This window comes from Amphiura filiformis, chromosome 4 (assembly GCF_039555335.1).
Source record: "Amphiura filiformis chromosome 4, Afil_fr2py, whole genome shotgun sequence".
Classification (NCBI taxonomy): Eukaryota; Metazoa; Echinodermata; class Ophiuroidea; order Amphilepidida; family Amphiuridae; genus Amphiura; species Amphiura filiformis.
In genome coordinates this window covers 72,554,430-72,665,481 of record NC_092631.1, presented here as the reverse complement: position 1 = coordinate 72,665,481, position 111,052 = coordinate 72,554,430, and the positions used below count along the sequence as shown (strand labels likewise).

Genomic DNA, 111,052 nt, shown 5'->3' with positions numbered 1-111,052 from the left:
TTTATCTAACTGTAGATGAATGTTTTTCTTATTTTAATAAAAAATGTTATAATTGAAATATCTGAAAGTCTCAAAAATCATATTTAAGTTAACCTGTATACATGAAATGGAAATGGAAATAACCACTGAACAAAATACAATGCACATTGTAAGCGCCAAACTTGAATTAACTTGATATTCTGATTTTAGCAACTTCAGCTATCCCTTTGTTTTTGTTACAGGGAAAGCATTTTGCATTATACATAATGGTTTTTATCCAGTGGACGTAAGGTCTAAGTTCTGGTATGCACAGCATCATTTGTTTGAATGGTAAAACATCACCCAATATTCTTGTTTCTTATCAAATAGAGTGAACTCCAAGTTTATTCCAAATCAAGTTATCAGGACAATTCAGGACAAGGATGGAGGAAGTAGTTTCTCCATATGAATGGGAGGAAACAGGTAACAAGAATTTCAAGAAAACAGTGAATCAAACTTGCCAAATAAAAAAAAAAGTTGTTGCGACCCCTTGTTTTCAGCTTGCAACCCTGAATGGGGGTCATTGGGAACCCCTGGGTTAAGTAAGGTAAAGTTTTGTATTAGTATTTAAGGTTAGAACAAAGTTGAGATTATGGTTTGTTAGATTCTGGTGTAAAGGGTATACTAAAATCCCCCAAGCAAAATAATAACAACACACATTAATCTATAACAAAAAAATAAGTCTTCAAACAATATGTGATATGACTTTGGTACAACTTAAGAGGAACTATCTGTTATTTTTGAGAATATAATTGCCACGGTCAAAAATAGATTTTCTTTATACTTTCATATTTGATGGACCTTGACCTCAAACTAACACACATGGGATAAATTTCGGGAAAATATCCCTGTTGCCATGGTAACAGGCAAATTTCAATTTTAGGCCTATTTTCACAATTTTTGCATTTTTCAGCAGTCAAATTGTCAAGTTTTGAAGCCAGTGTTACTAATATACACAATATAAATATGATTTTTTCTTTATAAGGTATGAATAGGTAAAACCTTAGATGCCGCAATGAAAGTATAAAAATAATCACCAGATGTCAGGGTGGGTTATACCATTTATTTGAAATAGGGGTGTTTTTCAATTTTTTCAAAGTATGAAAATATACCAACTTTGTATAGCTCATAAACCATATGGTAGTGCTCGATTTCAACATCGACCACAGCATGTTGAGATGATACATTGGTCTTATGAAAAGTTACATTTGAGCTTGGGAAAACACATCTGTATATACAGTGTTGCCAGACATTTTCCTATTTTTCAAATTCAACACAAATCTCACCTTAAGTTAAATGATGTGAAAATGAAACATCATCCTTTCAAGGAACATTTATTAGAAAGAGAGTTTTTATTCATATCAAATTTGATCAGTTATAATGGTCAGTGTTGTTCTAAACCACATGGGTGTTGCCATAATTGGGGTTTTAATTGTGATTTGTGGATATTTTCAACTTTTTACCAGGCATAAAAATACCAAAATGCATTTCTATAATAAAGAAAGAAACATCGACCTCGTCATGTTGAGATGATATATTGGCCTTAAAAAAAAGTTATTTTGATCTGGGGGGGGTAAGACATCAGTTTATACAGTGTTGCCAGATAAACCACATGGGTGTTGCCATAATTGGGGTTTAATTGTGAGGTGTGGATATTTTCAACTTTTTACAAGTCATAAAAATACCAAATTGCATTTCTATAATAAAGAAAGAAACATCGACCTCGTCATGTTGAGATGATACATTGGCCTTATGAAAAAGTTATTTTGATCTGGGGGGGGTAAACATCAGTTTATACAGTGTTGCCAGATATTTTCCTATTTTTTCAAAATTCAACACAAGTCTCACCCTAAGTTAAAAGATATGAAAATGAAACTTCACCTGCATACGGAACATATCTTTTTAGAAAGAAAGTTAATTTCATATTCAATTTGATCATCATACCAAATTGCATTTCTATAATAAAGAAAGAAACATCGACCTCGTCATGTTGAGATGATACATTGGCCTTATGAAAAGTTATTTTGATCTAGGGGGGTAAACATCAGTTTATACAGTGTTGCCAGATATTTTCCTATTTTTTCAAAATTCAACACAAGTCTCACCCTAAGTTAAAAGATATGAAAATGAAACTTCACCTGCATACGGAACATATCTTTTTAGAAAGAAAGTTAATTTCATATTCAATTTGATCATCTGGGATGGTCAGTGTTATTTCTAAGCCATATGGGTGTTGCCATAGCTGGCGTTTAATATGACAATTTAGATATTTCCAGCTTTTTACAAGTCTTAAAAATAGTACACATCCTTAAAATTATTGTGGAATGAACGCAATATTAAGGTTAAAAATTAACCTAAGAACACTTATAGTGGGAATTCCAATTGAATGAACGCAGCTTTCAATAGCGTGACAAATTTTTGCGTACACTGCGCGATGTACGCCAGCGTGTGCGACTGTGCGTGAATAACATGGAAGTGAACCCAACCATGCCAATGCACTCGTGATTGGATAGCATTGTATCCAAGGTCGTGCGTTCGCGTTGTAGTTTGAAATACGCAATATACGATCGCGGTTGGATCGAGTGCAGCTGTTAAAAGCTGCGTTCATTCAATTGGAATTCTTACTATAGTATGTGAATTTAAATTTTAAATTTGAGTTCGGAAAATATTTCCTTCTATACAGTATTGCCAGTTATTATCACATTTATTCAAAATTCAACGTATGTCTCACTTTAGGATTGATATTGTTTAAATCGCTGCCATGAATAAACCACATGGATGATGCCACTATAAATGGAGTTAATAGTGAAATGTGGATACATTTTCAATTTTAAAATGACACCTTATTAAAGTTACAGCTATAGTATTCCAATTTTTCACAAAAAACACCCAAAAAGCACACAAATGTGTCCTAATTTGGCGCTTTTATGGGCACTTTTGCCTTAATGCACCCAATTTGGTGTATTGTCTCCACTGCAAACCCACCAATCGACATACCAAAATTGCTAAGGTACCCCCAAAACCGTGGCACATCCCCAGTATACCTTTAACTAGGGAGAACCCCTCCGGGTCATGTCATGGGTATACTGTGCCCAGTAGTCCTCTTTTTCTACTTGAAACGGATATTTCCTCAGACAACTTTTATCAACATTTGGTGATTTTTTTATTTTGCTTTAACCCTGCAAGTATCTGCAAAAGTGTTCATATAAATCTCCTTCAGTCTTGAAAGCTTAATTTTAGTTGCTTCCTTTTTACAAGCTCATACAAATTCATGTCATCAATGAGCAGAGGATGCTTGAATGACAGAGAATTAGCAACAATATCATGCAACATTTCAATGGTCATTTCTTCTTCATACTTTCGACTCTCCTGCGAGCTCCTCTCGGGAAAGGTAACTGGACATTAATTTGTCTGGCTGTGAAAAGGTTCTGTGCGTTATTGTCTTTGACTATTCTCATATCTTTCGAGACATTTGCTGGATCTATATAGTTTTTTGCCCATTTCTTCCCCATATCTTTTTTGCAAGTATAGTTGGGATGCGTGCTTTAATAATATGGGGTAGGCGTAATTTAAACATTATCTTACTCTTATATGCATATTTTTGCAATGTAACAATCTTATGTTATTTTAATTTATTTTAGCCTAGCTAGTATGTGTATATTGGTAAAAACATTATGGCTTTTATGTATACATGTTTGATGTTTTCTGTGTTGTATTTTAAGGGGTTAGTCACCCACCTTTGCACAGTATTTTTGTCGGACCTGAGAGCACATCATTTGAATACGAGGAATGTCCTTCTGATATAAAATAATTTTGATTTTTTTTTAAATTCGCGATACAATAAAAAATGTAGGGTAAATTATGCATATTGAATTTTTTTATTTTTTGACATATTACAGTTAATTTAATAAATCTAATGATGTACTTAAAGTGTATGTAGCTGGGATGAAAAGCCACCACTAATCAATTAATTAATGTTAATTGAAAATTTGACCTTTCATAGTGAAGATATAGATTTTTCCCCAAAAGACCTTAGGTGTTTTGGTGAAAAATCTATATCTTCAATACTGAAAGGTCAAATTTTCATATAGACGGCTTTTCATTCCAGCTACATACACTTTAAGTACATATCACTAGATTTACACAATTTACTTTTGAGATCTGTTAAATTTCAAAAATATCAATTTTTAATCATTTGCCATAAAATTTGTATTATATCGCAAATTTCAATATATGTCTGATGTGCTCTCAGGTCCACAAAAAATATGTGAAAACGTCGCTATTTGAACCCTTATGACTTATAAAAATATCGACATCTCACTATTAAACCCTAATTATGGCAACACCCATGTGGTTTGCACAACACTGACCATTTATACAACTGATCAAATTTAATATGAAAGTAAATTTCATTTTAATAAACTTTCCTTGTGAAGGTGAAGTTTCATTTTCGCATCATTTAACTTAAGGTGAGACTTGTGTTAAATTTCGAAAAAATAGGAAAATATCTGGCAACACTATATAAACATATGTTTCCCCAAGCTTAAGTGTAAATTTTTCATAAGACCAAATATGTATCATTTCAACATGGTGAAGTTGATGTTTCACTTCCACATATTTTTTAAGGAATGCATACCATGGTATTTTGGTATTTTTAAAACTTGTAAAAAGTTCAAAATAACCACATCTCGCTATTTAACCCTATATGGCAACACCCATGTGGTTTGGAACAACACTGACCATTTATACAACTGATCAAATTTAATATGAAAGTAAATTTCTTTCTAATAAACTTTCATTTTCAACCTAAGGTGAAACTAGTGCTGAATTGTGAAAAAATAGGAAAATATCTGGCAACACTGTATAAACAGATGTTTTTCCCCAAGCTCAAATGTTAATTTTTTATAAGACCGATGTATCATCTCAACATGATGAGGTCGATGTTTCATTTTCACATCTTTATTTTAGGAATGCATGCCATTGTATTTTGGCATTTTTAAGACTGAAAAATAGCTGAAAAAGCTGAAAAAAAGCTGAAAAAAGCTCAACATACGTTGAATTTTGAATTATGTGATAATATCTGGCAATACTGTACAGAAGGAAATATTTTCCGAACTCAAATTTAAAATTTAAATTCACATACTAAGTGTTCTTAGGTTAATTTTTAACCTTAATATTGCGTTCATTCCACAATAATTTTAAAGGTGTGTACTATTTTTAAGACTTGTAAAAAGCTGGAAATATCTAAATATTGTCATATTAAACGCCAGCTATGGCAACACCCATATGGCTTAGAATAACACTGACCATCCCAGATGATCAAATTGAATATGAAATTAACTTTCTTTCTAAAAGATATGTTCCATATGAAGGTGAAGTTTAATTTTCATATCTTTTAACTTACGGCGAGACTTGTGTTGAATTTTGAAAAATAGGAAAATATCTGGCAACACTGTATAAACTGATGTTTTACCCCCTCGATCAAAATAACTTTTTCATAAGGCCAATGTATCATCTCAACATGACGAGGTCAATGTTTCTTTCTTTATTATAGAAATGCATTTTGGTATTTTTATAAAAAGTTGAAAATATCCACAAATCACAATAAAACCCCAATTATGGCAACACCCATATGGTTTAGAACAACACTGACCATTATAACTGATCAAATTTGATATGAATAAAAACTCTCTTTCTAATAAATGTTCCTTGAAAGGATGATGTTTCATTTTCACATCATTTAACTTAAGGTGAGATTTGTGTTGAATTTCAAAAATAGGAAAATGTCTGGCAACACTGTATATACAGATGTGTTTTCCCCAAGCTCAAATGTAACTTTTTCATAAGACCAATGTATCATCTCAACATGCTGTGGTCGATGTTGAAATCGAGCACTACCATATGGTTTATGAGCTATACAAAGTTGGTATATTTTCATACTTTGAAAAAATTGAAAAACACCACTATTTCAAATAAATGGTATAACCCACCCTGACATCTGGTGATTATTTTTATACTTTCAATGCAGCATCTAAGGTTTGACCTATTCATACCTTATAAAGAAAACAGTATATATATATTGTGTATATTAGTAACACTGGCTTCAAAACTTGACAAATTGACTGCTGAAAAATGCAAAATTGTGAAAATAGGCCTAAAATGAAAATTTGGCTGTTACCATGGCAACGGGGATATTTTCCCCAAATTTATTTCATGTGTGTTTGTTTCAGGTCAAGGTCCATCAAATATGAAAGTTTAAAGGAAATCCATTTTTTGACCATGGCAAACATTTTAAAAAAATTCTCCAAAATAACAGATAATGCCTCTTAAATATCAAATATACAAACTAAATAAATTCCACATCCAACCAAATTATAAACCAAACATATCAACAACTAAGATTCAATTTTCAACATAAGATTTACATCCAAATTATAAATTGATAATATATTAAATATATAAGAAATAAAATATAAAACATCTTTCTTTCTTTTCCTCATTATTATATAGATTAATCAAAAAGAAGGGAAAATAATTATAGAAAATAATTCTGTTACACTAATTTTGTAAACTTATATCAAAAGCCACGATCCAGTCAGTTTCATTATTGTCACCTTATCAGTTATCAGTGTAGTAATGCTGAAACTGAGTTGACACAAGAGGGCTCACTTCAGTTTCACTGCAAACTCTTATCAGAAAAATATATGGGAGACATTGTGCAGCATGATGGAAAAAGATTGTTTTGCAGTGTTATTACATGAAATGTAACAATTTCCATAAATTGTGTGCAAAACAAAGTGCAACTTGTGTTCTTATTTACAAATTTGTACAACAATATCTTTTATTCTTGAGATATTGAAAGGCAAATGCACATAGTTATTATGAGCTATCATACTATTTCCTTTGGTATTTCAATGAGCAGGGAACAGAATTCACTGCCCTCAAAAGATATCTAATATTGTCATGGGCGTCAATCCCAGGTAGATCAGGATGTGCCCGCCCCAGAGGATGATTTAAGGAAGCCCCATCATGCACTGTAAAAGTGTTATCACCAGAGTTTCAACTGCCACTTTACTTTTCAAATCCCATTGAATTCTGTGCAAAAGATGTTGTTTTAGAATTGTGTGTGTGTCATTATTACTTGGTCGATTTCAGATCTAAAGTGATGTATGCATGAAGGATAATTCACACCTTCTGTAGATAACATAAAAGTGAAATCGACCAACTTTTTGAAGGTGTTTTTATTGTAGATATATCTGTCCAAATTCAAATTTAACCATGCCGTGTGTATGCAGTGGGCGGGCAGTGGTGTCATGTTCACTCACACAGATATGCTAACCGCAAGACTTGCTGGGAAGTGCTTAAATCATCCTCTGTGCCCGCCCCCACCTATCAGCAAATTTATCAATTTTTTGTTCCTTCCAGCCACTTTTTGACAATTCAGGTTGATTTTCCCCTCTCCCCCACATTTCAAAACGGATTGACAGAAATGACTGTTGGACTTCTCAAGCTTTCATCAGAAGAAGCTCTCTTCATCAGCAGTGTCAGTGATATACGGAATAAGAGACAGTGGCATACATGTTGAAGCTGCCTGATAAAACTGTCTTTTCATTAGGTAACTAATTTGTGCTGTGTTTAACTACTTAAACTTGACAAAACCCAACCACATGTTTTGTAATTTGAAATTGATAAATAAAAAAAAAGAATACATACGAATCCCACTTGCAAGGTCATAATTGATATGCTATAATTACACTGCAAATTGCACATGAAATGACATTCCATTCAGGCTATCTGATAAATGCAATATTCTGCTACATGCAATGAATGAAATAAATTGTATAATAAATTACAACAAGTTTGTTTGGCACACAGCACTACATATTCCCTGATACTGTGATGGAAATACTGTTCTTACTTAGGAATCCAGTAAGCATGTATTCACAAAAGGCAACTAACTCCAATTCTTGATATATGACAAAAGTTGGGCTATTCCAGTTAAAATCCATTCACCCCTATGTATATTTGTTTATGTACAGCCCTAAGAGCCTTACGCTTTTGCTGAATTCAGCCTCCATGTTGAAATAAAGTCTAATATATGGAAGACATGAACTTAATTTTCCAGACAAGGAGTGTAGATTTCAAATGGAGTCGCCCATTTAGGTAACCCATTTGAAATTCACACTCCCCTATGTGGAAGATTAAGGTTGTGTCTTCCACAGGGGGTGTATGGATTTCAACTGGAATAGCCCATTAACAGCATTATCCTTTTCATGTTGTCATCTTCTTGTTTCATTTGTCATCTTCTTGTAGTACATGATAAATTAGGCAATGGAAACAAATTAGTTTGATCTGTCAATCGACCATCGATGCTTGGTCGATCCTTATTATTTAAGAAATCAATTAAATGACTATTGTTAATTATGAAAATATATGAATCTTTGCCTGTATTGACAATGATCAATATAAATTTAGCATTAATTATGACTAATTAATTGTCAGTTCATTAATAACAAGTATCGAAGCAGCATCGACGATCGATCCAAAGATCGAACAAATTTGTTTCTCGTGCCTTAGTAAGTACCACATATATCACTGTACATTACAGCATTATCCTTTTATGAATACATGCTACAATTCTGAAAACATAAATTTGAATACATATCAAAATTACACAGAAGTCAATATTGTGTTTAGTATCTTCCCCTCACACAAAGTCAAACTTGCCATTTTGTCATGGTCAAATTTCAATTCCATGGGCAGAGAAGTTATTCAGACTCAGCAAATGCCAAATGTCTCAATACTTCTCCACAACTGATCAGTACATCTTACAAAAGTCAAGATAATTGCAATGCATGGAAGTAATGTTACAATTATTCAGACCAAACCAATTTCAACCATTTTTATCATGGTTGTCAAGGTATGTCTTTTCTTGCTGATATACATGCATATAATTACATTAGCCATGCACAAAAGTTTCTTACAATTTGAATGTTCTGTACAAGATTTTGCCGGTATATAAAGCGGACTTCCTGTGTTAAGAATTTTTAAATTGATTCTTAAAAGAGAATTTTTTCTTACAAACGCTACTTGTAGCAAAGGAAGACTGTTCATGGCATGATATGAACAATGCCTAAAACCAAAATAAGACTCCAAAATGCTCCAACTTAATTGTCAGCACAAACCAACTACCAGTAAACTTGAGTACCTTCGGTAACTGAACAGACATTGACAATTTCTAATGTCTGTAAGTACTAAAATCATGGTCCATATCCTTCAGTAGAATGTGACCTGTAGGTGCTGAGCAGAATTTCTAAGAATTTGCATAAAAGAAGAAACATATGCCTTTAATGTACAGGCCTCACAAATATGTTAGATGAATAAACAACAAATAATAAGGCTCAATTCCAATACTTTTGAACCATGGTTGACTATGGTCAATCTAATAATGTGCAAGTCAACATGGCCAACTGGCCATCATGGTCAACCAAGGACCAGTTACAGGTTAACCATGGTTAATCATGGTAAAGCATTTTACTTGGTAGCTACTAGAGTGCTTTTTCAGTTCAATCAGTACTCTAGTTCAGTCAGTGATGTCAGTACGCATCTCATCGGGTGAAGATTAAAATTGTGTGCATTCAATCTCATGCACAAAAAGACACTGCATTATACACAGTTTCACCTTGAGTTTGGTCTAGTGACATAAATGCATATTTAACAAAATCCAATCCAGCCTAGTCCCACAGAGCATATACACATAAGGCGGTTTGTCAGCACATTCACGCTGCAGCCGTATAAAGCACTCTGTCACTACCAAATTCAGTTAAAACTAAATGTAATTACACAAGCAAAACAGCTGCCTCATCACTTTGGTGTCACTGATTCCACTACTAGGCTAAAAACAATATAATCCCTCCAATGTCACCACTGGCTCTTGCCTGTTGTTACATGCTTTATGACATTGGCCATGTTGGTATCCAGTTTCTGTGGAATTTGGCAGTAAGTAACATAAATGTATAAAATATCTACTTTAACAATAAACTTTTTGTTTTAACTTAGAATTATGAATAATTTGCTCTTATGGGATAATACAAAACAAACTTCCACCAATATATATTTTATACAAAAATAGTTCTCTTCAATACCATTAAAATAGCTATATAAATATAAACCAGTTATCTTCTCAAATATTACACAGGGATTTTTTTATTCGCTATAAAGAATGGTATTACTGAATTAAACTTTCAACATAAATTTTCATCAAATCGGTACATGTTTATCAATCAACAATTCAAAATCTTACATTGGGCTATTCCATTTAATGTCCACACTACACCTGTGGAAGATTCTGGAAATATCTTCCACAGTGGGAGTATGAATTTCAAATGAAATGAACACATTGACATCTTCATTTGAAACTCATCCTCCCTTAGTGGAAGATTCGGGTTGAATCTTTCTCAGAAGATGTGTGAAATCCAAATGAATCTGCCTATTGAGTTCATTCCATTTCAAATTCATACTCCCTCTGTGGAAGATATTTCCAAAATCTTCCACAGGGACAGTGTGGATTTTAAATGGAATAGCCCATTTCACTGCTGCAGCAATATTTGCTTCAATGACATTAATTACAAATACATGTTTTAAACAAACACATCTTCTTTACACTTATTGCAGAAATCATACCAGTTTTATGCAGTCCAATACTAGCTCATCTGATGGATATCCTTCAAGCATGCATATCGCATCCTTTTGATCTCTTACCCTATAGTGTTTCTCATATCAAGTTGGGAGTAACACCATGTTGGATTTCACAGTGGCAGATCTGAATCAGTGTGTTTATGTGGTTGTGTTGCCAGCGTACGGACAAATTGCCCTTTTTACGAGTATGTGCATGCTCCACAAGATTAGGTTATCACCCGAGATTCAAATCTGCTACTACGAAATGCAACATGGCATTACTCTCAACTTGAGACAAGACCGACTATAACACCAATATATCATCGCACGCTGCATGATCTTTTATAAGATCTGTCCTGATATTATTGTATTCCTTCATTGTTGGATTTTTTTATGAACTTTGATAATGAAGTGATGTGATCTCTCTCAATCATTGGACCTGATGGCTCTTCTTCTATATATGATCTCTGATTGACTATCACTGAAGGGAACTTCTAGATTTTCACAAAGATGATAGTGTCAACAGTTAGTTACCCAAATACACGATAATTCAGCTTGCTTGTGTTCAACTGTATTGCTTGTTCAAAATGTTCACCTGAGTTCTCTAAAGTGTACAAAAGTTCTTCCATTCTATCTCAAACTAGCTGCTATCATGATCTCTCCTCAGTTCTGTACAAACCTCATTATCTAATCTCTCTGATCCATTCATCCTTTTCATCATCATCATCATCCAACAAGCATTGTTTAGGCAAAAACATTGCACCTGGATTATATATATACTATTGAAACCTAAACCATACTTGTTGAAAGATTCTCATCAATCGTCTCTATTTTACACACACATAATATAGATGGCGCCCTCACACTTAACCAGAGCCTACAATGAATACGTGCATCTGACTAAGGTGCCACTACTGCATCATGAAGTCAGCTGCTTTAACAGTTATGGCTTACGGGGCTTGATAAGGAAGAATCACTGCTGAAATTCATCGAGGCAGAATTGTTAACTCAACGGTGCCTGTGATGCACTGGTTGAGTTGAAATTGTCCTCTGGAGCATCGTCCACTTTGGCTGTGTCTGCCGGTGTTTCAGGGGGAGCCTTGTACGTAAGCAGTGCCAATAGGAAGAATATAAGTGAACCGAATTTGATGCATAGTGATAGTATGAGGATGTAGCGACTGAAGATTTTGTTGTCGTAGAGCCAGCAATTGCCACCGCCATCGCAGTCATACTCCCACAGCAGGCAAGTTGTGTCGATGATGGCGCCAAATGCTACCGGAGCTGGGACCGTACCTGTAACATGATAAAATGAATATAATGAATAATTACTAAACTGACATTATACTAGAAAAAAGATGAACACAAGCAGTGTAAAATAAATTATCACTTCTTTTTTGTTTGTTTAAATGGTCGCTCTGTGTGGAGACTCACTCATTTCCATCTCAGACTAACACAAACAAAACAACAAGTCTGCTCAGGACTAGTCTGTATTACAGGCTTTAACCACCTCCAGAAGAAATCACCACAGACATGAGTTCAACCAGGTCTTGCACAAAGACTAGTCAAACTCCTCCAACACCGTTTACACTGTAAATCTCAAAACATCCACGCTTTCCCATCAGAGATGATACTTTACACTTCCCATAATGCATTTCTCTGATTTGAATTTCCTGTACTGATTTGCTACCTAGTAAAACATGGGTTGAGAGTGACAAAATGTACCTCAATGAATAGAGCACATCTAGATCTTGCAAAAATATGTTTCCTTCTGGACTATCGACCCATGTTAAGCCAGTCTATTCTCAAAATAAAAATAAAGGGAACCTGCACAAAGTACTGGAGTGTCATTTGATGAAATGAAGTGATATATCATGTTACAAAGGATTCTGGGAAGGGTAATATATTTGCTCTGCTTTCCTATTATATTCAGACTATCACTGCCCCACACATATTGGAGAAAATGTAGTCAAAAGGAAACAAACTAATAATAGGGGAGACATCTCCCTTGGGACTACTGACTTGTTTACGATCCCTAAAAAAAATCTGGAGATTTTCCATAATACATAATACTGGCTCTGTGCTGTCTGATACCACTATGAGATAACCAAAGAACAACTAAGCTTGTTGATGCTTCCTGGGCCACAATCAAACAATTTGTTTGTCCTAAGGGAAACAAACTATAGCCATTACTTGGATCCCCTGAGAAAATCCCCAACATCATCTATCCTCCCTCCAAAACACGCCTATAAATAGTAGTCATCGATAAGTGGATACCTCAGTGCCACCTCCCCGCCCAACAATGTTGCGGTGTCTCAAGCCATGACAACAGTCCCATACTGCCTAGAGGAAAGAGCTAATAAGGTGAGGATATCCCACTCCCTTGTGATTCAAAGTAAACATAATCCTCGTAACCATGGCAATCTCTTAATGAATATTGACAGCCGCTCTAAATTTGTGCTGCTGTTTACGGACAGGGGGGCGGACAGGTGTGTCACGGTAACTTTACACATACGTTTTTGATATGCGTAAACAACTTACTGTATCAGTGTGTTGGTTGGCACTGATCCAAAGCGCAACACACACAAACACATTATACATCATCTTTACTAATTCAGACAGAGATACTGTACTGGATTTTAATCAATTTCCAGATTTCTGGGTGAGCCCATGTTTGTGTGAGTAAGATGCATCCCTAGTAGTTGGCAAGTGTCCAAAGTTAACTATTTACAAAACATCCCTTCATTCAATTTCCAGAGGCAGTTCTATAAAAGCAGAGGACACATAGTATGGTTCACCTCGAGATTGGTAGTATTATGTAGGTGCGAATTTTGCTGTTCGCAGTATCAAGTCATGCAGGGAAGACCAGGATTCCCACACCTTGAAGCCTTGGCACATATTAACGAAAGTGACAGCTTCTCTCCACTCCCAAAATTTTGTCAAAATTATACTTCAGGTAAAATTCAAATTTTCAAGGACTTTCAAGGACCTTGTGCAAATTTCCAGGACTTTCAAGGCCTTGAAAAGATGTTTTCAAATTTAAGGACTTTCAAGGACCATGGGAACCCTGGAAGACATGCATACGTACAAAAAATGAGTTTCTCCATGCTTGTGGTGCAACGGCAAAGAAGCATCAACATCAATACCGAAGTTGAGGTGAACAAAAGTTTAGCAATTCTCCCACTGGCCAATGTCCCAACATGCTAGTGCAATTTGGGGGGGGGGGATATGGCAGTAGCTAAGACATACTTGAGAAGATCACAAGATAGTCCAAAGTACTGCATAAGTTAAACACAAAAAGCATATGCTTCTCTCCATCTATATAAACTGCAAATTTGTTGCAGCATTATGGTTTGTTTTCCTGATGACTTACATGTATCATGTGGAGTTTACAATACATATGCTACTAAGTTAGCATGCTGTACTTACCAAATGCCCGATACATGAGTGACTGCAGACCAAGCGCAAATGATCTTTGGGAATGAGGCACACACCTAAAAAAGATTAAAAACAAAATAAAACACAATTATAAAATATGATACTGGTTTTGAATAGTTCTCAGGATAATTATTTGAAACAAAACTTCAACAACTCTCCCTTCCCAAAAAGCTTATATATTAATTTCCATCAATGTTGAATCTTGAAAATCTTCCAATTTTTTTGAACATCTATGATTAACTGAACAGCTTGCAAAGATGTCAAAAACCATTCTGCTACTCTGTTGATTGTAAAATTGGCCACAGCATAGAGTATAACCACAGTGACCAATCTGTCACCCAGGATCAACATCAAATCTAAAATTGGCCAAGCTCCCCTATGTCCCACATATTGTGAGCATGCAGTGGGAGTAGCTGCCTAACAAGCACAAAACACAAGACTCAAGCACAAGACCCGAGCATCAATCAGCTGGTGGTGCTGGTCAATATTAGCATTGATGTTGGACAGGTAGTGCATTTATCATGGCTTTAAGTATAGTTGTATCAAGTCATCAAGCAATTCTTGCTGGGATTAGGGTAGTAGGAATACAGTAATTGATATTGTTAAGAGCACCATCCTTCATTCCCCAACTTCTTAGTATTATTTCTTTTTACTTTGTCAGTGGCAAAACAATGAAGCAACAATAGCTGGTATACAGTAAGCCAAAGAATTAAGGTACCACTTATGTTCACCCCCTGTATATCCTAAACAAAGACAGATATGTCATAATTGGAACCAGCAGCCAATAGCTGCATCTTTTAGCTCGAATTTAAGACCTCATTTGTTGAAATTGTTCAAGAAATAAAGACACAACGATCCAAAAGCCCAACGGAGATGCCAATTCAAAAGTTGCAGTTTGGTCCATACTTGCCCTATTGATTTGTACACAACGCGTCCTCGAACAAGAGAACTAGCGCCGCGCTTATTTGGCTTACTGTATATAGCAACAATATTTGAATGAAACCACAGATACTTATAAGTATCTGTGATGAAACTGAATGTAACAACTCCATGTTGGTATGCCCTTGTAAAGCCAATGGCTTACCCACATGTCTCAATATCATTTTGAATTACTGTAGATCTCTTTTGATCTAATTTATATTGACAAATTTAACAAGTACATGATATAACCACAAATGAGATCTCCTCATGGCCAGGGTACAAATGAAGTGACCTGCAATATGTGTACAATGCAAATTATCTCAATTAGAACTCTTGGAACTGCAAGAATTTGCTTGGCAGATGAAATTGACAGATATGACATGGAAGAAGACAACTTGAAAAAATATTTTAAAATGGAACTATTTTTACACATTCTGAGCCCATAAGTTGTCATTCAAACTTATTTGAAATCAGAGTGGGAATAGGTTGATAACCTGAGCTGAGATCTGCCTCTTCAAATTCTTCCACCGTTTAATTTCCCAACCATTCAAAATATCAGTCATAAGCATAATGATAAATGGTTGGTCCAAAAATCTGATGAGACAATAGGGCAATGGTGCAGATTACTATAGAAACAATGTCTTTTTGTGTGCTAGAAATTCCCTGTTTACCAAAAAAAAAAAAGGATAATGAACACCTACAAGTTTTGTATTAAACACAAATGATGCAAAAACACCTTCAAATAAGAAACAAGCAAGCAGGGTCATAGCAATTGGCAGCCAGGAAGGCCATAGTTTTATTTCAATTTTGGTGCATATTTGTATTTTGGCTGCCCCACATTTTGATGGCTGCCCCACATTTTAAAACCTTGCTAAGGCCCTGCAAGAAAGTACAACCCATTTTGATCTCTTTGCATTGGATACAATCCATTTTACTTGTCACATGATGGATATTGGCCAATAGATAGGACACAAGAAGGCCATTCATAGTCCAATATCTTTCAATTTACCCCTAGGTACTGTATCATTTTAGCCATTTCCTGAGTCTATCAACATTTATTAGTTTACGCTATCCCTGAATGGTTTGCTAAATCCTAGCTCATAGGTTGGCCGAGGTGGCTATAACATTACTATAATAGCCATCCAATGCTTAAACGTAATTGACAGAGTCACATGGTTTACATGGCTATTAAAGTTTTTTTTTTAACTTAATGTTGTGAAATTGATATGCCAAAAACTTTACCACTCATCCACTACATGCAGTTAATGCAAAGAAAATGCTACAAACTCAGACCCAGCAACATTTGGTCTAGCTTTCTTGACCACTTGTCAACAAACAGTACTGACCATTATTGGACATTAACAAACCATCTGGAAAGGGGTGATTTGGTCAACTTGTAGTGGCTTCCCCTCTGTAACACCCATTACCTCCTACCCTGGATATATATTAGTGCAATCTAATTCAGTTGGCTTAAGACATGCGTCACATGTCGCACCTGGTTAATGGGTAACCATTTGGGGTAGAAACCAAAGTGGGTAATCAGATATGTACATGGGTTATTTATTCACAGATTCACAGCAACGTTGTAAAACATAATGAATGTATCCCAGGGGATAGTTCAAATGAGAATCAAGTTTTGTACTTTCACAAAGGACAGATTGATAAGAAATAGATAGGATTGCTTTAGTCAGATATCACCTAAAATGACAAATAATAATAGTTGGGACAAAATGATTTGAGATGGCGCTTGTCAAATGTTGTATCTTGTGACCAATAGAGTCACTGCAGGTGCCAAGAATAGAATAAAAGATGATGTGAATCAGTTACTCTTGACAATGACCATGGCTTGATGATAATTGATACTGACATTCTTACATGGCTTTTACCACTACAACAACTGACCCGCCATCTATCTGATGAAGTGCATTATACACTGGATTCCATCATTTGGTAAAGGTTTTCCTGTAAAATAACTCCGGAGCAAACCCATAGTCAGGAATTATTGAGTCCAATTATTGAGCGGGCAGATTTTTGACACTGTAATGGATTTTTTGGGCAAATTTGGAGGGGAAAAAGGGTTTTTTTTGGTTGTCACAAAATTGTGTTGATTTTGGGAGGGTTTTTGAGGCTTTGGGGAAACTTTTGGGTGATCTTGGTTAATTTTGGTGATATTAGGCAGAATTTTAGGGATAGGTGGTATTTTGGGTGGATCTGAGGGGATTCTTTTGACCTTGTTGGACTTCAGGCATCCACTCCCTTCACCTCTCCCCTAATTACGCGCCTGCTCTGGAGCAAACAATTCTGATCTAATGTTTTGAATGCACTGGTTTTCCTCCCACTAAACTATTCACTTTGCATAGATCCGATTTGGCACTGTCTGTGTATGAAGATGTTTCTACTACCTTCATGGTCTGTGTTACCATGTGACACAGACTGTGTAGTATTGGGAGATAGAAAAGCTATGTTAAAACACACCTATCCTCCTTCACTGACCTCTTTGGACACAATCCATATTCATGTCTGTTAAGTGTTAGACATGGTCACTGCCAAATTTGTGTGAGACAAGATGGCCTTACAGAGGCCATATGAAATCAAGACTACACACATTGGCAAAGAGTTGTCAACTCATGCAGATTAAAAAATCCAACTTGTATTTCCAGGTTAAGGACACAGGTAACATGCCATGGCAGCCATATGTACACTGTCTGCCACATGGGTGCAGAAAATGGTCTGTGGATGGTCAGTGAATGGGCAGATCAAGCTGAGATAGTCACACATGTCTACAGTACATTGGGACTGTGGATTTCACTTGGATTTTGTGACTTGATGAAGGGTTTACACTGAAAGCTCTGACCATTGACTTGGAATCCAAAGTCATAGGATTTACATGCATGTTTGTATATTGTGTAATTCTGAGAGCTCCAGCGCTCTAACAATACAGAGTTTGAATCACATGTTGATGGATAGATGGTCTGATGAGAGATGGAAGGATTTGGGATCTCAAAAGAATTTGAGCTTAGAATTTGACATGGCAATTTATGCTACAAAAATTCTGTACAAACTATCTAAAAAAGAAATTCAAATTGAAAAACAAAGGTTTGAATTGAAAGCTTCATCCCACATTTTATCCATCAAAATGCAGTTTTTGGTATCAGGTGAAAGCTTGTGTTTTTCTTATATTTGTAACTCCAGTGAACTTTCAGGCCTGAAATATGTTTAGTTTCTAAGGTGGTTTTTGGTGGTAAGCACGGTTTTTGGTGGCACCGTGATACACATTTTTGCAACTAGATTCCAAATAAACCACTGGAGCAATTTAACTTAAACCTTGTGGTAAGAATGTTCAGGCAATTGGGTTTCAATGTGAGGCAGAAAACACAATGTGTTAGATCTACCACCTACCTCTAGTGAGCTAGTGTCAAGATTGTAAATAAATATCATAAGCTTTTGACACTAACGTTTGTAACTATTAACACAAATTACTAAAAATAATTCTGCAAATATTTTAAGGGTATATGATATAGTGTTGGTCGGAATTATTATTTAAATCAATATGTTATTGACAAATAGCACTCTGATGTTTTGCAAAAGTTCATTCTACAAATTAAATACTTTGAAAACTTGCTTGATTTATTGTTGTTAATGAGTTATGTACGTTTTACAAAAGTGTTGTTGATTCTGTCCTCTTCACAACACAACTCAAGAACCACAGGACCTACAAAAGTATATATGTGATATTTGAATTCTTCTACACACTCGCTATGAAATGATCTATGCAATTCTGGCCAAAGCTCACTACCATTCGCAAGATGCTGTGAACTACCAAATTGCAACAGTTTAAAATAGTTGCTAGCCTTAAGAAACTGCGTAGGCGCATATTTCTTTGTTATTTCAGCATACCAATATTCACATGATACAGTCTTCTTATTAAGTAAGGAAACACATCAAGTCTGGATAATTTGTGTGTAAACTTTGCCAATTAATAATATTCACATAAACTACAAATTATAACTTAATTAGCAGTGACCTCATAAAAACAAAGGTCATTTCCTGCACTTTCTTATCTATAAGTAATCTTAATATTTTTATTAAAGTGAAGGGGAGACAAATCGGTCCACTTAAAATAACAAACCTGTAACTATTAGTGAGAGATGAGAATTGATTATGCATTGGAAATATGTTTGAAATAGTGAAGGCTGTTAATTAAGTAATACTTTTGTAATATACAGTGCACAAAAGAATTAAGGTACCAATTATGTTCACCCCTGTATAACTGCAACTTTTGAATTTGCACCTTCCTTGGGTTTTTGGATCGTTGTGTCTTTATTTCTTGAAAAATTTCAACGAACAAGGTCTTAAATTCGAGCTAAAAGATACAGCTATCAGCTGCTGGTTCCAATTATGACAGATCTGTCTTTATTTAGGATAAACAGGGGTGAACATAACTGGTAACTTAATTCTTTTGCGCACTGTATATTCAAGGTCTGGGAAAAGGTTAAAAGGCACTGAACCTAAACCCTTGCTCAAAATAGGGACCAGAATTAAGCAAAAGTATGCGAGTTGCTGAAAGATGGTTTATTTGAATCATACCTGTGACTCTATAATGACTGCAAATGTTACATAACTGTCTGTGAGTATTTAAAGCTGGCTCGCCATCTTACCTTGTCAATTAATTCAACTCAATATCTCTATCAAATAATTAAGTAATTAATAATGGCCCATAAAAGGTCATTTTCAAAACAAGTCATGTTGTCTTTAGGAAAGAGGGAACCAATTTCTTGCAGTTAGATAATCAAGATAAGGAAAGCTGTGGTCAAGTATGCTCAATCTAACTTTCAAAAATAAGGAAGAAAAATATGATGATGAAAGATGGATGAATTTTTAAATTTGCAAGTCTGTAAATAATTATAAGGTACTAGGGAAATGTAGGTTAATTTCAGAAAAAATTGGAAACTAATGATCTTTTAGCACTCAACAATAAAACTAATTTTTAGTATTAAAGGTGGGTGAACTGCCTCATAACCAACTCAAAATTGAGATTTTAACACCAAAACAGCTCATTTTTTCATATCCAGTGAACTTTTAGGCCTGGGATGTTTCCTTTTGAGGTTAAGACCAAATATGGCAGCCTCATCCCCATTGTTGGTGTACCCCTGATGTTGTTCTATGAGCCATTGTAATGTACAAACTTTGCTCCCAATATCGAAACTGCTTAAAAGTAATGTTAAAAACTCAAAACTTGGAATCCATTTGTTTTGTGATTGCATCCACATACGGTAGAAAAAAACCCAGCACAAATACAACAATCTACCTTTAAATAAGCCAAAATTTGTTTTATACCCAGTTTTAAATTCAGTCAATGCCAACATGAACTCTGTATAAGGTCAAACTGTTCAGACTGACCTAAACCTACATACCTAGCACCTAAGTAAAACCTTGATGACAGATTGCATTTATCCAATTAATCTCTATTCAAATCCACTCATTAACCCAGTTACAAACTTCCTGATTGGCCAAGGGTGCAATGATGGCTAGTATATTTGTTAACAATGCTTGACATATCGCATTAAAAATGCATGAAATATTCATATTTGAGGGTAGCCTATAAAAGTCCAATTAATTGATACTACTTCATATGGGACTGCAAGAAAGTGCTTCAGAAGACCATATTTTGTAAAATGTTTATAGACAATTACACAACAAGAAGCCTTTACCATGTACCCCTACAAATTGCAGAAAGTAATACATTTTCTATAGATGTATTACATGCTCACAAGGTAGCTAGTTGTCCATACAGTATAGAGGCCAGCCCCATGAAATTTGTGCTTCACATGTTTCAAATGGACAACTCATAATATCAAAATATTCAGAAGTCTAGAGAATCTTTTCTGTCATGCTGTCAAATTAGTAACCCACATGTTCCGTTTCCATGCCAACAGTCATGAATGCTATTTAAGGATTTCTTTTCATTTTTCCCCAAAAATGTCACATTTTTACTAGCTATTTCTTTAAATTAAATGGAGCAGAGACATCATATTTGGTATGCATAGCATTTGACACATGGATATTTAATATCTAGGAACAAAATCATCACTTAATTCAATACATGTGACTTATGGGTGATATTGTGGTGATTTTTGTGCAGTTATCTCAAATTGATATTATTGGTTTCAGTATCTGAAATATTCATGTACTGAACCACACCAGGAAATCTGTCCCATAATTTGTGACATGAGGGCAGCCCATGGAAATCAGCACCTAAATCTCTACTGATAAGTCTCTGATACCCTCATGAGCTCTGATTATTTCAACACTAATTTGAATTGAATACCTACAACTTTTGTGTGTGATCAATGCCACCAAACTGAAACAGAAGGATTAACATGCTGATACGATTGAAAGGCGAGATACACTGTTAGATCTGTAGGGGGATTTCCTGACTTAATTTCTAGTGACCTTCTCTCATCACAGTAAGCTCACATGTCATGTTAACTGATGGGAGTGGGTCTAGGCCGTGTGATTGTCATTACAAAGCAAATTTGAAGGGATGTCTGGGAAAGATGATGATAATATGAGAGATAAAGAGGCTATTTGAGTAGAAAGTTATTCAACGTTAACACTTTCAGGTGCAAGAGTACCTCAGCTACTGAGCCCAGAGGAGTCCTCAATAAAGTTTTGTATCTTACAAACCACATGTTAATACTATGACCTGCCCTCTCTGAGGTGTACATGCCAGTGAATCGGCTGGCAGTGGTCCCTAAATATTTTGCAATCAGAGGGAAGGGGCAGTCTCAGGACTGCAGTCCCTAGTCATATCATGAGGGCTCTGATTAGGAGCTAGTGCAAGAGATGTAATATGACAATTATTATGTTTACTGGTAGAGAGAGGATTTGAGTAACTGAGATATTGAGCAGGTTTGAATTTGGACCTCAATATTTATTGTAACTTTTAAGCTAAGAATAGAATTCATGGTGAAATTGAGAAATGAGATTCCAAACAAATTCCTAACATGGAATTTGAACCCCTGAATCCCTATTATCATGTTACTTCAACAGCATTTAAACCATGGACCAAAAAGAATATTGAACCTTGTAACCCATCTTTACATTCCGCAGGCCACGGTATGACTTGACCATATTTGGATTGAATCAGTTTTTCTCTATGCCTACCTTAGGGTAGCTGTCATGGCAGGCACAACAGCAAGAATAGTGAAGAATTCTAATAAGAAGAGCATTGCCAGGAACACTGGTTGTAATTCACATGTTGCAGTACATTTGCCTGATATCGCCTCGGGATCACCCTCCATCAGTGAGTCTGGTAATGTAATGCAGGAACAATTGTAGTAACCCTGTAAGTATATGAAATAGGTTATCACATCAATATCATATGCATAGGGTGTCATTATAAACTGATATGCACTGTAATAAAAGTACTCTAAATCTGTAAGGACTTCTAAACATGAACTTGCAATAGGTTCATTCAACTTTAAGGTTCCTCACTCCAAGGGCCAAAATAGCTTCACTTTCTTTAATAATGCAATTCATCATTGGAACTCAATGCCAAATGAAATCAAGAACATAAATGATTTTAAATTGTACAAATAGTCTGTTAAAAACAGTTTTTAGCTGATCAAGGGTCCATTTGAGCTGGTCTCAAATACCTGCTTTTTGTCCTTTGTGCACTGTTGTCTCTGTTGTTTTTGTATGGCAGTTTGTTCCTGTATTCTTTTGCTTGTAAAGGACCCCAATGGAAATAAGCTTTGCCCAAGGCTTTTTGGGCTATCCTTGGTACTTGTGTTGATTTGTAATTTCGTTATACTTCATGTTCAGCAATTTTGATGTGCAATTTATTTTATTTTGTTATAATAATACTGTAAATGTAGTGTAATTTATATGTTATTCTTATAGTACCAAATCAAATCAAATCAAATCAAATCAAATAGGTTCTGGCACTTGTGATAGATTATGAGGGGTAATGACAAAAACATGCTTCAAAATAATGCATTATCTGACTCAAAAAGATGTGCTTCTTGGCCTGAATCAGTCTTTTAATTAGACATTGCTGCTGCTGTTTAGGCCACCTGATGGATATCCAAGCAACTGTCATGAGATGTTTCATGTTTTTGTGTCAATGTATGTCTGCATTAAGTCAATCAGCTGCTTCAAGTGGAATGTTGCCTACCAGGTGTAGCAGGTGTAGTAATTGTCTCACCGGTGCATGTCTATGAAGATGACCAATTAACATGTGATGTCACACTGCATGACCACTTTTAGAGTGGTACATACACAGACACAAGGGTTATAACAATGGAACAATGGGAATTGTGATGATGCGTGTGCATACTGCCAGGCAATGACGTCACAAGTCAACTCATCTATGACAAGTTTGGATAGAACCCAGTATCTACCGGTTCCAAATGAACATCAAAAAATGTTGTCTCCCCCAGAGATCACTTCCACAAAAGCTTCTTTTCATAAATGCAAGGAATTCATTCAATGTTTACCTGTGATCCATCATCTTCTGGTTTTACTGTGCATCCAGCATGGCAAGCAGAGAAGTACATGATATTATCAACTCCACAAACTGGCTCAAAGTTGTCCATACAGCCACAGTTCTTATTGCATGCATCTGATGTGTTCATTTTGCCTTGGTGTGCGAGCATTCTGTGTTGCAAGAAAACATAAATGTAAACAATTAATCATCATGATTATCACCTCTTTAATCCATTGTACTTTGGCTGCTTTAAAACATAATAATAATATAATATAACAATTTTAAGAAAATAAAAAGCACCTGCTGAAATCTTGCACCACAGCACAAGCAATGTATGGTAATAAGCAAATTGGTAATCACAAAGCATGACAAGAACAACCATAGCACAAAACAGACCAAAAATGGCTGCAAAATATTACACAAGCACAGAGACAAATTTATAGCGTTACCCATTTTAACTAAATTTTTCATCACATTTTAACTGCTACACTGTTGACAATGGGCCTTGCCAAGTTTACAATTTATTAGGTTTCGTTAAAATCTGCTTGAACATCTTCATTGTAGTTCACTGGATGGGTTACTTAATAACTAACCAATCAAATGATACAATTTGCCTCCCAGTTACAAAAACCATACTGCCTAAGCAAGTATGAGGTAGAACTTTGGGGTCACAATTTTCAGAAAACTAGTTTTGAGATTGGTGTTTTTTCTTTCTTCAAAATTGTCTCCAAAAATCTAGGAAAAGTACAAATTCTTCATTGTTTTTTTAACAAAATCTGTAACAAAAATCCCAAATTGGGCAAATTTATCAAAATTTTGAATACAAATAATCTGAAATTAGTATATATTTTTGGTCTCTTTTTGGTAAAATTTTGTATATATATGTTGGGGGTATTTTTGATATCCAAGCCATACATCGCTACCCAATCCAAAATCAACAACCCACTAGCCTTTCTCACACCTCTGGCTCATCAATTGAACATGTCAACCAATCAAGTCTGGGTGTGAACAACAGAGAAAGCAAGAACAGGCACCAAAAGTATTGTTATGCAGAACCAAACACTTGATAAGGCCAAGTGTCTATAATTTTAACATTTACTGCAATTTGATTTGACTTGTACAACTAAATCACATACCATTTGGCTTCCTCAATACAGTGATGTAAGTGCATGCTACAGTGGGCTCAGTATTAAATTGTGCACATTGACTCAAAGAAATGGCATGCTTATATGCCCGATCAAAGGCAGTGCATCTGTACACATGGAAAGTAACTGCGACAAAGTACTGACATCGCTGTCTCCAGGAATCAAAATGGACTATGGTTTGAATGACAATGATAACATTATGAGAGAACAAGTGGAAAAATATTATAACTTCAACAGCTATGGCGAGTTTTTGGTATACCAGTGTCCAATGGTCTGCATGCTTAATATCAATTTTTAAGCTTTTTGTCACTTTATATAAACAAAATTCCATTAAAACTTGAGGTATTGCTTTGTGTGACTTTCTTGACAATATATCTTATTTAGATTTATGCTCCAGCAAATAATGAAAATAACAATGGCAAGAAAGTAGACTGCCATGCAAAGATCATTATTTTACTTACGAGTCCCACTAGATCCCACATCATTGCAAGAAGATACATGTTAGCTGTTGAGGTTACAATTTTCTTTCAACTTTTTTGAGTTTGATGTGATGAATTTACTGTTAGTTACATGGGGTCGGGTAAGGAGCTATATACTACAAAGCTATTTAATTTCAACAAATATGGAACTAACTTTGGAAAAATTCCAATCTTAATGTGTGAATATAAAAGAAGTCGCTTTGAGTGTGTGTCAAAGCTGAAGAGATTACAGCCAAAGTGTACCAACCCAAAACTTGCCCTGTGTGTAATGCTATGGTAACTCTGCCATATTGCTTTTGATTTTTTGGCAAGAGCCCAAGCTCAAACGATAATTTGAGCTTGAGCTACAACAATGTTTCTGGCACAACAAACAAAATGCAAATAACTGCACATTTTGAATCGAAGTTTGCCGGGCGCATAGCGAAATTATCAGGAGAACACAATTTATACTCCATTGCACCACGCAAATGATGGAGTTGGTACTCTTTGGTTCTACCTCTTTGGTCAAAGCATACACCTCAAATCTGCCATACAACATGGATAACATCAGTCTTTTGATATTATTAAGCAATGGATGGGAGCAAGTGTTAGTCGGCTTTGCTCTAAATTTTAGTATCAAACTGCAATGAATGTTGTAGGTATTTAAATAATTTTAATCACAATAGTAAAAGGAGTAGGTTTCTTTCTTGGTTTTGCATCTTTTGTATCTTAATAGCAACTAATGCCATTAATGGATGGGAGAGTATAGAGAGTATTTCTCAATCAAACAATTACTGGTAGTGCTTTTTATATACTCAGATTCAAGTAAGTTTGATAACATAGGGAAATCCAGCATTCTCCTTGAGGTAAAGAAGTCTTTATGTGCACACCTGTGCATGCCCACCCTAGTGTTGGTGCTGTAAGTACTAATTTGAAAGAAAGACATGCATGGGCCAACATCTGAACCCTGGGGAACACCAATCACAAATTACTCCATGATGTTTGAGGAAGGAGGTTTACTAGTGCTAAGATGTAATATGGTAATTACAAATATTACAAAATGATTTGATTAGTATAGAATGTTAAGTTAATATCACACCCTGCACTGGATGACTTGGTGAAAACAACACTCTTTGCACAGGTTGTGAGTTTACAAAAATAACATTAATGCCAAAATCAATCGAACTGCTGATGCCATGTGTTGTTCAGTCCTGCTGGTACCAAATCACGCAGGAAGTCCACAATGTGCTGTGCCTGAAACATGCATGCAATGGTGAAGCTTTCTACAGCAAATTTTTATTAAGCAGGTAGAATACGAAGGTAAGACCTACCGATAATGATCCGCTACGCTACTGTTATACTCCTTTGCACTGTGAATCCAGATGATAGTTTGAACAAAGCAGATAGAGATAGAGGACATATGATATAGAGTGATTAGACTATCACTATTATACAAAAGGCTATGAGTGAGTAAGTGATTGCAAACTACATCAAAAGGTACTGTAAAACAATCTTATTTTATGAACTTATGATGAAATTGATGCACCTAGTGGCAAATCAGCCATTCATCTTATAATGTTGAAAAGGAAACCAGAGTAGTTTATGCGCCAATCTATGATATTTGTTTTTAATTTTCGCAAGGTTGTCATAAAATAGAATTGGTATATAATATGTTACTCAACAGGTTTTTACGCTGGGTATTCATGATATGCATTGACAATTTCAACATCTTGCACAAGCCACCAGACGCTACATTTGTCTGAAGACGTACCCATTGAAACCATCAAGTTTTGAAACAAAGATTCATCATGTTTGTTGATCAAACTGTATTTGTGACGTGGTATATCGAAAGAAGACACTTTTGGGCAGGATTGTAAATGGAGAAATAGCAAATATCTGCCAGGGGGTGATTTTTCACAATTTGGATTTGTTGCAAATTTGTTATGTTAATAATGTTTAAAATATTGTCTGATAGTTTTAGACCGGAATATAACTGGCATCTTATATTCTTTCAGACATTTTTCAAGATCATTCCTACTCAACATTGTCAATAACATTTTTAAAAGCCAATATCTCAATTTCCAATTTTATAATACCATAACTTACAAACTCAATATCTTCCCTTAGGAATGTCCGATTGCATTGGGGAAAACGGCATTGTGGAGTAAAATATCTCGATATTTAAGATAAGTAAAACACTCAAAATCGATAACCTGCCCAAAAGTGTCTCTTTTTAATATACCACGTCATTTTTTAAGATTTTAAAACGAAGTGAAGTTTTCCCTCACTATTAGATATTGGTTGAGAATAGAACATTTTACAGTAATCCCCTTGATTATCAGTATTAACAAGTATATACAAATACATATTAGATACGGAAAACAATGGATCACAGAGAACAGAACAAAACATCAACATCTGACAAAAACACATTCTGACAAAATCACACATAACTGTACCAACAGGTTACTTGTTACTAAGGTTGTGCCTGCTCCTTTCCTGTTGAAATCCATACATAACCTTTATCTTCCACACATGGGGAGTGAATTTCAAATCGGGTTACCTGAATGGATGACTCCATTTGAAATTCACACTCCCTGGTGAGAGATTATTAGGTCACATCTTCCATAAAGGGTGTATGGATGTTTACAGAAATAGCATATTGGACAAGCAACTATGAAATTCTTGTAGACAAGGGACCTAGATCATGCCCTTGTCCCCTTTATCACATGACCAAATACAGAATTAATCACATTTAGGGTACTAGGCCAGGATTGATGTTATTGCAGGGGCGGCCTACATGCTGAACTTCTAACAGTTTAAAAAAACTATTTTTTTCCACCAGGTTTGACATCGCAAATAATAAAGGAGACAAGCAGAAAAAGTTATCCCGCCTGAGAATCGAACCCAGGACCTCAGGTTTATAAGACCTATGCCATAACCACTTGGCCACTGGAGCTTTGTGATTAGGCTGGTTGAAATTTGAACCTATAATACTTATCTCCTCGCTGCAAATAGCCCATAGTAGCTATAGGGCTATTTGTGGGGAGGAGATAAGTTTACGGCTTATAGGTTTGAATTTCAACCAGCCTAATCACAAAGTTCCTGTTCAATATAAGGTGCAGGACAATTGCTAATTGCAATTAAGAACGTTACTTGTGGAATTTCACTTATTAATTGTTTCATTTGATGTTCATTTTGTTATTGCCAGTTGAATTTTTTTTATTTATAAAGGTTAAAAGCTTGATGTAATGCGTTTTTTGCATTTCTGTTATAAATAACCATGGTAACAATTGAAAAAACTTACTCGTCTCCATATTCCACAGTAATTCCAGCAAAATTTGGGTTAGGACAAGCTACAAAGAACGCCCCCATGCAGAGGAACGAGACGAAGATAACAGCGAGACAGAATCGGACCATTCCTTTGAATCTTAGCTGAAAGTGCTTGACTACCCATCCGCCAATAATAGACCCAAAGACAGCAGCAGGGATGACTGTCAAACCTGAAAATATAACAATTGTGAAATATTATTGAGTAAAATCAGAAAATGAAAATAATTATACAAATATTACAGTACTATTTTTTGTTATTAATGCAGTTTCCAAACGAATCCAAAGATTAATTTATTTCATTTCCACTTACATACAATTATTAAGCAGTAATAATGCTATGAAAGGACTCCAAATTTACAATAATACAAACAATATTTGAATCAATTTAATATAAATCCTGAGGATATAATGCAACATATTTGATAGAGAGTGATGAAAAATGTTCAATTTCTGTTTTCTATTTGAGTCTGAAATTTCTTACATTTCCTGTCTTCTTTATTTGTTAGCTTAGAATGATTTTAAATTGAAACAAATCCTAAAATTGAATAACATAGTTCCTTTTCTATGGTGAGCGCATCCTATATAAGGTGTTTTGGTGTATAATTGGGATTTGAAACAAAAACACTGCAGCTATATCCAACATACCAGGCTCCAATAAGGGTTTTTGGTAGGATTAAGATAATTAGACAGATTTGGTCCAAATAACAGATTTTGGTTTTGTGATATATGTAGCATCAAAGGTTAGGGGTTTGATTATGATTGGGTGGCATCTTTACTCCAGAGTTGTTCTGGCGCAGTAGTCGTTCGACACAAATATCTGTGCGTACCTCAAGTTGACTCTCATGATCGAGAATTAGATATTTTGCCTAGTGTTATAGCATGTGAGCATTGTAGGGCACTCACATCTCTATGTCATCTGTGTGCACAAGAGAAGCCCACATTAATCCAGATCTCAAGAAGTCCATATTGAAGCAGATCTGGCCTCTCGTGTGGAGGTAACCATTGTAAATTTAGCGTGGGACTATAAACACATTCCAAATCTCACAAATAACAGTAATGTTTACAATATTTGCAAACTATGGCTAGTTAGCTTCAAGTTGTGCATTAAGCCATTCCACTTCATAGACAATTTGACATGTTCCATGAATGGTAGGGAAACTTGCCAAATACATGCTCAATTAGCAGTGACAATACTACTGCTTGACAATAATTCAAATAATGTGTCACTCTGAGAAAGATCGTACCACATTACATGCATGCAACACATGAAGTTGATGATGAGAACCTGATTAATCCAGGGTACTCTATGTCAGGGCTATAGCCGAACATCCCTGGTTATGTCAAGATTTTAAGATTTGAGAGATATATGGGCTTCAGAAATCTTCTTGTAAGCCAATGTTTAGTGTTTACCCATCTAGGGTTTGCCCATCATAAATTTGAGCTTAAAGAAAAACAGGCAAGGGTTCAGTGAGTTTTCGTCTTCATTTCGCTGTACAAATTTGACATAATCCTAAATTAGTTCAATAAGATATTTCAAAACTGAAGTTATAATTTAGCACTTTGGTTAATCTTAGGATCAAAGTACCAGTCCAAAATGATGGGAAGTTGGGTGGTTAGCAATGCCATACAAAAAAGTTATTCCTCTAATACTGCAGTTACTTTTTGGGGGCATTACAGCACAATGCAAGTTCAAAAGACTTGGAAAATGTTGTTCCTTCGCAAGTCATCAAATTCTATATCTGGTGCAATGGCTAGACGGATGCATTACTTACCAAGACTTGTGCATGAAGGACGAAATGTTTCAAAAAACCTCAAGAACATAAATCATGATGTATGTATTATGTTCAACTTGTATATGGGATACCATATTCGACATAATAAGCACCCCCTATAACGTTTTCAGATTGAAAAGGGCAGTTCCTGATAAGTGCTCCCATTTTCAGCACACATCTGGCTTGACAAAATGAAGAAATGTCAAGTATGTCATTGTACATCAGTGGAGAATAGTTAACATCCACCGGATAACCCCCTTTTCAATCCAGAACTGTGCTAAAATGGATATTCTTATAGGAACCCTCTTCAAATGACTGACTTAAGAGAAATGCTTCTTAGGTCCAATATGGTGCTTGTGATGCATTTGGATACATATTGTAAGCTGCTAGTTTTTACCCAATCAGCACCTACACATATCCGTAATTTCTTACCAACAACGATGGATGCCCAACTTGCAGTCAGATTAAACTGTGATTCCAAGAACTTAGGTGCAAACACAGCAAACCCAGACAGTAAGAACCATTCCGTACATGCTGACCCATTGATACACATGAATGGTACATTCTTGATGAGTCCCAGGCACGCCTTGGGGAAGTCACGCAGGCTATTCCCGAAACCTGATCGGACAGTGAATTCGGATCCTCCGTGGGCTTCACACACTCTGCTTTTCTGAAGCTTCTTTGCACCTAAGATAAACGAATAACAATTGGAATTAATTATGTTTAGGCTACATTCAGTAGAGGGTAAAATAATTCTGTTAGTTTATCTATCTCTAACTGTTTAGAGTCGTGATACAAGCATTCTCTCAATCCTAATATTTAGTTAAGTGTTGTAGAAAAGGTGATCCCCAGGGGTACTACGTACAAATGACCATACCAGGATATGCTGCAAACATATTTCACATTTTCAGTCATTTGGTATGTCGGACCCCTTAATTTTGGTAATGCATGGGTCATTTTTCAAAATGTTCCAAATTGTCCCCCAAAATAGCCCAATTTTAGCCAAAATGTTCTAAAGTTGGAAAAGTTAAAAACTTTGGCAATTTGTATTAAGGTGGTACTAAACAAAATGCAAAATTAGTCACAAAATTTATCAGATGGTATAGTACCACCTTAAATTTGGCCAAAAATAGAGCTGAGGCTTTACAAAATTCATTCTTCAAAAAATATGCTTGTAAATTAGAATACAAAGAACAGGGTTACTACAGCTACAGAAGACAATTGTGATTTTTTTCTTCATTGCTTTTTTATATGTCTGTCCGTCTATGTTAAACACAATAACAATGTTGTATTACTTATAATCCCCATAGAATCTAATTAAGTACTGCTCACAATCCCAGACCAACAACCATATCATTGTAAAACACATCAGTAACTTTTTTAGAGGCTAATTCGTTTGATAGCTTTACATAATGAGAGTCATATGAGCACTAAAAGCTTTGATTGTGCAGCAAAGCTGCATTGCTAATGGCAATTTGTGATGCTAGAGTAACATTATTTAGAGCAGAGAAACCCTGTTCTTGATGTAGTTAAAATCCAAAATAATTGTCTCCTTGCAATTAATCTGGTTATTTCACCATATAGGCTTATTGTATAAACCAGGATTTAAATGGATCAAAGTATTTAAATGACCCAAATGAATGCATTGATTTCTAATTTGAGGTCAATTAAAGTAATTTTCTTAACCAGAGGCATTATCCATCTACCAATCCACTAAATGATGACATTCAAACTCAGAGAGAAATAAAAGTATCTCCTCATCTAACTTTTACACTGTAATTTATCATGCATGCTGTATTGACCAAATCAGCCATTTCTCATTAGCACTCTCCCACCTAATAAGCACCCCTACAAAAATGCACCTGCGTACAATTAAATTATGTCAAATGAAATTTCTGTCCAAACTTTCAAGCTTTGATGATTTTGACTTCATATCACTGTATTTTACTTATAAGTGTTTTAACAAGCACCCCTAAACTGACCTATTTAAGCATCCAGGCGTTAATTAAGTCAAATAAGGTACATATCCTTATCATTAACAAAGTCATTACAATGAACAGGTGTTCCAGGAGCAGCCCTAAACTATTTAGAATTTGACAGAATTCCTTTACTGATTCACTCATCTCAATTGAAAACTGCCAACTCATTGACCATTCACCAATTATTGACCAATTATTACTAATTACCGCCTACAAGACTATCACATGGTGTAACTACACATCAAGGACAGCTAACACTCCATTTTGTTTTCTACCTGCCTAACGTAATTAAATATCTCTGAACATATTCTTGTTACTATTGCCACCCCACCGCAAGTCTTCTTATCTTTATAGCGGTCAGTAGTATCAGTAATGTATATTTCCCTAGTACTTGTCTGATCGCCCGCCTCTATGCTATATTATACTCGTCCTATTACCTGCATGGCCATGGTAGACATTTAAAGTTAATTAGTTACACTTATTGAATTATTCATTTCCCCCCTTAACCTACTTCAGTTTGTAAACACCTCAGATTGGAGGACATTTAAACGCTTTGTGTATGGGTAGGGGGAGATTTTGTGCATGATTCTGTTCACAGTGGAAGATGCCTTGACGCTAAACCCCACCAAATACCATAGGCTGGTGCCTCCCCTTCAGTGGGGCGGGCAGGCAACATTCAGTAACTCCGACAAAACCCTCCTCGGAGTGTTAAAGGTTACATTGTAGCATTTGATTTAATAATCCATACAAAAATTCCAAGACTGTGTTTGCAGTTGCAATATACATGTACACACTAGCACATCATTTGAATTGTCAGTTTGTCCCTTTTTCCTTTCACATATATCAAACCTTTTTTCTTCCTCCATAATTTAGCTCATTCCTGATGCATCAATATTACCTTATTGCAAAGCATTTAGGAATCTTCAGATATAATTCATAATTGTACAAATATCATCCAGTAAATATAATATTTGTCATTAATTTGGCAAAAAAACTTGCTGTTTATTGCAATTGGATAATTAATAATCAGTGCCAAGAATTTTGACAGTATGTAAGTTCTGGCCAAAATTGGCTTAAAGATTCAGCAGATGTACAAAGTACATTTGTATTTTTTTTTTTTTTTTACATTTGCAACTGTTATGCAATGATAAATATGTAGATTTGTTGTGCTTTAACCTATGGCCAATATCAACAGGACAACATCGGCTCACAATGGGCCAACTTACTTGAGTCAATAATCATGGTGTTATCTTTTTACTTGCATTTTATATGGTTGCATGCATCAAGTACAATCAAAATATTTGAACACTAGTTATACTATAGGTCAGCATTTTACGGAATCACTGTATTGGAACCAATAGAATAGAAAAAATTTCACCTGAGTGCATAATTGAATTATTTGCTTGTGAGAAAGAGTAAAAAAAAACCATGCATGCCATTTTGTGCTGTCAAAAGTCCTGAATAACTGAAATGTACAGTTTTCCCAATACTCCCAATACTTTTTCACAGGACACTCTCAGCAAAAGATGTCACCTATGACTATGTAAGAACAAAGTTTCTTTTTCATAGAGTGTTGGTCTACAACAATCACTTTTTTCCACAAAGACAATCAGCATGTAAAAGGTTCATGTTTGTTATGAATGTCACAAACCTAGATTCCAAATGCACATTCATACAATCGTAACAACAAACATATAGAAATCAAGCTTTCCATTGGCTACAACTTGCACAAAAACATCTCCGTCCCTCAAGATGCCTAAGTGGGTTCTTCCTGACACTTTTTCCCAGGGACCTGGTCCCAGCTCCTTATCCAGGGTCCTCACGTGTTGTGACAAAGAGCTGCCTAATTTTGCGCTTCCCTCGTTAACCTGTTATCCCTGCCTTTATAAACTATGTGGGCTTGTTTGATGGGCTTCTTTTCTTTGATTTCAAATTCATCTGTGTAGTGTTTGTTTTTGTTTTAATACTGAACACTGGGTTGGGGTAAAATGACAGATTGCTGCCGCGTGCTAAATCAAAATTTTTGAATTTGGGCATCACAAAAACAATGCTAACAAGTGCCCACCTGTACATTCTTATGAGACCTATTTTCATACATCAGTTTAGTTTAATTTATTGCTTCATAAGAGAATTTCAAGAAGTTTTGTTCCAATACTTTCTTATAAACTATCTTTTGATCAAGGTAACTTTTACAAATCATGGTCCTCTAGTTATCCTTGCATGATAGGATTTCTGAAACACTTTGTCCAAAAGTGCTCAATGCTCACAATTGCCAGGTATGAATCAGGACTCTAATCATGTTAATGATAAATTGGTTTGAAGCCAGAAATTATGTTGTAAAAGAACAAGAATGTCCAAGATGCCAAATGGCAAAATGGATGGATGGAATAGCTGAAACTTCACGTGTAGCAAAACTGTATGCTACTGCAACTACTACTTTGTGGACAGACAGCATCAAGTTTAGCAGGTTAGCATCCCAGCATCAAAACAGCTGAAGAGTTTGGGTTCAAATCTTGACTGTCATTTTATGCTTCTCTAGCTGCAGCTAGAGAAGATTCAGCGCCATCTTGCTCCGTTTCACTGAAGAGCAGCTATTGAGATAGTTTATCTTACCCCCTCACTCGGAGGATGATACATCTCTTTTACACAGGACAGTCATTAAACAACAACTACACTAGACTGACTCATACTTCTTGTATTTCTTATGGTCATGTGGCCAAATTTAGCCCCGATTGAAATTGTTATAATTTTCTATTTCCTTTGTTGTTTTCAATGAGTTGCTACACTGCTATCTGTCACTGTATGGGAGTGACACAGGTGCTATTGGGTGTACATCTAGAGAAGATGTCATTGGTTAGAAGGGCACACCTGATTATGTATACTAATTGAGGGAGTTAAATATTTGATTAAGTTAGACTACTGGGGTTTAGCCAACCCCTACCCCTGGATGGGCCAAGACCATTTTGGACTACTAGGGTGTAGCCATTCTACCCCTGGATAGGTTAAGACCTTTTTGATCGATTGTTTGTGTCTTAATTTCTTCTCACCTTGTTCATTGTTTGTTTGTGTCTTTTAAGAAATTTCTCACTTATCTTATTCATATCTGTTTGTCACTACTGGGGTCTAGCCAGCTACCCATGGATGGGCAAAGACCTTCTTTGTTTGTTTCTTTGTTTATTTCTCACAGATCTTGTTCACCTTTCTGTTTGTTTCTACTTCTTTTTTTCAAGGTAATATTAAGTACACTGATAATTTGGATTGTTTAGACTCTTCCCTGAAAGTGCAACTAATGGACAATTTCCACGCAAATGAATTACAAGTGGACAATGTGTTATTGTTTGTCTGCCATAATAGAGTGTCCCTTCCCAATCTTAAATGTACTCAGCTGCAACCTACCGAAATGACCACCCAATTGACACGCCCTTTCACTTCACGGTCATCATAGACAGGACACCAAGTGGTCATCACATACAATTAATTTGGCAATTCATCAATCAGGTTGGTTTAAAAATCATGTTCTTTAACAATAATATTACCCAAATTGCCTGATTTAAATTTTAGACAAAGCCAATTCACCCACCCAGTCTAATCAAATCATAGCCATTCAAATTTCTCTTCCTTTCAGTATTTCCTTTATAAGCGTGCCCAAGCCTACCTGTTACCCAATGCTATAACACTTGTCATGACGTCCAGCTCTCATTATTCTATTTCCTGTTCTATATTTCAGTAATTATAACCCTAACTATTTAACACACATTTTCAGGCTATCCATTCACCAAGTACTCAATTTGCCTTAATCAAGTACTGTTATTCCTGTAACTCTAGAAAGTCATGAGTCATTTATACCTGGGGTGCATGATCAATGAAAAGTACAACATGCTTAAGCTCCCAAATTGGGCTCTGACCCACTCCCGGCATTGCAGAATTTTTGTGAGGGTACGTACCAGTGTGACAATTTTCATTTTGGCCCAGTGAAAATTAGATTTAAACACAAGAAGTGGTAATTCTGTATACAATTATAAGTTAATAATGAGGTATACTATTTTTGAGATAAAGAGAGTAAACACTGAAGAATACAGTGCGATTTAAATTTTAACCCACTTTCTTATCAAGTATTTGAGTTTCTAAAACACTGAATTGCATTACCAATGTGTTTTACTTGTTCTCCATTGATTGGCCACTGACTACAGTACGTTACGGGAAGTATAATCAAGCAGTAAGCACATTTTCTTTCACCCAATAGGGTGTTTTCTTTCTAGATTCAGCAAAATCTCATTATTCAGATATTGGGTACTTTCCCCAATGCCTTAAAACTGGGTAACTTGATCAGTACTAACCACTACATTTTAGTGGGCCAGTTCACCATTTTCACTGAGCCTGAGTACAGAGAACTTTTAGCAAAACTGTAACTTACTACGGTGGTAGTAGTATGTGTAAGAATAGTAATTTTAGCATCACTTTGTGTGTGTGTCTGGTGGCAGTAGCATTCAAATTTGTTAAGCCTTATGAGTTGTAACAGCAGTGCAAGATTCTATATCCAGGTATTGGTTATCAACCTTCAATCAACCTTTGATGTACTTCTCTAACAACCACTCACACCCATCATAACTTTGAAGATTCAAATGGGTTTTAAAAGCTTGTGTGTCGCAAATCATTGCATATTCCAGCTAACATGAAGGTGAAGAGTTTGGACTACATGTACATACTCCAATAAGTCTTGTAATATTTAAAGTGAGATTAATCCATACATTTTCCAATCACAAAGGTAATTTAGGGAACAAAGCAAAGGGTCAATGAAATCCTATAAACAAAACTAGCTTTGTTGGGGAGGGGCCGAGGAGGGGGGGTAAAAGTACTTGATTACGGTTGTACAAAAACATCGGTCTGAAGAATGTATACAAGCCCAAATTTCAACATTTCAGAATGATGTTTCTGGCAGGGAAAAACGAAACTAGTTCATTTATAGGACGTCATCAATCTTTTGGTATGTTCCCTTAACTGTATCAAGTTGAAGTTGATGTGTATTCACCCATGGTCAACATGCTAATTCTAGTACTGCAGCTTGTGGATCAAGTTTGGTCATTTCAGAGAAACCCATGGAATTACATCAGGGAAATCAGATTCGCCATGTTCGCATAATGGGGAAAAACAGTGTACATCCAATCCGTTTTGCCATGCACATGGAAACTTTTAGTATTCGCTTCTATGGAACTGTGTGGAATGCCTTGTATGCTCATAATGGAAGCCAAGCAATGCATTCACAGTAACAGTATTTTAGTCTACCTCAATAACAATCCATCATGCATGGCACTAAATGGAATCTAACTTCTCAAATGTAATTCTATGGTAAACCTAAAAACTATTAATAACAACAAACCTGGCAGTGATTTTGGAAATCCCAAAAATGGTATGACTACAAGCAAAGCCATGATGCCACTCACGATGAATCCAATCCACCATGCTCCAATCCATAGTGGACTCTCTGGATCAATTCCCAATCTGAAATAAATGGGAGAACAGAAACAGGCTTAAAATGTGCCATAATTAATCACCACAGCATGCATATGTGGATAATTTATCCACAAGGAAATGTACGTTTGTATTTTAATATTCTTGATTTTGCAGAAAAGCATTGCATAGCATATAAAAACACAAAATTATTTTCATTTCAAATTATAACCGAACACATTTTAAACTGTAGCAATAAGACGTGCAAGATATTGATAAAAAAAAAACATAAATCAGACATTCCATACTGTACATCAATGTTTGATTGGTTTTTACTAAACTGTGGCAAACAAGAGGATGCAAAGGTTATCCCAGAAGCAGGTATATAATTCATTGTTGTATATTATATTGTTTCCTTTTTACATTTTGCTTGTACTTTAGTATCATTGTATATTATGTTTGTAGTATTAAGTTGTAAAGCGCTTTGTGGTTTTTTACGTAAAGCGTTATTTTAAATGCTGTTTAGTAGTAGTAGTAGTAGTATAGCCATAGCTAGCCATGCTACATTTGATTTTGTTTGAACTTATGACACTAACAAACCTTAAAGAGGAGAGAATTATGAAAAATTAAAACCCATCACCAAATCTTCTGAATAGTTTGAAAAAACATAAACACCAAGTCAATGCTACATTCAAACATGCAATATTCCTCACCAAGTTCTGATAATATTCTTCAAAGCAAAAATCCCAAATGTACCACCGTTTTTCACTGGCTTACGACACTGGGGCTCCAGACCATTTTACCAGGTTTTATTAACAGCGTATTCCCCAAATTATTTACGAGTGGGGTAAGGGCCCCCAGTTTCTAAGCCCATGGAAGTTTTTTACTCATACTCTCTTACAATGAATTACACACTTGATGAGGAATTTCTGTACTATTCAAATACCCACTAGTCCTCTCTCAATCTGATGCATGATACCAAAAGATATGTTGCCATGGTATACAGTAACCAAGGCAACCAGTGTTATCATACTTACTCTTCTCCATCACTAGCATCCCCAAGTCTGATGAGGAGTGCACATTGCATACAAACAAGAAATGCACAATAAGTAACGCGTACCTTTTGCTAGCATACTTTTTAAATCATTACAGAAGACCATTTCACTAACGATAACAGTGATAACTTCACTTTTTTGGAGAATTCTTAATGTCCTCTATTTATACGTTAATGCATGTCACTTGTTGGGAGTGTAATTGTATAAAATAATGCATGTGAGATGTTGTTGTGTCTATTATGCATGAGCCCCGCAGGGGGAGTACATTAGAGGCATCAACATCCCAGGGTGCCTCAACATCTCGGTACAAGTGATACCTATTCATGCACAAGAAAAAAATCCTGTGGTTTTTGCTATTTTTTTAAAGCAAAATTGTCACAAACAAAAAATGAACACATCCACAAGATCTGTGCGTAGTACGCACCCCCAGTACGCACCCATACATTTCACACAATTAATACACCCTGGCATTTTTTCTAACATTTGCTGATTGGTTAACACTATCTAAGAGTGTATACCTTAACCTTTTGGGGTGGCAGGGGTACAATATCTGTTATTCATTCAGCCCTATTCTGGGGGAAGCATCAAGGGTGTGTGATTTTATGGGATACTATGATAGAGATAACAAATTCTACAACTGAATATCATGTTGCAGACTGACTGGTTGGGGTTGGGTGAGTCCACATGACAATATAGAGGGTAAGCACCAAAGTAACTCAATTTATTATTGCTGTTAAAGCTCTTTAAGTGCAGAAGCTTGCAGGAGATTTTTGGAGGGCATGAACCATATGAACTGTTTGTTTATAATCCAGGCACACTCAGTTCAATCTATTGACAACTGCTTCCCACCCATTGTCAGGATTGTTACCATGGAGAAGACAAATAATTTGAACCAAATCTGTAAAATGTCACAATGCATTAGATTTAACCAACACTGGATAGATTTATACAAATGTTTGGTAGGAATTCTCCTTGGGGTTTCATGTGGTGAAAGTGTTTAGGAATGGGATGATATTCCCAATGAAAGGTTGAACTTTGGTTGAACAAGTAATGTACTCTGGCTCTTCTTTTGGTGTTCACTGATATTTGAGGTCTTTTTGGTAGGTTTCGTAAAAGCTTTTGTAAAATGTTGTGCATTGTGGTCATACTGAAATGGTAGTAGTCAGTACAAACTATAAAATGGAAGGTAATGAAATGGGATTAACTTTAGAACCAGAAAACATTATGCCTTCGGGGAGTGACAAAATTGAAACATTTTTATTATTATTCCTCATTTGAAGAAAGAAAGCAAGGAAAAATGTTTTTGTAGCGTTGTATAAGCCCCAACAATAATATCTTTGTAAATAAGTACAATGCAATGTTGTTTACGGCAGACCACACTCAAGTGAGTTATATGTGAAATGACACAATCTGCTCCAGTGAGACCCAAATTGGCACTTGAGAAAATCAAGATCATAGTTACATTTACCGCATAAGAAAGCGTTGTTACGCTGAAAATCCTTTATCTCTAGTATACTAGTTGAATTTTCAAACTGTTGGTTTCCTTCTGTTTCCTCTGGAAACCAAATTCAAATTGTTGAATTTGACCTGAGTGCACCAGGTCATGTCACATAATAATACAGTATTATTGTTTGTTTCCCCTGCTCCAGTACCATCTATCTCTTACATTATGACTTCTCTCTAGTCCGAAGGCTCTCTAGTCCGAAGGCTCTCTAGTCCGAAGGGTCGCTAGTCTGAAAACCAAATTAAGTTCACTAATCTGAAGGTTCTCCGAAGGTCCGAATATAGAATAAAGGTTAGGGTTAGGGTTTAGGGTTAGGATTAGGGTTAGGATAAGCGAGCCTTATTCTATATTTGGACTAGAGAACCTTATTCATTATTCGATATTCGGACTAGCGAACCTTTTTCAGAATTCGGACTTGTGAATGGTAAATTATGTGTTTGGACTAGCGAACCTTCGGTCTAAGGAGCCTTCGGACTAGGGAACCTTCGGACTAGAGAGTTGTCACCCTCTTACATCAGAAAAAAAGTCAAGTTTGTTGGCAGTTGCTCACAATTCTTGCTCTTAAAAAGCAGAATGGGCAAAACCAAGGAAAAGTTTAAAAACAAATTACTTTTAAAACTTCAATAAAAGCAACTTTTTTGGTTGCAGGTCGATAGTGCAAAGGGTCATTATTCTGAAAACCCAATAACTTCATTAAAAACCCACTTTTTGATAGGTCCTTTTACACTTAAAATCCGCCCTAAGGTGGGAAACAGGACTCTGATGCTGAGGAGGCCACTCTTTATCAACAAAATGTAAATAAACAGAGATTGACTTACGTGTCAGGATCTTTTTTGACATCAGTATAGATATCTAGTAGAGCGCCACCCAGTAAGTAACCAATTGCAGGACCGAGTAGTGATGCTCCATTGAAGATGCCTAGAGGTGAAAGAAAACAGTCAAGATGTCAAAATCAAAACAACACACACTGGTTTAAACCTTTTTAAACTCAAAATATAAATGATCAAATTTTCATCTTGAGTAATGATTTCATCAGAATCAATTCACAACTTCATAGATACCAGTCCACGACTCTTAATCATCAGTTGCTATCAATCAATTCATCCTTCAGTTCTAATAAAACCCATTTATCATGTTTTATCAGTCAATTCAGTACCACTGATTACACTATTTGTTTAGCAATCATAGTTATGGAAATCTAGCAGCATACTATTTGCACTTTATGTAAAACATTATGCCAATTGCTCTTGCATTGATTGAACAAAATTGTGCCCTTTCTTAAAGGGTTATCAGTGATATATTTTACTCTCACTTGCTTTTTAAGTTTCAAATAAGCACCTTTGATATTTTAATGTTACTTGCTTTTTTCTTTTTAGTTTTTGTCTCATTTTATAAATTTTTGGCAACACTTTCAAAAAAGTGTACACCTATGATCAAAAATTTGGGTGTAATGCTACCACTTCAAACTACATATGCTATGTATTCCTTGAACCCCTGGCCCTGTCAAGAGTACCAAATATGAGGTTGAATTATATTTGTGCACTTTTATCCCACAAAATTCCAAATATTTAGACCATAATCAGGTAAATTTATTGCTTGTTTAGGAGATGCACTAACATTAAAAAATATAGAAATACTTTCAGTAAATCATCATCTTATACTGCTTTAAAGGATTATAGCTTTAATTTCACCAAGGTTGTCAAAGTTTAAACTTTTTATCAATAGGGCATTTTTAGATGGTACAGGCTATGGTATCAACTAGTAATAATTAGCAAAAGACTAAATATTTTATACAAAATGTGAATACAATATTTTGAAGTTGTATAGCAGTTTTGCACTGTAAAAGATATCCTGTTTTACAATTCTGTCAATGGAATCCAGTTTCTGCTAAAATATATCCTGGTTATGAATAACCTATATTGGTTCAATTGTACAAATTCACTTCAAAGTATTTTAGCACATATTCTAGATCTATAGAATGGCAGATCACTGGACCAGCAGTTAAATAATCACAGCTAATGACATATCCAAGTTTCACGGTTCACTACCTCAATTTGCACCAACCGCCCCAAGCAAGTTGGCAAAATTGTCTTTATCAACAAAGAAAAATAAACCAACTACGCAATATCAATGCAGTGCAGTAGGCCCCTACAAGTATGATATACGTTATTTTTATGCTCAATTCAATTTCAATAGTATAGGTGTTGTTTTTTATATGAATCAAATGGGTGCAATGATTTGGTATGGTGGTCACTTAACTATGGAGTATGGAACACAATTATTGATGTATGATGAGTGTGTTAGTAAAATTGGCTCAGTCCAGCAACTCCCAGGAAATAAAGCAATATTAAATCTAAGTGAAATGTTCTTTTGCAATATGTGTATTTAAAGATTAAACTAACTGTATTGTTTACAATACATGTAATGAAGATTAAACTGAATGTATTTTTAACTATATATGGTACTTAACATTTTCAAACACAATCTTTATGGGAACACAATCTTTCTGGGAAAATATCATAAATATGAGACCTGTTCTCACAAAATGTGCAAAAAGTCACCATGTGACTTTCTTCTCATTTTGTGTGTCTCATATTCATATGGGCTGTCAATTGAAACCAAGCATTAAACTAAACATAGTATGGTAGTGGACTGGTCCGGTTACAAGTGGGAAGCAATTTTCAGCTTTGGATATAAAGTTATATAAACTCATTCACTTCATTCCTTAAAGTTCAGTCAAATTCACTTCATATGCCACAAATACTACAACAACATTTCTTCCTACTGTCTGTTCAATTAGCTTAGATTTTTGTATTGTTTAGATATTTGTAGGAGAGAAACGTTAACATTAAACTTATCATAATTTTTGCACTGAAAAATATGCATCCAGGACTCATATATTTCAATTATGAAAGCTTTATCATCAGATACTTTTCAGATGCTTCTACAACTAGAAAGCATTAATTTCTTTATGTAAATCTTTGTATTTTAAAAATAATTTCATTTCTTTATGTAAATCTTTGTATTTTAAAAATAATTCCATAAATATAAAAAATGATTGAAATATTTATGTTCAACTTACCTATATAGAGGGAAGTCATCTTTGGTTTGACATTTTCATCAATATATGTGATACCCAAAGTGTACAGAGGTGCTGCGCCTAGTCCGTGTAAAAACTGCGCAAAAACAAACACCCAGAAATAGTGCGATAAACTTGACCCTGAAGTCCCCAATTCGCATACGTCTGTGTCATTGCGATTCACATCGCATAGTTCAAAATCGGCGGATTGGAATTCGTAGAAAGGTGTCGTGTAATGAGGAAACTGAAATACCAGCGACCCTACTGAGAAGATCGAGGCACCGATACCTAACCAGTATGGTTTGTGGCTTCGTTCACCAAAGTATGTTACAAAGACAATAATAATCATTACAGAGAAATCGTATGAGCTGGATATGAATCCACTTCTCACACTAGGGAGTCCAAATCTTCGCTCCAATGTTGTGGTGACAACGTAAACAAGTCCGTTCACGGTCATTCCCTGAGTAATTGCAAAAAGGCACAAGAATACAAGAAATCCTGGCATGCGATTAAAACATTGGAGGCAACTCGGCCTGAAGCGCCCCCATCCACATTCCACCTCATCTTCATCTCCAAAACCTTCATCGTCACTTGCCTGCGTACTCACGACACCATACCCGTTTGTCTTTTCCTTGGCGTGTCCATTTTCGTGCAAGTTTCCATCTGCAACTACTGGTACTCCAGATAAAGTCGCAGGTGTATCTGAGCGAACGTTATTGCTGTTATTTAGTTCCATACTGTTGTTGGCGTGTCCGTTCCCATTCATCTTCCTTGATATGATAGTTACTGCTTTGAATATAATGACGCCTTGGTTATACCAAACAGCGACAAAATATGATGAAGAGGAGCTTGATAAAATCTTGCGGAAAGAAACACTCAAGTTCTCATGGTAACGTTGTCACAACAGTACACTCCACCCACCGCAATCACCAAAATACCTTGAAACAAGATCCTTTAATTGCATTAAGAGATATAATGGATGTGGTCAACCGCTTCCAAATTATATTAGAAGAAGTCCACGCTTATCGACTATACCCTTTTATAAATGTCTTTATAATGCTCCACAATCCACAAGTCTGCATACAAAGATGTCAAGATCCAATCAGCTGTCTCCAAATATTGCACAGGGTGAACAGAGCTTGTATCCTTAGCAGATAACTGATACTGTGAAGTGGACTCAACCAGCTAAGCTTATTGGCTTTGCCCAGGGTGAATGATGTCCTGTCGACCTTTTAGTAGTAATAGTAGTAGTAGTAGTGAGAAGGTATGCGTCATGAATGAAGTGCGCTAGATAGGTAGTAGGTCTTGTGATAGCAAACTCTGCAGTAGGTCTTCCTTTAGCTTGAACCAGGATGCATCAAGTTTACACAAACTCAGTGACACTATAAAATGCTACATGCAGGAGCTTCTAATCATTGATAATGACTTGCTGCTTGGTTGACTTGACTGCTTGGCTGCAGGCTTGTGTTTATACTGCCCTCGTTTGGTCACCTACTGAAAAAGTCCATGTTGTCTGTCATCAGTTTGTTGTGTTGGCTTGTCTTAAGTAAACCTGGATGAAAATGAAACAAGAGTTGAAAGAAGAGATGTTAAAATTATGCTTGGAATGTACTTTGACATTTTTAAGGGTTACAGAATTAAGGACTGAAATATATTCATAATGTGCTGTTCATTCCTGGAATACTTAAACAAGAAATAAGTTTCATCAAATTTGTCTTTAAAACATTTTTCACTTACATGTATGAGGAATGTGTACTTTTTATGTTGATGACCAATTTGCATACTTTGGTGGCCTAAAATATGGGACATATAACAGAAATACAATTAGTTCAAAGCAAGGCTCAAAAAATTGTTAGTTAAATGGTAACAGCTGACTTAGTATTCTGTCTAAAGGCTGCTCCTAACTAAAAAAATATTTTAAACTATAATTTCATTGAATATTAGTCCTTTTAAAACCTAAGAAAATCTTTAAAATTAAATTTCTTATTTATTTTAGCAACTTACAAGGAAAGCATATCAAAAAATGAACAGACAGGTTGTTTCTTCTATCTTGTCTACATTCCAATACACAAGGTTATTGCTGTGTAATTATTGATAGCACCCAAGGATCATATAATATTGTCTTTTTGCAAATTGCCGAAACTCAGACAAATTGTCACCATTCACATACAAACTTTAATATCTCGGGACATGTGCTTTTTAATATCCATGCTCACATATTTGTATGAAAGTTTCCAATGTCATATTTTACAATATTATTGTTTACAATCAGGGTGGTCTGACAATACAAAAAATGTTTTAAAATGTTTGATCCCAAAGTTCATTGAAACATCGATCCATATGTCAGCTTTATTAAACATTATACAAACTTACAAAGTCATGAAGGCAATATGTGTAGCCTATATGTAGCTGGCTGCAATAGCAGCATATGGTGAATGTGTGTAGGTGTATTTTGTGTGCTGGGTGTGTTATGCTAAATTGTATGTGGATATGCATATCAAATCAATCCATTCTTTAGTTTTAGAGCCATAATATTACTTACAAAACAAATTGTTTGGCAAAAATAGGCTCCCAACATTATTCTTGGTATCAGGTATGAAATTCCCAGGCAATATCAGCCCCCCTGTTTTACATAGTCAAGACTGATATTATAAATAGCTCTGCAAATATCTAGGTGACGACCTTGTCTGCTTGGTTGCATCATTTATGGATTGAATTGATGAGATATCTTGTTTGTTTGATGTGTCTCACTCGCACATTGTTCTCCAATCAATGCCCTATTGTCTATATACCTGTCTACTGAAGATACACAGTAAATGCCATTGCCAATAATTAGAATTTTCAAAAATGTTCTCATTGTAAATAATGTTTCATGTTCTCAGATGACAAAAAATTTGATATTTTCAGGCCTGAGTGCAGGATTTTTTTTTGAGGGGGGTGAAGGATTTTAAAATGTCAATTTTTCTTCCACTTTTGGATCTTTTTATTGGAATAAATGGCATTAGCGGTATCCTTTCAAATCTTCTTCCCTGGCATTTATGTATCTTCTAATCTGTCTACATTTTACAAAGCCCCAACAATTTTTGAAGGACATGAGATGGTCTCTTGTTGCAATCAGGTGGAAATAACCCCAAGAAAAACAACTTAATGTTAATGATTGCACTTTTGTTGCCCACTGTCTATTGGATTTACAATAAGATGTCTTTGTAAAGCACTTGTAACAACACTGCACCAGACTAAAAGATTTATAAAACGACTGTCCATTTTGAAATTTAAAAAAACACCTTTTGTCATACTGACATCAGGTATTTATGGCTTTAAAACCACACAATGTCACATAAAAGTGAAAAAATAAACACTTTTGTGCAGATTTACACACCAGTCTCAGCCAAAACTAGTGCTGCAAATTTGTTGAGAATCACAGAATTGTTGAGAATCACACAATTGATTCACCCAACAATTCTCCTATGAAATGCATCATTCGACTTCCAAGGGGACACTGGAAGTTAAATGGGCAAGTTTTTCGGTGGCGATTTTTTTTCATGCATTATACAAAGGTGGGGCAACTTTGTGCATGTGTGATAGCAAGCAAAGTTTTTTTGCTCACATAGTTGGCAAACAACTTCCAGGCCCCCTGGAAATCTAATGGTGCCTTCCTAACTTTGAGAGAATTAAGATTGATTCTCCTAAAATCAAACCCATTCTCCATGCAATCAATTATGACAGTGAATTAATTCTCACAAGTGATTCTTTATACCAGAAAAGTTTTTATATGAGAATAAATTTGATTCATGCATAGTGCAACTGAATAGCCCTGCTACAAAAATGTACTAGGTCCTTTAATTTAACCATATTTTCTGTGATAAAGAGGAAGAAAAGCTGTATCTATACCTACACAGACATTCCACACACTATTTTCATTCACATGAAATTTTTACTGTACTACATGTAGGGCTACTATTATGGAATTGAACCCCTCTTTGCCTTTCACCTACTTGATCAAATTCTTTCAGTGTTACCATAACAAAACATAGATCAGCAGTGCAGGGTAATTAACTGTCCATCATGTATCAACCACACTGCCAATTAACTCCAGGATTTACTCAATTCTATCATCTAATTATCTCATTAAAAGTGTGAAATCCGTTGCATTGATTGGCTAATTTACTAATTTGGATAGATGTTGATCAATGCTAGGCTAATCATGTAAATAGTAAGTTAATGCACTATGATGTGCATGTTTGTGGTGGGTGTGTGTGTTGGTGTTATTGGGTGGTGTGGGCTTGTAAACCCCAACGAATGGGGACATTTGCTGGTCTAAACCCCACCAAACGGGGACATCTGACAACTGGGGATGTTGTAAAGACTTCTCTCCCTGCACCCTCTTTGGCTAAAATGCCAAAAATGTCCCCATGCAGTTGTCAGGTGGTGTAGGACATGTACCCGATTGTAGGTTTTAGACAAGCGTCCCCAATTGAACCAAACAAATATCCCCACTTATGTCCAATTGGTGGGTTTTATGCTAGAATTAAGTGTCCCCTTTTGGTGGTTTTAGGCAAGTGTCCCCAATTAACACACTGTACAAGAGGGTGTGTGTGTTCATAGACTGTAAAAAGAATATTATTTTTGTTGCACACTTTACATGCACTGTCTATTTATTATGTGCTTGGTGAAATTCAACACGGAAAAGAGACGTGTATGTTTGTGAATAAAATGAATATGTACCGAAATTTACTAAAGAATATGCAACGGCAAATGGTGTTTGATTATTTGTATCAAAAATATTGATCATTTTGAAAGTAGTAGAAACACACACTCAACATACATTGTTCACACCATAAATAAATCTGTATACTCTCACACTGCAATACACATCTCCTGTAACCATGGTCCAAATATCCATTCATTTAATCAGCAGTGATTGGATCCACAATCGCATATAAAATGTCAATTTGCTGCATGAATGGAGCCACATCAGTGTGTGCAACCCACGGCGATGAGATACACACACGTACATCCACGTGTATACTGATGCACTATCAATACAAATATACAAAGCCTAGATGAGTTGCAGAAATATATTCCTCTTAAGATTCCTTATCACAAAAATATCTTTCTTTGCCTCAAGGAAGAGTATTGCTTCCATTTCAAATGTCACGGAGTCATAGGAAATACAACTGTAAGCAGTGAGAATCTTATTACAATTTAATTTTATCAAATTAATTTGGTAAAATTTGTCTGATCTTCTAAAGCAAACACCTATTTCAATAAAGTTTTTTAGATTCAATATTTGAATTTCCTAAAACAATTGATTACAATTTAGAAAAATAATTTGTTAAATTGGTGTCTGATCTTCTAAGAGCAACATCTACTTATTTCACTCAAGTTTCTCAGATTTAATATTTGAATTTCCTAAAACAATTTTTTCTCTACTAGTTAATTTGCTGTTAAATAATTTGCCGCTACTAATCACCTGAACAAATTTGAAAACTTACAAAAATATCGATCAAGATATTCAATAGTACAGTAGCTTGCCTATAGAAAATCCTCATAAAACGTAAATACCATCACACTGGTGGTACAAGTACTGTACAACTGCCAATATATGTAAGGTAAATCATTAAATACAAGATACATTATTAACATACCTGTTAATTAAAAGCACCTCAATCAATCAATGATTAATTCCAAAAGTAGTATAAGATAGGAAAAACATGCAGCTGAACTAACTCATATGACGTCCTCGGCGCAAATGTCTGCGTGCACGTAAAACGTAAGATTGCACATGCAACTCGCATGCTCAGTTATGCACTGACAGAACAACAATAGCTCCTATTATTATTGGCGGGTCACAATTGCAGTGAATAAATTTGTGCCTTTAGCTGTGAATTCATTCACAATTTTAGGTAAAAATAGGAAGTCAGCAGCTGGAAAATTAGCGAGAAATATAAAATAGCCACAAAGGCCACATCAAAAGAAAATTTTGTTATCTCATTTAGTAAAATGTATGTAGGAGTTTATGCCTTTATGGATAGATTGAGACATATCTTTCCAATTGGTCATTTTCACTCATTTTATTGTGAATTCCAATTACTGTCATTAGCACCCATGCGCTAAAATCAACTGCATAAAGGGATGCTTTATATTAAAACAAGGAAGTAAAAACTGGGAGTTTACACAAATGAAAAATTATCACACTTCTATGCAGGAAGGTTTAGATCATAATTTTATTGATACACAGAATTGAGATGTAGTAATTTAAAAGGGGACGCTCAGATAGTCCTCACTTAAACAATTCCACAGGGGTTGCTTATTCTAGGGAAGGGGTACTAATAAAATAAATAATAAGAAACCCTTGGCAAGTTTTGCATTTTTAGTAACTTGGATCCCATGCAGCAGTCTCTTCCCTTCTACCTTTTCTACATTGGAGGCTGTTGAGGTAATACAACAGATATTCCAACAATCAATCTTCAAGTAATAACCCCATCAATATCACAGTCAGGCCCGTACGCACGGGGGTACGGGGGTGCGAACTAGGCCTGGCATTTTCGGGTAATTTTGTACCGGGTACCCGCCCACGCAATTTTCGGGCGGGTAACCGAGTAACCAAATAAAAAAAAAAAAAAAAAAAAAAAATTTTTTTATTTATTTTTTAAGTTTTTATTTTTTCGGTTTTGTAGTGGCTCTGGACCTAGACCTAAATGCCAGGATCATTCATGGTTGACCTAAAAAAAAAAATAAAATAAAATAAAAAAAGATATTTTGTTATTTTTATTTTGTATTTGTATTTTTATTAATGATTTCAAAATGTATTGAATTTGAATGCATTTTGAAATCATTAATAGACTATGACATGAATACAAAATGTATCAATTTTGCATATTAAAAATAACAAAATATCTTGAATTTTTTTTTTTTTTTTTTTAATTTTTTACCCTATTTCGCCTAATTCGTTTTCAAATTGCATTTTACGTTTTTTCGCCATTTTTAATGATATTTTTTTTTTTTTTTTTTTTTTTTTTCGGGTACCGGGGAGGGTATTTCCTACCTGGGTAATGTAATCTCGGGCGGGTACCCGTTTACCCGACCGAAAATGCCAGCCTTAGTGCGAACGCACCTCCCCAAATTTGCAAAAGTATATTAAAAGTCCCAAAATTCCAGAATTTGCAAGCGTAGTGAGCAAAAAAATCGGGGTTTTCACACATTTTTGGTCAAAAAAGGTCAAAATTTGGGGGAGAAAGTCCACTTTACACAAAATCGCCCCCCCTTGGAAAAAAGTCCACTTTTTCAAAATCAGCACCCCAAAAAAAAAACAGGCCTGATCACAGTGCATCAATATAGAAGTATTTGAATGCATCTTTTACTCATTTCCTTCATCACTGTCAAGAAAAACATTATAAAATGACCTCCTTACAAAATCCAGATACCAAAAGGTATTTTTAAACTTGGCCTTTATAAAATTCCAATCCCTTTCTTCCTCAGCAGAATTAGAACACTAGTTCAAGGCCTGGGTAACAATTAACATTCTGATCTTTAAATTTAATCCTTGCTTTAATCCCTATTATTTCATTAATCTCAAAATCTGAAATCCTAAATGAACTTTTGTTTCCCCAATAATGGGGATGAATAGCTCCTTACATGAACTCAATCAAGTGCAACCTAACGTTCCCACCTTCGTCTGATTTCTTTCAATTAACTCATTAGATTTTTAATGCAAATAACTTGATTTCTATGTGTCACAGGTGCACAATCAAACTGTTAATTATGACTGTGATGCAATGTAATGACAAGTACTATGAATATGTTTTAATCGCATTTATAAGAATCAATATCAAATATCCACAAGCAATTTATTACTGAAATTCATTTTACAGAATTTCAGCTATTTTCATCCCAGGTTTTCATTGGAATCACAAATATTGCCCTGACCTAGTTTGATAAACAAGAAGTGGTTAGTTACTCAGTATATAGCACTAGGTTATACAGTTGCAGTTTATATAAGTCTTGTATTTTTCTATATATCAGAAACCAATCCATGAAGGAAGGAATATCTTGTCATGTTTATTTTAAACATTCTCAGCATTCAAGTGATATACTTTCAACTTTAGTCCTGGCCCTAAAAGTCCGGTCTTTTGGTACTGAAAATAAAAGACTTCTGGCCTGGGCCCACAAACAAAGAACCACACTATTTACACATAAAATGTATGCACATTTATATCAATTCCTTGATAGATTTTTAACTAAACACATACATTTTCATGTTGAAAATTTTTGTATTTATAAATAAGGGTAAAAAGGAATGTTGTTTGAGAATGAGTGCTGTCATTATTTCAAATTTATGCTCTTTTGCTGTGCCAATTTATTCTCTGTAACATCACCAGTCAAGCACTTAGAGCAGCATATGATTTAGCATTTCAACTCCCAATTCTCTATCACTTTCCTTTTCCTGTTTTCCATATACTCTTAACAATAATAACAATGTAGGTGACATTTCCAAACAACATTAACCATGACATTAGCCTAATTGGAAAATAATTGGCTGCATAATTGCCTAGTATGTTTGGTCAAGCACTATGTATTGGCCTCGAGACTTTACACCTGGATAATTAACAAGCCGGAAACCATGATACCACAACCATGACCAACAAAATGTTACTGGTTCATTTGCTTCATGGTTTACACGAAGAGGATGTAATGGGGTAGCAGTACTTTTGAGCTCTGTTGCGTTACTATCCAGAGAGGTTGCTTCGCCAGAGAGGTTGCTTCGCCTCGGCTGCACACGCTCGCTAAGTCCTCAACTTCGCCTTGGCTCCTTGTGCTTGCTAAGTCTGTGAGGGCACAGATCGATCCAATTTTACATCAAAGCTCATTCTGAACTTTGCAATCAATGTTAGATGAGTTGATAAAAATTTCCAAAAGGGGTTATGAAGTAGGAAAGATCTTGACATTTGGACTACTTTCAATGGAATTAAATTATGCTGAAGTGCAGCTGAACCTGTTCAGAAATGATTAGAAGGAAATGTATAATTTATGATTGTACAAAATTAATAATCTGTGAGAAACAATGTTACAAGATCAACAACAAATTAAAATCAGGAATATGATGTTGGAATCTTGTCCCCACTTTAATAGATTGAATGATAGGGTACATGAGACGAAATTGACAGGGTTGTGTTTTAATATTGAAGATTAATTGTTGGAATATCTGTTTTATTTCCCTTTAGATATTTGCATTAATTAATGTAAAGTGATTATGTCGCCACCTATTGAATAAAGTACAGTAGTTGACCTACTTAGTTGCCGAGGCAGGTAAATATGTCATTTTAAGTAGGCGCTTATTATTTTCCATGAAAATCAAACAGGACATTTAGGGTAAAAGTAAAATGGGACATTGCCATGCAATCAATGCTTATTATTTAGAGGTGAAATCAAAACTTGACTGCCGGTTGACTGCCGGTTGACCACCGGTTGCCATTGTTTAGAACAATAGAAACCAGACAGAACCAGCAGTCAACCGCCGGTCAAGTTTTGATTTCATCCCTTAAATAATATAACAGAAATTCAATCGTAAAACAAATATCAGTTATTGCAACTCATCAATGCACATATGATTTCCTTAATTTAGTTTACTTGCATTCACCGAAAAAGAGTCTAAATGAAAGGGCACTTAAACAGGTTTACAGTACACAAACTCCAGACAGGCACTAATTAGGGAAAGAGCACTAACTAGGTAAAATATGGTACTGGAAAATCTAAGGACAAGGCCATGTTGACACAAGAATCAAGAATCAATTTATCATGGATGGCTTGAATTTATTTAATTCTTTTTTATGTCAAGCATATCTAGGCATTAACAGATGTAATCTAGGAGATAACGCTGATGACACTTCGGCCAAGGACAAGTGACCTGGTGAAGGGGGTCACATGATAGATTTATAATCTATATGAGGTAAAGAAAGTGCAAAACAGTGTTGTTCCACATAGGACATTTTATAGTTCAAAGGATGATGTTTGATTAGCCAATTATTCAAGTTACAAACAATTGGTAAAAAGTGTTTTACATGTAAATAAGGTCTGGTGATGATGGTCATAAGAGAGCTATTGTAAAGGGCACTATTGCCTCAGTTTTCCCCTAAATCAGGCCTTCGTTTTTAAGGAGCTCAATTGCTCCAGAGATCCTACAGCTCTCCTTAACAGCATTATAGGAGTGTGATTTGTAGAGCCCTTAATATTTGAAATCCTGTGTTTTATGACAGGTTTTAAAAACACGAGCTCCTTATTAAGCTTCTCACAAAAATCAGGAGAGTAATTAACAAAGCTCAGAAATAAAGGTCTGCTAAATATGAATCTGAATTATTTTAGAAAATTGGTACAGCATGATGAATACGAAGTCTGTACGGTTACATGGTAATGTCCCATTATAAAATATGTAAGGTAATCCAGCTGTTGCTGGTACAGCATTATTTTTGCATAATTAGCAACAGAGATATGTGCAGCTGCATTTACCAATTAGAAATATTTTAACACACATTGGTATACCCTAGCACTGACTAGATCAATTAATTGCATTTACTTAGAAGCTTCTTATCTATATAATCTTTATCGTCACCCATCTGGAAAATTGGAGTCAGAAAATGGAAAGTTATCGGTCAGATCAGTAAATACTATTACACAAGTATCTGACTCACAATTGTAGCTATTGTCAATGTTTGTTGACATCACACACCTCAAAACAAAATGAATTCATTTTGTTATCAGTTTAATTTCATGAATTTGCTGCAGCAGGTGGATTACAATTGAAATTGTGACAGTGGACATGCCATCAGTGGTGTAGCTGGGGGAAATGGGGAAGCGCCCCTTTGTGGAATGTCCTTCTCTAACCCCTAACCCCTGCTGTTTGCTGGTCGTCATGATATCTTGGATTTTATGCCTTTATTTGCCCATTTTTGACCATTTCATCCAATCTACAGCTCTGGCCCTAAAAACCAACAACCACCTACCCTAACTCCAATTCTAATCCTGACCATGAAGCACAAGGTTCCCCTAATCCTAACTGGTTGAGCTAGAGATCATGCACTTGGTAATAATAATCACACACATTTTGTGAAAATGGATGCAGTGAAAATTGAAAGTTTTACAGTAATTAATTACTTTGAATATACCAAATGTTGCACATCATTGTGTTTGAAAAGTGTACATCATTACATGCCTATGTGCCATGATAAATTATGGACATCAGAACCTTCCGACAAATTAATTAGACTCAGTATTATCTCCAATGAAGTAAAGTGAATGCCAGGTGAAATCTTGTATTCAGCAGTCTTTTTCAAACAAAGATGGACGGAAATATAAGTAATCCTTTAACGATTTTTATTATTTAGTTCTTGAAAAGGAATGGCACAGACCAACTCATATAATTATAAATCCTGTTTTTCACTCATATACTTTATATCAATGGCTGGATTATTGGCAAGAATTTACAAGCTATAGTTGTGTTCACATTGTCGGATGTACGCCCGGCGGAACTTGGCCGGCGTAAGTTGCTGGGAGTAGCGGTAGGCATTGCCAGGAGTAGTGGCAGTGTGAACGATGGTCAGCGTAAGTTCCGCCAGGCGTACGTCCGACGATTTACTCCTGACAAAAGTCAGGAGTAGCAAGCTGGGTGTACCCTCCGCCAGGCGTAAGTTGCAATGTGAACGCTGCTACTCCTGACACCCGGTGTAAGTTTTACCTTTTGTTGGTCGGAACTAAGACATTACATATTGCGTGGTTGAAAACGATCACAGAAACAATGGAAGTGGTAGTCGATGTTTACACCGACCAGAAGTGAATGCTTGGTGGATCTGGTCGGCGTAGTGCTAGGAGTAGGCTAGGTGTGGACACGCGGTAGGAGTAGCGAAAATATTTGTGGAATTTTTATCAATGTTAGCGTAACTTTACGCCGGGTGTAACTCAAAATGTGAACACGACTTATATAACCATTTTCTGGTGCAGTTTTCCAGCAACATACAAAAAATACATCTTTGGTGGGAATTTTGAAGGTGATGCTATTGCTGCCGAAAACTGAAGTTCAGAGTTGAAAAATACTTCACAGATCATAAAGAAAGCATTCATTTCTGGAATGTTTTCCAAGCACAGGATAATCACAAGCAGACAGCAAGAAAAAAAAATTAAAATCCCAACAATTTGGACCAGTATTCCACTTATGAACAGGAACAAGCAGTCTAATGACCTCTACAAACTGATAGATGGGTTGCTTTCACTATTTGAATTCATTAATTTCTAATTAGGCTATCAAGTCCATCTCTGATTAAAAGCAATGCGAGTGCCATTTCAAATGGATAACCAGGGACAACGCCTGAAAGGGAAGCTGCAGTAATGAAGGGCGATTTATTTGGGTCATTTAAAATTGCTTTAATTTCTTTACATTGGTCTTTCTTTTATTTTGATCATAGTTGTGACAAACAAAATAAAGCAAAATGAGACTAATGTAAAAATCACTTTTTACACCTGTTACCATGGTTACAAGCCCATCAAAATTGTTACATTTTGATACAATCCCATTATTTCACCCTCTTGTTATCAAGTTAAAAGCAATTCATCACTTGATGAAATCATTAAAAAACAAAATAAATTGAGCACTTTTTAACCAGTAACTCAAAAATCAATATTTAAAGTGACACGAGACCCTGGTGTGAGACTCATTGCCCTTAATCATGTCAAATTGTCATTAGTCTTTTTTAAGTTTTCAAATCTTCATAAAATTCATTTTAATTACTTTCAACTTGAATTTGGAGCATCTCTTTAAATGTTAAGGCTACCTAATGCAAAGAAACAAAAGCATTATTCACTGATGTGCCGCCAACTTAAAAGCTACGGAAACGACTTTAATAATTGCAACCCAGAATGTTACGTGATGTACGTAAGTCACTCTTATATTTTGCACAAATTAATTATTAAACAGAAAATACATGCTGTCGGCATCATTGCACATGCAATCATTGAGATATCATCAACATGACAAGACATGATCAAGTCTAGAAATGATTTAGTTTTCATGCACTATAATCGTAATTAAAGATTAATTTTTGCACATCTAACAGGCAACAATATGCAGGAAAACTCCAGTAAAATTGATATAGTAAACATAGTTGTTAATAAACAAAAGCAAAACAAACCACAGACAAGAAAATATTTATTTTAAAAACTAGTTAGTTACATTAAACAAAAGCTTCATGTATAATTGGGAGGAACCAGGTGTCCAGGAAGAACCTGAACAGCCAGCAAAATGAAACAAAACAAAAACAAAGCAAAAAAGCCAAACAAACAAAATAAAGGGAAAAATTAACAAACATACAGGGAAACAACCAGAAAGCTACCCTGTTCCGAGTTGCCCGTTTAAAGCGATATCAGCTTTTGTAGTAACCACACACCTTGTAAACTAATATCTCTAACTAAATGTGACATGTGGGTGAATGGTGCTGGTTTTCATGGTTTACTATCATTGTCCCATACCCACATACATAGCCCTGGGCTTCAAACGTGTAGGATCAACGACAACACACCGGAACTCTTGTATCAAAAACCTCCGCATTTGAATGTTAGCAAATTATAGCACAGATTCCTGAAGAAATAAGTTAATTTGGTTGTCCTGATCAGCTCACACAATAGGAATGGGTTATTGGTTGCTTGTTCAAATGTAACCACACTTTGATACTACATAGTGATATTGACCTGAACTTGTCAGACATCCTTTCAAAGTTGCCAACATTATTTTAATCTATAAGCTTTACCCTGCAGAACTTATGCTATTCCAAAAGCTGCGCTTATCCTCAAATCTTAAAGTAGTCATTCATAGTTTTAGGCTTAGGGTTATGGGCTACATATGCTTATTATAAACCAGGGTCGGTAGTGGGGAGGGTGGGAGCTCAGCCCACACACTAATTTGGGTAAGGGGGCTCTAATACCCTTCAGCACTCTCCCACCAATAATACTAAATAAATTTGTGTTAAAATAAATAAGCAAATAAGAAAAATAATGCAGAGAAAAATTACCCTCAAGTCTGGACTAGAACTAACCCCCCCCCCTCTTCACAAACTGTGATTGCTGGAATATCTTGGATCATCATAGGTATCAGAGTACAGCACATAGCCAGTTACCAAATTTCCAAGAATTTCAGTGCAAAACTATTTTTAACCCCTACCTGGGTCAGGCTCTTGCAAGCCTTTAACACCTGATCCTACAAAATTAAAAACAATATCAAAATCTCCAAACAATCAACACAGCAGCAATGAAGCTGATTACATAATTTCCCAAGTAGCTCACACAATCAATTACACCAAGTACGAGTGAATTTGCATGTACTCCAATCTATTGTCTTTAAATCAAACAGGTAGAAATCAGGAATCTTACTAATTAGTTTGGTTTGTAATGCCCAGGATGTGTTGAATTGAAGCTACTGTATATCACATAGATCTTCAAACACATCTTATCTTTCCCTATTACCTTCATGTCAGTTTCCTGTCCACTGCTAGATTTCCAAAAATGAGGGGGCTGCAGACAGGTGGGGAGGGGCTGTGTGGGGCAAGCAACAGTATCATAGAGGAAGAATTTGGACCCTATCCACGGACACCTGTAAATTGGGGTTAGGGTTCAATTTAGGGCTACGACTGACTGAGATCAGTGATAGCTCAAGCCCCATGCACCTTTCTGATTAGGGTTAATAAGCCATTGTAAGGTCACTGTCCCACCCCTGTGAGCATCTGAAGCCATTTTGGGACCAACTTAGATCATATTAATCAGAGTGCCAGCAGCACAGAGCCTGTGCTATAACACATTGTATAGACCTATGTGTAGTGAATTATTCTGTAGAATTTTTGCTGAAAATGCATTGGTCTAAATTATTTAGTCTATCGCCTACATGTAGCAACCTAGTATCTTCAAAGTCTACACCTATATCTCTCTTATTCCCTACACATATCTCCTGGTGGGCCAGACAACCATACAAATAAACTTCTCCTATCCCTGTTCTATAACAACTAGGCCAAGACCAACTCCCGGTGGGTTCAGTTTGTATTTAAAGGTAGGACGTATGACCGTTCCAGGATTTGAAAATGACCCCTATTTCACGGGGAATCGAGGACATTTGCAGCAATTTTACCCACTAGTTTGCGCGAAATCAAGGAAAACTTGCCCTCAAATACCTCCCCTATTTTTATCATTTTGAGGACGCATTTTCATTTCACCCCCCTTATCACGAGGAATCGAGGAAATTGTTTCGAAATAAATACCTCTATTTTTACCATTTAAGGACGCTTTTGAATTTTTACCCCTATTTCACGGGGAAATGAGGACAATAACGAAAACTGTAGCGGTAAAACACGGACGAAAGTCCTAAAAATATACCCTATTTTTCATTTCAAGGACAATTTTGCTCCAAAACACCCCTAATTTGGACAATCGCGAACAATTTTGTCCTCAAAATTCCGCGGACATTTCTTCAAAAGTACCCCTAATTGGAACCATCATGCGTACACATTGTCAGTGAAGACTGAACCCACCGGGGACCAACTTCTCTGATCATGCTGATGAGATGTCAGTTTTACAAGTTTCATCACATGTCTCTGCCCCTTTAATTTTCCTGTGCTAATGGTTCTAGACAAGTTCTGGTGTTAATCTGACCTGATCACGAGGACACCCCTACCCAAAATACTGCACTTCTCCCTACCACTGATGAGCAGTGGGAATGACAGCTAGTGTCAGACTCAATGAAATAAGTCCACAAAATCCATGATTTGATTGTCCCCTATCCAATTTCATTAACTTCAATAATTGACTAAAGAAAGACTTTCTCCAGTTTTATAAGTTCAACCATATACAATCATAAATTCTCAGTATAAAAAATTGAATAACATTCCTTTATCAAAATTGACTTATTTACAGTTGAGCTATAAATATACACATAAATTGGAATGTAAACCTCTGAACTACAAATTTTGTACAAGTTTGCATGAAGTCTGGTGATAAACAATGACTCCTTTTCAGAACAAATAAAATTCCTATTCATACTTTCACCTCTTTCTCTTTGCAAGTGTCATGCTATGCAATTTTTCAAGGAAAAAATATGGATTTTGTTATGTGGTTTAAAAATCATAAATCATATCACTATGAAATACTTTGTTTTCAGCCTTGTCCAGATCAGCTTTATGGAATGGTATTAAGTTTGATACTAAACCAATTTAGTCCTGATTTATTTGTCTGATTAGTGAAAAAGTGTAATGATCATATAAACTTTTACTTACTTTCTTTGCAGTCTTGTTGAGCGATATTGAATCAGCTTTACAGAGTGGTTTTTACAGTACTGGTACTAAATAAGTAGAAGAATGAGTTATATGTGTATTTATTTTATTGTACTAAACCATTTTTGTCCTGATTAATCTGAATAGGTCAAGTACATATAAATAAATCACATCTTGTTTACATGCCTCATTTCCTACTCCTCTTTCCTGATTGGATAAATCACACCATATTTAGGTAAATTGATACCAACTTACTACAGATACCATGGATACCATTCATATTTAGAAATAAATAAATAATCAAGGCTTCTATTTTGTCAAAGGAAATTCTCATGGTCATTGGCAGCAGTGACTAAGGCAAGCAAATCAAAATAATTATGAGGTAGTCATGCAAAGCTTCTATTTGTACTTTTTTTAAATACTTCTAAATATTTCATACCTGAAGTTCATTACACATTGTCCAAATGAAGCACAAGGGCTTCATAAAAGTAACATATTTTTTTCGACCTAATTAGTGCCCGCACTTAGCGTAGCATAGTTACTTGGGGTGGTATTAAAAAGATGAAACGCAAGGCAAAATTAATATGTTGCATACAGAAATTGCACCATCTGGACTGGGTGAGAATACGGAAGTTCAGAGAAAGTATGTTGGATAAAAAGATATCATAAAACAGTTTACATATTTCATATGCCAGATGGGAATATTTGTGCACATTAAATATTGTGGATATTTAATGACTGGCAACAAAGAACTGAACAATTTTACTCAATGGAAAATTGGAATTTAATTTAGGCCTATTGGAAATTTATATATAAATTCTAAAAAAAAAAGTTTTTGTAAATGATGCAACAATGCTTTTTCTGTTCCAGTTATTGCGAAGGTTCCATGCCATACAAACGTATTAACGGCGATGTATTTATTCCAACACCTGACTTCAGCCTGGTCAAGTTTAGTTTAAGCAGAAGAATTAGGACCAATGCTAAAAAGATTAGGGTTAGGTTAATGGTGTTATGGTGTGGAGTCAGGTGGACGGCTAACAGACAATAGAAAGATCATGGATAGACTGATTCTCAAGAACAAAATTGGATAAAAATGATTGATATCAAAACAAACAAAAAATCTACCTCTTCCAAAATTCCCTACAAACTTGAGATGTTTTTACAGTGTCTAGAATCATTGTGAAGCATGAATGTCATTGTGGATGTCTTCATACTCTGATCATGACCTCAAATCACATAATTTGTTTTTGAAAGCCAACAACAAAGCATCACAATTCTATATCTGATTTCCATGAACAATGCTAGCTTGAGGGAAGTTGAACTCAAAAATAAAAGTTTATCTTCCCTAGACAGCAAAGCAATCTGCCCCACTAGCCGGCTTGATATATGTACAAAAGGCAGAGAACCAAGAAAACTTGGTGATCAAAACATACAGACTTTATGTAGAAAAACAAGCAAAGTAAAAGTAGGTAAGCTTACACTTGTGAACTACAAAAGGCGTTTTCTGAGCTTGCGGATTTAAAAAGACGAGGACTTTAAAGTAAAAGTTGGTGAGGAAAGGGAAATAGTTTTACTGATCAGAATCTGGTTTCAAAAACGCATCAAGCGACCAAACAAAATGATAATCCTATCGTACTATGCATGAATCCAGTTACCAAGTCCAGTAGACTAAATCTGATATTATAGCTGGAAAACCCAATGCTACAATGTTCAGATAATAATTTTTATGTTTAAACTAGCACTCTAATAAGAACTCAAAACTCCAAAACAGGTAACTCACTACTTTTCTATCCCTATGGGAATCGATTGCAGAGCTGAAACTTTGTGTCTGTATTGTGTTGTTGCATCTGGTTGAGCATGAGATTTGAGTGTGACATCATAAAAGGATGGTGTTAACCTGAATCATGCTTCAATTTGTCACACAATTGTTTGGACAGTCCTCTGAATATTTAAAATTTCATGTGAAGAAATCTTTGACAAAAGTATTATGAGAACATTGCCTTATGCAAATAAAACTGTCAAGTTTATGAAATAACAATATTTTAACACTTGTAGACAATAAGTTGACATCGGCCTACTTCTCCAGTTTGCATGGATGAATCATGAAATTGAATTCCTACATAAGGTGGCAACAATTTGTGATATGAGATTTCCAGCGCTGATTTTTGGCTCTGTCTTGTGAACGTGAGCAGTGGTGTGTGCAAAGGGGTCGTACCGCCACACACTTTTGCTGGAAGTCTGGGAAAATTTGGGGAAGCGAGCCAAAAATTTTGAACAGTCTGGGGAATTGAGACCCCCCCCCACTTGTGAAAACCTGCGGATGCCACTGCTCATGAGCTTGATTTGGGACCATGGTTATCCCATCCTCTTTGTCATCCTACTCCTCCTCTTACACTTTAATCATCTTCATCATTTCCATCATCAGCTGCATCTTCAAAATCAGGATATATGCTGATCAAACACACCTGTACTAGTTTACCTGTAGACACCTGTTATTTACTCTCACATATTCCTTCAATGACTATCACTATCAGCCATATCCCTTACAATATTTGCCAATGATCTGAACATCCTTTATAGAACCCATAGCCTCCCACAAAAGACATCCTGGTGTTATAAAAGCCTCAATGTAAATAAATAATAAGGATCACTTTCACTACCAAAGAGGCTGATCTAAATACAAATTCAAAAGGTATTGATGTTGCTCAAACCATGATGTATTTCACCCGGGTATTTCATTTGTAAAAAGGAAAAGTAAAACCATGTTATTATGGGCTTTCAGTTTCTATTACATACCTATTCTTTAATCATCCCCTTCCCATTATATGCTAGAGGGGGCTCACTGCTTGCAGCAACTGGTACACTCAGCTGGGTCTTATTTGAATTATTTCTGGTGTCTTTTACATGTATGTATTCCAGCAATGAGGGTCTAGTCCCCACTTACACTTTTGTTTAAAACTTAACCATAACCATGGTAATGCTATATAATCTTACAAAGAAAACCACTACGCGTGCATGCATTCCATGTGATGCGATGACGCAATCACACTAAGTCATATTATGCTCACAGAATCGCTGGCCAGGCCAGCCCAACTCCTGTGGCATGAGGTCGGTGATTGTGTGCTTGCCACCCAAGGGGTCCCAGGGTTGATTCCTGGGGGTGCCAAGTGAAATATTTGTTCATCTTCTCTTCTTTTTCGTTATTTGGTTCCTTCTCTGCTTTCCGATAGCAAAAAATCAGGGTCAATGTGAGACTCATAAATGTATTATTAAGGTTAGCAACTATTTTAAACTTTTGCGATCTGGTAGTTTACAACATCTTGTGAATGGTAGTGAGCTTTGGCAAAAATTGCATTGATCATTTCATAGTGAGCGTGTGTAGGTGTCAGTTCAAATATCACAGATATACTTTTGTAGGTTCTGTGGTTCTTGAGGTATATAGAAGGAGGCTGAAACAACAACACTTTTTGCAAGACATAAATAACTCATTAACAACAATAAATCAAGCAAGTTTTCAAAGTATATGATTTGTAGAATGAACTTTTGCAAAACATCACTGTGTTATTTTTCAATAATATATTATTTAGATATTAATGAAAATCAATTTTTTTTGGCTGCTTTGATCAACAATACCGAGAGTCAACCCTAAAATGAATATATTGTATACGGTGTATGTACAATACCTAAAAATACATGTAGAAACATAATGATAAAATGCAATGGTGTACTCAATAAAATGTATGGGGCAATCTCTGAAATACCAGTTACCATATTCTTTTTGAAATTGGTAATCCAAATGCTTACTGCTCTAATCTTCTAATCCTTATCCTCAAATTAAGCATACTTCATTACACTAATCTTAAGCCATCCCTGTAACCACTATGGTTAGGCAATGACTCTAAAATTTACCGGAACTTATCCTCTGGATCAAAACTGATTTCATCGAAATGTTGAAACTGCGGTCAAATTAAAACCACCCTTTATGAATTGTCCAACCAAATGAGATTAGATTGGGATCATTAACCATGAAAAATTAACGAGGAAATTTCATTTGAACAGTGTTTTGAAATTCCTACTTCAATTGAAAGCTGTCAAGTTCAAGAATGCCAATGGCTCATTATGACTTTATTATGAACAAAAGGGGGCATAAGAAGAGCCCTATTCATTTTACAACAAAAAGACATTAAAAAAAATCAGGACACAGTTCTTTAAGGGGGTACTACACCCCTGCCCAATTTTGGGCCTATTTTTGCATTTTTCTCAAAAATTTAAGTGCATTGGTGACAAGTAAGATATGTATATTATAGAGGCAAGGACTACAACTACTGCACTGGAAATTTTATTTCAGCACAGACAACAGTTATGGAGTTACAGCCAAAAATGAGGGAAAACCGATATTTGATCAATAAATCAATAACTACTTGCCTTGAGTAGCTGAATTTCCAGTGCAGTCGTTGTAGTCCTTGCCCCTATAAAATACGTATCTTACTTGTCACCAATGCGCTATAATTTGCAAAAATAGGCCAGGGGTGTAGTACCCCCTTAACTTCAATATGCTTCTACACTCATAGAATGACCTTTTGAATTCATTGGGTACAAAAATCATACTATCCAACTTTGCAGTCTTTGGTCTTTGTCCATTTTTGCACTAATTGGCCATTGATTAGGGAACACATTCCATTAGCGTCATCTTTGAGTGATTAACCGTAACTAAAATGTTTGTTATAAATTTATAATGAGCATGATACACAAAATAAATGGCTGAAATTAGAAACTGTAAACATATGAAATTCTTTGGTGACTTTATACCACTTACTAATTCAATGGAGGAAAAAGAAAATCCTCACCCCTGATTTCAAATTGTCATCATATCAATAGACCTTCCCCCATTAGGAGTTTCAGCCAGGTCCATAACCAGGGGGGCTTAACCCCCCCCATCCCCAAATGCCGCGAAAGTCCCCTTTTGTGACCCCAAAAGTCCCATTTGCGAGCGTAGCAAGGTCCAAATTTTTTTTTAAAGGTCCACTTTTTCAAAATCAGTCCCCCCCCAAATAAATCCTGGTTACGGGCCTGGTTCCAGCTTCCTCAGAAATGAGCTACCAGTTTATGTGAAGGATATTTTCTAGTTCTGCAAGACACATAAACCCTGCATAAACATACTGGAACTCCATATAAATGCTGGCGACACCTGGAAGTATGCATAATTTTGTATGCAGGCAAGTCCATTTTAACTAAAGCATGCATAGTTTGAAGCACCTGATCCTATTTAAAGCCACAATACAATCATGATTTAATGAACTGCTTTACTCAACCAAACATCCCATGCAAAATCCACCACAACGTTGCATTTAAATTTAAATCAGCAAAGGGTTTATACAGTAGTGTAAGCTGATTATTTATTACCTGCACTCAAAAGAATGAATTTCAATGCTGAAATAAAAATCTATTCTAAATTTTCAAATATGTTGCTCAATACTGATTATTTTAGTTTTCATTGGTATTTAGGTCAAATGTAGGTCACTGTAGATCTAATCTATGGTACATAAAGTCAGCAAAGGAATATTTCCCCCATTTGACCATAAATGTTCCTGAAAGTAACTTGCAATTCAAAGAGTATCCAACATGAACAAGTCAAAATAAATAAATCAGAATTAATATTTTTTGGTAAAAGGAAGGGAACACACTGAATCACTCTAGAATACTCCTGAAATACCCATTAGTCATACTTCATTTGAGTGGAAATCCTATGTGCCCTTGAAATTGTTTCTACATATCCAAAATCCATCATATCTGTCATTCAATGTCAGAATACAATTGGACCAATAAGTTCAGAAGTTTCATGTGGGTGCCTAAAATGAAATAATATACAAATCTGTATTTTACAGACAATTATTATTTTTCTTCATCTGTAAATGGAACAATTTGTTCTTGAAGATGCACCTGACCTATAAGTGGTCCATGACTGTTCTAGAGATCATCAACATCACAAAAGACGATGATAAATGAATGCTAATTGCATCATTAGCCTGAACCCACTACACCTTGGAATCGTACTTCATTGTAACACCTTCGAATGGTATTCAATTGTTCCCCGAACAATGTTGGTCAGAATTTGTCATTTTGTTAAAATCTGTCAAAACTTCTTTTGTTAATTACTCAAGAGTTTATCATTAACAAAATTCAATCAAAACAACTCAATTCACCACCACTAGGTTGAACACACTATTTACAAAAGTGCAATTGGAGTTTCCTAAAGAATTCAACACCTGATTTTAATGACATAACATGATAACATTATTATCTCTTTTTGAAAAGACATTAAAGAATAGTGTTGAGGCGATAATGACATTTGTGCTAATTCCACTTAATTCCAGTTAAAAAGGGGGGTTTAAACTGTACCTATCAATCATATGAATAGATAATGAACAAAGTACAAACAGGTTCATTCCAATTCATACTTCCATAACTTTAAAAAGAATCTCAACTTTTGCATGGGGATAATTATTACACTTCACTAACAGTCCATGAGTCTCCGCAGGGGCAGTAAAAATCACTGATGTGGATGAGCAGGAAACATTTTGTCTATTTCTGAAATCAAATTTATATTTTTATTCCATTTTCTAGACATCATGACTGTGTTGAAGTGTAATTTATCCATTCTCTTTTATGCTGATCTCCACCAAAGGTACTGATGAGAAAGGAGGTTCTTTTTATGACATTGTATACGAAACCGAATTTTTTGGTTACTGATTAATCGAAAACTGAGGTTACAGGGCCTAATGCACGTTAGAGGCGCGGGCGGGCTAGGCGAGGCGGGCGGGGGTCAAAGGTTCAAATCCGGGGTGCCAAGTGACTTCTTTCTTCATCTTCTCTCCTTTTTCGTATCTTCTTTAACTTCCGATATCAAAAAGCAGGGTTGGGTGTTAGGGTTAATAAATTATTCACACATTTGTGCTTTTATGGGGCAAATGTTATGTTCCCCTTCATAAAAACGATGAAAATCAGGGTCAGAATTTCGGCGTGAATCTGTGAATCGATTCTCGCAAAGATTCTCGTAAATAGATTTGCGTGAATCAAAGTTGATTCTCGCAAACGTTTGTAGTTTAAACTTTACACAGAAGTTGATTTGCTTTTGTGGAAGAGACTAAATGATAAAGTTGACAAATCTGAAACAATATTTTGCAAACGTAATTTGAAAATACTTAAAAACTTTCTGTCAAAATCGATCCACTTCAGTCAAAAAATAATTACTTTTAATTTCATACAGCTAAAATCTGGGTTGGTCGGGCCTGCAAATCAGGTTTTGTTTTGTTTGTTTTCTTAGCCTGTAGTTTCATCCAAATGGACTGTTAAATGATAATGACAACTATGTGGTCTATTATCTTTATAACCATTCACTTGTGCGGTTTTGATCTTTTGTATTTTAGCACTTCGAGGAATACTTGATGGGCGTAAAGTATTCAACCTTAACTCAAAGTGCACTAACCCTCAGCATAGGCATTTTTCTTGTGTAAACTACCTGTGAATAATGCTGGTGTAAAAGTTTGCTTAGTCTCTCATTTAACTTTGTGAAGTGTTTCTTCAAATTGATTGCAATGCAAAGAATGACAACAAGTCTATATATAACAACAGCACTACTGACCAATAGGGGCCAACAGTGACAGCATCCAGGAACTTGAAGCAACTTTAAAGATGACATTAGAGCTATTCCAGTTGAAATCCAAGCACCCCCTGCAGAAGACATTACCTTAATCTTCAACACAGGGAGTGTAAATTTAAAATGGACTACATTTGACACTCCCTGGTGTGGAAGATTTAGGCCATTGCCTTCCATAGGGGGTGTATCATACATAATGGAATCCATAATGGATTTCAACTGCAATGCACAGAGCATGCAAAATGGGGGCTAATTATGGCCTAAACATGCTAAAGATGCATGTAAGACATAAAGTTTGATATTTCGAGCCAGGAAGAAATTTGCCCCCAACCAGCCAGGCAACAGGCAGGCAATTTCACAAACACACAGGCACAAAGCCCCACTAACAGGCTCTGCATGTGCTGTACCCTGATACCTAGATGATGATCCAAGACGCTACACTTGGTGCTCACTTCGCTCGCTATTCGAGAGGCGTCACAGTTTGTGAACGGGGCTAGTTTTAAAGCCCAACATATGTGTGGGCCAACAACCATTTGGACGATAACAACCATTTGGGCAATAACATAAGCTCGACATATGCCTGGAACCAAAAATCGCAAATTTAAGAACAGGCAAAATAGTTCAAAATTGTCAAAGTGTAAAAAATTGCACATATTTCACTATTACTATTTCAAATTTATAATGATCACCTATTATTCCGTTCCTGTTAAAACCTGGCAGTCAAATGCCATTTGGACTTTACAATAAGAAAATAACAATCACAGCTCCTCCAACATGTCTAGTTTGGCAGGACATTTGACCATTTTGATGGACATTTAGCCACTTCAAAGTGCAATAGATATTGTTAGCTGTCTTTTTGAATGCATTGTGCAATTGTGTGGCTTTAGCAACAACTTTTGTGTTACATAAGCATTGATAGGATTTAACTGAATAAAACTTTTCTGTTCATTTTCTCACTAATATGTGAATATCCTTGGTGATGGATGTAATGCATATTAGGTTTGGGACAATCAGAGGTAACATTCATGTTATATTCTAAACTGGTTGGGTGGTTGTCAGCTACATCAAATAGGTATGGATTATGTACATGGGACCATGGTTTAATAATCACATCTTTCTCTTTTAAGTTGTCTTACAAACCCGTGCTCATAAATATGCAAAGCCATTCTAGCGTGCTGCTCTATATTTCATTTGCAATGAATTTTTAGGAGATCTTCATTCAGAACATGTATACATGCAATTATGAAGAAATGAGGCCAGTGGCATTTAAATCGTAAACTCCATCTGATCTTGCATCACATTTCCTCTGTACACTACATGTATTCATCACAAATGTAGGCTAGTATTGTATGGTACCTCTGGATCCCCAGAATTCCTATCCTATCCTATCCTATCCTAAAATACAATCCAACAGAGTTTGCATAAACATCTAGGCCTGTATACATAACCCTCTTCCATTGCAAAAACAAAATTGCATGGCCAGAACTGGTATGGTAAATTGACAATATTTCTGGATGAAGGTTTGAAAGATCTACTTTCTAGGGTTGGGCCCAGGCCTTAACTTTTTATTTTATTTTGGGGGCTACTTTTGAAAGTAAAACTTTTGAGGACTACTTTCGGGATTTCAGAGGCTTATACACATTACAATGTACCCTTTTATTTTGAGCTACAAGCCTCAAATTAGTTTCCTTTTCGGGGGCTACTTTCTCTCTATACTAATTTAATTTTCGAGGGCTATTCTCAGGAGCAAAATCACCCTTGGTCTCCGTCTATTTTGAGCCCTGTACTGATTGGGCCATTTGGTGACACTAAAATTGCAACTGGGACAAATACTAAGATGACCATACAGACTTGATGAGCCAGCATGTTTTGATTCAAATGCATTGTTCTATGCTTGATAACCCAAGTAAGAACATTCATTCATGTATAACACCAGCATGGAAATGTGTCAATGTGAGTGTATTATACACTGTATACAGGGATTATTCCGGTCACTGATTTTCAGGAAGTAAGCTTCTGAAACAAAAATAATTTTACATTCCTGTTTCAAAAATATGTGAAATCTCATTTGAAATTGTAATTATAATATACACAGATACAGGTGTATCTGCCAAAGTCTTACAAGATGTTTTTCCTGATATAAGCGGTTTGCATGTGATGGCGCAAGTGTAAATAAACGCCTACAATGCACCATCCCACCACACTGCTTGACACACTACACATTAGGTACTATGCAGGGCACTGACATTTAATTCAATCACCAAGTTGATCAACATTCAAAGTAGATAGCAAAACAAAATTGGTAACTAATAAAAATAACATCATATCATTAAACATCACATAAAATATCCTCTACTGGTTTAATGTTACTCACCAAAATTGGTGCTTTACTATGACAAGATGAATTCTGCAAATAAACTGGTAGTAATAATATCCACTTTCAAATACTATCTTTACACATCTGACTCGCAGTGCAATAATACAGATAATACACTCGGTGCACACACACAGCTCTTGTGACACAAACACACTCTGAATGCAGGTGACTGGCTACGTCATAGCATACATGTAGTATTGAATCACCTGGATGGTTATGAGGTGAGTTATGAATGGTGAGTTTCAAGTTGAGTTATGCTGTTGGAATGTGCATACATGAACTTTTAAGTATTTAAAAATACATGTATAGCTCTTGAGAAGGAAGATGACTGGCAAATTATGACACTGACTCACCTGGATTGTTTTAAGTTGAGTTATGAATAATTAGTGAGTTTGTAATTGAGTTTATGGTATTGGTTTGTGAGTTGATAAACTTGGCACTTGACTGGTGGGTTATCAGTTCATGTCTCAGGCAGGCAGGTTTAACATACCTCTTACTTGTTCAGGTGTCAAGATGTAAATGTTATCCTTAGACTGCGGGCAAGTTGTAGAACATTGACAACTGGTCCAATCTAGGCCACTACTGCAGCACTGAGGCCAGTTGAGAAGCTCTGGTGTTTGTGTGACAGATCACAAACTCCCATAAACTGTAAATTTCAACACACACAGATGAACTTTAAAACAAAAACATCAATACATATGAATTCAATATAAAATTTATTTATGTCTATTTTAAATAGTTTGATCAATAACTCACCATACAAGTAGCATCAAATGTCCATGGACTGACTGACTATGGATTTACTCTCTAAATATTAAGCTTACTGAACACTATTCAATCAAGCGAGGATTGGATATCAATACAAAACGATGCTGTTCTTGGCATTCCTGCAAGGTTGACAGGCCTGTGCATAAAGCATTTCATATTTCTCAAGTAAGATCAACATAGATCTAAAGTGCTTAGCTGTTATAATTTATCATATGATAATACAGTACTTACATGTAAAACTATCAACTTATCTGAAAGTATTAAATGTATTGGATTTATTTAAGCCACAGATTACCAAGAGCTATAACTTCCTTGGCATCTTTTATATTATGTAAAGAAGGAGATTAAAATGTATTTCCAGAGATTAAAATGTAATTTTTTAGTCAATATACAACAAACAAATAAACCCTTTTAGGAATCTAAAATGATTAAAATTGAAGCATTTGAAAAGAAAAATCTATCAAGTAATAAACATTGTTGTTGTACTTTATAAGTAGAACTACATTGATTGTAAGTTAGGAAAATCTCCAGGCTTTATACAAAGATAAAATGCACAATTTCAACCAACAATGATTATGGCAAATTTGCATCAAACCATTTTATTGATCAAAAGAGTCCCCCTTTTCTCATCTTATCTGATTATATTTATTTCAACTTCAAGGTACTTCTTAACATTATGCCATCTGTTAAATGCTGGTCTTTTTGGAAAGTGCTGTTTTTGATGTAAAACAATTTAAATAGTGTTCTATTGAACCAGAATGTGAATATGTTTGCTTTTCTAATTAAAAGATATATATATCGCAACAATGTCACATATTGATGGTTGAAATATTCCTAACAATTCAAGTACACATAATATCATCTATCTCTATTAATATTATTCATTTATAAATGTTAAAGGTTTTAATGGCACAGTTGGACATCATTGATTTGCAATTCAATAATTGCATTTGATTATCTATTAATTGGAGCTTGGGGATTACATCCTGTTATCAGAGGAGGATACCAATGTGAGGCAGAGTTATGTTTTTCCTGTGATATCATCATGAATCCAATGATTAACAATTACATCTATTGATCGATCAAGGTATTTTGTGATGTCAATACAATTTAGGATGCCGACTCTGACATCAGAACCAAAAAGGAATTCCTGGAAGAAACTCATTATTTTTATTTGCTCATTTGCTTAGCTACCTCGCCTTTAATTTGTTTTGAGTACTTTACACACAGATATTTCTGGTAAAAATAGTCATGTCATATTATATTTTTAGAAAAATAATACTTTTGGTAAATTATTAAAAATTGTTTTGATGAGTTATATTTAACAATTAAACAATTAAAATTATTAAAATTGTTATTTTGAAGCAGTGTTTTATCATTTTAAGCTGTTTTCTAAAAATAATTAATACATCCATTAGTGTCTGTTAAATGATATAGTTGGCAACTTTACAACATGTTTTTATATGATTAAAAAAAATATTACTAGTCTTTTTTTGAAATTACTTTTTAATTGTCAAATTAATTTGAAACACATGAATAATAGCAGGATATTTTCATTTTATATATCTATAAATGAAGATATTTTACCATGTACAAACAATTTGAAAACAACTATTTTGATTAAAAAGTTGAAAGAGGGGAAAAGAAAGGGTTGGCAAAAAATCCTGTCTTGAAAAATACATGAGCATATTTCATGTTATACTGTACATGAATGGACATTTAAAGGTAGCCAGAGAGAGGCCTACAATGTATATCAAAGCCAATTCACAACATCACTCCACAAATTTGCGTAATGTAATCAGCAGTCACATGATAAACCAGTCTGCGTAGCCAGCCAAATTGGTTTCAATAGCATTTGCACAGTCTGTTCACAGTCAAGAGTACCGACTCAAGTCAACGACCGCATGCCAGTTTATTTTGAGCGGAAATCAAAATTTAATTTTAAAAAATGAAAGGATTACGGAATGGTAGCTAATAATAGCAATATTGAGGCAATTTGATGCTGTTTATTTAATTTGATATCTGCGGTTCATGTGGCTTACAGATATGAAATACAACAAGTTTTTATCATTAAAAGAATATCAATAAATATACTGAAAAGAATGGGATCTGTAAGCCTATTGATAAATCACAGTTGCATACATGCAAGATATACTGGTACAAAAAACATGATTAAATTCAAAATTCAGAAATGCAATCATCCAAATGAAATTGCATATAATGATATATACAATTAGAATAATATTCAAGTGAACTATTTTGACATTGCACGTATGCTTTACTAGTTTCACTAAAATGCAAAACATCAAATAAAAAATCATTTCAGCAGTGACATAACAAGTTAAACAAGAAAAATTTGATTGAAAAATGACCTATGATTTGCTTGAAGTCAGCCAATTTGGTAACAGACTACATTATAATCTCTTTTCAAATAACACATATTACCCATTTAGAGACCCCTTTCAAACTGAAAGCAATCAACACAAATCGGAAGCCTCCAATATTCATCAGACTCATCTCATACAAACCACACATATATTACATAGCCTCAAGATGATTATATGGAACTGGCAAATGCTGTAGCTTAAATCTCAGATAATAAGGGAAATGTCTGTAGTGATTAACCACATTTTAGCTCAAATGATTGGGGTGGATCAGACAACTTTTCCAGATGAATGATGGGGTACCGTAAAATTAAGGGATCTAAAATGAGCGTTTATTGTGTTTCGACAGTATTTTTTGTGGGACATGAGAGCACCTCAGACCTATCAAATTGCATTCTGAATCTGAAGCATGTCTTTCTGATATCAAATAATTTTCATTTTTGAAAATCACAATATAATACAAATTTTATGACAAATTATAAAAATTTGATATTTTTCAAATTTTTGATATATAACAGTCCTCAAAGTAAATTATTTAAATCTAATGACATATTCTTAAAGTGTATGTAGCAGGGAGGAAAAGCCGACGGTCAATTGACAATTTTGACCTTTCATATTGAAGATATGGATTTTTCCCCAAAAAAGACCTAATTTTTTTGGCGTTTTGGGAAAAAAATCCATATCTTCAATCTGAAGGTCAGAATTTTCAATTGATCGTCGGCTTTTTATCCCACCTACATACACTTTAAGTATAAATCATCAGATTTATAAAGTTTACTTCAAGTACTGTTAAATTATATCAAAAATATCAATTTTTAATGATTTGCCATAAAATGTGTATTACATTTCGAATAAAATCAAAATTATTTGATATCAGAAGGACATTCTTCGTATTCAGAATGCAATCGATATGTCTGATGTGCTCTAATGTCCCACAATAAATACTGTCCAAACATTCATACCCCAGCCCTTAAGAGGTGACAAATAAAAGGGTTCAAACAAAACATTCAATGCTTGTTAAAACTGTCCTCCAGCAAGCAATGAGTATTACATGTACAATGTATATTTTGACACAGAATTATCTATAGCCTACTCATTAAAAATATACCAAAATATTCACTTTTTAAATGTATGCGATGCTATATAATTTCATATGTGGGGTCAAGTTTTACGTGAGAGGCAGGCCATTTTTGTACAACTCTGACAACTGAGGATTTCGGTGTATCCTTCGTGTAAGAGAGCACCAAACAAATCTTAACTCTAATCCTAACCCTAACCTTTATCCTTACCTTAACTCTAACCCTAACCCTAAATCCTAACCCTAACCCTATTAGTATTTTGTGCTCTCTTTTACACTAAGGATAAACCAGGATTTCCCTCCACCATTTATGCAGACTATGGCTGACCATGGTTCAGGTATGTATAAATCTACAAATCATGCAAACAATGCAGTGGCGTCCGGCCGGCCAGGGTGGCATAGACTGTAGAAAACATGTTCAGTAGGAATAAACATTTTCATCAGTTGTCATAGTAGCCACAACTGCATCATCACACTATCATGATGACTTTTAAATTGAAAATTGGTTTTAAGTCCTTAGGGCTCCAAGCTATCAACATTCTTTCAGAGTGCGAGTGTCCATAGTCTATCCATCCACACTGGTTGGTGAAAAGCAAAGAGAAAAGTGAGTTCCTACCACAATGTTGTTACAGTAAACAAAATCAAAGCAAGCCATACAATGATTCAATGAACAAAAACTAAAAAGATTGGGTAAGTGTACAGGGGAGAGCAATTTGGTACAAAGTGGACCTTTTCCCCAAAATTTTGACCACAAGAGCATGATGAACCTGATTTTTTTGCTTGCGTCTGTGAGGGCTACTTTTATACTTTAGCAAATTTGGGGTTGGGTGCGACACCCCCCCCCCCCCACGTACAGGCGTGAGTGATTAAAAAAAATCACAGGTGCACTGCAAGTTGTCAACTAAAGAACAATAGCTAACTCCAATTAAATTGTTATGTTTAAAAATATTATTATGCTATCTTAGGTAGATAGCTCAATTTGCACTACATTGGAGTATTTTTGCAAGTCAGAGGGAAAAGACATTCTTGGACTAATATACTGTGCAAAATATTTATGTGCATGAACATTTCATGAATTTTGTGAGAAACATGCATTCACCAAATGTTCATACTTCTTAAATATTTCTTTTAAGAAAATTATCAATTTCACCAAAATTAAATGCTGTAACAATGTGCCCCGTAACAATGTAACAGCTCTTTTAAAATGTGACACTATTATCAGGGGTTCCCAAACTATATTTTTTTATTTATGGAGATAATGGCGACCTAATTGCATAATTGTGTCACTTGCTCAATATTTATTCATTCCTGGGTAGTTAGTTTCATGGCCCTATTATTTGAGCTTGCATCCCCATTTAGGAGACAATCCACTGTTTGGGAACCCCTTTTTGTGACCCCTGTTTTTATTATCATTGCCTTTCATATATTGTTAACTACACTATTTTTTTATAAAGGAACTAGAAGAAGCCAGCTTGCATGACATATCGTGTCTCAACAGCTGGTGTAAAAGGCTGGCTAGCAAAGCATTGACAAATAACTCTAGAATAAATTTTATTTTTTTAATTTTCTGGATGTTTCTATTTATTTCACTCTTAAGGTAACACATGCTCAGTGGCGTAGCGTGGGTCATCCGATTGGGGGGCACCGGGTCTGATTGGGGGGCACAAACCATTGTTTGGCCATTTTCCTATGGGATTTAAAAAATTCAGACCCCCCCATGCCCCTATGACGCTACGCCACTGCTCATGCTATACTCATCTTCTAAAATAGAAGAATCAAACTCCTGGTTTCAACGGACATCCTGTCAACCACAACTGTATCAAAACTGTGATCATCGGAAGTTATCAAAGCTTAATTAGCCGTAATAGAAGGAAATAGAGGTCAAGTCTATGAATGCCAATAGTTAAAAGGTGTGAAAATTGACATCTTTTTAAAATTAACTACATGTGAAACACATCATAGTTCTAAATTAGAAGTGGATTTCTAATTTGTAAATTAATGAAATCAGTTAATTCTATGACAGGTGAACTTGACTGTAGGAATGCTGTGGTGTATATTTGAGCAAATGCATCAACATTGGGTGGAAGCATGCAGCAGATGGTCTCCCTTCTCCTAATTACAAGTAATAATTCAGGTTCACAGTCTGCTGCTTATATATTGGTACAGGCAGGCCCTGCGCCTATACATTATGTAAGGAGCAGATCCGGAATTAGATAGATATGCTATATGTTATTCCTGTGATGTCACATTGTCAGGCCATTTTTGTCCTAAGCATTTGATCCTTCACGCACAAACGTGTGGCAGATAACAGTTGTTTTATATTCTGCACTCTGTACGGCACATACTGTCCAACAAATACGAAAGTCACAAATCATGTTGTACCCTCAAAATGATGAAAGGAGGAATAACCTCGATAATAAGGACTAAGGTTGTTTAATGGTATGAAACCCCAAAATTAGCTGCTCATGCATGATTTTTCAGTTTAACAGCAGGTTCATTCCCCTCACCTCACAACGTCCCTCGATCCACAACATTGTGCAAACAGTTTCTCACACCCAGTGTCAAAAGGTTTATTGTGTCATTTCCCTCCGTCCCCTCACCCAAAAAGGTAGAAAATTACAAATCATAGGAAAATTTTCAGATTTTAATCTCTCTGAAATTCCCCCCTTAAAAATAAATTCTGGTGCCACCACTGAACCAGTGGTGTGTCCAGGTTTTTCAGCCGATCAACAAACATGTATTTCACTGTTCTACCATGCTGCTCCATGGACATCCACCATGGTGAACATCAAGTATTCCAGCCATCCAAAGTGGTAGTACCGAAATTTGCCACCAAAATTGAAAAGGCTACTTTTGATGAATTCAGCTGTCAACATACAAGTAGCTTGGCCAAATGTTTGGCACAATCACACACATGCAGTGAACCTACCCAGGGGCAAGTTGTTCAGCAAAGTTGCCTAATTTGGTTGTGACATAGTAGTTATTACCCCATACTAACCAAATCGTGCTTTCATCGCCTTGTTGGTTTGGGGTTGGAGCCTTCCACATACCCAATTAGCATTGTAGCGCCAAGGTTTTGGTTTACCTAAGGGGGGAGGGACAAGGTTTGGTAAGGGACGCACCATTTGATACTCAGGGGGAGTAGGAAGTTTTTCAAAAAAAAAACTTCCTCCACTACATGAGCAAAAAAAAAAACTTTCCCCACCAACACTAAAAAAAAAAAAAAACCTTCCCCACCTAACTGTGTATAAATGCATGAAATTAAAAAAAAAAACTTGCAGCGCTTAAAAAAAAAAAAAACTTACATTCCATGGTAAAAAATTTCTTCCCCGACCCCAACTTCCTACCCCCCCCTGAGTATCTAATGGTGCGTCCCTAAATGCTTGTATACCAAAGGTAGCTTCAGGGGGTACAGCTCTTGTAATGACAATGTCCACAAACCTTACGACAGTATTGAAGTGCAATAGCTGCTATGTGTAGTTGCCATGTGTAGATGAGTACAATACTGTCAATACACCATGAGTAAATTGGCAAATGTTCACAGGGCAGCTATAGCTCTTAACCACTTCTGGTATGAGCAGTCAGCATATCTGACAAGTTGTTGATTTTAGCCCTTATACAAAATAATAATCATATAGGTACACAGTGAGAAAATGTTACTTCAGGGGCCGAGTTCTTTGATAACTACAAAAAGACCAGAAAGTTGAAGAAAATATTGCACTTCAGATCAAAAACAGAATCATAAAGAAAAAAAAATAAATGGCAAAATGACACTGACAAGCTATACATAGGAATTAGCCTCAACCGGGATAGAATGGACTATTGCTCCAGTGTCACTTTCTGTGCACCTTGATTCCATTTTCACCTTTCTCATGTTGTGGGAAAGTGAAACACATCTCTGGTCCAAATGGCAAATCACCATTTCTGCAAAGCAGAACAAAAATTCATCCCTGCAATCAGATTTTCAAAATGGCATATTTTTGCCTTGTATGGTAATAGCATTTCTTGAAATCTTCGCAGCAGACAGTGTGTGTGCTATGTTATATCTGGAGGCTATGTACTTTTCTTGTATCTTGATTTCATGATATTGCCACTGTAAACAAAGTGAAAGCATAGTTTTCACTAACAATTTTCACAAAGCCAATATTACCAACTTTCTCAGGAGATTTTGTTTTAATTTAAGACTAATTGACCAATACAAAATTATGATATGTCAGGACTGAAATCTGTGATCATTTAATCCTGAAAATTTTTCTCCCTAATTTTGTTTCTGGGTGAAGGTGAAATGAAATCAAACCCTTTGCAAGCACTGAGGCAAATTGAGTTATCTTACATTGTAATCTTTTTATAAACAAACAATACTACAAGCACTTAAGATCTGGAATGCTGTTGTTTAGTATTCTGAGACTGAGACACTCAAAAGATGCCCATGGTGTCTTTTATAGCTCAAAGTAGTCCCAAACAAAAATGTTTGGTAGACTCATAACCGGTGCGATCTTACCTTTCCGATGTTGATTAAGATACTTCTTGCATCGATCCCGAGATGCGGAAAAAACCAATAGTCATTTTGTCCCACATAAATGAATAAATAACAAAAAACCCCCCGATCCCCCGAGTGGACTCACCCATTCGGTGACGTCACCTACGATAATCATCCCTTATCCGACTTGGGCAGCCCAAACTTGTAGGGGGCGGGGTCGGATAATCAACATCGGAAAGGTAAGATCGCACGGTTATGAGTCTACCAAACATTTTTGTTTGGGACTAGACTCAGTACACCGGTCGATCTTACCGTTTCCGATGTTGATTAAGATACTTCTTGCATCAACATCTGAAAGATCGATCTAGCAAGTAACCGACGGATGGAGGTACAAGATTGGCCAGCATCTGATAAGGATCGGGAGAGTGGGTAGCATGGTAATCGCGAGGTCAAACTATTTCCCCCCCTCACGGCCGGAAACAGAAAGACTACGTGAACAGACAAAAACCCTGAACTGAAAGTTCAGTGGTTAAAATAGAAACACTGGTTCTTACCATGTTGGAATTCTGATTGTCCATAAAACACCTGATACCCAACCACCATGTTATCTCCCCAGAACAGCCCTGGTGAACTTATCGCCTGGTCGTTGGTTTACGTTTTTGTAGTAAACCGTGGAAAAGGACGACGGTTCTTCCAGGACACAGCCTGACAAATCTCTTCAATGGGGACCCCCCTATGGTAGGCCCACGAAGATGAGATAGATCTGGTTGAGTGGGCCTTGGGGCGGCGTCTTTTGCCGCCCGAGTCCACTCAACACCTGGACCAGCCACCGTGCCAGAGTCTGTTTAGCGGCTGGACCGTGCGGTTCTCGTGGGTGATAAATAAGCGGTCATGAGCCCCTCTTAAGGTTTGTGTTCGCCAAGGTAGTGCTGTAGCGCCTCACCGGGCACCACAACCTGTCTTCGACTATTGAAACCCTGCCCAATACTGGGTAGGAAGAGGGCGAGTGTCGGAATGTACTTCAGCTCATTTTTGCAAGGAAATCCGGGCGAAGAAACAGCGTCGCTCCGTTGTTAGTAAATCACGGAGGCTGACTTGAGACTGCGTGCAACTCTGAGCAGCGCCGTCCCGAAGCCAACGCCAGAAGACAGGCCGCCGTAAGAGTGACGTATTTAAGGGTCGCTTTTGACAGGGGCTCAAAAGGGGACCCTTAATATACTCCAAGACTGTGTTGAGGTCCCATGGAGGGACCACCTTCCTTTCGGCGAGCGCCGTTGAACATACCGTCGAGAAGAAGACTTAGGGACCCATCTGAATTGATAGTCGACCCGTCTTCAAATCCCGATGAATCGAGAGAATGGCTGACTTGTAGTTGGCTATCGTTGCCTGCTGAAGTCCTGACCTGAACTTTTCTGTCAGAAAATCTGCCACTAGAGGCACAGGGGCTCTAGTGGGAGATGTATTCTCTCATCGCACCATGCGTAGTAGGGAGGCAAACGCTGCTTATACGTGCGGAGGGTAGACTCTCGTCTACCCCTGGCGATGAGAGAAGCAGCTTCTGATGAAAAGCCTCCCTCCGCCGCACGTTCACTGATAAGGGCCATGCAGCTAACTGCAGGTGCTCTAGTGGTAGACTTGGTACCTCTCCTCCGGGCATCCGGAGGAGATTGGGTAACTCGGGGGGTACTCGCGGCTGTGCCGCTAGTAGATCCACCATCGGTCGAAACCACAGGTGTTTCGGCCAGAACGGTGCTATCAGAATGACGTTGCAATCCTCCTCCCGATCTTGGTCACCACCCTTGCGAGCAGTGAGATCGGGGAAAGCGTAAGCAGTCATTCCTCCCCAGTCTACGGACAGAGCGTCCACGGCGAATGCCTGTGGGTCTGCGACCCTCGAGCAGTACACCGGCAGCTGATGATTTCGATGAGATGCGAACAAATCTATCGAGGGGTGGTACATCACCTCGAAGATCGTCTGGGCGACCTGCGGAGCAAGGGACCATTCTGTAGGTCCCGACACCTTTCCTCGTGACAGATCGTCCGCGAGGATGTTGGTGCTCCCGCTATGTGCATCGCTCTCAACGTAATCTGCCTGGCCTTGCACCACCCTATCAGGCGTAGTGCGTGCAGGCACAACCGTGGTGACCTGGTGCCCCCTTGTCTGTTGAGGTAGGCCACCACGGTTGTGTTGTCCGTTGGACAACGATATGAGATCCCACGATCACCTTCTCGAAGTGCTGGAGAGTTCTCTCCACTGCCCAAAGTTCGAGAAGGTTGATATGGATCGCAGTCTCCGTGGCCGACCATAGGCCCGAGACTGAGTCCCGTGGATGTGGCCCCCCAGCCCAGCTTTGACGCTGCCGTCGGTCGTCACTACGTGGCGCACCGCTGGTGCAGGAAACCTGACACCTTGAGTCAAATTGGGCTGATGGGTCCACCACCAGAGTTCCTCTCGCGCGATCTCCGACATCGGAACCGCGAGGATATTGGTGACGACTGGGCCTGTAAAAGGCTAGAAGGTGTAGTTGTATAGGCCTCATGTGAAAGCGGCAGTGCGTGCACGAGGTCTACCATACTGGCCATAAGGCCCAAAACCTTCATCCATGCCACAGCGGGTGCCCCTCTGACTCGGCCAAGAGTCGGGCACACCTCGCCATGTTCGTCACCCTCTCGGGTGAGGGCGCCGCGATCCCCTCCTTGAGGTTGATCTGGGCCCCTAAGAATAGTGGTGTCTGCGTCGGGACCAAATTGGATTTCTTGGCGTTGATCAGAAATCCCAGGTCCCGCACCGTCACGGACTACTAACTCCACGAGACACTGTGTCTCCAGTGGGGTGCGTCCGTAAATGAACCAATCGTCCAGGTAGCAACACATGTTGACTCCCCTGCGCTTCAGGTACGCTGCCACCGCCCTGACCAGGAGTGTAAACACTCTGGGGGAGGTGGACAAGCCGAATGGCAGGCATCGAAACTGGTAAGTTTGACCCTGTACCTTGAAGCGTAGAAACCTCAGATCTTGAGGTGCGATCGGAACATGCAGATATCGTCCGAGAGATCTAGCGATGCCGCCCACATACCCTTGATGGGTCAGGCTAGCACCGAAGCGAGAGGCTCCATTCTGAACCTCTTGGGTCTGATGAACTCGTTCAACGGCTTGAGGTTCAGAATGGGCCTCAATCGCCGGTCTTCTTTGGAGCCAGAAAAAAGTGCTCCAAAACCCCTTGGTGAAAGGGGGTAGACCGGGACAATCGCTTGCCCGTGAGAAGCTGAGTGACCTCTGACAGTAGTGCCCGGCGCTGGGGGCCGTCTGGCGGCACTACCGTGGACCTCTGAATCGTGCAGGCGCCACGAGGGGTGGCTGGTAAATTCCAGCCTGTAACCCCCACTGACCACTGACAATACCCAGGCGCCCGGTGAGATGGCATGCCATCTCTGGGCGTAATGCTACAGCGGCCGCCCACAGGGGAATCCCTGTGGGAAGTCCAAACCTGCCGGCATGGACTGTCGACCGCCCGTGCCCTCAGGACCGATCTGGTTTGCCACCCTTAGAAGAACGGCTCTTCTTAGGGGGCTTGCCATCTGATCCAGCACTACTCTTGCGCTTCCCAGATTTTTTGGGAGGTGCTGGAGTAACCTCGGCTCGGTGTAGTCTGTGGTGCGCGTCCTGCTGAAGCGGAGCTGGCGCTGAAGAACAGCTTAGAAGACTTCTTCTTCTTGTGCTTCTTCTTCGCCTTACTGCCCTTCCCTTGGTCAGGGCAGCCTCTGACTTCTTCAGAGTGCTCTCATTGGTGGCCTTCTTTGCCCGGTCCTCCACCGTGGCGCAAAAGGCCTGTCCAAAGAGTAGCCCCTGTCCCACCGAGTCTGACTTCTTCATTGCTTCAGCAAAGTCGGAGCCGTAAGTTGACTGGAGGGACAGACAGGCATTCTCCCGGCGGCGAGATGACATCCTATGGGCTAGGCCCATAGAACTCTCGTTGAGGTTAGCTGTTAGCACCGCTAACAGATTAACCTCATGGAAGAGTTCGGCGTTGCCCGTGGTGGTTCGCTACCTTCCTACCGAGGTGCTCGGCAAGCGTGGTAGCGGCGCTAGAGACTCTGATAAGCGGCGTGCTCGCTTATCGATGAGCTTTAGCTCCTCCCTCCCACTGGGGAGAGCGACCCGTGCGCCTTGGCCGCTAGCGGCAGGCGCTGGCAACGTCTGGATCCATGTCAGGGACCCTGAGGTAGGTTTCGTAGTCCTCCTGCGAAACACGCGGTGGAAGCGTGCAAGCACGCGGCGTCAAGCTCCAGCGAGCCTGACAGCCCTCGAAACCTACCCTTGAGGTCCGCCCGGGAATGCAAGTGCGGGCGACCCTTGTGTGGGCGCGCTAGCTGGGCATCCTACTGAAAAAGATGCCCTGGTCCTCCTGAACGGACTCCTCCTGAGAGAAAGCCAGGCCCAAACCTTGGGCCACACGGCTCATCACCTCAGCGGTGTCCGCAGGCAGACCATTGCTAGCGAGTTCCTCACGGGGAAGCGGGGGAAGGATACCTGAAGCTAGCTGCACAGCCTCATCAGACTGTGAGTCGCTACTGGTTTCATCTTCCGACTCCTTTCCCTCGCCTTCAGACTCTGACTCACTCTCTGATGAGGAAGAGATCTGACGACGGGCATCTGAAGGTGGACAGGGAGGTGTCGCCACCGTGTGGCTAGCCAACTGAACACCAGCAGAAGAGGGAGTACTCCCGCTAGACCCCGAGATGCTAGCTATAGCACCCGGGATCCGCGCGCTCTCGCTGCTGTCGCCCTAGCCATAGCAGCGTGCGGCCTACCCTGAGCTGTATCAGGGTTAGCCACTCGCCGCCCAGGCTGGGTAACAACTGGTGGCACTGCTTGTCCAACGCTAGGCGGCCCTTGCCCCGGTGCTAGACCGTGGAAGAAACCACCCTGCGGCGGATACCACGGGGCATACCCTGTCGGTAGCTGACCCTGAAAGGATCCGCCACCAGGGAAACCCCATGGAGCAGCAGTACCAGTACCGCCTCCCCCTGTTGCCACAGAGACTGTGGTAACCAGGGCGAATACTGCGGTACCTGCGTGGTTGTAGCGTAGGTGCCCGGTAGGGCTCCGGCTGCGTACCACTGTACCCATGCCTCACAGCGTTCCCCGCTAGAGGATCAAGCCGTGTGTATGGGTACCCGCTATACTGGCTGTCCCTTGGCTAAAAGGAGCTTGCCTAGTATCACGGGTAGCTGATCGTGTATACCCTCGATCAGTCACCTCGCTACCTGAATAGGCAGTATCAATCAATGGAGCCATGCTCCGCTGAATAGATAGTGATCGATCATAAGAGGGTAATTGACCCATTGACTGTAATGGATCACCCACGCTCTGCTGGCTCTCGAGGACATAAGTGGGTTGTTGATCAGCCAGGCTGTTCAAACTACCTACCCTAACCTCTTGAGCCTCGCCCAAGGTCGCTGTGTGTGGCGGACCACTCACGGCAGCTATGGGCGCGTGCATAGTGGCTACCACTGAAGTCGAGCCGTAGCTCGTCTCGGTAGCTGCCACCGTTTGCACTTGGGTCGCTGTCCCGTGAGAGACTGCGAGCCCACCCCCGGTATAGCCGCTAGCCAGTCCCGGAGGACAGCCGGCAGCCATTCCAAGGCCCAGGGCATCACTCGGCGGTCCCGCCATGGAACGCTGCCGTGTGACAACCCCAGTTGGTTCTGCTAAGACTACACCCGGCGTTAGCCCCGGTATCGTCTCTGCTAAACCCATGCACGTTTTCATTCGACCCTTGCGGGGAACGAAAGGCGTGCTGCGTGCGTGGATCAACCCAGGCAAGCCGGGGTTCCACTGGCACGCTGCGTGCTACAGGCCGGCCGAGGCAAGCCCGGAGGTCCGTTTGCACGCTGTATGCTAGGATTCAACCCAGGCAAGCCGGGTACCCTTGGCATACTGTCCGTCGCCGGCTACTTCCGCGCGTGCTAGACCCGCTCGCTCGCCAGCAGTAAACGGGTGTCCACCTTCAAGGCACTCCCTAGCCAGCTCACTGGTAGACTGGTCCTCGCCCGTTAGGGCAAGTACCGCCCTGCTGCCTGCTACTAGCTTAGATGTAAAGTCAGTGCTTTCGCTGGCTGCTAGGCCTTCGGGCTCGCTAGCAGTCCCCAGAGGGTCCGCCTGCTTGCCCGGGACCGGAGCGCCAGAGGTTACCTTAGCTCTGCCCTTGTCGGTCGCGCTCGTACCTACCATATCAATCTTTCCTGTAGGCTTCTGTTTCTTAGTCTTCGTCTTCTGTCTGTGCCGAAGACCCAAGCGAGCGCTACTTTCTAAATCCTCGAAGTGGATGTCCGATAAGCCTATGCAAAAGGAAGCACACTTATTTGATTTAGAGCAATCCCTGTGGGTGTAGCAGAGTGGATCTGGGTCCCACTCTGCCACAAGGGAAGGGCATGATTGACAAGGCCTGGACATTGTAGTAATCGGGAGCGTGCAGCACTACCCCCGAACACAAGCTTAAGCCCAATAAACAGACCCACACGCACAGTGGCTGTCGCTGATGTAGTGGTATGATATAAAAATATATATACAAAGGGATGAAAAACTGAAAACCTTTTGGTATAGATTTGTCAGGCTGGTCCTTCGAAACCCACGAACTCTTAGCAGTAACTTCGTCATCAGACGCGTACTGAAAGATATAACGATAGAGCACACCATAAACATAGCGATAATCACTCACCATACATGTATACACAGTACTGTACAAACATCTATTGTAACTTACTAGTCTGCTATAGTTGTTTTACGTGAGAACATCAATAACATGGCGTCCTATGGTCGGCCATTTTTAAAACGTGTGTCCTGTATCTGAACGGAAACACTCATACAAGCTAAGTTTTTGGATCGTTTTTGTCACTTTTCTAGTCGAAAAATGTCGTCAAAACTATCTCCCTAGCGTACTATACTGGTTGGTTTTTACCTCAGGTGTAACAAACAAACTGTATATCTCGTCCTTTGGTTCGTAATGATACTTAGCGTTGGTAAAGAAAAATCCACACGTCTATCTCATCTAGAAACCAAGGAGGATAAGGGATGATTATCGTGTGTGACGTCACCGAATGGGTGAGTCCACTCGGGGGATCGGGAGGTTTTTGTTATTTATTCATGCAAGAAGTATCTTAATCAACATCGGAAACGGTAAGATCGACCGGTGTACTGAGTCTGCATTATATTCCTGGAAGTGATATTGTCTTGGAAGAGCTTCCTCCAAATTCAGTGTTTATAGTATCTCAAGGATCATGCTCCACACTGGATGGGGGATTGGTAGTGTCTCAAATACCTCACTTGACTCTGCAATCTAGTAAGTTTGTAAACAAAACTCAGAAGTGAAAACACTTAAAATACCTTCACTCAGCCTGATACTGGCACTATAGAGGTAAGCCCGAAGGTTTGGCATGAGTGTCAAGACATTAGGAATGGCAAATATAAATCTGACAAACAAACCATAATAATGCCCGTCCACTTACAAACAAAAGCAACTAAGAGTGACTGTTGGTTAACTAACACAATTCATACTTTGTAAGTCATAAGTGGTATGCCCCAATGGCAATGTTCATCTGGAAGACATGAAACTAGAAATGTTTTTGGGTTGGAATAAAGTTTATACACAAGTTGTGTAAAAAAATTCACAGATCTGTGTATCTGAGAGAAAAGTGTTTTCATTATGCCTTCAGGCCCAAATTGGCCTAAAATGTTTAGAAACAGGCAAAGGAGACTTGGAAAAAAGTCTCATTTATTATTAGTATTAGTATTATTTCCTACATGTACACGTTTTTCTCCCTTGATGTTATCTCTACCAAATTCTGAACATGCTGGTCCAACAATGTGGGCCATATGGCCTAAAGTCCGATTCTGACTCCACATCGCAATATCGCACGATGCTGCGATGATCTTTTACACTGCAGCATCGCGCGGTGGAATTTAAATGTACTGCAACGATATGTCGCGATATCCCAGCCGTGATGTGGAGTCTGCATCAGACATTAAAGTCATTCTGCCAACCTTGATTTTCCAACAGCCAATCAAAAGCATGCATGGCTGCGATATCGTATGAGAGCGAAAAAGTTGAACAAAATTCAACTCTCATCGCTGATGAAAATTCCACCGCATGATGAGAATTTTCACCACCAAGCTCGTAAAACCTACCTCAAATTTCATTGCAGCTACGAATACGATATCGCGCCTACGATGTGGAGTCTGAACCGGACTTTACACAGTGCTGGAGAAACTGAAAATGGGGTCTAAACATTTGCCCATGTGAGGAATGGGCAAATTTGTGGGACAGAAAAACAAACCATACACTCTCAGTATGACATTTATAATCAGAATAATGAAAGGCTCCTATGTTTGTGGTAAGGTGGTTGCAACACCTCATTAAACATAGCAAAAGACCTTATTCATTTGTTTTAATTATTTATATGTAACTCATGACATGAATCACTTTACACACAATACACCTGCTGCAACAACCACCCCAATGTTAGCAATATGTATACCTATTTATTCCCATGAAGCATTCCCAGGGGGGGTACTTAGTACAAATGGCCATATGGGGACGTTCTGCTAATATGGGTAGCATTTTTGGCCTTTTGGCATATCAATGACCCCCTTTTCTAAGCCAATTTTGGTATATGAATGGGTCCTTTTTCAAAATAGCACAATTTTGCCTCAATCTAGCGAAAATTTTGAAATTTTCCAAAAAAAATTGGGAAAATTTGTAAAACCAAGACAATTTGGGTTAAATTTGGCCGAAAATTTTGACTTTTGGTATATCAATGGGTCCAAATTTCTTGAAAAATTGGTATATTTATGGGTCCACATTCAAATTCTCAGCGGCACGTCCCTACTAAAATCAAAGTTGAGTACCCCCCGGGGAAGAATTATGCAGGAGGGGACCTTTTTAACTCACTTTTCTTTAACTCGCCTTTTTTTTAACTCGCCTCGTTACTGCTCCCTATGTGGGAATGTCATAATATTCAATAATGCCAACACTACAAACTTTCAGTATTCTAGATCTGTGATTCCAGGTAGGAAAATCATGAATACATATGTATCTGGAAAAAGCAAGGAACTGGGGAACCATATTCCATAGAACGTTTGCCATTTGAAGCAAAATTATTGCCCATCTAGTAGTAAAGAGGAGATGGTAGAAAATTTGGCAAATTTGGAGGGGAAAATGTATGCATGTTCCCACTCGCAGGAAACAAACATATTTTCCAGACATGCTGATAGTGACCATATTTACAATATTATTATCTGTGCTAGAATAGGTAAAGCACTGGTCTACATTTAAAGATTTTTGAGTGCCTTTTCCTTTGCCAGCGAATTGGGTTACTTTAGTGCTGCCTATTGCTGTCTTGATGGAGTGATTGCCACACAGTTGATCTGAAAATGTGTGGCAACACTGTAGTGATGCAGTTACATTTTTTTCCTTCATGTATCATGTAATCCAGTAATTCATAGCTGCTATTATAGCATATCTGCATAAATGTATACTGTAATTACCGTACATAATATTAGCATTTAAAATACCACTTCACCATGTTCATCACTAGTAATACAAATGATCATCATTCATCAGAGAACTAAAATGATTGTGATCGCTAAAACAGATGATGCGGCCCATTTTAGAAACCTGATGTACTATGCAGTATCATAGTAAGCAAAGATAGCAGACACATAAAACATCTTCATATATAAAGCAGGGTATAATACTGGGACATTAATTTAATGCAAATGAATTCTACAGGTATCAAAAAGGGGCATTTAGACAGATTGTTACTTGAAAATTCCATAAGGGGCACTTAATAGGTGAGGGGCCCTAAAGAGCTACTAATTAGATTGAAATACAGTACTTGTAAATGATGTAAGAAACTGACACTGTTGCTTACATTAAAATGACAGTAGGATTACAGGGATGAGTCCAGGATTAGGCAATGCCAGCTGGCGATACAGAGGAAATCCAGCAGTATTAATTAATCCTCAGTCTCACCTTTCTGGCATCCTCATTAATGACAGATATAATTGAAACCCTGACGTAAGCTTTATTATTACTAATACTAGTTTGGAACCATGTGCATAAGTATGAAACAATTTCAAGACAATTAGCTCATTTAAAAGAACTATAAGATTAAGAAAACTGAGATAATTGATACCACAAGTATTCTTGGCTCTGTTCTCTAAAGATCCATACACTACTATAATTTCACATCTGAAATGGGAGAGAAACAAAATACTGAAGCATACTAGTTAATCCTAAAAGCAGCCAATGATGAGTAGGGGCCTATACATAAAAGCCCAATAAAAGGTCTTCAAGAAAGCAGGTCACAATTTGAAGTTGCAAACCTGCAATTCAACAAAATTAAACTACCCATACATGTATCAGTGACCTGAAGACAAGAATAATGTCCTCAGGAAAGCCTAGCTTATTTAGTTACCTTATCATGATTTGTAGAGATGCTAATATTCATGTGCAATAAGAATATTTTGTCATTTATCAATAACAGGAAATTTTGCCACGTGCTACATCGGAAACACGCTTTGACATTTCAACTTGAGACATTTGCAATGTGGATTTACTATTAGCCAATGCAAGTTACAGCCGTATGTGCTAAGGCAATATCAATGGAGCGTAAAATGTGAGGGCTACATGAGGACAAATCCATTCATGAATATGTGAAATAAAAAGAGTCAATTGCGACCCAAAACAGTCAGCGCATGCTGAAAGGTTGTATTTTATGTTGGAGTACTATATCATTCAAAAAAATCTTGATTTAAAAAAAAAAAAAAAATTGATGCACTTGATTACTTGAAGCACACACACCCTCTTGTTTGTGGAGTTTCACTTTCACAAACCCACACTCTAACAATGGAGTTTAACTTTGGAGTGTGTAATCAACTTACTGCGGAGGTCTTTGTATCACAAAATGAAGGGTGTTATACTTATCCTCTATGGCTCAAAGACACTGATTTTGAAGCTAAGACCCTGGTCAAAATCCATAGGAATGGCCCTGGACTCGAAACATAATTGATATAGAATGGCATATACGCAGATGGGCACAGCAGTTAGAACTTTATAGACATGTGCAGGAACAAAACCGAATAATTTTCGCTAATTATAAGCCGAACAAACTTTGATTGATTCCACTACTAAGAATGTCTAAACAATGCTTACCTTGTATAATTCTAGGTACTGTTATTCATCTTCATAAACATGGTCCAAAGCAGGTACTTCCTGCATAACCACTTAATTAGAAGACCTTCGGATCAAAATATACCTCCACCTGTGTGAAGAAAGCAAAGAGTATGGCATTACATTCTCAAGAAATAACTACATTCTCAAGAAATAACTACATGTATAACACAATACATTGCAACATCATAAAGTGTGAACGTATGTGACACTTGCCAACCTCTGATTCTCTGAAGTTTCAAATTACTGCATCATTTTCCTTGTAATCATTATATAAAGTTCATAAGTTCAAGAGCTACATAACCACTAACACCTTCAGAAGCCAAATCATTTTGTTTTACACTAAACAGATCTCATGTTTTCAAAATAAAATACATTAATGTGACACTTACTCCTACACTGAAAGGTAGGTACGTGTCTCCTACTGCAAATCATTAACTGCACTATGTGACATTATGCCGTTTTTGTCACCAAAATTGCTGAAATAAATTATAAAGAAACAAGTTTCTGACATCATGCATTCCATTAAATTTGTTCCAGGAACCATAAACATAATTAGGATCTTACATAAATGGGCTTCTTAAAATTCACACCCTCATGCATTCACAGTGGCTTGTGATGATTTTCAACATGGGGGGCGAAGGCGGGCGGGGGGAGCTGAGCAAACTAAATTTATTGATATCCATCCTGGAGGTGCCCAGGGAGGTTTCCCTATAATAATTTGCAAAAAGGTAGGTAAAATCAGTTTTGTGGTATTTGATCACATTTGTTTACTTCACCTGGAATTATAGGGGGCTGAAGGGTAACACCGAAATTGTTGAGGGGCTAAGCCCTCCTTTGCCCCCAGGGTTATAAGCTTATCCATATGCACATTCCATGTCAAACTCCCTTGGTGTAAATTCATCAACAAAATGCAATTTGGCTCAGACTCTAGCTCAGTTCTCTCAAACTGCCCACTGTACAAGAACAGTACCGCGACTGCATATTCTTTCCGGGATTCTTTCAACCATTTTCATTTTAAGACCATAATTTAGAAGCAAATCATTCATTTCCTACAAATGTACAAGTCTTACTCAACTTCTTTCCAAATAAGTTTAAATGAAGTTCAATAAACCACCAATCTCTATAATTATACAATGTATAGGTTAAGCTGGATCTCAAGATAAATCCTTAGTCAGGGTGGCATGATATTCTTGGCTATGTTACAAACCCACACAACACACCTTCAAGACATGATCTATCCAAATCCTTTCCTATCTGATACAGACAGATCACTTGATGAGTCTTTTATTACAAGTTTTTCTATGAAATCTTTTTACCATATTGGTCATACAATTTGTCATTTGGAATTGGATCTAGATGATCTGCAAGTTCTGGTACACATCAAGGAAGCCATATCATAGGGCAAAGGTAGAAAGTTTGATTTGACTTTTATAAGAAAAGAAAAGATAATAGAGAGGATTTTCATGTATGTTTTTATACAAATTATGTCCGCCAAAGTTTGAACTGCGTTTGATGCAGAGGTCTGCAATTGATCCCAATGCATTTTTAATGTACAGTATTAATGTAGACCCATATGCAACCAAATTTGGCATGAAACATGAGGACAGCTTGCCACTTCATCCACTCCATTGACATTTCATTCAGCTTTTACACATTTTGTTCTTGCTATGAATGCAAACAAAGCGTAATTTATCATGCTCAAGTTCAACCTTTTGCTATGATAGGAAGTCCAAGTCTTGCCCCTAGGGCTCTGTTAGGACACTAGGGGATTGGTATTTGAGAAGACTCCCTAAATCTGGCTCAATACTTGGAGAGTTTTGGGATTGAATGAAATATGGACTAGAATGATGGACAAGACTGGACTGAGAGAAATGCTGACCAACCAAGAAGTCAATGACTGCCAGGTCAGAAACCTTCCTGCCAATCAACACTTAACATTCCATTCATTGCTAATAGTTCATAATTGCAACATTTTTATTTACCTGCTTTTAATTGTGGGCAGGTGCCCTTAATTGATTTATTTGTCCTGTGCTATAAAATAAATTTGGCTTCCTCAAGAGAATGACGTCAGTACGTGGTCCAGTTCGCATAGTATTAAATTGAACGTGTTAAATGCGACTCAAACTGGCGTGTTTACATGTGCGATCAAAAGCGGGGTACAAATTCTGTATACGTGAAGTAACTATGACCATCAAGGGCTACTACCTTCATGCTATGACAAAGTCACAATTGTTCACCTGAGAAATAGTGGAAAAGAGGATAGGTACATGTAAGTACATCTACCATATCATATCATTTTGGGTTTTATGAGATAGCAAATCACACATCACATTATTCTTGAAAATTATTAAGTTTGGCTATACTATGGCCCAACAAGTTCCACAGCAGTTCAAATCTCCCTCATTTTTGAATGAGTAGATCCAAGATTACGGAAATCATTACTGCTCAAAATTTCTAACAGATTCTCGACACATCTATTATCTTTGATCCATTTCAAAAATGTTCTTTGGCAAATACATTTATTTATGTCATGATGATCATTCCAGTATGTTCACACTATGATCCTTATGGTCAGTACCCCAACACACAAAATAGGTCAAACCTCAATTCATAACATGACAGATGTAATTCATATTTTATATTCATCACCATCTGTCAATGTCACTCATTACTAGTGAATGATTGCTCACATTATAACATCTACACTACCATATTTTCCAGCTACTCCCAATTTCAGATAAAAAAATCCCTTAAAAGGAATGGTTCCCATCATGTATATTTTAATATACTTAAAAGTTGTTCCATCATAAAAACTGGTTCCATACGACTTTTGACTGTTTGATATAATTTTATCAAGATATGGCAATACGATCATTCTGTTCAGATATCTCCCCTTCTCAGCACTGAAACAATACCACCCTAATTAGAAGGTTACTGGTCCAGTCAAGTTCAAATATAATTAGTGCTGACTGATCTACCGGAATGCTATACTCTGGTATCCTAGATGTGCCTAAGTTCAATAACCCTCATTAAACCACCTAGTTTTAAATATAACCTCAGTCCTCAAGTTGTGGAGTATGAGGCTTTTGTTGATGGCATTACCATGGCGAACTGAGAATCTTCATCATCACTGATCATGGAATACTAGACAACCCAATGAATAATGGGTCACCAAAATATTACAAAAATATTAGGCCTATTCTCTTTTGCCAAATGAAACATAGATATCAGAAAATGCATTTCCACAAAGTAGAATGCATAACCTGAAATTAGTCTTAGTATTTTGTTGATTGTCACAGCAAATGAAAAAAACATCCAAAACCATTTTTGGCCCTTATGTCCAAAAATTGGCTAATATTAAAGTTGACTTTTAAAGTTTAGTCTATTGGGTAAGTTTGGCTATATGTTAACAAACACATGCCTAAATACCTACATAAATGCACACAACCACACAAACCAGTTGAACATCAATCTAATAAGAATGTGGGGCGGCCATCACAAATGTGGGGCGGCCAAATTACAAATATATGCCCAAATTGAAATAAAGATACAAAGAAAAAACATAACAAATTTCTCAAGAAGTGGGGCGGCCATGGCATCCCCGGCCGCCCCGCTTGCTACGGCCCTGATATAAATGTCACTCACAATTTTCACCACTACATGCTCTAGAAAGTTTTGGGTGTATTGATGCACAGCAGCTGAAAGGAGCATCCCATCATGCATTGCAGTATATCTGCATGCTCCATAGCAAATGTATATAAAATATAAACAAGAGCCACTTAGGTATTGAGAGCTATTGATACTCTAGAGGTGATATTTTTTCAAACAAAAGTCTAAGCTAAGCGAGTAATTGAAAGTTGAAGTGTGGGATTTTGTGTACATTTTCTATGGCACGTTCAGTTCCATTATGGTACCGCAAAGCATAATGGGATACTCCCTTCAGCTGCTGTGGTATTGATGACACCAATCCTTATTGCCTTGAATGCCTTCCTGTTTCATAGTAAAAAATATCCACATCCTTTGATGTTTGTCACATGGCCGTATGACAGATGATCCGATTGGTTTGAATTTAGTCTAGACATAGCACCCTATTCATTCATTGCTTTATCACTCCGTTGAAATCAAACTGCATCTAGTTGTATGGGTGGCCTTTGACTATACCATTGTGAAGTACATGTATACATGGTATGTGCCAATATGGAATATGGCAAAGAAGCTGTGGTTTGGTGGTTTATTAGTGGCAGCTTCTTGACATTTTTAGGACTTTTTTGAACTTTTTAGCCCATTTTTGTCAAAGTTTACTCCCCTTAAAAGTTGTCTTGCCTCCCTTCCCCCTCTCTTTGGCCACCCTCTAAAAAGCGCTGACTACGCCACTGGGTGCCAGATGTAGCAATGTTCACATTGCAAAATACACCTGGCAGAGATTACACCTAGCTTGCTACTCCTTACTTTTGGCAGGGGTAAATCAGCAGATTTACGCCTAAGGAACCTTACGCCAACCACTGTTCACACTAGTACTCCCACGACTCCTGGCTGCACCTGCCGCTACACCTAGCAATTTGCGCCGACCAGACTAATTCCACCGGGCGTATGTAAGACAATGTGAACACAACTTAAAAGATTCAAATAATGCATGCACAGTTCTGACAGTCTGGTGGCTCAGTGTTCAGAAAGTGCTGAAATGAATTTTCTCCATAATTATGTACACACTTATCTCAAGAAAAGGAAACCTTAACATGGCCTGTTGAGCTTAGTTGAAAGTTAGCCCTACTAGATAGATAGTGCCTTTTGACCATGGCAATCCCTACACTCGCTACATACGAGAACCGCTATAAACCCAATGACCTACCGCTACAAATCTAGCAGGGCTACATACTGCCAATCTGAATTCATGTCAAGAGCCTGAGCTACATATTATAGGCTTAAGGTGGTTCTGGACCCATTTTGGAAGTGCTCTATTTATGTTTTAAACATATTAATTGAGTAGGGCAGAGAACACTGATCCATATGCCTTTTGTTTGAAGCTAATCGGACATACGGTTTTCATAATACATACATTTTAAATGTCTTTGTATTGTATTGTTTTTATCAATAATCAATACAGTTAATGAGCTAATATGACTTGAAAGTGCTCATTAATATGTAATTGTTGCCAATATTTTGCTAAAATCCAATGCATAAATGTTCATAACATTTTTATTTAACAGAATATTGGTTTCAAACTTGGTCAAAGTGTTCCTAATGACTTCCAGATAATTTATGCATAATTAATGAGCTAGCCGCCCTAATTTGCATAATTAATTAGCATTTATGCAAATTAGCTCATTAATTATGCAAATATGCAAATGAGGGGCGGCTTCACTATATAATACATTAGAACATATTAGAAACACTTTGACCAAGTTTCAGGGCAAAAGTATGCAAAATAAAAGTACCATGAACATTTATGCATTGATTTTTAGCAAAATATTGGCAAAATTACATATTAATGAGCCTTTACAGTCCTTTTAGCTCATTAACTATATTGATTATTGATAAAAACAATAAGATACAAAGAAAATATAATTTGATGTATTATGGAAACCGTATGTCCGATTTGCTTCAAACAAAAGGCATATTGATCAGTGTACTTTACCCTTATCAATTAATCTGTTTAAAACATGCTCAAAGCATTTCCTTATTTCTAGAAAATGCATCCAATACCACCTTAAGATCACCTTACACTTGGTAGTCAGTACTGCATTTGTCTACATGCACAGTTCAATGCTGGATGTGACAAACCATCACCCTTGATCATTGATGGCTGTGCACTAGCTATTCAAGGGCTTCATGATCAGAGGAACTGAGCCAGTTCTTGTATCATGCAGCATAAGTGTGTTGTTATAGATTTCACATTTTCAAGTAAATTATCTACCTCTCCTTCACTATCTATGCTCTAATATATATTCAAGGTGCATTTTTGAAGGAATAGACCTTGGGGAAGCTAGAAGTATTTTAACAAACAAAACTTTACACAATTTGGAGCAATAAAGGGAATGATTAAAATTTCTAATGTCAAAAAATTAACAAACTGGTGGTCAAACCACTTTAGTAGGCTTATTAAATAAAAAGCCCCTGAATTAACAAATGCAGAATTCCTAATTGTACAATTTGTAGAAAAGTGAAGCAATTAGTTTCTATTCATTCTAAAATGTTGCAGAGCTTTTAAAAGAAATTGCTCCCAGTGGATGATAAAATTGGCAAAATAATGCCTTTATTAAAAATAAAAACATAACAAGATAACATGTCCATGAGACCATAAACAAGCAGATTATTTCATTTTAAATACTGGATTATGTCTACTGAAGATAGATCACCCAATAATTGGATGTTTTCATTGGAGGCTTACAAATTGGCCCTGAATTATCTATTCAATAACTTTCCTTAGATGGAAAAAGAAGTCAATTTACTAATTCCCCATCTTAACTTCTTACCTTGAGCTCAATAAAGGCTCTAGCAGGTGCAAGCATGCTCCCCCCCCCCAAAAAAAAAATAAAATAAAATAAAATAAAAGGAGAAAAGAGGGAGAAAAGAGATAAGAAAAGGGGAAAGGAGATAAAAGAGGAAGAGAACATTGAGGAAAATGTTTCTATCACTATGGGATGATTCCTTTCTCTTCCTTGACTGGAGTGGGTAATGGACATTTTCTAGGCAAGCTGTTTGCAAATCCCCTGTACAATACAATACAACTGAAATTCATAAAGCGCCTAAAACCAAACAATTGTACTAAGATGCTTAAACCCTTAAACCAAATAAAATTACAGTCCATAGGCAACATTAAACAAATGGCATTTCAAGAGTCTTTTCAAAATTGGCGCAATCCACCCCTACCAAAATGAATGTTGAGTGCATCACCCTATTACCATGATTACTCTTCTGCCACTTGAGAAGAGCACCTTCATGTGACTTTACTTCCACTGCGCTATGACCATCTTATGACCCTTGTCCTCAATCTGTCTTGATTACCAACAACAACCTGCAGCAATACCGCTACCTATGATGCCAATCATCTAGGCCAGCCCCTCCCTCTGTATCCCCCAAGCAAGCTATGTTATCAACAAAAATAAATTACGCACAAATTATGGACCAACTTATCCAATTTGCAGAGCCTGATGTTTTCCAGACAACATTAATGCAAAGATATGCAGTGAACAGAATAACTGGCACCACACTTGTCATAGGCACGGTTCTTGCTTTTTAAAGTAAATCATATAGGCTACATTTTTGTACATTTTGCCCGTTTTCTCAGCACTGCAAGGCTCAAAATTTAAGGTGGTGCCAGCGGCCAGAAGCTAAAAATCTGTAACTCCTAGTTAATAAAAGCAACCTCTGATTACTTTGTCATTCCTGAAACAGTTCAGCTCCCAAGCATAGAAAAACTTTGATAAAAATACCCAAAAGCAGACTTTTGTCTTAGATCTTGGTGATAGATAAATTTTGTTTCGTACTTCTTTTAACAAAGCTGCATCATATCAATCCATCAACCTGTTCAAAAATGTAAGAAATGTTGACTTTCCAAACTCAATTAAGTTGTCATCCCCACCTTGCAGATTATGATCATTCATGTTAAACTTCAACTTCAACCCATTTCCCATGCATCAATTTACTCTGGTATACATAACAGGACACCTCAAGCATCAGTTCACTGTGATTTCATTCCAAATAGCCCATAGTTATTTTCCATATGGCCATTAGTTGTGGAATGAACAAACCAACAAGGACAGGGGACACTTAACAAATTTCATCATTTCAGATCAGAAGAAGTTGATATAAATTGGTAAGTCTTCAAACTCATCAATATTAAATACACAATTACACATTCAGTATGTAGAGCACAAAACTGATCCCTTTGATCCCAATTTTCATAGTTCAATATTGATTATTTCATTTCACCCAGAGCAGAAATCTTAAGTCCTTGCCCTAAATTTATTCCCTGGTTCAGTACGAGTCATTTTCCTCTAAGCAGTGATGCCAACATCACGCCATAGGTGCCTAATTGGGCTACTTGGCGATCACTTGCCACTAGTACTCAACTAACCGTGCTGCTACTTGCCTAAAATTGGGCTACTTTGCAAAAGTAAGGTCGCGGCAGTAGTTTGATGTATTTTCCTTTCAATTTAGCTGATTTATAAATCAGTCTCTAAAGCTGTAAAGCTCCAAATTGCAAATTACAAAGGGTTTTGTGACCATATAATGATCGGTCCATAACTTCCCATTAAGTACCAGAAGTTTTTGAGCCAAGTGCTTTTCCACCCAATTGGGTGATTTGCGTTCTAAATGTGGGTATATCCGTCCAAATATCCAGTACTGGGCGCTTTTTTGGAAGCTTAAAAATTGGGTTGCTTTACCGCGGCGTGGCAAGCCAATGTGCTGCGCCTTGGTGCTGAAAAGTTTTGGCAACACTGCCACTAAAGCTGAAATCAATTTCAACCTCATCTCAACAGGCGAGGAGGATCCATACTGAACCACCCATCCAATCTAAGGCTAAATGGTGACTGATAATTACAGGAAACATAATCACACATTATGCCCAATATTTTGTTTTGGCTACCAACACCTGGATAACTTTCCCTTGAAGCTAAAACACTACATGATGCCTGTAACATAAATACATCATCATAGTATGAAACCAAACAGCTCATAGCAACCCATCTTCAGTTGGAGTATAATCATCTCATCTTCTCTTTCATCTTTTTAAATAAAAATTCCTTTAAAAGGAATCGGGTGTGCAAAGGAATAAATTGTCAAGAAATGTATGATTGGGTAATCTAGCATGCTTCATAGCTACTTTTCAGAGACCGACAGACCGTTGTACAGAAATGTTTATTGAAAGTTGACAAAAATGTATACCCTTTTTTTAACCGGACATTTAAACATTTTCTGTAAAACATTTTGTGTGTGCTATTGCTGGTTGCTGGGATGCTGCTACTCATCAAAGCAAGTTCATCATTTTATAGTTTCAGTAACCAGCCCTCGAATTAAGGATCTCAAGGGGCACGGCAACTTTTGTAGGGCAAGTTGATAATTGCCTTACATTTCCATTGAAAAGGCGAGGCGGCATGGCAATTTGTAATATTTCAAAAGGCCATCACAGCAACTGTTTAAAATTAGAGAAGCGCACCAAGGCAATTTCTCAAAAGTGGAGAAAACTCACACAAACAATATGATAGATGATTTGAGTGGTTATCCAACATCTTGGTCTTCAAATATTTAAGTTCGCAAGTATGCAATTTGGGGAATTCTCTTTTATTTCAGGATGTGAAGGAATAGCTATAGTATATTGATTTATAGGATTAGGGTTAGTTTATACTTGTGCACAGGGTACCAGAATTATCCTGTCCTTTCTAATACCATACCAGTACCAAAGGATAAGGTAGTTACCTTAATAAAAAATTGCAAAATATTTAGATGCAAATTAGCTCATTATAATACTACATCCCCTGAACTGGACATCACCGTCTAGCACCACAAGCATTATTAAGCATTAAGTCATTTTAGTCTACTGATGAGCTTAAAATCATGTTCTCAAATATTTTATTATTTGGTAAAATATGCAAATTAGCTCATTCCCCAGCCTCATTGAAATATTTAGTGAAGTCCTATGCACTGAAAATAAGTTTTTTTAAACTCATTTTCAGTTCAAATTCAATGTCATTGTCAATGATATAACACAATAGATTTTAAGTTGTTATAGGCCTATGTACTCCACTAGTCCTAAACCTTAAACATCATTTTCCGAGGCGCGGAAGTACACCAAATTGGTGTTTATGACCTTTGACATTCTTTTGTGGCGAGTGACATGGTCTTTCAATTCACGCCGAGTGTCCTTGACAGGCTTGACCATGCTTCATGAAAGAATTCAAAAGATAACCTCTGCCCCAATAATCCCAAGCTATTGTCTGAAACTGCACCTCGGAAGATGTATGGTAAGAACTCACTCATATATAAACGACCAAAAGATAAGTGACTGACTATCATTGAGGACTGAGTTCCGCAGTCTAGTACTCCACCAGACAATGATTTTGGCCAAATTATAATCATGTCTAATCATGTCCAACAGTTTATAAAGATTTATTCCAAGATGTCCAGAAATCAAAATAAATTAAATGTCTTTCAAAGAAGTCACTAAGTTAATTTTCTTTCTTAAATTGACTGTTTTACTTCATTTCTAATGCTTCAACAACTTTTGGATACAATTCAATACCTCTACAATGTATGTCATTTTATCTGCTGCTAAAAAATTCATCTTCCAAGGTTTTTCCCAATTATTTTTGCCAAACTTTTTCTACAAAATTTTCACATGTAAAAACATGTTTTGAATTTTTGTACCTGATAGGATTGGCATTGCGCATATGTCTAGCATTCCACTGGTCACTTTTGAATTTACAATGGGGCATAGCAGTTCTTGGTCCAAGTCTCTAAGAATAAAAAAAATCAAGAAAATCAATTTAAATGACAAAAATCTGATTTTTTTTATTTATTTATTTTTTTAAATAAAAAAATCATCAACCCTGCTGACCTCAAAATATACACCCTTTTCACTGATACAACAAAGTAGGCCTAATACTCAGGCTCCTGTACTGGCTTTAATATTTTTTGCTGTGTATCATACACAGCAAAAAATACACTGTATAGTGTATGTAAAATACCAGTTGGAAATTGGCTTCCGACAAAACATGAAAATCACTACCCTCTCATCAACTAATTGCATTGGTAGGGACAGGCACATCTGAGCGAGGGCGCTATTTATTTTACTTGATAATAAAGCCCTATGTAAATCTGTGCCATTTTGTGCCACTGAAAACACCATTTTTGGAGAAAATGATGAATAAAACCAAAATTAATCTGTTTCAGATGCTCTAGTTTGCATTGACAAGTTTCAATGCTTTAGGAAGCAGAATGCAACATTGACTTCACTTTTGAATATTTTTTTCTGTGAGATATGCCTTGGTGAAAATCACCGCTTTGGTCAAAAAGGGGTCAAAAGGGCATTTTGGGAAATTCATCTTCTGACAAAAGGGAAACATGGTTTGACAAAAACTTTCATCCTTTTCACATACCAATTCCAGTTTACTTATTTGCTGGGAGAAAGCACTTTTTGTTATCGCTTGGAAAAATCATTGTTTTAGCCTAAAATGGGCCCAAAATGGCGAAAAATGGCAAAATTTGACCAAAATTAGCACAAAAATCACTTTTTACCACCTTAAAATTTGAATTTTCATACAAAATTTCACAGATGTGTTGAAAATGATAACATACATAATATTCAACAAAAATTAGATTAAATTACAGTGAAAACAAAAAAATTGACAGGGGGCACAAAATTATCAAGTCCCCGCCATGCACTCCTATGGTAAGTCTTATCAGAGAAAATGGCCCAATGTTCTGACAGTAATTTCGTCATAACTTCACTTAGCAATCAGTAGAAGATTGGTTTTGGTGTCAAATTGTTTCTGAGAAGTTCTCTCTTCCAATAAACAACAATTCATGTTATAGAATTAATTTGAAATTTTTATGCCTTGCCTTGGACTTGGACGGTTCTAACGCCAACTTGAAGTTGTAGGTGATACCCTGGCCTTATCGCAGTGCCACAGGCTGAAAACCCTTCCCTTTTTGGCGTTATTCTGCAGCTGAGGATGACTTCAACTTCAAGTTTGATTTGAATCCCCCCCCCCCAGATTATTAAAAGCATGCAGCTAGCATGTCAGGACAGGGTTGTCGAATTCAACAGTCCACGTATCCATGTATCATACAGCGGGTAAGGCGTTCACTTCAACATGTTCAAAGGTGTGTACAAGATTCAAGATGATGATGATTCTTCTTACCTTCTTGGGCACATATATTTCCTTCCTTTCTGTACAAGTACGAAAGCTGAAGGCGACTTATTTTCGCGAAAACAGTAAAACTGACATGAGCACATAAAATTATGTGAAGCCGGCCGGTTTGTTGACGATCGCACCATAAGTCTTAGTAATCATATAATAATACGCATTGTGAAATGAGCGTATCACACTAAGCGGGAACAACGAGAGAGGCTAGATGTACTTAGGCTACAATAATTGATTGGTTTAGTCTCAGAGCTCAGTCGCACAGTATGGACCCACCAAAGTATAACTTCCGATTTGGGCCCGATTTATTGCCAGTTTGTACTAGGCATAATAAATTAAAATGATGTTTTTATTTATTTATTTATTTAAGTATGTTGCTTAATTCGTAAAAAGTGATGGTGATATTAGATTTGTAGTCCATAGGTCTAATTACAGAAATCATCAAACCCTTTTTTGGGGGGAAAATGATGAGGGAAAATGTTTATCTTCATACGAAAGGTCATAATTTCAAATGATGGTCGGCTACACAATGTAGCTCTTCCTGTCAAAATATCATCTATTCATCTTTTTAATAATTTGCCATACAATTTGTATTCTATCTATCGCGAATTTCAAAAATATTTATTTGCATCAGGACATTCCTCGTATTCAAAATGCAATTTGGGATCAAGATCTGGATCTGGAAATCTGGAATACTGTGTTATTCTGAAATCGGCTGGTGAACGCTCCTTTCATTCCGCTGCTCCGGCTGTTTGGAATTCGCTTCCAAACAGCCTCCGTAACACACATTCGCTTACTCGTTCAAAAAGCAACTTAAAACTCATCTTTTTCTTCGTTATTTTCCGGATTCACATCATATGTAACTTGTTTGTCTTTAATGTAATTGTGCGCCTTAAAGTCATAATGTACGATCTTATAATATGAATTTGGTTAATTTTTTTCAAACCTGATTTTTTTGCATAGGGTAAATTGGGGTAAATGGAACGCTGAGAATACAATTTCCTCAATCAAGAATAAAATTGGGCAACATCGTACCGAGTGTTCCATTTACCCCAACGCCATACGTTCTGCTTTTGTTTCATACCCCAAACTTGGGTTTACTCGGTATTTGAGTGGTAGAAAATGCCAAATGATGTCACTGACCATGAAGTGGTGCTACGGTTCAGTGAACATTACTAATTTAAGGGTATTGATTTCTAAATATTCGAATGTTGTGCTGAGAGACTTTGTCATACAATATTGGCAATATGTTTGTTATCTACAATAACATGTTTAAAACAATAAAATGGCAGATTTTAATGATGAAATTATGCAAATTAATATGCTAATTAGCTAATTAATTAATTTGGTGTTCCATTTACCCCACAACAGATCAAATTGGGGTAAATGGAACACGGTTGACTGACTTCAAATATTTATAACACGTTAATATTTTTTGACTAATTGGTTTAAATATTATGAAATTATATACTACAAATAACTAATTCATGGTAGATTAGGCTCTCTATTGATTTTTTTTTAATCTGAAAAACATTTTTTCAGTTATGTACCAAGAGAAAGTGTATTTTTACGTGGTATTTTACCATGTTTATAAAAAATCATGAAAACAAAACTTATTGTTGTTATTCTTTTGTTTAGTCACAAAATATATGTTAAATAAAATATTCTGATGTCTTTCCAATGTAAATACAGCTATGAATGTCGGCTCCTTGCAAGTAATGCCCCTTGTTCCAAACACTGTTCCATTTACCCCAAATTGTTGGGGTAACTGGAACACCATGACCATGTATGTATTTCGACCGAGTACAAGAAACAAAGCATAAAATGGGAGTTAATCTGCTTAAACAAGTTGTAAAAACATATTATCTACTTATTGAAACAAACAAAAATCATATATGGTACCCTCCCGACCATAGAAAGTGATTTATTGCTTAAGCGTTGGTTAGCGTTCCATTTACCCCAATTTACCCTATTTGTAATGTTTACACATGTCACAACTTGCACCTAAATGGCCAGCCAAATTTGTTGTGTTTGTAGGTAAACAGAGCAAAGTTCGACATAAAGTCATAATTCAAGAAATTATGACTTTATGTCCGCCCATAGAACTGCGTGTTAAACGGCCAAAATAACAAGCAGTGTTTCTTTCGTTATTTCAGCTCAAAATGGACAGAAACCATTCCCGATCATTATTACTAGTATTATTTCAGCATTTTGAGTATATAATGACAAATTTAAAATTTGAAGGAAATCGTACATTAAGCCTTTAAGTTCTTTTGAAGATTGTGCTCCTACTAGGAACCCTCCATTATTATTATTATTATTATTATTATTACTGTAGTCAGATTAAGCAGGAAACTAGCACATCAGAGGTTTAAAAGATAATGAAAAGCAAAATCGACTTTCCGCACTTTTCAAGTTCTTTTATTAATTCATATAAAAGTCTACCTAATATTATTTGTGACGTTCATGTCAAAATTGGCCATTATAGGCCTAGTCAGAAGCGCGGGCAAAAAAATTGTAAAGGTAAATAAAGCAATAATTGCAATGCCATTATGCATCTTCCTTTTTTGTCAAAAAACACTGTGCACACTTTTGGGGTAAAAGTTGTGTGCGCTTCACGCGCCGCCTGTACCCATTCAGGTACCCATTCTGATTTTAATTCTGATTTCATAATAGCGCCATCACTTATGTTTTGTATAAAAAATTTAAAAAAATGATAAATGATGGCGCTGTTATGGTGACAAATGGGCCTCAGACTGAATGGGCCTGATGAGTTTGAAAATGGTTGTGTCCCTATTCTGGAATTGTGACAGTTCCTCTTTATACGTTCACGATTTCAATTGTCTTATCATATAATTTTGCATAGGCCTATTGTCATTCCGTTCAGCATCATTCCATATCAGAAACATTGGTAGAATAAGAAAGTACTTAAGTCCTCATGCTACTGAACAAATTGTTCACAGTTTTGTAACCTCCCGGCTTGATATGGGCAACTCCCTCTTGTTTGGCCTTCCTCAAGATCAGATTGCACGTCTACAGCGTATTCAGAACACTGCTGCGCGCTTGGTCACTTTAACTAGAAAGAGATCTCACATCACTCCAGTTTTAAGAGAGTTACATTGGCTGCCGGTTGGTTACAGAATTGTTTACAAACTGTTGCTCATTGTTTTAAATCACTAAATGATCTTGCACCAGAATATATCAAATGTCTCCTCCAACCATATAACCCTCCTCGTATGCTCCGTTCTAGTGACAAATCGCTTCTCTGCGAACCCCGTTCAAAACATTCATGGGGGATAGGGCTTTTCAATTGCTTCACCACGTCTCTGGAATACTCTGCCAACCCACATTAAACTAAGTACATCTTTAACACAGTTTAAAAGTTCTTTAAAAACTCACTTAATGAAAGAAGCATTTTACTGATGTGCATCACCATATTTTGTTCACCTATTGATTGTTGTTCATGTGTAGATTAAGAAAATTAATTTTTATTTTGTAGTTTAAGTTAATCTTTGTATCGCGCCTTGAGCGCCATTGATTTGGTGGAGATGTGCGCATTAGAAATTCACATTATTATTATTATTATTATTATTGTTCCTGATGTTTTCCTTCCCCTCGGAAATGGTGTCCAAAAATCATGCCAATTACCCCCCCCTTTCGAACTGCCCACACACAGTGTCATCGCCCGATATCTTCATGGCAGAAATCGCTGAATCCACTAGTTCTCAAAAGCCATGAATGGTCATTTTGTTCCGACTGTTTCACAGTTTTCAGCAAACGAGCGTATAGTGAAAAACTACTCAGAAAACACATTTTTTTAAATACCTTTTTTTAATCTGCCTGAGGTTGATTGTCTGGTTGAAAGGGGATCATAAATATTCTTGAATATGAATTTTTTGTGCGTGAGACCCACTAGCTGTAAATTCCCATTCCAATTTGCAGCAAAAAAAGGTATTTTTGTCATTTGAAGACATGGATTAAAAATAAATGAAAAACGCATTTCGCATTTGACTTTTTTGACCTGCTACAGGAAACAAACATGTTTTTTTGGCCTCATTTTGTCTTAAATACATGACTTTCGGCTGAACCACTAGTAGGATATGTTAGCACATCTATGACAATGACAAAGGTAGGCCTACCATATGATCTGATTTTTTTTCACGATCGTCCAGTGAGCAAATCACTGAATGGGCCTTTAATAACCTGCATGCCCGGGCCTGCATGACATGACAGTGCACGTTATGACCTCGAAGGCTTGTCATACAAGGTCGGGGGGAATACACCAAGACTAATTAACCCAAGAGGACGGTATAGGGCCCTACTACAAAATACTACTTGATATATACGCTGTTCGTGCATGCATCCCACGTGGTGTGATGATGCAATCGCCCTAAGTGATCATAGGGGCCTAGGCACGGTTTCGCTGGCCAGCGAAGCCCAAGACCCGTGGCAAAGCCTGTCGCCGACCCAGTGCCTGGCATGCGAGGGGTCTCGGGTTCGAATCCCACCGAGAGCAAACAACTTCTTTCCTTCTTTTCTCTCTTTATTCCTTCCTTCTTTCCCTTCCCTTCCCATCGCCAAAAAGCCCGTAGGCGGTTAGGGTTAGGTTACCACTATCGAAACTCAATATGGGCTTCCTTAACCCTAACAGGACGGTATAACCCCGGGGTATAACTACAAAATACTACTTGATATTATGCGCTGTTCGTGCATGCATCCCACAGTGTGCCTGACGCAATCGCCCTAAGTGATGTAGCCTATAGGCACGGTTTCGCTGGCCAGCGAAGCCCAAGACCCGTGGCAAGTGTCGCCGACCCAGTGCCTGGCATGCGAGGGGTCTCGGGTTCGAATCCCACCCAGAGCAAACAACTTCTTTCCTTCTTTTCTCTCTTTATTCCTTCCTTCTTTCCCTTCCCGTCACCAAAAAGCCCGTAGGCGGTTAGGGTTAGGAGACTACTATTCTAGGCCTAAGCTACTTAACATTTTTTGTATTTTCCTCGCCAGATATCTGAACGTCCCTTTAAAGGGCAGGTCTATTGCAAAAACAACATCATATCATTGGCAAGCTAATATTATGTTTCAAGTTTGAAAATAAAGGACGAGGCGACTTTTAATTATTAATTATTAATTATCTATTACTTTCTGTATTTTGAAAATGTGGTCGTGACTATTATCAACAGTCCATTTGGTCATTTTGACTAAGACTACGGATTTAATTATTTTAACTGTATAATTGATTTTTTACATTAATATTAGTAGGGGACCCTACAATGTTCTTGTTTTATATTCATAATCAAAGTTGAGATGATCAAAAACAGATATTAGCAAATAAAAGTAATTACAAAGTCAATTAAAAGATGAAAATACCTAAATAAAAATAAAATAATTAAATATTTTTCCATTCTTGATTTTGGACGCGCGAGGGAAACAGGAAACTAAGGATCAATTGTAATTGGCCTAATGAAAATTAGAAATGAAATGAGATGTGCCCGCTTTGAGAAAAGGGACTATAAACGCTCTCAATGTACAGAATGTATACTGTTGTTGTTCACAGAAAAAAAAATCCAAATTAAGTATTACAAATTTAATGGTTTTTAAACATATGGATAAAATCAGCCGCTTCTTTTTTTTAAATATATATTAGACAATTGTGATCTTACAATTCATATGTATATCAATATCATGAGAAATATTACGCCTGAAAAATAAATACATAATTTGAGCTTAGAATTTCATCTGAGACTAGCATATAAACCGTGTTAAGTCCACAACTCATGTATCTGATTTCCCTGTATAATAGTTATTATAGTTTCAAATTAAAAACAGGGAAAATATGACACAACATCCAATGGGGGAGTAATATAAGACATATAAACAAAGTTAAAAACCCGACGTTTCGAAAAGACAAAACTTTTCTTTCTCAAGGGATAAAATAAGAGACATGCTCTCAGTATTATATAGTGGAGACCAGCTCTGACGTTTTCGAAACGTTGGGTTTTTAACTTTGTTTATATGTCTTATGTTACTCCCCCATTGGATGTTGTGTCATATTATTTTCCCGGTTTTTAATTTTATCCATTGCTAGTGTGACACTGCTGTATCTTTTTGGATCCATCCTTTGGTTCCCCGCTGGTCAGTTGGAACAGATTTTCCCTGTTTTTATATTATAGTTTCAGTTGGATGAAATATTACAAAGCAAACGCATAGTAACAATACTGTGTGGGCTTTGTTCCCGAAATGAGAACAATGGTCTGCATATTGTTATGCAGCATTGTTATGGTAAATGATACTGAGTAGGCCTACCCCGGGGATAGTACAACTCATTGTTGCTAATATGCTTGTCAAAGTGATTGTATGATGAGAGCATAATATAGTGTCCGCTTCATTTACCTAAGTCATCAGCCAAATGGGGCGGAGAACACATAGGCCTACGCTTCAAACGGGGGAAGAACACGTACGAGGCTGAACGTTACCCACACAATTTCTCCTTTTTCAGGAGAAATTGCAACATGTGTCAACTTGTAATGTAATAAGGCCTAAAAAATTGTTTGATTTTTTTTGTTAGGCCTATTCTCTTCGAATAGAGATAAACTTGTTTTTGCAATAGACCTGCCCTTTATTAAATATAAATAGGATTCATGATTCAGCATTTCTCAAGTAAATAAAAATTCCTTTAAAAAAGGAATGTGGCGCCCAATGTGAACTTGGACGTGATATGGTGAATTCCATGGTGTGTAGATTTGGTATTATAATGATTTTTCTAGGGAAGAGTAGAAGATGATCAAATGCAAGAGAAATGTGTTTGATTGGGGAAGGTGTTCTGACAATCCAAATATAAACTTAGTCCACCTCAAATGACCTGTAACAATTTGTGATTGACATTACTTAATTCACCTCGGATGACTTTGATATGACATTCAACATTTTCGCGCTTACACCAATCATATATCCATAACAATTTAACTCTTACAACTTCCTGTCAACTCTCTAATTTAAAACTTTAAATTTCAGTCTGTTTGCCTTTTCTGTCTTGTGCCATTTAGTACACTACAGTTTGTTACAATAATTAAGATAAGCAAACATTGCTGGATAGATAACAGGATTTAGTTATTTACTTAATCCAATCATGGAGTAACCGCTATATAGATTCTATGGTAATTAGCAAACAAAAGCCATCAGTTTAAGAAAGCTCGTTAATTGATCTTAACACTATGGACCATAAGAGTCTCATCCCAATGGCATAGTCCAATAACCTCAATTACATAATCATAGTGCAAAATTTGACCTCAAGTTGCAGAGTATGAGTTTGTGTACAAAGGATGAATGTACAAATGTATTAGGGTTTAAGAACTGTTCCCATGATAGATGAGCATGTTGTGGATCCTAGTGTGTGGTCAAATGTCACCGTCTATCGGGTTCTAAGGCACACGGTAAACTGGTTGAACGCATACAAAGGTCAGGATTTATTTGGTGTTTTTATAAATCCTAATTTTGTATTTTAAACAAAGAATATACGCTCACCATTTTATCCCGTGCATATCAGAAAACAATAATAAAATAAAATCCAAGCAAATTGTGGTTTTATTTCTGAGCTGGGCATAATTTTAGCAAAACAATTGCGAAGGCAATCTAGCAAGAGTGAAATTAGAAGCCGTTCACAAAGACATGCCTATATCAGAGAGTTGATATTCTTGAGAGGGCACTCTATTCACGTGGTTTCTTTTCCAACGCTAAAAGATCACGAATTTTGGTGGTTTGCAAATGAAAAGTGTCCGCACTATCGATTGATTACGTAACTGTTATGAATAATGTATTAGGTTTTCAATGCAATCGCCTCGACCCATCAATACATATTATCTGTATTTATCAAAGTACTTGGAATAGCAATCTGGTGAGTTCACTGAACTACGCCCTAATACTGATGGAGTTTTAATGGCGTTTAATGGCGCTAATCCTCTCCATACACAGATGAACAAATACAATAGGAGAAGGTCAACACATATGACCTCCTATATGACATGTTATATGAGATGTACAACAACCTGAATATCATAAAGATCAGTGTTCGTTTGTGCATATGAACTGCATATTTACAATACTAAATATTAGTCGTTATATATTATGCCAAATATTGGTATTATGACAACACGGTATATGCATTGTATATAAAACAACTAATAGATCCTGCTATCATGGCGTCAGGTCATTGGTTCATCATATCCCGTATGTTTCTTAAAATTCATTCATATTTGAGAAAAATTTCTGTGCCCATTTTATAGGCGTACAGGTGGATCAAGTTTTTTTGGTCATTTTCATTTCTTTTTGATGAAAGAATTAAGGTTTTCCACTGCACGGAGGCCACTATGTGATACTAATTTAATGCTATATTTATAAATTGAATACGTGTTCCCGATTGGCTCTATAGCGATTTCACAGAAAAGGTATTTCTAGTACAATGCAGCGTCGGACTCTAGCTGAGAGCGTAGTAGCCTAAGTCATGGACTCCAAGAAAGGCTCTCCATACACAAATGAACAAACACAAAGGAAGGTAGTCTCCTCCGTGACCAGCTTGATTTCGATGGAGCGAAAACAAATTGGCTGCAGAGGAGACGGGTAATTTTGCCATGCAAATGAGGTGAGTGTCATCCCCCTGCCTATATTGTGGCCCCTCCGTAGAGGGCGCCACAAAAATGCAGCCCTGAAAAAATGCGATCAATCACACCATGATCACACACTACATGTGGACAAAACAGGGGAGTGCCCTTTTTTATCGTGGACAAATTCAAAAATTGCACAGGGATATTCTTTTCATCCTACATGTATTCCTTAAAATAAGAGCAAATATAAATAATAATGATCATAGGGATGGAAAGATGAAAAATTTTTCTTTACATTATTTTGTTTTTTGAAAAATGATCAAGCCGAGTCTTCATTTCTGCACATATAAGTGATCTGTCCAATGTTTCCCCCATAAATGAACCCCCATGCTATTGTCGACTCGCCCGACAATTTCGGTCAAAGGTGATCTGTGTTTATTTACCTGAATCCTTCCTTGGTGCAGAACTGCAGTGCATTTTGGTCTGGATCTGATCTGTTTCTCCACTTTTTAACTCAAGTTAGATTTTGTCAGTTGAAATGGCAAAGCCTCTGAAGGTTGTACTATTCCTCGGCACATGTCGTGAGGGTCGTCTAGGTCTGCGTGTGGCAAATTTCATGATTAACGAGCTGAAGAAAACTGGGCACGAAGTCGAATTTTTTGGTAAGCTTTATTAATAATTAAATGTTTACTGTAAAATTAAAGGGAGGGACACTTTTTTGACTTTGTACTTTGATCGGCCTCATCACCAGTCACTGTTTTTATGCGCACCTTTGGATTATGCACCCTCAGTTGAGTTGTTTTTAGACATTTGTGATGCCACCAGAGTCTGGACGGACGTCGATACCAATTGGTCCTGTCCAGTATTTCTTTAGATGTAGATGCATCCCCAACTTACTCACGTTATACTCCAAAAATATTGAGACTATTTAAAATCAGTATTTCAGAAACCTACGACTTTATAATGTTTTTGTGCAGTTATTTAATTTCAGAATT

General features: G+C 37.0%; 2 protein-coding genes across 7 annotated transcripts in view; one reads left to right on the top strand and one right to left on the bottom strand.

Annotated features, from left to right (window-relative positions):
- Positions 1-7,721: 7,721 nt before the first annotated feature.
- On the bottom strand, positions 7,722-101,559 carry LOC140151380 (solute carrier organic anion transporter family member 4A1-like). Of its 6 annotated transcripts, none has more exons than XM_072173693.1 (13): positions 101,458-101,559; positions 89,573-89,681; positions 70,138-70,293; positions 43,319-44,867; positions 41,055-41,154; positions 37,607-37,728; positions 30,683-30,937; positions 28,453-28,648; positions 26,477-26,515; positions 23,553-23,712; positions 22,219-22,397; positions 14,122-14,186; positions 7,722-11,988 (listed from the first exon to the last, which is right to left on the bottom strand). In XM_072173693.1, the coding sequence occupies exons 4-13, from the start codon at positions 44,079-44,081 to the stop codon at positions 11,699-11,701; spliced, it is 2,169 nt and encodes a 722-aa protein (XP_072029794.1). In that variant the 5' UTR covers positions 44,082-44,867; positions 70,138-70,293; positions 89,573-89,681; positions 101,458-101,559; the 3' UTR covers positions 7,722-11,698. The 6 variants fall into 6 exon arrangements, with proteins under 6 accessions (XP_072029794.1, XP_072029795.1, XP_072029797.1 ...); XM_072173694.1 differs by having other exon boundaries at positions 70,145-70,293; XM_072173696.1 differs by lacking the exon at positions 70,138-70,293.
- Positions 101,560-110,515: 8,956 nt separating this feature from the next.
- The window catches only part of LOC140151378 (FMN-dependent NADPH-azoreductase-like), a 7,413-nt gene continuing 6,876 nt past the window's right edge, over positions 110,516-111,052 (top strand). The window contains exon 1 of the mRNA XM_072173690.1: positions 110,516-110,719. Coding sequence (XP_072029791.1) covers positions 110,596-110,719 — 124 coding nt within the window. The 5' untranslated portion in view covers positions 110,516-110,595. The remainder of the gene's footprint in view (positions 110,720-111,052) is intronic.

Bases quoted from the DNA above. Each gene is read 5' to 3' on its own strand.
- LOC140151380 (XM_072173693.1), bottom strand. From the start codon at position 44,081: ATGAATGGGAACGGACACGCCAACAACAGTATGGAACTAAATAACAGC. The intron at 37,729-41,054 runs GTAAGTCAATCT...CATTTATTTCAG, and splicing joins GTCAAAAAAGATCCTGACAC to ATTGGGAATTGATCCAGAGA. The intron at 11,989-14,121 runs GTAAGTACAGCA...ATCATGTTACAG, and splicing joins ACTCATGTATCGGGCATTTG to GTACGGTCCCAGCTCCGGTA.